This window comes from Bufo bufo, chromosome 6 (assembly GCF_905171765.1).
Source record: "Bufo bufo chromosome 6, aBufBuf1.1, whole genome shotgun sequence".
Lineage (NCBI taxonomy): Eukaryota > Metazoa > Chordata > Amphibia > Anura > Bufonidae > Bufo > Bufo bufo.
Genome location: NC_053394.1, coordinates 63,756,375 through 63,900,553, shown reverse-complemented (window position 1 = coordinate 63,900,553; position 144,179 = coordinate 63,756,375). Strand labels below are relative to the sequence as shown.

The window sequence follows — 144,179 nt, the reverse complement described above, 5'->3', positions numbered from 1 at the left end:
TCACTTGTGGGGTAGTTATACTGCCCTGGCATTTTCCAGGGGCCCTAATGTGTGGTAAGTAGGTAAATGACCTGTGAAATCCTAAAGGTGCTCTTTGGAATATGGGCCCCTTTGCCCACCTAGGCTGCAAAAAAGTGTCACACATGTGGTATCGCCGTATTCTGGAGAAGTTGGGGAATGTGTTTTGGGGTGTCATTTTACATATACCCTTGCTGGGTGAGAGAAAATATACTATTTTCAAAATTTTTCTCTGAGCTAGTGGATGGATACTAGCTGGTATCATGTCTGCCATACACAAGAATTGGAGAAACAAAATAATCTGCCTCTTATCTCTTTGTGGCATGTGGCACACAGTCAGAAGCAGCAGCAGTAATGGAAGTCATTATACATTACTGTGCAGTTTAGATGTGAATCCCTAACAGCCCTTCCCTTCTCCTACTGTCCTACTGTCCTACTGTTAATGAAGAGGAGAAGAGAGCAGGATAAGAGCCCAATAAGACAAGGAAGATTGTCTCTTTGATAGGATATATTACAAAGTTTCTATATTCACCTGTGCCACTCATTTATGAAAATAATGCAGCTGTTATGCTGCATTTAAACTGCCCGATGAAGCAGCCAACTATCTGGTAGGGACCGTTCCTTCCTGATAATTGCCTGCACCTCAGTCGAAATGAAGAGCTGGATTTACATGCAGAGATGCACTGTATGGGGACAAGCAATGGCTACTGACATCGATACTGCCATCTTTTGTCCTCATACAGATTCATTGTGGTCAGCAGACCGTGGTATCATCTGTCTGATGATTTAAGTGTCTTGTCGAATAATCTTTTCACCTTGTGTATTTTGGCAGGAGACTGCATGTGAGTGTGTTTGGACCTGTGGTTCCTGATGGTATTGGACATGTTGTGTTAGACAGCTGTTCAGATTGTGCAGTACTGCGTGGTGACCTGTGTTTTTGTGGCGCTGTTCTGGTGGGTCGGTGGGACCCAGTGCCGTGGGGGCATTGTCAGATAGCAGGGTTGCTGTTTGGCTCCTGGGTCCTGCCTCCTACTAGGGCAGTGCCACTTTGTTGCCATGCTATGCTGCGCATGTTTGTCAGAGTAGGTCCCACTCTAAGAGGCAGCCTTGATGTGGTGAGTGGGCTTATGCCTTTTTGATCAAAAATGTACACTAATGCCTCTTGTGCAGCATGCAGCATAGGAGGTGTACACTTAATTTCTCGCCCATTCCATTGGGGGACACAGACCATAGGTATAGCTTAGGCCATTACTAGGAGGAAACACTATGCAAATAAGAAAAACAGCTCCTCCTCCACTGGCTATACCCCCATGCTCCAACAGGAGGACCTCAGTTTTAGCTTAGTGTCGGATAAGGAGGTGACACTCCTGCTCCTGTAGGGTGGTCCCTGTAGTTTTTTCTACTCCTGTTTGTTTTTTTCTCAACAGAGGACGCAGGGTCGCATGGTGCGTCCCTGGTCTCTCAGTGGAGCGAGCGCCGGGGTCGAATGGAAGTCCCCAGCTACCTCCCTTTCACCCCAGAAGATAAGTGATACCGGTCTCGACCTGCAGCTCCGGTGGCCTACCAGATCCAGGGTCACCTACTCCTGCCCTCTATCCAGATCACTGCCACTCCTTGTGCCAGCTGACTGAAGAGGTGAACCCTGCTGGTCTGGATCAGAGGGTGAAGACTGCAGGACGCAGATAAGTACAAACGGCTCTCCTGCAACCCCCCCCCTCCCCGTGCTCCCTGTGTGACACGGTTTCTTAGGGCTTGCCTGTAGATCCGGGAGGACCTGCTGGGTTGAGAGGGAGGAGGGATTCCTTCTTGGCGCAGTGGCTATTCCTCTTTTTACTCCGCAGCGCCATACTGCTGCGCCGCTCAGTTCTCCCCCGTTCGGCTCGGAGGGCCCGTTAACCCCTGCAACTCTGGCGGTGGATGCCATTTTCGGAGCTGGGGTCTGCCTTTTCATACTTCCCGCGCGCGAGAGAGTTTCGAGCGATCTGTGACGCGACTAGGGGGGCGGAGCCTATCGCATCAGCTCCGGCGCTTCCGCTTTGCCTCAGCGCTTCTCCACGCGTGGCTGCTCCTCCAGCTCCTCACTGGTCGTGGTAGTACAGGTTTAGCCTTCTGCAAAACGGTAGGAGACCCTGACTCCGGGATTGTCGCCATCATGCCAAAACCTGGGGCCTCCCAAAAATCTAAGGCGGCAACTCAGGCCCCACTGGGATCCTGTAAGGTCTGCTGCTTGTCACTATCGGTCACAAGCTCCTGTGACTCTTGCCTTGCCTCGGGACAGGATCATCCTCCTCCTCCTCCCCCAAACCAGCCCAGTCCCTCTTCCGCCCCTTCGGAGCCCGCGGAGCCCTCCTGGGCCTCTGCCATATCTAGGGCGGCCGCGGACTTGGCCCAAGTCTCGCGCGCCGCCATGGCCTTTATGGAACGCATGGCGGCCACGGATCCTTTGGTTAGCACCGCTCCACCTCCCAGTGCCCCCCACAGAGGACGCTCGACCGTTAAGAGGCAGCGCACGCAGCAGCATCCCTCCTCGGATGACTCTGCTTCTCCCCCTCACCTGGAGGCGCGTTCAGACTCTCCCCCTCACAGGGACTACAGGTCTGAAGGGGAAAGGTCCAGCTCGGACGAGGACACAGAGCTGGAACCCTCGCCTAAGCTCTCCACCATGGTGGCAGACTTGGTCACGGTGGTCCGTGACACCTTTGACATCCAGGGGGAACAATCTTCCACTAGTAGCCAGGAATTCCCCCTTTTCCATTCCAGGAAACCAGAGGCAGTCACATTCCCCATTCATGGCGAGTTCGCCAAGGTCCTTTCTAAGGCCTGGGAGCGCCCTAATCACTGTTTTTCTGCCACAAGGCGCATGAATACTCTTTATCCTTTCCGGCAGAAAACGTGCAGCAGTGGTCTTTCCCTCCTAAGGTCAACCCGCCGGTGGCCAGATTGGCTAAGAACACGGCAATACCTGTCCTGGACAGGTCCTCCCTACAGGACTCTGTTGACAGGCTTTTGGACTCTCTTTCCAAAGCCATCTTCACTCTGGCGGTCACAGGCCTGCGGCCCGCGTTCGCCTCGGCCTGGGTAGCCAGGGCGCTTTCGGTGTGGTTGCATCGCCACCATCAGGACCTCGGGGAGCATGATGCCTCTGCGGACACCTTGAACTTCGTCCTCCAGATGTCTCAGGCGACAAAATTCCTCGGTGATGCCTCATTGGACGTTAGCACTCTCTTTGCGCGTGTTTTGGCCCTCTCGGTCACGCAGCGCAGGGAGGTCTGTTTGAAGGTCTGGGGCGCCGACGCTTCCTCCAAGCGTTCCCTCACTAGCCTCCCCTTTTCGGGCTCCAGGCTCTTCGGTGCTAAGCTGGACGAGATTATCTCGGATGCTACGGGGGGCAAGAGCACCCACCTGCCCCAATCTAGATCCAAGCGCGCTTTCAGAGCTCGGCCCTCTGGCCCTAGAAACCAGTCCTTTCAGCGCTTCTCCTCCTCCAGGTCTGCGACAGCCTCCTCCTCCGGCGGCTCTCAGGACTCCCTCAAGAAGCCTTTCTTTAAGCCCCAACCTTCCTGGCGCCCGCGGGCACAATTCCAGGGGAGTTCTGCCCACCCCGCGGCTCCCAAGCAGTACTCCGCCTGAAGGGGCGCCCCCACCGCTTGCGGTGGGGGGCCGTCTGCTCTCCTTTCAGCAAGTCTGGAGAGCTTACGTTCAAGACGCCTGGGCCCTGGAAATTGTGACTTCCGGTTACAAAATAGAATTTATTTCCAGGCCTCCGGAACGTTTCTTTCCTTCTCGTGTTCCGGGGGATCCGGCCCGAGCCTCTGCCCTTTTACAAGCGGTCTCTTCCCTTCTGGACCGAGGAGTAGTTGCCCCAGTTCCTCTGGAGGAAAAGGGCGCAGGGTTCTACTCAAATCTCTTTGAAGCTATTAAACAAGTCCCTGCTGGTGCGGAGGTTCCGGATGGAATCCCTCCGCTCCGTTATTGCTTCTCTTCTTCCAGGGGAGTTCCTTACATCGGTGGACATCCGGGACGCCTATCTGCATGTCCCTATCGCAGAATCTCACCACAGGTTCCTGCGCTTCGTCATTGGTTGCCGTCAGTTTGTCGCCCTTCCATTTGGGCTGTCAACAGCCCCTCGGGTATTCACAAAGATCTTGGTGCCGCTCATGGCACTTTTCCGTACATGGGGCATATCTCTGTTGCCCTACCTGGACGACATACTGATAAAGGCTCCCTCTCGTCCCCAGGGACGAAGACAGTATCAGGATCACTGTTCAGACTCTGCAACAGTTTGCCTGGCTGATCAACTTCCCGAAGTCCTCTCTCCAGCCTTCCCAGAGGGTGACCTTCCTGGGGATGATTATGGACACCACTGCAGCCCGGGTATTCCTTCCGGATTACAAGTCCTCTCGGATACGGGAGTCGGTGTCTCTCCTTCTGCACTCCCCGCGTCTCTCCATCCGGGAGTGCATGCAGGTTCTGGGGCTTATGGTGGCCTCCTTCGAGGCAGTCCCCTTTGCCCAATTTCACACTCGGCCTCTGCAGCAGGCGATCCTGTCCTTCTGGGACAGCACATCGCGGGGTCTGGACTCTCGGATCTGCCTACCTCCTCGGGTTCGCATGGAACTCCCGTGGTGGCTGTCCTCTCAGAATCTGACTTCGGGGAGATCCTTCCTTCCAATCTCCTGGACAGTTGTCACCACCGACGCCAGTCTCCTGGGTTGGGGTGGCGTTCTCCGGGCACGGACGGTTCAGGGGGTGTGGTCAGAGGTGGAAGCCTGCCTTCCGATCAACATACTGGAGCTGAGAGCAATTTTCCTCTCTCTGTCTCATTGGACCCCTCTCCTAGCGGGTCACCCGTTAAGGGTCCAGTCGGACAATGCCACAGCCGTGGCCTACATCAATCATCAGGGAGGGACCTGCAGCCGGACGGGGATGCAGGAGGTGAAAAGGATCCTCCAGTGGGCGGAGGCTCACGTTCCAATACTGTCTGCAGTGTACATCCCAGGGGTCGAAAACTGGACGGCAGACTTTGTCAGTCGCAACAGGGTGGATCCGGGAGAGTGGTCTCTGCATTCGGACGTATTCGAGGACGTCTGTCGCCGTTGGGGCCGCCCGGACGTGGACTTGATGGCATCCAGGCTCAACAACAAGGTTCCCATGGTCCTGGCAGGAGCTCGGGATCCGGAGGCGTACGGGGTGGACGCTCTGATGTCTCCGTGGCAAGACTTTGCACTCCTCTATGTCTTCCCACCACTGCCTCTACTCCCAAAGGTTCTTCGCAGGGTCGCGGCAGAAGAAATCCCGACCATCCTCATCGCCCCCGATTGGCCTCGCCGCGCCTGGTTCTCAGAGGTCACCCGGATGCTGGCAGACATTCCGTGGCCTCTTCCTCTCAGGGAGGACCTGCTGTCTCAAGGGCCGCTCTTCCACCAGAATTTACAGCCACTTCGTTTAACGGCGTGGCTGTTGAGACCACCATCTTGAAGAAGAGGGGCTTCTCGGACTCCGTCGTGAAGACCATGATCAAAGCCAGGAAACCAGCTTCCTCCCGGATATATTATCGTACCTGGAAGGCCTTTCTTGCCTTTTGCGAGAAGATAGGCATTTTTCCCCTTTGTTTCTCCGTCCCGGTGGTCCTCTCCTTTCTCCAGTCGGGCCTTGAGATGGGAATGCCCCTGAGCTCTCTGAAGGGTCAGGTCTCCGCTCTGGCCATTTTCTTTCAGCAGTCTCTGGCTCTGCTCGGTCCGGTGAGGAACTTCCTACAGGCGGTGGTGCATTCGGTCCCTCCGTATGTCCCTCCCCTGCCCCCCTGGGATCTGAACCTGGTTCTGTATTCCCTCCAGACGGCTCCCTTTGAGCCCCTGAGGGAAATTTCCCTGAATCTTCTCACCTGGAAGGTGGTCTTTTTGGTGGCCATCACCTCTATCAGGAGGGTATCGGAGCTGGCCGCCCTTTCCTCTAAGGAGTCCTTTTTGGTCTTCCACAGGGATAAGGTGGTACTGCGCCCAGTCCCTTCTTTTTTGCCCAAGGTGTTCCCCGCCTTCCACCTTAATGAGGACATAGTCCTGCCCTCATTTTGCCCCTCCCCGGCGAACCACCAGGGAGCGCTCTCTGCATTCTCTAGATGTTGTCCGTGCTTTGCGGGTGTACCTGTCGGTTACTGCCCCATTTCGCCACTCTGACTCCCTTTTCGTGGTTCCAGAGGGGCTTCATAAGGGTCTGGTGGCCTCCAAGGTCACTGTGGCTCGGTGGATTCGGTTGGCTATTGTCATGGCCTATCAATCCCGGGGTAGGGTTCCCCCAGCGGGGGTTACCGCGCACTCCACCAGGGCGGTGGGGGCCTCCTGGGCTAGGCGCTATCGAGCCTCTGCATCACAGCTTTGTAAGGCGGCCACCTGGTCGTCCTTACATACCTTTACAAAGTTTTACAAGCTGCACTCTGTGGCTTCGGCTGATGCTGCCCTCGGGCGCAAGGTATTGCAGGCTGTGGTTCCTGTTTAACCATTGGACGTTTCCCTCTGGAGGTGCTGGTCTTCCCACCCCATGGACTGCTCTAGGACGTCCCATGGTCTGTGTCCCCCAATGGAATGGGCGAGAAAAGGAGATTTTTTGTGAAACTCACCTGTAAAATCTTTTTCTCGTCTTTTCCTTTGGGGGACACAGCTCCCACCCATTCTTATCTGTTGCAGGATAGGTTGGTTCAATTCTGTTGGGACCTTGTGGTTATCGGCCCGATGGCGGTATTCCTCCGTTCTGTTTTTCTTAATATTTTTTTTTGGTCTCCTTCTCCTACTGCTTTTGCACGCACTGAGGTCCTCCTGTTGGAGCATGGGGGTATAGCCAGTGGAGGAGGAGCTGTTTTTCTTATTTGCATAGTGTCTCCTCCTAGTAATGGCCTAAGTTATACCCATGGTATGTGTCCCCTAATGGAAAAGACGAGAAAAAGATTTTACAGGTGAGTTTCACCAAAAATCTCCTTATTGCGATGAGAAGCGAGTTTAATTAGATCAAATCATAGCTTGTGGATGTGCGATCCAGTTCTGTTTCTCTCCCCATATATTTATATCATTATATAACAGTACTGTGCAGTTTAGATGTGAATCCCTAACAGCCCTTCCCTTCTCCTACTGTCCTACTGTTAATGAAGATGAGAAAAGAGCAGGATAAGAGCCCAATAAGACAATGAAGATTGTTAGAGTTGAGCGGACACCTGGATGTTCCAGTTCAATGGGTTCGGCCGAACTTCACAAAAAAGTTCAAGTTCGGGACCCGAACTTGACCCCGAACCCGAACCCCATTGAAGTCAATAGGGACCCGAACTTTTGAGCTCTAAAAAGTCATGGAAATGGCTAGAGGACTGCAAATGGCAGCAAAATGTGGTTAAGAGCATGGCAAGTGCTCTGCAAACAAATGTGGATAGAGGTATTACTTAAAATAACATAAAATACGCAAAAATAAAAAATAATAATCTTGATCTAGGAGGACGAGGTCCATATGGAGTAGGAGGTTGAGGAGGCGGTGGATGTGGCTGTGTAGGTGGAAGCGGCGGTGGAGGAGGTAGCCAACACTGGTTTTTGTTTTTTATTTTATTTTATTATTTATTTATTTTTGTTGCAATTTGTGTAGACCCCAAAACATTGGGAAATATAACCTGTGATAACACCCTCCAGCCGTACTAAACAAACGTTCAGACATTACACTGGCTGCAGGGCAGGACAGCACCTCCAAAGTGTAAAGGGCAAGCTCAGGCCATGTGGAGACCCAGGCCCAATTTGGAGACCCAGAAGTTGAAGGGGGCAGACCCATCAGTCAGTACGTGTAGGCATGTGCACACATACTGCTCCACCAAGTCGCACGTCCCGTGATGTCCACGATTCAATTAGATATCTGCTCTATCAACTGTTCTTTTCTGCACCTACCATGTTGATCACGATTAGCGGCGAATCAGGGTTCCTCGCCGGAGAGGAAGCATGAGAAAGGGATACCACATCCAAGGGATGTCAATGGATGAAATTAAATGTGATTGAGCGAAAAATGTGGGACAAATTATTGAAGCCGAAGCTTCCAAGGAGGGGGTGCGCGGCAATTCCCCACTCCCGAATCGGGGAGGTAGTGACGATAATTAACAATACAGGACTCTTAAGATGCCCTGTTATTGGAATTATTAGTAAAAAATTATAGGGAATGTCACTGGGGTATTTTGGATTTGGAAACGTTAGACAGGAGAGGCCCTGCTGCTGCTTTGTTGACTCTAGATAACTTCTGCCTGATCGCACGTCCCCGTGACGTCCACAATCAAATTGGATATCTTCTCTATCAACTTTTGATGTTCTTTTCTGCACCTATTATGTTGATCATGGTTAGCGGCGAATCAGGGTTCCACGCCGGAGAGGGAGCGTGAGAAACCACATTCAAGGGAGGTCAATGGCTGCAATGTGATCAAGCTGAAATGTGGGACAAGTTATTAAAGCGGAAGGATCGAATGAAAGGGCCAATTAAAGATGAATTTTAGAAATTTAAGTCCCTGTCACTTATGCAGAGCAGGGGATTTTCATCGGCAAAAATGGGTTAATGTCACCCACCAATGAAACAGACGATTTTTAAAAATTTCGGGCCCTGTCAACAATTCAGAGCAGGGGGTTTATTCACAGTTAAACTGTGTTCATGTCACCCACCAATTGAAAAGACGATTTCACAAAAATTAGGTCACTGTCACCTATGCAGAGCAGAGGTTTGTATACGGCAAAATTGGTAAAATGTCACCTGAAAATGTAACAGACAATTGTTTGAAATTTAGGTCCCTTTCAACTATGCAGAGCAGGGGTTTATTCACTGCAAAAATGGTAAAATGTCACCCAAGAATGTAACAGACGAATTAGTGAAATGTATTTCCTTGTCCACTAGGTAGAGCAGGGGTATATCACAGCCAAAAAATGGTTAATGTCACCCAATTATGTAACAGAAAAATTATTTAAATTTATTAACCTATCCACTAGGTAGAGCAGTGGTATATCACAGCCAAAAATTGGTGAATGTCACCCAACTATGTAACAGAAAAATGAGTAAAAATGTATTAACCTTTCCACTAGGTAGAGCACGGGTATATCACAGACGAAAATTGGTGAATGTCACCCAACTATGTAACAGAAAAATTTGTGAAATTTATTAACCTGTCTACTAGGTAGAGCAGGGGTATATCACAGCCAAAAATTGTTGAATTTCACCCGACAATGTAACAGAAAAATTAGTGAAATTTATTAACCTGTCTACTAGGTAGACCAGGGGTATATCATAGCCAAAATTGGTGAATGTCACTCAGCTATGTAACAGAAAAATTTGTAAAATTTATTAACCTGTCCACAAGGTAGAGCAGGGGTATATCACAGCCAAAAATTGGTGAATGTCACCCAACTATGTAAGAGAAAAATTAGTGAAATGTATTAACCTGTCCACTAGGTAGAGCAGGGGTATATCACAGAAAAAAATTGCTGAATGAGGAAGGATCTGTAATATATGTTGATCCGAAACATGTTGATGATATGAGCCTGATGTTTGGTTTTTAAGCACGTTTCCTAATAAAACACGCACTGCGAGGTGAAGCTGGACAATATTTTTTTGCTACTTCTCATCCTTGGTTCCGGTTCTGTGTCCGTGCTCCTCGGTGGTGTATGGTGAGGTGAGCTCCAACTTGGTGTTTTTATGTCTACTAGGTAGAGCAGGGGTATATCACAGCCAAAAATTGGTGAATTTCACCCGACAATGTAACAGAAAAATTAGTAAAATTTATTAACCTGTCTACTAGGTAGACCAGGGGTATATCATAGCCAAAATTGGTGAATGTCACTCAGCTATGTAACAGAAAAATTTGTAAAATTTATTAACCTGTCCACAAGGTAGAGCAGGGGTATATCACAGCCAAAAATTGGTGAATGTCACCCAACTATGTAAGAGAAAAATTAGTGAAATGTATTAACCTGTCCACTAGGTAGAGCAGGGGTATATCACAGAAAAAAAATGCTGAATGTCACCCAACTATGTAACAGAAAAATTTGTGAAATTTATTAACCTGTCTACTAGGTAGAGCAGGTGTATATCACAGCCAAAAATGTGTGAATTTCACCCGACAATGTAACAGACAAATTAGTGAAATTTATTAACCTGTCTACTATGTAGAGCAGGGGTATATCACAGCCAAAAATTGGTGAATGTCACCCAACTACAGTGGGATGCGAAAGTTTGGGCAATCTTGTTAATAGTCATGATTTTCCTGTATAAATTGTTGGTTGTTACGATAAAAAATGTCAGTTAAATATATCATATAGGAGACACACACAGTGATATTTGAGAAGTGAAATGAAGTTTATTGGATTTACAGAAAGTGTGCTATAATTGTTTAAACAAAATTAGGCAGGTGCATAAATTTGGGCACCACAAAAAAGAAATGAAATCAATATTTAGTAGATCCTCCTTTTGCAGAAATTACAGCCTCTAAACGCTTCCTGTAGGTTCCAATGAGAGTCTGGATTCTGGTTGAAGGTATTTTGGACCATTCCTCTTTACAAAACATCTTCATTCAGGTTTGATGGCTTCCGAGCATGGACAGCTCTCTTTAAGTCACACCACAGATTTTCAATTATATTCAGGTCTGGGGACTGAGATGACCATTCCAGAACGTTGTACTTGTTCCTCTGCATAAATGCCTTAGTGGATTTTGAGCAGTGTTTAGGGTCGTTGTCTTGTCGAAAGATCCAGCCCCGGCGCAGCTTCAGCTTTGTCACTGATTCCTGGACATTGGTCTCCAGAATCTGCTGATACTGAGTGGAATCCATGCGTCCCTCAACTTTGACAAGATTCCCAGTCCCTGCACTGGCCACACAGCCCCACAGCATGATGGAACCACCACCATATTTTACTGTAGGTAGCAGGTGTTTTTCTTGGAATGCTGTGTTCTTTTTCCTCCATGCATAACGCCCCTTGTTATGGCCAAATAACTCAATTTTAGTTTCATCAGTCCACAGCACCTTATTCCAAAATGAAGCTGGCTTGTCCAAATGTGCTTTAGCCCACCTCAAGCGGCACTTTTTGTGCTGTGGGCGGAGAAAAGGCTTCCTCTGCATCACTCTCGCATACAGCATCTCCTTGTGTAAAGTGTGCCGAATGGTTGAACGATGCACAGTGACTCCATCTGCAGCAAGATGATGTTGTAGGTCTTTGGTGCTGGTCTGTGGGTTGACTCTGACTGTTCTCACCATTCGTCGCTTCTGTCTATCCGAGATTATTCTTGGTCTGCCACTTCGAGCCTTAACTTGAACTGAGCCTGTGGTCTTCCATTTCCTCAATATGTTCCTAACTGTGGAAACAGACAGCTGAAATCTCTGAGACAGCTTTCTGTATCCTTCCCCTAAACCATGATGGTGAACAATCTTTGTCTTCAGGTCATTTGAGAGTTGTTTTGAGACCCCCATGTTGCTACTCTTCAGAGAAAATTTAAAGAGGAGGGAAACTTACAATTGACCCCCTTAAATACTCTTTCTCATAATTGGATTCACCTGTGTATGTAGGTCAGGGGTCACTGAGCTTACCAAGCCAATTTGAGTTCCAATAATTAGTTCTAAAGGTTTTGGAATCAATAAAATGACAGTGCCCAAATTTATGCACCTGCCTAATTTTGTTTAAACAATTATAGCAGACTTTCTGTAAATCCAATAAACTTCATTTCACTTCTCAAATATCACTGGGTGTGTCTCCTATATGATATATTTAACTGACATTTTTTATCGTAACAACCAACTATTTATACAGGAAAATCATGATGATTAACAAGGTTGCCCAAACTTTTGCATCCCACTGTATGTAACAGAAAAATTTGTGAAATTTATTAACCTGTCCACTAGGTAGAGCAGGGGTATATCACAGCCAAAAATTGGTAAATGTCACCCAACTATGTAACAGAAAAATTTGTGAAATGTATTAAATTGTCCACTAGGTAGAGCAGGGGTATATCACAGCCAAAAATTGGTGAATGTCACCCAACTATGTAACAGAAAAATTTGTGAAATGTATTAACCTTTCAACTAGGTAGAGCAGGGGTATATCTCAGCCCAAAATTTGGGATATGTAACCCAACAATGTATCAGACAAATTAGTGAAATGACTTCAGCGTTGGACGTAGCGGTGTAGGTGGAAGCGGTGGTGGAGGAGGACGAGATAGCCAACACAGGTTTTTGGTTCCAATTTTTTATTTATTTAAATTAGGGTACACCCCAAAAGATTGGGAAATATCAAAAAAACAACAATGAGCCATTTAGCTGTAGTATAACAATGGCTGGGTAAGGCGGGTATACATGTCTATTCTGCACAAGGTACGGACAAGTCATGTGGGATCCATGCCTGGTTCATTTTAATGAACGTGAGCTTGTCCACATTTGCTGTGGACAGGCGGCTGCGCTTGTCTGTAATAACGCCAATTGCCGTGCTAAATACACGTTCAGACAATACAGTGGCTGCAGGGCAAGCCAGCACGTTCAAGGCATAAAGGGCAAGCTCAGGCAATGTGCCCAATTTGGAGACCCAGAAGTTGAAGGGGGCAGACCCATCATTCAGTACTTGTAGGCGTGTGCACACATACTGCTCCACCATGTTGCTGAAATGATGCTTCCTGCTAAGACGTTCCGTATCAGCTGGTGGTGCTGGTTGTTGTGGCGTGCTGACAAAGCTTTTCCACATTTCGGCCATGCTAACCCTGCCTTCTGAGGTGCTGGTGGTGCCCCAGCTGCGTTGGCGACCTTTTCCTCCTCCTCTGCCTTCGCCTTGTGCTTCCACTGTGCTCCCGCTGTCAGGTGGGAATGCCACCAGCAGCGCGTCTACCAGCGTGCGCATGTACTCGCGCATCTTACGATCACGCTCCAGTGATGGAATTAAGGACGGTACATTGTCCTTGTAACGGGGATCCAGCAGCGTGGCCACCCAGTAATCAGCATAAGTTAGAATGTGGCCGACTCGGCGATCGATGCAGAGACACTGCAGCATGTAATCGCTTATGTGTGCCAGGCTGTCCAGAGGCAACGACAAGCTGTCCTTTGTGGGAGGTGTATCGTCTGTGTCCTCTGTATCCCCCCAGCCACACACCAGTGATGGCCATGAGCTGGTCTGGGTGCTACCCTGCTGTGAACACGGTTCCTCCTCCTCCATCTCCTCCTCCTCATCCTCCACCTTGTCTTCATCCAGAACTGTGCCCTGGCTGGACAATTGTGTACCTGGAATTTATGGGTGCAAGGACAGAGCCACTTGTGAATAGGCCTGAAACCCTATGAAATTATCCCTCTTCCTCCTCCTCCTCCTGTGCCACATCCTCTTCCATCATTGTTTGAAGCGTTTTTTCAAGGAGGCATAGAAGCGGGATAGTAACGCTGAGAACGGCGTCATTGGCACTGGCCATGTTGGGGGAGTACTCGAAACAGTGCAACAAGGCACACAGGTCTCGCATGGAGGCCCAGTCATTGGTGGTGAAGTGGTGCTGTTCCGCAGAACGACTCACCCGTGCGTGCTGCAGCTGAAACTCCACTATCGCCTGCTGCTGCTCGCACAGTCTGGCCAGCATGTGCAAGATGGAGTTCCACCTTGTGGGCACGTCGCATATGAGGCGGTGAGCGGAAAGGCCGAAATAATGCTGCAGCGCTGACAGGCGAGCAGCAGCAGGATGAGAACGCCGAAAGCGCGCACAGATGGCCCACACTTTTCTGCAGCAGCTCTGACATATCGGGATCATTTTTAAGGAAACTCTGCACCACCAAATTCAGCAATGCGCCAGGCAAGGAATGTGCGTCAAACCGGCTAGTCCCAGAGCTGCTACAAGATTTCGCCCATTATAGCACACCACCAGGCCAGGCTTGAGGCTCACTGGCACCAACCACTCATCGGTCTGTTGTTCCATGTCCATCCACAGCTCCTGCGCGGTGTGGGGTTTGTCCCCCAAACAGATACGTTTTAAAACTGCTGCTGTCGTTTACCCCTGGCTGTGCTGAAGTTGGTGGTGAAGGTGTTACGCTGACCGGAAGAGGAGGCGGTAGAGGATGAGGAAGCGGAGTAGGAGGAGGAAGCAATAGAAGGCAAACTGAAGCGCCCTGCAATCCTCGGTGGTGGAAGGACATGCGCCAAACTGCTATCCGCCTCAGGCCCAGCCGCCAATGCATTTACCTGGTGTGCTGTTAGGGAGATATAACGTCCCTGACTGTGCTTACTGATCCATGTATCCGTAGTTAGGTGGACCTTGCCACAGATGGCGTTGCGCAGTGCACACCTGATTTTGTCCCCCACTTGGTTGTGCAGGGAAGGGATGGCTCATCTGGAAAAGTAGTGGTGACTGGGCACGACGTACTGTGGGACAGCCACCGCCATAAGGTTTTTAAAACTCTCTGTCTCCACCAGACGGAATGACAACATTTCAAAGGCCAGTAATTTTGAAATGCTGGCATTCAGGACCAGGGATCGCAGGTGGGTAGGGGGGTACTTTCTCTTCTGCTCCAGTGTTTGGGAGATAGAGAGCTGAACGCTTACATGGGACATTGTGGAGATGCTTGGTGACCCAGGTGGTGGTGTTGCTGGCAGATCCTATATTTGCGGGGTGGCAGGTGGCACTGTCACTCCAGAGGTGGATGAAGAGGCCGAGACCTTTCTTGGTTTTTGAGGTGTCTACTCCACTGCAGCTCATGCTTTGCACTTAGATGCCTGGTCATGCATGTTGTGCTCAGGTTGAGAACGTTTATTGCTCGCTTCAGGCTCTGATTGCACAGTGTGCAAACTACTCGTGTCTTGTCGTCAGCACAGTGGCGTATCCAAGCTATGGCAGCCATGGCTAGTGCCATAGGCGCCAAGCGGGGGGGGCGACCAGGGCCGATCCTACACGGGGTGCAGTGGGTGCCCGGGCCCCGCACCCCAGCGCTGCGGCCCTGGTGACAAGTGGGGGCGGCCGCCGGGCCGCGGCCGGCGGCAGGGCAGAGCAGGAGATGAGCGCCTCCATTGCGGAAGCGCTCATCTCCATAGTCATCTGTATTGCCGTCCTCAGGACGGCAATACAGATGCCTGTCTGTGCTGCGGCAGAGGAGGGAGAGGTGTGTCCCCTCCTGTTCCTCTGATAGGCTGCCGGCTTAGTGCTGGCAGCCTATCAGAGGCCGGTGATGGCGCGATGACGTCATCGCGTCGCCTGAGCCGTATAGCGAGGGACACACAGACGGAAGAGGTGGCCTGCATCGCATCGCATTGCTGGAGGTAAGTATAAGTGTATTATTTTTTTTTATTTTTTTATATAGGTACAATACTGGGCTGGCACATGATAAGGGGGGCTACTGGGCTGGCACATAAGGGGGGCTACTGGGCTGGCACATAAGGGGGGACTACTGGGCTGGGCTGGCACATGATAAGGGGGGCTACTGGGCTGGCACATGATAAGGGGGGACTACTGGGCTGGCACATGATAAGGGGGGACTACTGGGCTGGCACATGATAAGGGGGGACTACTGGGCTGGCACATGATAAGGGGGGCTACTGGCACATGATATGGGGGGCTACTGGCACATGATATGGGGGCACTCTGGCTACTGGCACATGATATGGGGGCACTCTGGCTACTGACACATGATATGGGGGGGCTCTGGCTACTGACACATGATATGGGGGGGCTCTGGCTACTGGCACATGATGGTGGGGGGGGGGGCTCTGGCTACTGGCACATGATATGGGGGGGGCTCTGGCTACTGGCACATGATATGGGGGGCTACTGGCACATGATAAGGGGGGCTACTGGCACATGATAAGGGGGGCTACTGGCACATGATAAGGGGGCTACTGGCACATGATAAGGGGGGCTACTGGCACATGATAAGGAGGGCTACTGGCACATAGGGGGGCTACTGGCACATAAGGGGGGCTACTGGCACATGATATGGGGGGGCTCTGGCTACTGGCATATGATATGGGGGGCTCTGGCTACTGGCACATGATGGTGGGGGGGCTCTTATTTCTGGCACATGATTGGGGGCACTCTGGCTACTGGCACATGATATGGGGGGCTCTGGCTACTGACACATGATATGGGGGGGCTCTGGCTACTGACATGATATGGGGGGGCTCTGGCTACTGGCACATGATGGTGGGGGGGCTCTTATTACTGGCACATGATTGGGGGCATCTATGGGGGCACATCTTACTGCAGATTATTGGGGGGCACTATAGGGGCATCTACTGAGGCTAAAAAAGAAGATATTTTATATGGGGGCTCTGTATAGGGGCATTTTATACTGGGACACATTATGGTGGGTACTATGGGGAAGGGGGGGGGCACTATGGGGGTCATCTACGGGGGCACTGAGAAGGGGTATTTTATATTGGCACATTATGGGAACATTAGCTCAACTGGGGGCATTACAAATGTTTTGCATATTATAAGGAGAATTATTACTACTGGGGGGGCATTATGGTGGGCTTTATTACTCCCCCATGGTATGACCCCCTAGTAGCAGCACCAGCCTCTCCCTGCTCTGCTATCCCTCTGCCCTTTCTCCAAATCCTTATTATGAAATCTTTCTCATTAGGTTAAAGCACAACATCAGCTCCGCCGAGCCCCCGGCCAAAGTGTTGAAGTGGCGTCCGAGATCCCCAAGGGCCAAGTCAAGTAACTGTAAGTTTTTATGGGGGTTCTACAAAAGAGCTATCGTGTTTTTTTTTTTGTTAAGGTTATCTGAAAGATGGGTTTAAAATATTTTGACAGGGGCGCAGTTTCAGTGCTTGCCATAGGCGCCATTTTCACTAGATACGCCTCTGCGTCAGCACATTGTCTGAATAACAGGCACGCCAGGGATCTCATTGGAGCTGGCTTTGGTGTGCTCGGTCCCTTGCTGCGGTGGGCAGTAGCAGGTGTACTGTTTAGGGGACGGCCGCTCCGCTTTTGCACCTTGCTCCCTCTTCTGCTGTGCTGGTGGCTCTGTGCGACCACCGCCTCTTCCTCTGAACTACACAGGTCACTCGCATGACCTTGATTCCATGTGGGGTCGAGGACCTCATTGTCCTCCACCTCATCTTACACCCAGTCATCACCCCTGCCCTCCTTGTTGGTCTGCACACTGCAGAAAGCCACAGCAGTTGGCACCTGTGTTTCGTCATCATCCGAGACATGCTGCAGTGGTCCTCCCATGTACTCATCTTGAAACATAAGTGGTTGGGCATCGGTTGTAATGACCGGCGTCACACAAAGGGAGGGAAATGGGAAGGCCCTGTCCAAGGGAGAGGGAAAGATGGTGACCCCTGACTCACCTTGCGGCTGGCACCTGACTGCCCTGACGTCCCTAGATGGGTTCCTCACCCGTACGCCGATCACATGCCTAAACCTGGCTTTCCCTAAGAAGAGCCCTATGTAGTGAACGGGGCGGTGGGATCACTAGTCCGCACCACTGACACTAAGAGGAAAACACCAAGGAGAGGACAGACAATACAGACAAACATATAATCCCAGGTGGGCGACAACAGCAGACCACCAAGGCCCAACAGGGATCCGGAGGGTAACGTTCTGGAACAACAACCAGGGAACACCGCTACACAGCTCCAGTGGGTCAGTATAGAAGTCCAGGCAGGAAGCTCTATATCTGGCAACCAGAGAAGTGAAAGATGGGAATATAAGGAGGTTGGGATTGCTGGACAAGAAACAGCTGAGGAGGAGAAGCTACGGATCCCTGAGTGAGCCAAAAAGGATTGCAAGGTAAACCCAGAAAGCTACCATAAATAAACAGCACTGTCTTTAGACATAGAGCGCGCAGCCACCCGCTGCGACTTCCTGACCCCGGGTATAACGGAGTCAGACGTGGCTCTTGACACCCTCGTGACAGTACCCCCCCTTCCACAAGGGGCCTCCGGACACTCAGGACTAGGTCTCTCAGGATGAGAGGCATGAAAAACCCGAACTAACCTGTCGGCGTTTACCTCAGACGCTGGAACCCACATTCTTTCCTCGGGACCGTAACCCCTCCAATGCACCAGATATTGAAGAGAGCGGCGGACCAGACGAAAATCAACAATTTTGGATATTTGAAACTCTAGATTACCATTGACAATAACAGGAGGGGGTGGCAGCGGTGATGGTTCTAGAGGTGGAACATACTTTTTGAGTAACGACTTATGGAAGACGTTATGAATTTTAAAAGTCTGAGGTAGCTCCAGGCGAAAAGCCACAGGGTTAATGATGGCTACTATTTTGTAGGGACCAATAAACCTAGGACCCAGTTTCCAAGAGGGAACCTTTAATTTAATATTCCTAGTAGATAACCACACATAGTCATTCACTCCTAGGTCCGGACCTGGCGACCGTTTTTTATCAGCCATGCATTTATATTTACCTCCCATATTTTTCAAATTAGCTTGCACTTTCTGCCATACAGAAGAAAGAGATGACGAAAACCGTTCCTCTTTGGGAACCCCAGAAGACCCCCCCTCTTGGAAAGTACAGAATTGGGGATGAAAACCATATGCACCAAGAAATGGTGACTTGCCAGTGGATTCCTGACGGCGATTATTTATGACAAACTCGGCTAACGGTAAATATGATGACCACACCTCTTGGTTTTCAGACACAAAACATCTTAGATATGTCTCAAGGTTTTGGTTGGTACGCTCAGTCTGTCCATTCGACTGAGGATGGAAAGCTGAGGAAAAGGACAAGTGTACCCCCAAACGGGAACAAAAAGCTTTCCAAAATTTAGAAATAAACTGGGTTCCCCGATCCGAAACAACATCGGAAGGGACCCCGTGAAGCTTCACGATTTCACTGATGAATACCTGAGCAAGAGTCTTAGCATTAGGTAGTGCGGGTAACGCAATGAAGTGTACCATTTTGCTAAACCTGTCCACTACTACCAAGATAACTGTTTTACCCGCAGAAAAAGGTAAGTCAGTGATAAAATCCATTGACAGATGTGTCCATGGCCTATTGGAAATGACAAGTGGCAATAAAGACCCTGCAGGACGTGTATGAGAGACTTTCGCGCGCGCACAAGTAGAACAGGAAGACACAAAATCCATTACATCCTGACGCAACCTTGGCCACCAAAAATGACGAGACAATAGCTCCAAGGTTGCTTTACTATCCGGGTGCCCAGCAAGTGCCGAATTATGATGTTCCTTTAATAATTCGAGACGCAGGTTTAACGGTACAAACAATTTCTCTGAGGGGCAAGAGACCGGGGCGTCCCCCTGGGCCTCTAACACCTACTCCTCCAGAACAGAGTGTACCGCAGAGACAACCACTCCTCTTTGTAGAATGGGTACCGGATCACTCACATTACCCCCTCCAGGGAAACAACGAGATAGTGCATCTGCCTTGGTATTTTTTGCCCCAGGACGATAGGTAATAACAAAGTTAAACCTGGTAAAAAAATAGCGACCACCTAGCTTGTCTAGGGGTGAGACGCTTAGCTGATTCGAGGTACAGAAGGTTTTTGTGGTCCGTAATAACAGTGATGGGGTGGATTGCCCCCTCTAAAAAGTGACGCCATTCTTCAAACGCTAGTTTAATAGCTAATAGTTCCCTATTGCCAATATCATAGTTCTTCTCTGCTGCAGATAGTTTTTTAGAAAAGAACGCACAAGGACGCCATTTGCCAGGAGACGGACCCTGAGACAGCACAGCCCCCACTCCCACCTCTGACGCATCTACTTCAACAATAAAAGGCTGGGAGACATCAGGTTGGATTAGTACAGGTGCCGAGGTAAACCTCTCTTTTAGAGAGGAAAAAGCTATTTTAGCGGCGTCAGACCATTTAGAAAAATCAGTACCCTTCCTAGTCATGTCAGTAAGGGGTTTTACAATCACCGAATAATTTTTAATGAATTTTCTATAGAAATTTGCGAAGCCCAAGAACCGTTGCAGTGCTTTGAGGTTCTCAGGAAGATCCCAATCTAAAATTGCCTGGACCTTCCTAGGATCCATACGGAAACCTGAAGCAGATAATAAATAACCTAGAAACTGTATTTCCTGAACGGCGAAGACACACTTTTCAATTTTAGCATATAATTTATTCGTCCGTAGGACCTGCAGTACCTGTTTGACATGCACCTCATGTGTTTTCAGATCAGACGAATAAATTAAAATATCATCTAGGTATATCACCACAAACCTGCCGAGAAGATGACTAAAAATGTCATTAACGAAATGTTGGAAGACAGCAGGAGCATTGGTCAGACCGAAAGGCATGACTAGATTTTCATAATGCCCCTCAGGGGTGTTAAAAGCTGTCTTCCACTCATCCCCTTCCTTGATATGAATCAGATTGTAGGCCCCCCTAAGATCAAGTTTGGAGAACCACCTAGCACCCGCAATCTGATTAAACAGGTCAGGAATGAGAGGAAGAGGGTATGGGTCTCGGATGGTTATCCGGTTTAATTCGCGAAAATCTAGGCAAGGACGCAGGCCCCCATCTTTCTTTTTAACGAAGAAAAACCCTGCAGCCACGGGTGAAGAAGAGGGTCTGATGTGTCCCTTAGCCAAGCTCTCGGAGATATAATATTTCATGGCTTGTCTCTCCGGACCCGAAAGATTATATAACCTGGTCTTGGGTAATTTTGCACCGGGAATCAGGTTAACCGGGCAATCATAAGGACGGTGAGGTGGTAACTTCTGGCAACCCTTTTCAGAAAAAACGTCCTCAAAGTCCGAAACAAATGTAGGTAGGGTAGCTATGGAGGCGACTAAGCAATTGCTATTTAGGCAATTTTCTCTGCAATGCTCACTCCACTCCAATATCTCCCTGGCCTGCCAATCCACCACTGGATTGTGCGCTACCAACCAGGGAAGACCCAACACCACAGGAGTAGGAAGCCCCTACAGAACATAACATGAAAGCCACTTGTTATGGTGGTCCCCTACCTGAAGGTGTAAGTTATGGACAATGTGAGAGAGGTTTCTCTGAGACAGAGGAGCAGAATCAATAGCGAATATGGGAATAGGTCTCTGTAGCGTACAGAGAGACAAACCCATAGTGTGGGCAAAATGGGCATCTATCAAATTTACTCCTGCTCCACTGTCTAAAAAAAAAGAAATAGTCTCCGTCTTAACACCAAAAACAACAACCGCTGGCAACACAAATTGCGATGTTCGTATGGAGGAAACGTATACCCCCCGGCTGACATCCTCCACACAGCCTGGGGTTAGTAGTTCTGACGGTCTTTTGTTTTTGAGAAAGGAAGGAGAGACATTAATAAAATGACCCCTCTCCCCACAGAAAAAACAAACCCCACGCCTACGGCGAGCCTCAGGAGGACGGACCTGACGAGTAGTTCCTCCTAGCTGCATAGGCTCGTCTAAGTCCGTACAGACTAACTGCTGCTTGGGAGGGGTTACCAGTTGCTCCGGATTTTTCAATCTGTCCCTAAGATGTCTATCTATTCTGATAGCAAGGGACATAACCGCATCAAGGGAAAAGGGAGTCTCATACAGCGCAAGCGCATCCTTAATCCTTTCGGATAACCAAGAGCAGAACTGACTCCTGAGAGCCGGGTCGTTCCACTGGGTATCCGTAGCCCACCTACGGAACTCTGAGCAATACTCCTCTACTGGCCGCTCTCCCTGTAGGAGTCTCCGTAACTTTGATTCAGCCAGTGCGATTCGGTCAGGGTCATCATATATGAGACCCAAGGCCCCAAAAAATTCATCCACTGACCGGAGAGCCTGGGAATCAGTGGGTAAAGAGAACGCCCAGGATTGCGGGTCCCCCTTAAGCAGGGAAATAACAACCCCCACCCGCTGTTCTTCATTACCAGAGGAGTAAGGGCGCAGTTTAAAATATAATTTACAGGCCTCACGGAACGTCACAAATTTGTCCCTTCCCCCAGAAAATCTGTCAGGAAGAGCAACCTTGGGTTCCGCAACAACCTGGTTACCTGTAGCAACCGCTGGGCTTGCGGTCTGTAGCAATTGCTGCTGTTGCTGGAGGACCGACGCCTTCAATCCTGCCACCTCCAAAGACAGGCCTTGAAGGTGCTTTGACAAAGCAGCAATTGGATCCATACTGGATTCTAAGTAGGTAGAAAGAAATTTTTTATTTTTTTTTTACCTACACAAAATAAGGGCCAGATATAATGTAATGACCGGCGTCACACAAAGGGAGGGAAATGGAAAGGCCCTGTCCAAGGGAGAGGGAAAGATGGTGACCCCTGACTCACCTTGCGGCTGGCACCTGACTGCCCTGACGTCCCTAGACGGGTTCCTCACCCGTACGCCGATCACGTGCCTAAACCCTGGCTTTCCCTAAGAAGAGCCCTATGTAGTGAACGGGGCAGTGGGATCACTAGTCCGCACCACTGACACTAAGAGGAAAACACCAAGGAGAGGACAGACAATACAGACAAACATATAATCCCAGGTGGGCGACAACAGCAGACCACCAAGGCCCAACAGGGATCCGGAGGGTAACGTTCTGGAACAACAACCAGGGAACACCGCTACACAGCTCCAGTGGGTCAGTATAGAAGTCCAGGCAGGAAGCTCTATATCTGGCAACCAGAGTAGTGAGAGATGGGAATATAAGGAGGTTGGGATTGCTGGACAAGAAACAGCTGAGGAGGAGAAGCTACGGATCCCTGAGTGAGCCAAAAAGGATTGCAAGGCAAACCCAGAAAGCTACCATTAATAAACAGCACTGTCTTTAGACATAGAGCGCGCAGCCACCCGCTGCGACTTCCTGACCCCGGGTATAACGGAGTCAGACGTGGCTCTTGACACCCTCGTGACATCGGTGCACTCAATCTCTTCCACTTCTAGGGCAGGACTATGTGGATAGCCCTGGGAAACCCTGCTAACAGAGTCATCAAAAAGCAGAAGAGACTGCTGCATGACTTGAGGCTCAGACTGCTTGGCTAATTTGCAAGGGGGTGAGGTAAAAGACTGATGGACATCGGCTGCAGGTGCCAACTCTGATCTTTCAGCAGGAGACTGGGTGAGAGACAATGTGAAGGAACTGGAGGCACTGTCAGCAACTTAATCTACTATCGCCTGTACTTGTTCTGGCCTCACCAGTCGTAGAGCCGCATTAGGCCCGACCAAATAACGCTGAAGGTTCTGTTGCCTACTCGCACCTGAGGAAGGTGTTTCACTTGTGCGTGTAGCTGGCACAGATCGACCACGTCCTCTCCCTGCAACAGGAGACCACCAGCAGCACCACGACCTGGGCCACGTCTCTTATTTGACGCTCTCCTCATTCTCCGCAAATTTAGGATCTTGCCCCAAATGTTTTTTTTTTAATAACAGAATATCTAACGCTTATATTTCACACTGACAGATGCAGCAAAGGCCGCAAATTTAGTATTTTGCCCAAAATGGGTGTTTTTTTAATAACAGAATATTATTACAGTATTTCAAGCTTGTATTTCACACTGACAAATGCAGCAAAGACCCCAGATGTAGGGTATTGCCAAAAATGGGTGATTTTTTTAAACCCAGAATGCAATTGCAGTATTTCAAGCTTGTATTTGACTGTCTCAAAAGCACATATGCTGTGCTGGTGCACTGAACTTGCATAAAATGGCCACCAAGGCCCACCTAACTAACAAACGGATAAAAGTTATTTTTCTGTGTCACTGGGCTCAGGGCAGGGTAAAAAATTGTGCACTGCACCTACAAAACAAAATCGTTTTAGATCGCTGAGTTAAACAAGCACTTCTGAACTTATACTGAAAATTTCGGGTTCGGGTCCGGGGTCCAAAAATCCTAAAGTTCGGTACGAACCCGAAATTTACAGTTCGGGTTCGCTCAACCCTAAAGATTGTCTCTTTGATAGGAGTTATTACAAAGTTTCTATATTCACAGCTGTTATGCTGCATTTAAACTGCCCGACGAAGCAGCCAATACTCTGGTATGGACCGTTCCTTCCTGATAATTGCCTGCACCTCAGTCGAAATGAAGAGCTGGATTTACATGCAGAGATGCACTGTATTGGGACAAGCAATGGCTACTGACATCGATACTGCCATCTTTTGTCCTCATACAGATTCATTGTTTGTGTTCAGCAGACCGCGGTATCATCTGTTTGATGATTTAGGTGTCTGGTCGAATAATCTTTTCACCTTGTGTATTTTTCTCATTCATTCAGTGATCTGTGGCACCTTTACATGGGCAGATTATCCGGAATGACCATGCTAACATTCATTCAGTATATATCCAGCAATATACAAATAAATAAATCATTTTAAAATTGTAATTTTATTTAAATTCGTGAAGCAAACATTTTTATCATTCGCTATTGCTTTTAAACAGTACTTATCATTAACTGAGTTACAATAAATTTATGTATAAATCATATAGTAGATCATCCCTATGGGTAGATCCCACTTAAAGATGTATCCAATGTATAATAAGGCTTTAGATTTAGAAAATTCTTTTGAATTGAATTTGCTGCACTCCCTTTCTTAGATTTGATGTTTTTATTCAAGCTGTACAGGTCCGACCACAACATGAACCTCTTCATGATGGTAAGAGTTAACAGCTCTTTTGTGTCTTCTTATACATCCTTGGCTGCAACGAGAGTTGGCACTGCCCTCCTTGCACACCACTAGCTTACACTGAATGTAGACAATGGAATGTTTCTTTAAAAATCTAAAGGCATTGAATCCAAAGCGGACTATGTGATTTGATGTGGACGGGTAGGTTCTATAATCAGGAACTCTGCCACACCTGAAATTACAAGAAACAATGTTAATGTGTATTTCCATAACATATAGAAAAAGAAAAATATATTTTCTCTACCATTAAATTAATGAGTGATAGGTATGGTATCATAAGAGCTCTTGCCATCCACAACCTTAATGGAAAATACGGTCATAGCATACAAAATTACATAACAATATATAAAACAATAAAATACATAATAACAACTATATACAATGGTAGTACCACCAGGTCTGGCGTAATACACACCTCCTTGGTGAAAGGCAGGCCATGCTTGTGGTGCCTCCTGATAGCCTGCCATCAAGTACCCAAAGCTGCTGATCCCCTCCCTCCCATTTCTGTGGAGAGACCAGGTTAAGGGGTTGCTAGTTAACCTATACTAAATGGAATAAAACAGTCCCAGGCTGTGGATTTATAGTTCATCAGAGTCCTGGAATCCACAGCTCTATGGATACTCCTGGGATTGTGGCTCTAGATGCAAGTCAAAGAAAGAAAAAACCCAGGCTTGCCTTTGCTCAGGTCGTTTGAGTCCTAAAGACAGGTGCTCACAAAACACTGAACAACAGTGGATTCCCCACTTGTGGCTCTTACGGAAAGAGCCTCAATGAGGCACAAGTGACAGTCGCAACAGCTCTGGTACATTAAAATATGTTCTTGGGTGCTCTTCTCCAAACGCACTGCCTCCACCTCCTCCAGCAATATGGAGCACGTATGCTGCAGTGAAGAACCATGCAGACAATTACCTCGCAGTTCTCCTTCATTTAATACTGAAGACCACACTGTATAGTTGGTCTTTATTGCTAATGGGCAAGTGGCACCTTTAGTGTACCTCTAAAAAGGGGCTGTTGCTGGTATGGCGTTTGGCTGGTTAGATGGGGGCACAATATGCATATTATTGCTGTTCTTGCCTGCAATCTCCTGCAGGTTATTTGACAGTAAACACTGAACATTAATGGGCTCTGGCATACCCACTTCTCCAACCCCAGCACCCTGCTGCCCTACAGATGGGATGCCTTCTTCTGCCATCTGCTTTTCCTACTTTTCCACATCATCTAATATTTATGAGAATATCTCATCAGGAACATCCAGCTCCTCCTCTCTCTGCATCTTGCTGACTTTTTTATTACATGGAGACTCAGAATAAGTTTTCCTGCACTTTCCTTTTCCAATATTCTTCTATTAATAATTTTCATCAACACTGTCCCTAGCGCATGAGCTCTTGACACGTCTTTCCCAATGCTGAGCTCACAGGACAATGGGATGAGGGTTTTATAGGGATGGCTATCTGTGTATTGGCTGGCTGCACAGCATTATGGGTGATCTTGCGTTCCCGAGCTTGTCTCTTCTAACACTTAGTTTTGCCTTGTAGCACATGCAACCTTCATTTTAGGAAAACCTGATTGGTTATCACGAAGCACAAGAAAATTCAGATTTGTTTCGAATTAAAGTTTTCCTAAATTTAAGGTCGAATTCTGCTTCAAATGCTACACATCCCTCAACCCTACTTGTTGGCATCCTGCATCAGTAAGAATGGCCTTTTCAGTTATATGTTTCATGATTATTTACGATGACTGCACTGCAAGATAATCATAATCAGTATTACTGTCATGGGGCTTAATCTATATTAAAAAAAAAACATGTACCGTAGGTTTTTGAGGAGGAAAATAAGAAAAATATATATTTTGAACCAAAAGGTGTGCTTTTGGTGGGTGTTGAACTTATGGTGGTCTGTGGATGACACTATTATGGGGGATCTGTGGCTGACACTGTTATGGGGGATCTGTGGCTCACACTGTTATAGGGGATCTGTGACTGACACTGTTATGGGGGATATGTGGATGACACTGTTATTGGGATATGTGGATCACACTGTTATGGGGGCATCTGTGGATGGCACTGTTATGGGGGCATCTGTGGATGGCACTGTTATGGGGGCATTTGTGGATGGCACTGTTATGGGGGCATCTGTGGATGGCACTGTTTTGGGGGCATTTGTGGATGGCACTGTTATGGGGAATCTGTGGATGACACATATAGCATCTTATGCTATGTGTCATCCACTGTCACAGCCAGACAGCTGAGAAGCTCTGACAGGAGCCTTTCAGATCCTCCTCCTTGAATTTCTTTGTTTTGGTTGAGTTCCTCATCTCGTTAGTCTATCTCAGCTGTCATGCAGTTGGACTGATTGCTGCCCTTTAAGTTCCTCCCCAGAATGCAGTAGTGTGCGGCTTATACAACTTCCTGGAGTGTGTGTGCATGCTGTTCCTAGTTCTCAGTCCACAGTCCCCAGTCGTCTGCAAGATAAGTGCTGTTTATGTATTTATGATTTTCTGTTTTCTGGATCCAGGTGACCCTGACTCCCTCTGTGTCTGTGTAGGGAGCCGGTGGTCGTATCCCCTCACTATTGTAGGGTCATCAGGTGTAAGATAGTCGAGGTACGTGGATATGCGCCCATCCACCTTTGGGGTGGTCGCATAGGCTGAGCAATAAGGGAGAGCGGCAGGTCTCATGCAGGGGTCTCCCTTTTGTTCCTTAGTTGTGGATCCAGTGAGTCATTGTTTATATTGTATTGTCTTGTTTCCTGTACACCATCCGTGACATTATAAGCCGCCAAAACCGTCTCAAGCATGGATCCGGTTTCACTTTTGGCTGAACGCCTCCAGGGTCTTTCATTGGAGGTAGCTGATCTCCGTAGGATTTTTTCTCAGTTTCAAGTGACCGGTTCAGCTTGCGTTCATAGAGTTTGTGCTGAGCCTAAGATCTCGCTCCCGGATACGTTCTCTGGGGGTAGTGAGAATTTTGTGCGTTTTAAAGAGGCTTGCAAACTCCATTTTCGCCTTCTTCCCCATTCCTCTGGTGATGAAGAACGGAGGGTGGGGATCATTGTATCGCTGCTCAGGGGTAACGCCCAGTCTTGGGCCTTTTCGCTACCGGAGGGGGCACGGCCCCTCCGCTCAGTGGATGAATTCTTTTTAGCCCTGGGTCAGATATATGATGATCCGGATCGTATTGCTCTGGCTGAGTCTAAACTACGTCTGTTATGCCAGGGTAAACAATCCGCAGAGATATACTGCTCAGAATTTCGGAGATGGGCAGCTGATACTGGTTGGAATGATGCTGCACTCCGAAGTCAATTTTGCCAGGGTCTTTCAGAGGGATTGAAAGATGCATTTGCCTTTCATGAGAGGCCAATCTCCCTGGACTCTGCTATGTCTCAGGCCGTTCGTATTGACAGGCGTCTTAGTGAGAGAGGAGAGATCTCTCCTTCCTGTCATACTCAGTCCCGGGACAGTGCAGCGGTCTCATTCTGTGCGCAGGGGTCTCAGTCACTGTCAGCCCCTTCTGAGCAGGAACCCATGCAGCTGGGGTTGATTGCCTCAGACAATAGAAGATTCAGCCCGCATGGGAGGGTTTGTTTGTGTTGTGGAGGTATAAATCATTTAATTATCTGCCTGAATAGACGTATGAGGAGAAAAATAATAAAGGATTTATTAAATATAAATAGGGAAAACTGAATATCACGTCTGTGACAATCAGGCTTCCAGACTCCAATGGTGGTGTAGGAGAGGGATTAAATCCACACCACTATAATAGAGTCCGGACTAGAATCCTATACAGCTAGCACTGCGGTGCTAATATAAGCTGATCAGGAAATTGCACACGGCTCAAGGGGTTAAACCAGGCACAGGTTTGTCAGGTGTGGATCAACCTGGCTGGGCGATGTGGGATAGCTGACGAGTGAATCAAGCCCCCTTGGGGTATAGCATCCACCAGATGCCACAATATTGTGGACGCTCACTCAGCCATCTCCATCAGCCCAAACAGCCAAGGTGTAATGATAATCACAAACCCTAAGTACACAAGTCAGCTGTAGCGCTGCCTGAGTCAAGCACACACCCTGCTTAAAGAGCCGTGTAACAAACACAGGATCACCGGCTCAACGCGTTTCCCTATGGCCATATGAGCCACAATTCATCAGGAGCGAAGCGAAGTGTTTAAACAGTATTAGCCTGTGGAGCAGAACCGCCTCACACTGTTGTGTGTAGAGGCATTCGGCGCTGTGATGGCCGTACGCGGCCGCATGAACGCCGGCCAGATATCCAGTCAGCCCCGCCTACAAAGGGGGCGTGTGTTAGCGCTCGGCCGAATCGGAGCAAGGTGCGTCATCTGACTTACACCCCCGATCCGCCCAGAGCCCTCCTTACATCACACACCTCCATGCTGACACATCAAGTGCCCATGTATACAGGAGGAATCGAAAGTCGCGGCTATATGAGATATGTCACCTATACGCCTAGCACTGGTGTCAGCTATGCTGGAGGAGCCCAAATTGGTGACATCAAGGAAAATGTAAGTGCATCCCTAAACAGAACCTTATACAAAGCGGCATAAATTAAAAGACAGTGACAAACATAATGACATACATACAGAGATAGGCCCCTCCTCCATAAATCCAATATGTCCATACCAGCAAGGGAGGAAAGGGGGAAATCATAGAGATACATACCGTTCCATGTGCCTGAGACTCTTGGAAGATAAAAAAACCTATAATACCTTGAGTTCGGATCCCACATTGACCTTTAAGGCCCAATTGGCAGGAATACTGCAGGATGCTTTACAAGAAAGATTAATTAGCAAAGCAGAGTTCGAATTTTTACTACCCAAATTCCCTGTTCTTGCTACATTCTACAGCCTGCCCAAGCTACATAAACAGGGTCTTCCTGTAAAGGGCAGACCCATTGTTTCGGGCATGGGCAGCCTCACTGCAAATATAAGTATGTATGTGGATACCATCCTGCGTCCATTTGTGGTGAGTCTGCCCTCGTATGCCCGCGACACTATGGATGTGCTACAGAGACTGGACGGCATATACTGTGAGCAGGATATATGGTTGGCTAGTCTGGATGTCGAAGCCCTTTACACCTCTATACTACACGAGTTGGGGTGTAAAGCGGTGGAGACTTTCCTCCGGCAGAGAGGGGACCAGTGTCGCCGCCATAATGCCTTGGTTATGCAATTGTTGGATTTTATCCTGACACGGAACATCTTCCTTTTTGATCAACGTATCTACCACCAGCTCAGGGGGGTTGCGATGGGCAGTCCCTGTGCCCCTACTTTCGCAAACCTCTTCCTGGGCTGGTGGGAGAAAGAGGTGGTTTTCTCGGAATCTATGGATCCATATACATCTTGCATCCAATTGTGGATTAGATATTTGGATGATGTTCTGATATTGTGGAATGGTACCAGAGAGGGTTTTCTCGAATTTGTGGAGGTCCTAAACACTAACGTAATTGGCCTCTTTTTTACATCTGAGATACAGGAGAGCGCAATTACGTTTTTGGATCTCAGCATCTCAATAGGTGCTGATAGACGTATCACTACCAAGCTGTTTAGGAAACAAACGGCGACCAACAGTCTCCTACACTGGGAGAGCGGACATCCCCTGGCCCTGAGAAGGGGTATCCCTAAGGGACAGTATCTCAGGGCCAGGAGAAATTGTTCCGAGCTTGGTGAATTTAAGGCCACAGCTTTAGATCTGAAACACAGGTTTACAAACAGGGGATACCCAGAGTATACCCTGAAAAAGGCGTACCATCACGCCATGAGTACAAACCGTAGCCAGTTACTGACCCCTAGAAATAGGGATAATGTTGATATGACACCACGTATCCTGGCTAATTTCGACAAAGCCCACCGTCAAGTTCAAGAAATCCTCCAGAACCATTGGTCCATTCTTCAGTCGGATCCTGACATTGGATCATCCCTATCCGATCGCCCATTGGTCACGTACAGACGTGGTTCCAATTTACGTGACCGTTTGGTGCATAGTCTCTACACTCGGCCCACTCCTGAAACATGGCTCAAAAATTCTGCGAAAGGTAATTTCCCCTGTGGTTCATGCATCATATGTAAATTTATTACCAAAGGAGATTCTTTCACTAGTGTGAGTAGTGGAATAAGATATAAGATCCGGTCCTTCATTAGATGCACTTCAGTGGGTGTAATATACCTTATCACGTGTAATTGTGGGCTCCAGTATGTGGGCAAGACAAAGCGAGAAATGAGACGCAGGATAGGGGAACATCTATCAGACATCCGGAATTCACGGGACACTACGGTGTCTCGTCATGTGCGGGAAATGCACGCAGGGAATCCGGATGTTCTGAGGGTCCAGGGTATTGTTATGCCCAAAAGATCCATACGCGGTGGAGATATGGACACACTCTTGCTCCAAAAAGAAGCGATGTGGATCTTCAGATTGCAAACCATTCAACCTAATGGGTTAAATGAAGCAATTTCGTATTCATGCTTCATTTGAGTCATACCACTATATGGATACCTTACTGGTTCTTGTGTGCATGTGGTTGTTTTAAGACCTTGGCCACTATATAAGCTATAAATGCTTTATGTATCTCTATGATTTCCCCCTTTCCTCCCTTGCTGGTATGGACATATTGGATTTATGGAGGAGGGGCCTATCTCTGTATGTATGTCATTATGTTTGTCACTGTCTTTTAATTTATGCCGCTTTGTATAAGGTTCTGTTTAGGGATGCACTTACATTTTCCTTGATGTCACCAATTTGGGCTCCTCCAGCATAGCTGACACCAGTGCTAGGCGTATAGGTGACATATCTCATATAGCCGCGACTTTCGATTCCTCCTGTATACATGGGCACTTGATGTGTCAGCATGGAGGTGTGTGATGTAAGGAGGGCTCTGGGCGGATCGGGGGTGTAAGTCAGATGACGCACCTTGCTCCGATTCGGCCGAGCGCTAACACACGCCCCCTTTGTAGGCGGGGCTGACTGGATATCTGGCCGGCGTTCATGCGGCCGCGTACGGCCATCACAGCGCCGAATGCCTCTACACACAACAGTGTGAGGCGGTTCTGCTCCACAGGCTAATACTGTTTAAACACTTCGCTTCGCTCCTGATGAATTGTGGCTCATATGGCCATAGGGAAACGCGTTGAGCCGGTGATCCTGTGTTTGTTACACGGCTCTTTAAGCAGGGTGTGTGCTTGACTCAGGCAGCGCTACAGCTGACTTGTGTACTTAGGGTTTGTGATTATCATTACACCTTGGCTGTTTGGGCTGATGGAGATGGCTGAGTGAGCGTCCACAATATTGTGGCATCTGGTGGATGCTATACCCCAAGGGGGCTTGATTCACTCGTCAGCTATCCCACATCGCCCAGCCAGGTTGATCCACACCTGACAAACCTGTGCCTGGTTTAACCCCTTGAGCCGTGTGCAATTTCCTGATCAGCTTATATTAGCACCGCAGTGCTAGCTGTATAGGATTCTAGTCCGGACTCTATTATAGTGGTGTGGATTTAATCCCTCTCCTACACCACCATTGGAGTCTGGAAGCCTGATTGTCACAGATGTGATATTCAGTTTTCCCTATTTATATTTAATAAATCCTTTATTATTTTTCTCCTCATACGTCTATTCAGGCAGATAATTTTATGTAATATTGGACGTAAAACTTCTTTACTAGATTATTGTGAATAGGTATAAATCATTTGGCAAATGTTTGTCCCTCTAGGAGATTCAGGCAGTTTTCTGGGAGTAATAAAGAGACAAAAAGGAAAAAATCTTTTAAAAATGTTCCGTCTGTTACTATTGGCAGGGTTGAGGCGGAAATTGAAGGTTTTCCGTTTGCTTGTAGTTCCCGTTTTGTCCTACCTGCTAGGGTGGCGCTAGAGAGCAAGAGCATTTTTTGTGAGATTTTTGTGGATAGTGGAGCAGCTGTCAATCTCATTGATAATCAATTTGCAATAACTCATGGTTTCCAGGTATGCACTTTGGGAAAGGATATTCCTGTTTTTGCTATTGATTCCGCTCCACTTTCTCAGAAATCATTAAAGGGCATAGTTCACAATATCCGTTTAATTGTGAGTGATGCTCATGTTGAGGATGTGTCATGTTTCGTCCTTAGCGGTTTGCCTACTCCTCTAGTGTTGGGACTACCCTGGCTCACTAAACATAACCCCACCATTGATTGGCAAGCGAGGCAAATAAATGGTTGGAGTGACTTTTGCAGAGAGAATTGCCTCATAACATCTGTTTCTGAGGTTTCTACTAAGACTGTACCACCTTTCCTCTCTGAATTTTCGGATGTCTTCTCTGAGAGTGGAGTTCAGGATTTGCCCCCGCACAGGGAGTATGATTGCCCTATTAATCTCATCCCAGGCGCCAAGCTGCGTAAATCTCGTTTATACAATCTCTCCCAACCTGAGAGGGTCGCTATGCGTGCTTATATCTCTGAGAGTCTGAGAAAAGGACACATACGACCCTCGAAGTCACCTGTTGCCGCTGGCTTTTTCTTTGTTAAGAAAAAAGATGGTTCTTTAAGACCTTGTCTGGATTTCAGGGAGCTGAACAGTATCACTATTCGTGATCCTTATCCGCTTCCTCTGATCCCGGACCTGTTTAACCAGGTTGTTGGGGCTAAAGTCTTTTCCAAATTAGACCTAAGAGGGGCATACAACCTGGTCAGGGTCAGAGAAGGAGACGAATGGAAGACGGCTTTCAATACCCCTGAAGGCCATTTTGAGAATTTGGTTATGCCTTTTGGTTTGATGAATGCCCCAGCCGTTTTTCAGCATTTCGTGAACAGCATTTTTTATCATTTAATGGGAAAATTTGTATTAGTGTATTTGGATGATATTTTGATTTTTTCTCCTGATTTCAAGACTCATAAGGAACACTTACGTCAGGTCTTGCTCATTCTGCGGGAGAATAAATTATACGCAAAACTGGAAAAATGTGTGTTTGCAGTTCCAGAAATTCAATTTCTGGGGTTTCTTCTCTCCGCTTCTGGTTTTCGCATGGACCCCGAGAAGGTCCGCGCTGTGCTTAAGTGGGAGCTTCCTGAGAATCAGAAGGCGCTGATGCGTTTTTTGGGCTTTTCCAATTATTACAGGAAATTTATTTTGAATTATTCCTCTGTTGTTAAACCACTCACTGATATGACCAGAAAGGGGGTAGATTTTTCTTCCTGGTCGGTAGAGGCGCGTAAGGCCTTTTCTAATATCAAGGAGAGTTTTGCTTCCGCTCCCATCCTGGTACAACCTGATATTTCGTTACCCTTCATAGTTGAGGTTGATGCTTCTGAGGTAGGGGTGGGTGCGGTCTTGTCTCAGGGTTCCTCTCCTGCCAAATGGCAACCGTGTGCCTTTTTCTCAAAGAAACTCTCCTCCGCAGAGAGAAATTATGATGTGGGAGATAGGGAATTGTTGGCCATCAAGTTGGCTTTTGAGGAATGGCGCCATTGGCTAGAGGGAGCCAGACACCCTATTACCGTGTTTACTGACCATAAAAATCTGGCCTACTTGGAGTCAGCCAAGCGTCTGAACCCGAGACAGGCCAGATGGTCTTTGTTCTTTTCAAGGTTTAATTTTGTTGTCACGTTCCGCCCTGGGGTTAAGAATGTGAAGGCAGATGCCCTGTCACGTTGTTTTCCGGGAGGTGGGAATTTTGAAGACCCGAGTCCCATTTTGGCTGAAGGTGTGGTGGTCTCTGCTCTTTTTCCTGAATTGGAGGCAGAGGTGCAGGCAGCCCAGTCAGAAGCTCCTGATCTTTGTCCTCCTGGGAGGTTGTTTGTGCCTCTCGCTTTGAGACACAAGATTTTTAAAGAACACCACGATACGGTCCTTGCTGGGCACCCAGGGGCAAGAGCCACACTGGATCTCATCGCTCGGAGATTCTGGTGGCCTGCGCTTCGTAAGTCGGTAGAGGGTTTTGTGGCAGCTTGCGAGACTTGCGCTCGTGCCAAAGTCCCTCATTCACGGCCATCAGGTCCTCTCCTCCCTTTGCCCATTCCTTCCCGTCCTTGGACACATCTGTCCATGGACTTCATAACGGACTTGCCTCGTTCCTCGGGGAAGACTGTGATTCTGGTGGTGGTGGACCGTTTTAGCAAAATGGTGCATTTTATCCCTTTTCCTGGTTTGCCCAATGTTAAGACGCTGGCGCAGGCATTTATTGACCACATTGTCAAATTGCATGGTATTCCTTCAGACATAGTCTCTGATAGGGGCACGCAGTTTGTTTCCAGATTCTGGAAGGCTTTCTGTTCTCGCTTGGGGGTTCGGTTGTCATTCTCTTCTGCTTTCCACCCGCAGTCGAATGGCCAGACGGAGCGTGTCAATCAGAATCTGGAGAAATATCTGCGCTGTTTTGTGGCGGAGAATCAGGAGGATTGGTGTTCCTTTTTGTCCCTTGCTGAGTTTGCTTTAAATAACCGTCGTCAGGAGTCCTCTGATAAGTCACAATTTTTTGGTGCATATGGGTTTCATCCGCAGTTTGGGACTTTCTCGGGAGAGGGGTCTTCTGGTTTACCTGATGAGGACAGATTCTCCTCGTCTTTGTCATCTATTTGGCAAAAGATTCAGGATAATCTAAAGAGCATGAGTGAGAGATATAAGCGTGTGGCAGATAAGAGACGTGTGCCTTGTCCGGACCTGAATGTTGGTGATCTGGTGTGGTTGTCTACCAAGAATATCAAATTGAAGGTTCCCTCCTGGAAGTTGGGTCCTAGGTTTATTGGGCCTTACAAGATCCTGTCTGTCATCAATCCTGTTGCCTACCGTCTTGATCTTCCTCAGACTTGGAAGATCCATAATGTTTTTCATAAGTCCTTATTGAAACCTTATGTTCAACCTATTGTACCCTCGCCTTTGCCTCCTCCTCCGATTATGGTTGATGGAAATCTTGAATTTCAGGTCTCTAGGATTGTGGATTCTCGTCTTGTCCGCAGGTCCCTCCAGTACCTCGTTCATTGGGAAGGTTATGGTCCTGAGGAGAGGATGTGGGTCCCAGTGACGGACATTAAAGCCTCTCGTCTCATCAGGGCTTTCCATAGGTCCCATCCTGAGAAGGTGGGCTCTGAGTGTCCGGAGTCCACTCGTAGAGGGAGGGGTACTGTCACAGCCAGACAGCTGAGAAGCTCTGACAGGAGCCTTTCAGATCCTCCTCCTTGAATTTCTTTGTTTTGGTTGAGTTCCTCATCTCGTTAGTCTATCTCAGCTGTCATGCAGTTGGACTGATTGCTGCCCTTTAAGTTCCTCCCCAGAATGCAGTAGTGTGCGGCTTATACAACTTCCTGGAGTGTGTGTGCATGCTGTTCCTAGTTCTCAGTCCACAGTCCCCAGTCGTCTGCAAGATAAGTGCTGTTTATGTATTTATGATTTTCTGTTTTCTGGATCCAGGTGACCCTGACTCCCTCTGTGTCTGTGTAGGGAGCCGGTGGTCGTATCCCCTCACTATTGTAGGGTCTTCAGGTGTAAGATAGTCGAGGTACATGGATATGCGCCCATCCACCTTTGGGGTGGTCGCATAGGCTGAGCAATAAGGGAGAGCGGCAGGTCTCATGCAGGGGTCTCCCTTTTGTTCCTTAGTTGTGGATCCAGCGAGTCATTGTTTATATTGTATTGTCTTGTTTCCTGTACACCATCCGTGACATCCACAGATCCCTCCATAATAGTGTCCCAGTGTAGTGTGAATGACCCCCAATACAGAGGGTGGGAGCTAGCATCTAGTTTTGTAATGGCAGCGGGGCCCGGTGTAGTGACTGTATTCTATTGCTCCGGGCCCCACTCACTGTAGTAATCCTATCTATAATTGTAGGCATTGTTTAACTATAATAATCTTCAATACAATCCATTAATCTTCACTTACTAACGTCTGTATCAGGCAGGAGGGCGGGCACTGGCAGCGTAACTCACTACGTCACGCGCCCGCACCGCCTGCTTAATTCATAAAGTGGGCGGAGCAAGCACGTGACGTAGTGAGTTACGCTGCCAGGGACCGCCCGCCCGGCCTGCTGCCTGATACGGATGTTAGTAAGTGAAGATTAATGGATTGTATTGAAGATTATAGTTAAACAATGCCTACAGTTATAGATAGGATTACTACAGTGAGCGGGGCCCGGTGCAATAGAATACAGGGACTGCACAGGGCCCCGCTGCCATTCAAAACTAGATGCCGACCCCCAGCCCCTCCTCCCTCCCCACTGATACACCCACCAACCGCGCTGTGCAGCATGCGGTCGGCGGTGTATCAGTGTAAATTGCAGCATTCGCCCCATAAGACGCACTGTCATTTCCCCCCCACTTTTGGGGGGGAAAAGTGCGTCTTATAGGGCGAAAAATACGGTAATTGCCATAATTATGAAGAAAAAAAAAGTAACATTACATTACCCGTTGTGAACGATATAATAAACATTTCTTGTGAAGTCAAATTCATCAGGGGATGCCACACAAGTATCTAGAAATACGACCAGGTCAGGTTCAGATGTGAGTAAAGCTGCTTGCAGGTATAAATGCTGATTAAGAGCCACATAGTATGGATACTGATTCACTGGATATATGTAATTCCAGGACTGGAAGAATGTCAAGTTAGCAGAAAAGAGGCCGTATTGGATAAACGTGTTCTTTATGATGTCATCTGCAGAGTATATGCCTTCAACTACAGTATCTTGGTACATCCGGCATTTAAGAGTTAGACCTAGTTTTTTTCTGTAAACAATTGTGTCGGCTGAACCGGTGAACAGGGTATTTGTGTAAGTTATTGTGTCATTTTCAACCTGTTATAGAAAAGGTAAAAGGTAAAAACAAAATTACTTAAATGGGGATGAATTTGGGTCTTTTTTGTTATGTTTTTTTGTATGATAGATAAATAGATAGATAGATAGATAGATAGATACCTGTTTTACTGTCAGACATCTCCCATAAGGTATGTGAAACTCCGCCCAACCTGATACAACTTGAGGGCGACACTGCGGGTCATTCAAAAATATATTATCTGAAGAATATTCCAGCGCTTGAAGATAGCTAAGTGAGATTCGAGCTTTCATGTATTCAGAATAGCAGGACAGACTGACTGTAACGAGAAAAACATGCATTTATGTAAGCTAGCATTTTGCTATATTTCATTATTGTAAACTACTGTAGTTATTCTAAGAAGATATTGGTGAAAACAGGCACCTACCTAGAAATCTGATTAACTTTCGCAACTGTAACCCCTTTAAGGCTAAAAACATTTTGGGAAACTTTTTATTATTATTGCATTGTAGTGTGTTTTGGACTAAAAATCATTTTTCCATTTGGTCTTTATTAAAATATTTTAGCGGTTTGCCCTTAACAGTCTTCAGGTTTTGACTGACTTTGTAGACTGTTCTGCACACTTATTACTGAAATCAGAGATCTGCTCTGACAACTCGATCTGTAGCTAGAGATGGCCTTGCGGTTCGCCCGGCGGTCGTTTCGCGGCGAACTTTGCGTGTTCGTGATTCGCCGAACATGCGAACATATGGAGATATTCGCGCCCGCCATATTCTTTTACATTGTGAAGAACTTTGACCCATGACACATCCATCAGGTGGTACAGGACAGCCAATTGAGACATTTCAGCACATGGACATACCCCCTACTTTATAAATAAACCTGATCTGGCCGCCATTTTACATTCAGTGTTTTGCTAGTGTAGGGAGAGATTGCTGTGTGGAGCTGGGACAGGCTGTTAGGGACACCAAGAGCTAGCTAATAGGGCCACAAAAGTCATTTTAAGGACTGGTATAGGTGTGCTGTCGATAGGTGTGATACACAGAGGGGTGTGATATACTTATAATATACTTTTATAATGAGTCAAAAACACATAGATCTATATAGTGATCACCTGGAAGTCAGGGGCCTAGGGGCTAGGGCAATATCAGGGACATTTCTTTGCCCACCCTGCCTTCAATACCACATCATCATCTAGCCCAGGGATAGATGTTTTTTGCTTTCCCTCCGGGATTCATGGATGTGCACTGGAACCCCCCGAATTGTGGTAGGACATATGGTTTCTGATTTGGTGCCGCCGAGCACTTGTTATTGCCTACCACATCTATGCTTTTCGCTTAACTTCAATAATTGAATTTATTTTCATTTTGAAGGGTTATCTTTTCCATTACACGTCCGCAAAATGGGTCCGCATCCGTTCCACAATTTTTCGGAACGGGTGCAGACCCATTAATTTTCAATGGGGCCGGAATGTGCTATCCGCATTTGCGGATCTGCATCCACATTTGCGGATCCGCACTTCCGCATCCGTGCTTCCGTTTCCGCCAAAAAATAGAACATGTCCTATTCTTGTCCGCAATTGCAGACAAGATTAGGCATTTTCTATTCTAGTGCCGGCGATGTGCGATCCGCAAATTGCGGAATACACATTGCCGGTGTCCGTGTTTTGCAGATCCGCAAAACATTTACGGACGTGTGAATGGACCCTCATAGTAACATTATTAAAGGTTACGTTTTATCTTTATGTATTTCTAATGGATTGCCTTCCTTGTACAATGTTATAATATACTTTCTATGTTAGAAAGTATATTATAGTGCATTTGTATTGTGCGGCAGTTGTGTGCGGTTCTGCTGCGATACTGCAGGTATATAGAGGGACAAGCGTTATTGGAACAAATAATTTCTACTGGTGTCATATACCAGTCGCGCCCCAAAAAAACTGATTGAAGCAGGGTGTTATATACCAATATACTTTCTTTATAGTGCATTTGGTTACTGTATAGTGCATTTGCGCATGCGCGTTCGCGAAAATTATATTGCCGATATTTTGCATTGAAAAAAATTATGAATGGAGATCGCAAATTCGAATAATACATCTGGTATGTCAGTGTCCATGTTGTGGGACTATTTGTGCACTTCTAGTAATTATTTCTGGGCTGCAAATATGAGCTGAAGGTTTTTCAGGTTCGCCTGCCATTAAAATGAATGGGACCCGGCAGATGTTAGTCCATCACTATCTGTAGCCTTTCCTTCTTCACTCCTGACAGCTCTTTAACACTTATTTAATGAATTAATCAGTTTCATAAGAGACAATATAGCTTTCCCTATTTTTATATAATCAAGTGACAGATTATGTGATTGCCACAAAGCCACTCATGTCAAAGATATAAGTGTACAGCTGACAATTGAGGCTGAGGTGGTGAGTTCTAAGAGGAAGAAAAGTAAAACTAGAGCTTCCAGTGACCATATCCACCCCCCTACAAAACCCCTCTGCCCCCTTCCCCCATATAATCCACCAAATGGCAAACTGAATTTTTTATTTAGCTAAGAATAAAATATACTTCACATTAAAAGGCTTTGGCCCATAAACAACATTTGTCACTTATCCACAGTATAGGTGATAAATGAATGTTCGCTGGGACCAACCACTGGGACCTCTCTCAATGACAAGTAAGGTTGTTCTGAGTCCCTGTTGGAGTGGGATGCTATACTTGACTAACCCTGTCAGCTTAATAGACAGTGAATGGAGTGTCACCTTGCATGTGTGACCCCCTAAACAATTCAAATAGGGGACTTGGGATCCCTGTTCTCACGATCATTTGGGGTACCAGTGCTCTGTCCCCTTCAATCATACATGAAGTTGTTTATAGCCTATGCCTTTTAAGAGTTTCATTTAATTTCTTCTTTTCCCTAAATGAGGATACATTACCATTTTGGTTGTCGTTATCAGTAGAATAGTATGTTGCATAAAATTCTAAGCCTGCCTCTCTGTTGGCCCGCGAATAGACAATGCTGATGCTGTTCGATGAGGAGATGAACTCTCTTGTACGTGTTCTGCACAGATCTCCAATTGAAGATGACCCAAGAGGAGTTCCATCATATATTGACAAAGAAGATGAATTGCAGGACCGGGAATTCTTCATTCTGGTCATGAGAATTTCAGGAATAAACATCAGTATTGCATTTTTACATGCAGTAAGCACTTAGTTAATGAGAGCTAAAGTTTAAAAGTTATGAACAACTTTGGGGAAAAAAATTATTATTGCATTGTACTCATTGTGGGCTAAAAATCTTTTTTTCAATTGCTCTTTATTAAACATTTTGAGTTCCTTTCTATGTACAGCTGTAAAGGTCAGCGTGTGCGAACCCGCTGTCCCACGTGACCAACCTCCTCAGAGGGGAATGACTAAGTGTACTTCACAATACCTCTGATAACAAAGATAGACTTTCCTGAGGGATACACCAGGCCCTACCTCTGAGGGGGGTTGGAACACGAGGAAACGAGAACCTGGGTGTGGACTCACTGGACTGGCCTCCAGATGGTATGTGACACCAAAAGGGTGCTAGGTGGCCAGAGGTTGATCAGACGGAGGCAAGGCAAGATCTGGATACAGAGTCTGAGATAAGGACAGGCAGCAATATGGCAAAGTCGGTAAAAGAGGTCCGATGTCAGGGCAGGCAGCAAGATAGCAAAATACGTAAAACAAGCTACAAGGTCAGGGCAGGCGGCGGTAAGTCAAGGTCCGTTCAACAAGATGCAAGCTCTGGTACATAGTAATGGCAGAAATCACAGGAACATCTTTGCTCACAGGAACTAGACAGTACTAGGAACCAAAGTTGTAGAAGGAGGCGCCTTTGCTTAACTCCTGCACACCAGACATAAGCTGGGGAAGATAGGAGGCATGCGCATGCTGCCTCAAATAGGAGGAGAGACAAGTCCACACACACCCTAAATGCACACAAGGAACTCTGAGCCAAAGTGCAAGCTCTGCTCAGAACCAGGAGGGAGACACTGGTGGCAGAAGTGCGGAGCACAGCTAAGAATCCCCCTGCTCGCTCCCGTCAGCACGGCGTGCAGCAGTGGGGAGGAGTGAGGAATCCCAGCTCCCATACCTGCATGTTGGGACAGATTCTCAGTCACAGGAAGCTGGGTTAACAACAGTCTGGAGATTCTGTAGTAGTAGCAGGCTCTTTATTTTACTGTTTCCCATCAGGGAGCTCATCTGACAGCTCCTTATCTCTGATTTCTGACCTCCTAAACACTCATTATAGCTGGGTTCTTATCCTATTGACAAGAATGTAGCTTTAATATGTGTCTATGACCTTTTAGTAATTTAGAAATAAGGTTTATTAGATGATGGCACAAAGTGAAAGTGAATGTACTATTCACACAGCTAGATAGTTAACCTTTTGTGACAAAATGGATGAATATTTTAACCCCTTAAGGACGCAGGGCGTACCGGTACGCCCTATTTCCCGAGTCCTTAAGGACTCAGGGCGTACTAGTACGTCCTAACTTTAATGGAGAGGGAGAGAGCCCCCCGACAGCCCCCTGCCAGCCCCGTGCTCACCCTTCCCCGTCTGCGAAGTTGTGGCAGACGGGGAAGGTTCCCATGGCAACAGGACGCCTTCTCAGGCGTCCTGCTGTCCATGGTGCTGAACAGATCTATGCTAAAAGCATAGATCTGTTCAGTGTAAGTAAAATACAGTACAGAACCCTATATAGTGTACTGTACTGTATTATACAGACATCAGATCCACTGGATCTTCAAGAACCAAGTGGGTCTGGGTCAAAAAAATGCAAAGAAAAGTGAAAAAAAAACACATTTATCACTGAATAAAAATTAAAAAATAAAATACACTACACATATTAGGTATCGCCGCGTCCGTAACGACCTGATCTATAAAACGGTCATGTTACTTTCCCCGCATGGTGAACGCCATAAAAATAAAAAAATAAAAACTATAAGAAAATTGAAATTTTGCCCACCTTACTTCCCAAAAAAGGTAATAAAAGTGATAAAAAAAGTCGCATGTACGCCAAAATAGTACCAATCAAACCGTCATCTCATCCCGCAAAAATCATACCCTACCCAAGATAATCGCCGAAAAACTGAAAAAACTATGAATTTTTTTTGTTTCAAAAATGAAATCATTGTGTAAAACTTACATAAATAAAAATAAAGTATGCATATTAGGTATCGCCGCGTCCGTATTGACCGACTCTATAAAAATATCACATGACCTAACCCCTCAGGTAACCACCGTAAAAAAAAAAAAAAAAAAACGGTGTAAAAAAAGCCATTTTTTGTCATCTTACGTCACAAAAAGTGTAATAGCAAGCGATCAAAAAGTCATATGCACCCCAAAATAGTGCCAATCAAACCGTCATCTCATCCCGCAAAAAATGAGACCCTACTTAAGATAATCGCCCAAAAACTGAAAAAACTATGGCTCTTAGACTATGGAGACACTAAAACATTTTTTTTGTTTTAAAAATGAAGTCATTGTATAAAACTTACATAAATAAAAAAAATTGTATACATATTAGGTATCACCGTGTCCGTGACAACCTGCTCTATAAAAATACCACATGATCTAACCTGTCAGATGAATGTTGTAAATAACAAAAAAAAGGGGGGGGCGTGGCTAGCCGTGGAAGGAGGAAGACGTCTCTCTGCACAGCTCTGCTGAGAACATCACAATCCCAGCTCATCCACAACCTATCTTGGTTTAAAAGTTTCCCATTTTACACTCTTGGGACTGTAGCCACAGCCACCCTCATTTTGAGACCTTTCTTAGGTCGTAGAACAGATCCTGACCTGAGTTACCACTGCGGCCTAGTAGTGTGGCGCATCCGCGGCCTGGATTTGACCCTGCACGGCCGTTTACTGTGCTCCACCGACAGTCCGGAGGCTCCAACAATACAAGCGCAGTGATCGATCTGGCGCTGTACCCCCGCCGACTATTGTAAGCGGCTCCGGAGAGCTTCTGCAGCCGGCGTGACATCGCGCCTGGAAACATCAAGCGGGCGCGATTTTGTGGACCCGAACAACGTACCGCCCGGCAGCAGGGGAACCACTTACCGGCACCAGATATCAAGCATTAAGGTACCCACCTTGCCCTCTATGCTCCGAATCACTGTGCAGCCTCAAACACTCTCCAGTGAGTCTCCTGCTGCATCGCGCTGGGCTTCAGCTGCATCATTATTATAGTGCACAGCTGTACTGGACCTTTTTTTTTTGGCTCTAGCACTTCCCATAGTGCTGATCAATAGAGGCACACAACCTATACTACCTCTGAGCCTACTGAACAAACTTGGGGGCTTAAAAATCATCCTCCTGTAATTCGTCAGTTTAAAGGGACAGTAGCCCTTGTGGACACAGCACCAAATCCTGTGAATAGCAACTTTTCACTCCAAGAGTATGTGTTAACAGCTTGAACCTGAGCTTAGACTCTTCTGCCATTTATTTCCTCAATAAAATAATGTTCTTTTAACCTGAGATGAAGTGGTGAACATAATTCGCTTTAAGGGCAAGATCAAACGCACTTATGGTAAAAGTGGGCAGATATAGGGAGGTGGTACAGGACTCTCAGAAACAGGCAAAGGCTCCATCTCTTTCTCAATCCGATTTAGATCATTTCATGATGAAGAAGAACACTTCAAATCAAGGGATCCCTCCATCTGCTTCCAAAAATAACCCTCAGAAACAGCTAGCTACACAGCTTGACAGGGAGAGTGAAGAAGAAGAATCCTTTGAGACAGCCTCAGATCTACCTATTTCCAGATCCTTCATCTCACAAGCCTTAACTAAAGCTTTAAACCCCGTTTTAGAGGAACTATCCGAAATAAAACGAGAAATGAGACAAGTGGGCCAGAGAGTTGATGCTTTAGAGTCCACTCATACGGCTGTTGCAGAATATACAAATAAAAACTCTGCCGCCCTCTCAGCCTATCAAAACCATATAAATTACCTCTACGATTACATTGAGGATCAAGACAATAGAGGAAGAAGGAATAATATTCGCATCAGAGGTGTCCCAGAATCAGTCGCCAACAAAGCCATACCCAATGCGGTTAAAGAAATCTGCAAAGCTCTACTGGGTGAAGAATATCCTGACCCAATTATAATTGAAAGAGCCCACCGTGCCCTCCATCCCAAACCCAAAATTGGCGACCCTCCTAGAGACATCATCTGCAAGCTGCTGAACTTCGCACAGAAAGATCTTATTATGAAAAGAGCCAGAGAAAGCGATAATATTACATATGAAGACACCCAAATCCTCTTTTTCAAGATCTTGCCCCTGCTACTCTAAATAAGAGACGTGCCCTGAAACCACTCACAGATCATCTAAGACACAGACGCATCGCCTTTAGATGGCTTTTCCCATTCGGAATGCTAATCACATGGAAGGAAAATAAACTCATCCTAAGATCACCAAAAGACCTCCCAGATATTTTTGGAGCACTGGAGATACAAGATGTGGACATCCCAGATTGGTCTGCTACAAACGACGTATTTATACCACAAGACATCTTGCCTCCTACCGCATGGGAATTAGTTGGAAGTGGCAAATCCTCAAAGTCCAAGAAAAAGCACGGGAAACTAACCCCTAGACGCATCATTCCTGAGGAGGACTGAACTTACTCTTTGTTGTTTATAGTAGATATGATCATCTATTTCTGCCTTCGCTGTGTTGTTGAGGGTGATGACTGGATCGCTAGCTGTGCAGACCCCTAATGGTAGAACCTCTTTCCTTGTATCTGCATCTAACACACCAGTTTCATATACGGGTGTGGACTGGGTGTGGGCGGCTGGCGATTTTTGTTCGTTACCTCTCTGTTCTTATGGCGAGTCCCGGATGCTCTTTTTATGATCTCGTGGGTGGCGTGGGGCATCTGTTCATTATATTATTAGTTTTACAGTACCACTCACCTCTTTATCTCACCTATGAGTGTACTGTTAATGCCTCAAATGCTGGCCCTGTACTGTTTTCAGGGCATAGTACTTCTGTCCTGGATCAGAAGTACGGACCTGAAGTGGTCCTACATTGGGAGTATGAAATCCCTAGTTTCCTCTTTCAGCAGAGGTTTGTTCGAACAAAGTTTATTTTCTGTTTTGACGTTCTTTCTTTTATCTTTTAGCCCCTTCCCACCCCCTCATAAAGGCAATCCCTTTGTATCGTTGACACCAACTACCTTTCCACCAGACAACAGAAATGGAGTCGAGCCAGGCATCCGACAGTATCTAAGTTCTGCTCCCCCTCATCTCAAACACCATCATGGCTGACATTCACATAGCATCATATAATGTCAAAGGTCTTAAAAATCCAAGTAAGAGAGGTCAGATTCTACACTATCTACATAAAGAAAAAACGAAAGTAATATTACTACAAGAAACACACTTTAAAAATAATCAGATCCCTAATCTCTCTAGGTCATATTACAACCAATGGTATCACAGCTCTTCCTCACACTCAAATAGACTTGGTACTAGTAAAGGTTTCCATAAACAACTCGACTTTAACATGATCGACACACTAACAGACCCTAATGGTCGTTTTACTCTAGTGAAGAGAACTATTAATTCCCAAATATACACATTCGCCAATTTTTACGCTCCCAATGTGGACCAGAAAATTTGGTTTGAAAAAACTTGGCAAAAGTTCGAAGATTTTAGAGAAGGTACAGTAATCCTGGCTGGGGATTTCAATTTCGCCCTCAACCCACTACTTGACACCTCATCAGGGAAGTCCTCTATCCCTTTCAAAACCCTCAACTGCATAAAGAAACTTATACATAACAGTAATCTCATAGATGCGTGGCGAGCGAACAACCCCCGGGAAAAAGACTTCTCTTTCTTTTCGGCTCCTCACAAATCTTACCATAGAATAGACTACATTCTGGTGCCTACCGTATATGCCGGCGTATATGACGACTGGGCGTATAAGACGACCCCCAACTTTTCCATTTAAAATATAGGGTTTGGGCTATACTCGCCGTATAAGACTAACCCTGAATGCCCAGCCCTCCCTGTCTTCAAGACAATCTTCTCCAGTCCAGGGAACTGACAGGGATCTGTGGATGGCACTGTTATTGGGAGGGGGATCAGTGGATGACACTGCTATGGGGAGGGGGATCAGTGGATGACACTGCTATGGGGAGGGGGATCAGTGGATGACACTGCTATGGGGGGATCTATGGATGACACTATATAGCATCTTATGCTATATGTGTCATCCACAGATCCACCCCATGACAGTGTCATCCACAGATCCCCCTCCCCATAACAGTGCCATCCACAGATCCCCCTCCCCATAACAGTGCCATCCACAGATCCCCCTCCAAACAGTGCCATCCACAGATCCCCCCCTAAACAGTGCCATCCACAGATCCCCCCTAAACAGTGCCATCCACAGATCTCCCTACCCATAACAGTGTCATCCACAGATCACCCCCCATGACAGTGCCATCTACAGATCCCCCTCCCATAACAGTGTCATCCACAGATCCCCCCCATGACAGTGCCATCCACAGATCCCCCTCCCCATAACAGTGTCATCCACAGATCCCCCCATGACAGTGCCATCCACAGATCCCCCTCCCCATAACAGTGCCATCCACAGACCCCCCTCCAAATAGTGCCATCCACAGATCCCCCCCTAAACACTGCCATCCACAGATCTCCCTCCCATAACAGTGCCATCCACAGATCCCCCCCCCCCCCCATGACAGTGCCATCCACAGATCTCTCTCCCCGACGCTCAGAGGAGTATACATTTATTAACTGTAATCTGTAACTAACTTTAAATGAGCGCTCATGTCTTTACTAGGGTACCTTACTCTCAGCTCTGGTAATAGGCAGTGCGGGCGGCGCTCACTCACTGACGTCACGCGCCTGCGCCGCCTAGTGGAAGGAGCAGGCACGTAACGTCAGACGTCAGTGAGTGAGCGCCGCCCGCACTGCCTGTTAGCGGAGCTGAGAGTAAGGTACCCTAGTAAAGACATGAGCGCTCATTTAAAGTTAAAGTTACAGATTACAGTTAATAAATGTAGTGAGCGGCGGGGCCCTGTATATTCTAACCCCCAGGCAAGCTTCCCCGTCACCATGGGAACGCCTGGGGGTTAGAATATACCATCGGATCTGAGTATACCCGGCGTATTAGACGACCCCCGACTTTTGAAAATAATTTTTAGTGTTAGAAAGTCGTCTTATACGCCGGCATATACGGTATATCCCAAATACATTTATGCTCTCAAACACATATTGGCAATATGGTTTACTCTGACCATGCCCCAATTTTCATCACATGGAAACTAACTAACACCCATCCTAAAACTTTTATATGGAGATTAAACGAGACATTGTTGGACAACATACAGGTCAGGGAAAAGATAGAGAAAAAGTTGAAAGAATATTTCGCGTTGAATGAGTCAGATAGGTTATCCCCACATATAATATGGGAAGCACATAAATCAGTCATCAGGGGCGATTTCATATCTACAGCCTCACATATTAATAGGACAAGATGTGCTAAAATAGCCGAGCTCTACGACAAAATATCCAAGTTAGAAACTGCCCACAAACAGTGTCATTCTAACCACCATTTGGTAGAACTTGCTTCAACCAGAGATGAGCTTAAAGGACTTTTAACCACTTAAGGACCACAGGTAGGGATGAGCGAACCCGAACTCTATAGTTCGGGTTCGTACCGTATTTTGGGGTATCTGTGACACGGACCCGAACCCGAACATTTTCGTAAAAGTCCGGGTTTGGGTTCGGTGTTCGGCTCTTTCTTGGCGCTTTTTGAAAGGCTGCAAAGCAGCCAATCAACAAGCGTCATACTACTTGCCCCAAGAGGCCATCACAGCCATGCCTACTATTGGCATGGCTGTGATTGGCCAGTGCAGCATGTGACCCAGCCTCTATTTAAGCTGGAGTCACGTAGCGCCGCACGTCACTCTGCTATGATCAGTATAGGAAGAGGTTGCAGCTGCGACGTTAGGGCGAGATTAGGCAGATTAACTCCTCCAAAAGACTTCATTCTGTGATCGATCTGCAGCTGTGGATCATTGAAGTGCTATTATTTACTTGCTCACTTTTTTGAGGCTGGCCAGAGCGTTTTTAGATCACTTTTTTTCTGGGGTGATCGGCGGCCATTTTGTGACTTGTGGTGTGCCAGCACAAGCTATCACCAAGTGTATTTAACCATCGATAGTGTGGTTATTTTGTGCTATATCCTACATCAGCTGCAGGCTGAGCCTGTGTCACCGAAGTGCATTTAACCATCAACAGTCTGGTTATTTTTTGGCCATATACTACATCAGCTGCAGGCTGAGCCTGTGTCACCGAAGTGCATTTAACAATCGACAGTCTGATTATTTTTTGGCCATATACTACATCTGGTGCAGGCTGAGCCTGTGTCACCCAAGTGCATTTAACCATCAACAGTGTGGTTATTTTTTGGCCATATATTACATCAGGGGCAAGTTGAGCCTGTCACCCAGCGCCTAAAAAATAGACCTGACATTTCTATTCAACCAAATCTGTACTGTTTTAGCTGGTCAAGTTATTTGTAGTGACCGTAAAAGCACACTTTTTTTTCTGGGTTGAAAAACCATTCCCAAATTTGCCATTCTCAAAATAACTAGTTTCTGGTATTTGAGGCCTACTTGAAATCTATCCCAAAAAGAATATCTTACATTGAAGCTAGTGATAGTGTCATTCAGAAAAACCTAAGACACACGCTAGCGTGCTGATAGAAATCTGATTCTGTGATTAAACCTATACCTGTCACACAGCGCAAAAAAAAACAGGCCTCACATCTCTATTTAACCAAATCTCTACTGTTTTAGCTGGTCAAGTTATTTGTAGTGACCGTAAAAGCACACTTTTTTTTCTGGGTTGAAAAACCATTCCCAAATTTGCCATTCTCAAAATAACTAGTTTCTGGTATTTGAGGCCTACTTGAAATCTATCCCAAAAAGAATATCTTACATTGAAGCTAGTGATAGTGTCATTCAGAAAAACCTAAGACACACGCTAGCGTGCTGATAGAAATCTGATTCTGTGATTAAACCTATACCTGTCACACAGCGCAAAAAAAAACAGGCCTCACATCTCTATTTAACCAAATCTCTACTTTTTTATCTGGTCAAGTTATTTGTAGTGACCGTAAAAGCACACTTTTTTTTCTGGGTTGAAAAACCATTCCCAAATTTGCCATTCACAAAATAACTAGTTTCTGGTATTTGAGGCCTACTTGAAATCTATCCCAAAAAGAATATCTTACATTGAAGCTAGTGATAGTGTCATTCAGAAAAACCTAAGACACACGCTAGCGTGCTGATAGAAATCTGATTCTGTGATTAAACCTATACCTGTCACACAGCGCAAAAAAAAACAGGCCTCACATCTCTATTTAACCAAATCTCTACTGTTTTAGCTGGTCAAGTTATTTGTAGTGACCGTAAAAGCACACTTTTTTTTCTGGGTTGAAAAACCATTCCCAAATTTGCCATTCTCAAAATAACTAGTTTCTGGTATTTGAGGCCTACTTGAAATCTATCCCAAAAAGAATATCTTACATTGAAGCTAGTGATAGTGTCATTCAGAAAAACCTAAGACACACGCTAGCGTGCTGATAGAAATCTGATTCTGTGATTAAACCTATACCTGTCACACAGCGCAAAAAAAAACAGGCCTCACATCTCTATTTAACCAAATCTCTACTGTTTTAGCTGGTCAAGTTATTTGTAGTGACCGTAAAAGCACACTTTTTTTTCTGGGTTGAAAAACCATTCCCAAATTTGCCATTCTCAAAATAACTAGTTTCTGGTATTTGAGGCCTACTTGAAATCTATCCCAAAAAGAATATCTTACATTGAAGCTAGTGATAGTGTCATTCAGAAAAACCTAAGACACACGCTAGCGTGCTGATAGAAATCTGATTCTGTGATTAAACCTATACCTGTCACACAGCGCAAAAAAAAACAGGCCTCACATCTCTATTTAACCAAATCTCTACTGTTTTAGCTGGTCAAGTTATTTGTAGTGACCGTAAAAGCACACTTTTTTTTCTGGGTTGAAAAACCATTCCCAAATTTGCCATTCTCAAAATAACTAGTTTCTGGTATTTGAGGCCTACTTGAAATCTATCCCAAAAAGAATATCTTACATTGAAGCTAGTGATAGTGTCATTCAGAAAAACCTAAGACACACGCTAGCGTGCTGATAGAAATCTGATTCTGTGATTAAACCTATACCTGTCACACAGCGCAAAAAAAAACAGGCCTCACATCTCTATTTAACCAAATCTCTACTGTTTTAGCTGGTCAAGTTATTTGTAGTGACCGTAAAAGCACACTTTTTTTTCTGGGTTGAAAAACCATTCCCAAATTTGCCATTCTCAAAATAACTAGTTTCTGGTATTTGAGGCCTACTTGAAATCTATCCCAAAAAGAATATCTTACATTGAAGCTAGTGATAGTGTCATTCAGAAAAACCTAAGACACACGCTAGCGTGCTGATAGAAATCTGATTCTGTGATTAAACCTATACCTGTCACACAGCGCAAAAAAAAACAGGCCTCACATCTCTATTTAACCAAATCTCTACTTTTTTATCTGGTCAAGTTATTTGTAGTGACCGTAAAAGCACACTTTTTTTTCTGGGTTGAAAAACCATTCCCAAATTTGCCATTCACAAAATAACTAGTTTCTGGTATTTGAGGCCTACTTGAAATCTATCCCAAAAAGAATATCTTACATTGAAGCTAGTGATAGTGTCATTCAGAAAAACCTAAGACACACGCTAGCGTGCTGATAGAAATATGATTCTGTGATTAAACCTATACCTGTCACACAGCGCAAAAAAAAACAGGCCTCACATCTCTATTTAACCAAATCTCTACTGTTTTAGCTGGTCAAGTTATTTGTAGTGACCGTAAAAGCACACTTTTTTTTCTGGGTTGAAAAACCATTCCCAAATTTGCCATTCTCAAAATAACTAGTTTCTGGTATTTGAGGCCTACTTGAAATCTATCCCAAAAAGAATATCTTACATTGAAGCTAGTGATAGTGTCATTCAGAAAAACCTAAGACACACGCTAGCGTGCTGATAGAAATCTGATTCTGTGATTAAACCTATACCTGTCACACAGCGCAAAAAAAAACAGGCCTCACATCTCTATTTAACCAAATCTCTACTGTTTTAGCTGGTCAAGTTATTTGTAGTGACCGTAAAAGCACACTTTTTTTTCTGGGTTGAAAAACCATTCCCAAATTTGCCATTCTCAAAATAACTAGTTTCTGGTATTTGAGGCCTACTTGAAATCTATCCCAAAAAGAATATCTTACATTGAAGCTAGTGATAGTGTCATTCAGAAAAACCTAAGACACACGCTAGCGTGCTGATAGAAATCTGATTCTGTGATTAAACCTATACCTGTCACACAGCGCAAAAAAAAACAGGCCTCACATCTCTATTTAACCAAATCTCTACTGTTTTAGCTGGTCAAGTTATTTGTAGTGACCGTAAAAGCACACTTTTTTTTCTGGGTTGAAAAACCATTCCCAAATTTGCCATTCTCAAAATAACTAGTTTCTGGTATTTGAGGCCTACTTGAAATCTATCCCAAAAAGAATATCTTACATTGAAGCTAGTGATAGTGTCATTCAGAAAAACCTAAAACACACGCTAGAGTGCTGATAGAAATCTGATTCTGTGATTAAACCTATACCTGTCACACAGCGCAAAAAAAAACAGGCCTCACATCTCTATTTAACCAAATCTCTACTGTTTTAGCTGGTCAAGTTATTTGTAGTGACCGTAAAAGCACACTTTTTTTTCTGGGTTGAAAAACCATTCCTAAATTTGCCATTCTCAAAATAACTAGTTTCTGGTATTTGAGGCCTACTTGAAATCTATCCCAAAAAGAATATCTTACATTGAAGCTAGTGATAGTGTCATTCAGAAAAACCTAAGACACACGCTAGCGTGCTGATAGAAATCTGATTCTGTGATTAAACCTATACCTGTCACACAGCGCAAAAAAAAACAGGCCTCACATCTCTATTTAACCAAATCTCTACTTTTTTATCTGGTCAAGTTATTTGTAGTGACCGTAAAAGCACACTTTTTTTTCTGGGTTGAAAAACTATTCCCAAATTTGCCATTCTCAAAATAACTAGTTTCTGGTATTTGAGGCCTACTTGAAATCTATCCCAAAAAGAATATCTTACATTGAAGCTAGTGATAGTGTCATTCAGAAAAACCTAAGACACACGCTAGCGTGCTGATAGAAATCTGATTCTGTGATTAAACCTATACCTGTCACACAGCGCAAAAAAAAACAGGCCTCACATCTCTATTTAACCAAATCTCTACTGTTTTAGCTGGTCAAGTTATTTGTAGTGACCGTAAAAGCACACTTTTTTTTCTGGGTTGAAAAACCATTCCCAAATTTGCCATTCTCAAAATAACTAGTTTCTGGTATTTGAGGCCTACTTGAAATCTATCCCAAAAAAAATATCTTACATTGAAGCTAGTGATAGTGTCATTCAGAAAAACCTAAGACACACGCTAGCGTGCTGATAGAAATCTGATTCTGTGATTAAACCTATACCTGTCACACAGCGCAAAAAAAAACAGGCCTCACATCTCTATTTAACCAAATCTCTACTGTTTTAGCTGGTCAAGTTATTTGTAGTGACCGTAAAAGCACACTTTTTTTTCTGGGTGGGTTGAAAAACTATTCCCAAATTTGCCATTCTCAAAATAACTAGTTTCTGGTATTTGAGGCCTACTTGAAATCTATCCCAAAAAGAATATCTTACATTGAAGCTAGTGATAGTGTCATTCAGAAAAACCTAAGACACACGCTAGCGTGCTGATAGAAATCTGATTCTGTGATTAAACCTATACCTGTCACACAGCCCAAAAAAAAACAGGCCTCACATCTCTATTTAACCAAATCTCTACTGTTTTAGCTGGTCAAGGTATTTGTAGTGACTGTAAAAGCACACTTTTTTTTCTGGGTTGAAAAACCATTCCCAAATTTGCCATTCTCAAAATAACTAGTTTCTGGTATTTGAGGCCTACTTGAAATCTATCCCAAAAAGAATATCTTACATTGAAGCTAGTGATAGTGTCATTCAGAAAAACCTAAGACACACGCTAGCGTGCTGATAGAAATCTGATTCTGTGATTAAACCTATACCTGTCACACAGCGCAAAAAAAAACAGGCCTCACATCTCTATTTAACCAAATCTCTACTGTTTTAGCTGGTCAAGTTATTTGTAGTGACCGTAAAAGCACACTTTTTTTTCTGGGTTGAAAAACCATTCCCAAATTTGCCATTCTCAAAATAACTAGTTTCTGGTATTTGAGGCCTACTTGAAATCTATCCCAAAAAGAATATCTTACATTGAAGCTAGTGATAGTGTCATTCAGAAAAACCTAAGACACACGCTAGCGTGCTGATAGAAATCTGATTCTGTGATTAAACCTATACCTGTCACACAGCGCAAAAAAAAACAGGCCTCACATCTCTATTTAACCAAATCTCTACTGTTTTAGCTGGTCAAGTTATTTGTAGTGATCGTAAAAGCACACTTTTTTTTCTGGGTTGAAAAACCATTCCTAAATTTGCCATTCTCAAAATAACTAGTTTCTGGTATTTGAGGCCTACTTGAAATCTATCCCAAAAAGAATATCTTACATTGAAGCTAGTGATAGTGTCATTCAGAAAAACCTAAGACACACGCTAGCGTGCTGATAGAAATCTGATTCTGTGATTAAACCTATACCTGTCACACAGCGCAAAAAAAAACAGGCCTCACATCTCTATTTAACCAAATCTCTACTTTTTTATTTGGTCAAGTTATTTGTAGTGACCGTAAAAGCACACTTTTTTTTCTGGGTTGAAAAACCATTCCCAAATTTGCCATTCTCAAAATAACTAGTTTCTGGTATTTGAGGCCTACTTGAAATCTATCCCAAAAAGAATATCTTACATTGAAGCTAGTGATAGTGTCATTCAGAAAAACCTAAGACACACGCTAGCGTGCTGATAGAAATCTGATTCTGTGATTAAACCTATACCTGTCACACAGCGCAAAAAAAAACAGGCCTCACATCTCTATTTAACCAAATCTCTACTGTTTTAGCTGGTCAAGTTATTTGTAGTGACCGTAAAAGCACACTTTTTTTTCTGGGTTGAAAAACCATTCCCAAATTTGCCATTCTCAAAATAACTAGTTTCTGGTATTTGAGGCCTACTTGAAATCTATCCCAAAAAGAATATCTTACATTGAAGCTAGTGATAGTGTCATTCAGAAAAACCTAAGACACACGCTAGCGTGCTGATAGAAATCTGATTCTGTGATTAAACCTATACCTGTCACACAGCGCAAAAAAAAAACACGCCTCACATCTCTATTTAACCAAATCTCTACTGTTTTAGCTGGTCAAGTTATTTGTAGTGACCGTAAAAGCACACTTTTTTTTCTGGGTTGAAAAACCATTCCCAAATTTGCCATTCTCTAAATAACTAGTTTCTGTTATTTGAGGCCTACTTGAAATCTATCCCAAAAAGAATATCTTACATTGAAGCTAGTGATAGTGTCATTCAGAAAAACCTAAGACACACGCTAGCGTGCTGATAGAAATATGATTCTGTGATTAAACCTATACCTGTCACACAGCGCAAAAAAAAAAAGGCCTCACATCTCTATTTAACCAATTCTCTACTGTTTTAGCTGGTCAAGTTATTTGTAGTGACCGTAAAAGCACACTTTTTTTTCTGGGTTGAAAAACCATTCCCAAATTTGCCATTCTCTAAATAACTAGTTTCTGGTATTTGAGGCCTACTTGAAATCTATCCCAAAAAGAATATCTTACATTGAAGCTAGTGATAGTGTCATTCAGAAAAACCTAAGACACACGCTAGCGTGCTGATAGAAATCTGATTCTGTGATTAAACCTATACCTGTCACACAGCGCAAAAAAAACAGGCCTCACATCTCTATTTAACCAAATCTCTACTGTTTTAGCTGGTCAAGTTATTTGTAGTGACCGTAAAAGCACACTTTTTTTTCTGGGTTGAAAAACCATTCCCAAATTTGCCATTCTCAAAATAACTAGTTTCTGGTATTTGAGGCCTAATTGAAATCTATCCCAAAAAGAATATCTTACATTGAAGCTAGTGATAGTGTCATTCAGAAAAACCTAAGACACACGCTAGCGTGCTGATAGAAATCTGATTCTGTGATTAAACCTATACCTGTCACACAGCGCAAAAAAAAACAGGCCTCACATCTCTATTTAACCAAATCTCTACTGTTTTAGCTGGTCAAGTTATTTGTAGTGACCGTAAAAGCACACTTTTTTTTCTGGATTGAAAAACCATTCCCAAATTTGCCATTCTCAAAATAACTAGTTTCTGGTATTTGAGGCCTACTTGAAATCTATCCCAAAAAGAATATCTTACATTGAAGCTAGTGATAGTGTCATTCAGAAAAACCTAAGACACACGCTAGTGTGCTGATAGAAATCTGATTCTGTGATTAAACCTATACCTGTCACACAGCGCAAAAAAAAACAGGCCTCACATCTCTATTTAACCAAATCTCTACTGTTTTAGCTGGTCAAGTTATTTGTAGTGACCGTAAAAGCACACTTTTTTTTCTGGGTTGAAAAACCATTCCCAAATTTGCCATTCTCAAAATAACTAGTTTCTGTTATTTGAGGCCTACTTGAAATCTATCCCAAAAAGAATATCTTACATTGAAGCTAGTGATAGTGTCATTCAGAAAAACCTAAGACACACGCTAGCGTGCTGATAGAAATATGATTCTGTGATTAAACCTATACCTGTCACACAGCGCAAAAAAAAACAGGCCTCACATCTCTATTTAACCAAATCTCTACTGTTTTAGCTGCTCAAGTTATTTGTAGTGACCGTAAAAGCACACTTTTTTTTCTGGGTTGAAAAACCATTCCCAAATTTGCCATTCTCAAAATAACTAGTTTCTGGTATTTGAGGCCTACTTGAAATCTATCCCAAAAAGAATATCTTACATTGAAGCTAGTGATAGTGTCATTCAGAAAAACCTAAGACACACGCTAGCGTGCTGATAGAAATCTGATTCTGTGATTAAACCTATACCTGTCACACAGCGCAAAAAAAAACAGGCCTCACATCTCTATTTAACCAAATCTCTACTGTTTTAGCTGGTCAAGTTATTTGTAGTGACCGTAAAAGCACACTTTTTTTTCTGGGTTGAAAAACCATTCCCAAATTTGCCATTCTCTAAATAACTAGTTTCTGGTATTTGAGGCCTACTTGAAATCTATCCCAAAAAGAATATCTTACATTGAAGCTAGTGATAGTGTCATTCAGAAAAACCTAAGACACACGCTAGCGTGCTGATAGAAATATGATTCTGTGATTAAACCTTTACCTGTCACACAGCGCAAAAAAAAACAGGCCTCACATGTCTATTTAACCAAATCTCTACTGTTTTAGCTGGTCAAGTTATTTGTAGTGATCGTAAAAGCACACTTTTTTTTCTGGGTTGAAAAACCATTCCTAAATTTGCCATTCTCAAAATAACTAGTTTCTGGTATTTGAGGCCTACTTGAAATCTATCCCAAAAAGAATATCTTACATTGAAGCTAGTGATAGTGTCATTCAGAAAAACCTAAGACACACGCTAGCGTGCTGATAGAAATCTGATTCTGTGATTAAACCTATACCTGTCACACAGCGCAAAAAAAAACAGGCCTCACATCTCTATTTAACCAAATCTCTACTGTTTTATCTGGTCAAGTTATTTGTAGTGACCGTAAAAGCACACTTTTTTTTCTGGGTTGAAAAACCATTCCCAAATTTGCCATTCTCAAAATAACTAGTTTCTGGTATTTGAGGCCTACTTGAAATCTATCCCAAAAAGAATATCTTACATTGAAGCTAGTGATAGTGTCATTCAGAAAAACCTAAGACACACGCTAGCGTGCTGATAGAAATCTGATTCTGTGATTAAACCTATACCTGTCACACAGCGCAAAAAAAAACAGGCCTCGCATCTCTATTTAACCAAATCTCTACTGTTTTAGCTGGTCAAGTTATTTGTAGTGACCGTAAAAGCACACTTTTTGTTCTGGGTTGAAAAACCATTCCCAAATTTGCCATTCTCAAAATAACTAGTTTCTGGTATTTGAGGCCTACTTGAAATCTATCCCAAAAAGAATATCTTACATTGAAGCTAGTGATAGTGTCATTCAGAAAAACCTAAGACACACGCTAGCGTGCTGATAGAAATCTGATTCTGTGATTAAACCTATACCTGTCACACAGCGCAAAAAAAAACAGGCCTCACATCTCTATTTAACCAAATCTCTACTGTTTTAGCTGGTCAAGTTATTTGTAGTGACCGTAAAAGCACACTTTTTTTTCTGGGTTGAAAAACCATTCCCAAATTTGCCATTCTCTAAATAACTAGTTTCTGGTATTTGAGGCCTACTTGAAATCTATCCCAAAAAGAATATCTTACATTGAAGCTAGTGATAGTGTCATTCAGAAAAACCTAAGACACACGCTAGCGTGCTGATAGAAATATGATTCTGTGATTAAACCTATACCTGTCACACAGCGCAAAAAAAAACAGGCCTCACATCTCTATTTAACCAATTCTCTACTGTTTTAGCTGGTCAAGTTATTTGTAGTGACCGTAAAAGCACACTTTTTTTTCTGGGTTGAAAAACCATTCCCAAATTTGCCATTCTCTAAATAACTAGTTTCTGGTATTTGAGGCCTACTTGAAATCTATCCCAAAAAGAATATCTTACATTGAAGCTAGTGATAGTGTCATTCAGAAAAACCTAAGACACACGCTAGCGTGCTGATAGAAATCTGATTCTGTGATTAAACCTATACCTGTCACACAGCGCAAAAAAAAACAGGCCTCACATCTCTATTTAACCAAATCTCTACTGTTTTAGCTGGTCAAGTTATTTGTAGTGACCGTAAAAGCACACTTTTTTTTCTGGGTTGAAAAACCATTCCCAAATTTGCCATTCTCAAAATAACTAGTTTCTGGTATTTGAGGCCTAATTGAAATCTATCCCAAAAAGAATATCTTACATTGAAGCTAGTGATAGTGTCATTCAGAAAAACCTAAGACACACGCTAGCGTGCTGATAGAAATCTGATTCTGTGATTAAACCTATACCTGTCACACAGCGCAAAAAAAAACAGGCCTCACATCTCTATTTAACCAAATCTCTACTGTTTTAGCTGGTCAAGTTATTTGTAGTGACCGTAAAAGCACACTTTTTTTTCTGGGTTGAAAAACCATTCCCAAATTTGCCATTCTCAAAATAACTAGTTTCTGGTATTTGAGGCCTACTTGAAATCTATCCCAAAAAGAATATCTTACATTGAAGCTAGTGATAGTGTCATTCAGAAAAACCTAAGACACACGCTAGCGTGCTGATAGAAATCTGATTCTGTGATTAAACCTATACCTGTCACACAGCGCAAAAAAAAACAGGCCTCACATCTCTATTTAACCAAATCTCTACTGTTTTAGCTGGTCAAGTTATTTGTAGTGACCGTAAAAGCACACTTTTTTTTCTGGGTTGAAAAACCATTCCCAAATTTGCCATTCTCAAAATTGTGGTGAACGGGAACAATGAGGAAAACATCTAATAAGAAACGCGGACGTGGACATGGTCGTGGTGGTGTTAGTGGACCCTCTGGTGCTGGGAGAGGATGTGGCCGTTCTGCCACAGCCACACGTCCTAGTGAACCAACTACCTCAGGTCCCAGTAGCCAGCAGAATTTACAGCGAAATTTGGTGGGGCCCAATGCCGTTCTAAGGATGGTAAGGCCTGAGCAGGTGCAGGCATTAGTCAATTGGGTGGCCGACAGTGGATCCAGCACGTTCACATTATCTCCCACCCAGTCTTCTGCAGAAAGCGCACAGATGGCGCATGAAAACCAAGCCCATCGGTCTGTCACATCACCCCCATGCATATCAGGGAAACTGTCTGAGCCTCAAGTTATGCAGCAGTCTCTTATGCTGTTTGAAGACTCTGCTGCCAGGGTTTCCCAAAGGCATCCACCTAGCCCTTCCCCAGGGGTGGAAGAGATAGAATGCACTAACGCACAACCACTTATTTTTCCTGATGATGAGGACATGGGAATACCACCTCAGCACGTCTCTGATGATGACGAAACACAGGTGCCAACTGCTGCGTCTTTCTGCAGTGTGCAGACTAAACAGGAGGTCAGGGATCAAGACTGGGTGGAAGACGATGCAGGGGACGATGAGGTCCTAGACCCCACATGGAATGAAGGTCGTGCCACTGACTTTCACAGTTCGGAGGAAGAGGCAGTGGTGAGACCGAGCCAACAGCGTAGCAAAAGAGGGAGCAGTGGGCAAAATCAGAACACCCGCCGCCAAGAGACTCCGCCTGCTACTGACCGCCGCCATCTGGGACCGAGCACCCCAAAGGCAGCTTCAAGGAGTTCCCTGGCATGGCACTTCTTAAAACAATGTGCTGACGACAAGACCCGAGTGGTTTGCACGCTGTGCCATCAGAGCCTGAAGCGAGGCATTAACGTTCTGAACCTTAGCACAACCTGCATGACCAGGCACCTGCATGCAAAGCATGAACTTCAGAGTAAACACCTTAAAAACAAAGAAGTCACTCAGGCTCCCCCTGCTACCTCTTCTGCTGCTGCTGCCTCGGCCTCTTCTGCTGCTGCCACCGCCTCAGCCTCTTCCTCCGCCTCTGGAGGAACGTTGGCACCTGCCGCCCAACAAACATGGGATGTACCACCAACACCACCACCTGCGTCACCAAGCATCTCAACCATGTCACACGGCAGCGTTCAGCTCTCCATCTCACAAACATTTGAGAGAAAGCGTAAATTCCCACCTAGCCACCCTCGATCCCTGGCCCTGAATGCCAGCATTTCTAAACTACTGGCCTATGAAATGCTGTCATTTAGGCTGGTGGACACACACAGCTTCAAACAGCTCATGTCACTTGCTGTCCCACAGTATGTTGTTCCCAGCCGCCACTACTTCTCCAAGAGAGCCGTGCCTTCCCTGCACAAACAAGTGTCCGATAAAATCAAGTGTGCACTGCGCAACGCCATCTGTGGCAAGGTCCACCTAACCACAGATACGTGGACCAGTAAGCACGGCCAGGGACGCTATATCTCCCTAACTGCACACTGGGTAAATGTAGTGGCGGCTGGGCCCCAGGCGGAGAGCTGTTTGGCGCACGTCCTTCCGCCGCCAAGGATCGCAGGGCAACATTCTTTGCCTCCTGTCTCCTCCTCCTCCTACTCAGCTTCCTCCTCCTCTTCTTCCACCTGCTCATCCAGTCAGCCACACACCTTCACCACCAACTTCAGCACAGCCCGGGGTAAACGTCAGCAGGCCGTTCTGAATCTCATGTTTGGGGGACAGGCCCCACACTGCACAGGAGTTGTGGCGGGGTATAGAACAACAGACCGACGAGTGGTTGCTGCCGGTGAGCCTCAAGCCCGGCCTGGTGGTGTGCGATAATGGGCGAAATCTCGTTGCAGCTCTGGGACTAGCCGGTTTGACACACATCCCTTGCCTGGCGCATGTACTGAATTTGGTGGTGCAGAAGTTCATTCGCAACTACCCCGACATGTCAGAGCTGCTGCATAAAGTGCGGGCCGTCTGTTCGCGCTTCCGGCGTTCACACCCTGCCGCTGCTCGCCTGTCTGCGCTACAGCGTAACTTCGGCCTTCCCGCTCACCGCCTCATATGCGACGTACCCACCAGGTGGAACTCCACCTTGCATATGCTGGACAGACTGTGCGAGCAGCAGCAGGCCATAGTGGAGTTTCAGCTGCAGCACGCACGGGTCAGTCGCACTGCGGATCAGACACACTTCACCACCAATGACTGGGCCTCCATGCGAGACCTGTGTGCCCTGTTGCGCTGTTTCGAGTACTCCACCAACATGGCCAGTGGCGATGACGCCGTTATCAGCGTTACAATACCACTTCTATGTCTCCTTGAGAAAACACTTAGGGCGATGATGGAAGAGGAGGTGGCCCAGGAGGAAGAGGGGTCATTTTTTGCACTTTCAGTCCAGTCTCTTCGAAGTGACTCAGAGGGAGGTTTTTGGCAACACCAGAGGCCCGGTACAAATGTGGCCAGACAGGGCCCACTACTGGAGGACGAGGAGGACGAGGATGAGGAGGAGGTGGAGGAGGATGAGGATGAAGCATGTTCACAGCGGGGTGGCACCCAAAGCAGCTCGGGCCCATCACTGGTGCGTGGCTGGGGGGAAACACAGGACGATGACGATACGCCTCCCACAGAGGACAGCTTATCCTTACCTCTGGGCAGCCTGGTACACATGAGCGACTACATGCTGCAGTGCCTGCGCAACGACAGCAGAGTTGCCCACATTTTAACGTGTGCGGAATACTGGGTTGCCACCCTGCTGGATCCCCGGTACAAAGACAATGTGCCCACCTTACTTCCTACACTGGAGCGTGATAGGAAGATGCGCGAGTACAAGCGCACGTTGGTAGACGCGCTACTGAGAGCATTCCCAAATGTCACAGGGGAACCAGTGGAAGCCCAAGGCGAAGGCAGAGGAGGAGCAAGAGGTCACCAACGCAGCTGTGTCACGGCCAGCTCCTCTGAGGGCAGGGTTAGCATGGCAGAGATGTGGAAAAGTTTTGTCACCACGCCACAGCTAACTGCACCACCACCTGATACGGAACGTGTTAGCAGGAGGCAACATTTCACTAACATGGTGGAACAGTACCTGTGCACACCCCTCCACGTACTGACTGATGGTTCGGCCCCATTCAACTTCTGGGTCTCCAAATTGTCCACGTGGCCAGAGCTAGCCTTTTATGCCTTGGAGGTGCTGGCCTGCCCGGCGGCCAGCGTTTTGTCTGAACGTGTATTCAGCACGGCAGGGGGCGTCATTACAGACAAACGCAGCCGCCTGTCTACAGCCAATGTGGACAAGCTGACGTTCATAAAAATGAACCAGGCATGGATCCCACAGGACCTGTCCATCCCTTGTGCAGATTAGATATTAACTACCTCCCCTTAACAATATATTATTCTACTCCAGGGCACTTCCTCATTCAATACTATTTTTAATTTCATTTTACCATTATATTGCGGGGCAACCCAAAGTTGAATGAACCTCTCCTCTGTCTGGGTGCCGGGGCCTAAATGTGTGACAGTGGCCTGTTCCAGTGGTGGGTGACGTGAAGCCTGATTCTCTGCTATGCTATGACATAAAGACAGATTCTCTGTTACGGGACCGCTCTCCTCTGTCTGGGTGCCGGGGCCTAAATGTGTGACAGTGGCCTGTTCCAGTGGTGGGTGACGTGAAGCCTGAATCTCTGCTATGACATGAATACAGATTCTGCGCTGACATAAGGCCAGATTCTCTGTTACGGGACCTCTCTCCTCTGCCTGGGTGCCTGGGCCTAAATGTGTGACAGTGGCCTGTTCCAGTGGTGGGTGACGTGAAGCCTGATTCTCTGCTATCACATGAAGACAGATTCTGCGCTGACATAAGGCCAGATTCTCTGTTACGGGACCTCTCTCCTTTGCCTGGGTGCCTGGGCCTAAATGTGTGACAGTGGCCTGTTCCAGAGGTGGGTGACGTGAAGCCTGATTCTCTGCTATGACATGAAGACAGATTCTGCGCTGACATAAGGCCAGATTCTCTGTTACGGGACCTCTCTCCTCTGCCTGGGTGCTTGGGCCTAAATTTGTGACAGTGGCCTGTTCCAGTGGTGGGTGACGTGAAGCCTGATTCTCTGCTATGACATGAAGACAGATTCTGCGCTGACATAAGGCCAGATTCTCTGTTACGGGACCTCTCTCCTCTGCCTGGGTGCCTGGGCCTAAATGTGTGACAGTGGCCTGTTCCAGTGGTGGGTGACGTGAAGCCTGATTCTCTGCTATGACATGAAGACAGATTCTGCGCTGACATAAGGCCAGATTCTCTGTTACGGGACCTCTCTCCTCTGCCTGGGTGCCTGGGCCTAAATGTGTGACAGTGGCCTGTTCTAGTGGTGGGTGATGTGAAGCCTGATTCTCTGCTATGACATGAAGACAGATTCTGCGCTGACATAAGGCCAGATTCTCTGTTACGGGACCTCTCTCCTCTGCCTGGGTGCCTGGGCCTAAATGTGTGACAGTGGCCTGTTCCAGTGGTGGGTGACGTGAAGCCTGATTCTCTGCTATCAGATGAAGACAGATTCTGCGCTGACATAAGGCCAGATTCTCTGTTACGGGACTGCTCTCCTCTGTCTGGGTGCCGGGGCCTAAATGTGTGACAGTGGCCTGTTCCAGTGGTGGGTGACGTGAAGCCTGATTCTCTGCTATGACATGAATACAGATTCTGCGCTGACATAAGGCCAGATTCTCTGTTACGGGACCGCTCTCCTCTGTCTGGGTGCCGGGGCCTAAATGTGTGACAGTGGCCTGTTCCAGTGGTGGGTGACGTGAAGCCTGATTCTCTGCTATGACATGAAGACAGATTCTGCGCTGACATAAGGCCAGATTCTCTGTTATGGGACCTCTCTCCTCTGCCTGGGTGCCTGGGCCTAAATGTGTGACAGTGGCCTGTTCCAGTGGTGGGTGACGTGAAGCCTGATTCTCTGCTATGACATGAATACAGATTCTGCGCTGACATAAGGCCAGATTCTCTGTTACGGGACCTCTCTCCTCTGCCTGGGTGCCTGGGCCTAAATGTGTGACAGTGGCCTGTTCCAGTGGTGGGTGACGTGAAGCCTGATTCTCTGCTATGACATGAAGACAGATTCTGCGCTGACATAAGGCCAGATTCTCTGTTACGGGACCTCTCTCCTCTGCCTGGGTGCCGGGGCCTAAATGTGTGACAGTGGCCTTTTCCAGTGGTGGGTGACGTGAAGCCTAAATCTCTGCTATGACATGAAGACTGATTCTGCGCTGACATGAAGCCAGATTCTCTGCTATGGCATGAAGAGACTGATTCTCTGCTGACATGAAGCCAGATTCTTTACTATGGCATGAAGAGACTGATTCTCTGCTGACGTGAAGCCTGAATCTCTGTTATGGGACCTCTCTCCTCTGCCTGGGTGCCTGGGCCTAAATATGTGACAGTGGCCTGTTACAGTGGTGGGTGACGTGAAGCCTGATTCTCTGCTATGACATGAAGACTGATTCTCTGCTGACATGAAGCCTGAATCTCTGTTATGGGACCTCTCTCCTCTGCCTGGGTGCCTGGGCCTAAATATGTGACAGTGGCCTGTTACAGTGGTGGGTGACGTGAAGCCAGATTCTCTGCTATGGCATGAAGACTGATTCTCTGCTGATGTGAAGCCAGATTCTCTGCTATGGGACCTCTGTCCAATTGATATTGGTTCATTTTAATTTTTTTAATTTTTATTTTAATTCATTTCCCTATCCACATTTGTTTGCAGGGGATTTACCTACATGTTGCTGCCTTTTGCAGCCCTCTAGCTCTTTCCTGGGCTGTTTTACAGCCTTTTTAGTGCCCAAAAGTTCGGGTCCCCATTGACTTCAATGGGGTTCGGGTTCGGGTTCGGGACGAAGTTCGGATCGGGTTCAGATCCCGAACCCGAACATTTCCGGGAAGTTCGGCCGAACATCTCGAACCCGAACATCCAGGTGTTCGCTCAACTCTAACCACAGGTTTATACCCCCCTAGTGACCAGGCCCTTTTTTACAAATCGGCACTCCACAACTTTAGCGGTTTATTGCTCGGTCATGCAACTTACCACCCAAATGAATTTTACCTCCTTTTCTTCTCACTAATAGAGCTTTCATTTGGTGGTATTTCATTGCTGCTGACATTTTAATTTTTTTGTTATTAATCGAAATTTACCGATTTTTTTGCAAAAAAATGACATTTTTCACTTTGTTGTAAAATTTTGCAAAAAAACGACATTCATATATAAATTTTTCTCTAAATTTATTGTTCTACATGTCTTTGATAAAAAAAAATGTTTGGGTAAAAAAAAAATGGTTTGGCTAAAAGTTATAGCGTTTACAAACTATGGTACAAAAATTTGAATTTCCGCTTTTTGAAGCAGCTCTGACTTTCTGAGCACCTGTCATGTTTCCTGAGGTTCTACAATGGCCAGACAGTACAAACACCCCACAAATGACCCCATTTCGGAAAGTAGACACCCTAAGGTATTCGCTGATGGGCATAGTGAGTTAATAGAACTTTTTATTTTTTGTCACAAGTTAGCGGAAAATGATGATTTTTTATTTTTTTTTCTTACAAAGTCTCATATTCCACTAACTTGTGACAAAAAATAAAAACTTCCATGAACTCACTATGCCCATCACGAAATACCTTGGGGTGTCTTCTTTCCAAAATGGGGTCACTTGTGGGCTAGTTATACTGCCCTGGCATTTTAGGGGCCCAAATGCGTGCGAAGTAGTTTTAAATCTGTAAAAAATGGCCGGTGAAATCCAAAAGGTGCTCTTTGGAATGTGGGCCCCTTTGCCCACCTAGGCTGCAAAAAAGTGTCACACATGTGGTATTGCCGTACTCAGGAGAAGTTGGGCAATGTTTTTTGGGGTGTCATTTTACATATACCCATGCTGGGTGAGAGAAATATCTTGGCAAAAGACAACTTTTCCCATTTTTTTATACAAAGTTGGCATTTGACCAAGATATTTATCTCACCCAGCATGGGTATATGTAAAATAACACCCCAAAACACATTGCCCAACTTCTCCTGAGTACGTCGATACCACATGTGTGACACTTTTTTGCAGCCTAGATGCGCAAAGGGGCCCACATTCCTTTTAGGAGGGCATTTTTAGACATTTGGATCCCAGACTTCTTCTCACGCTTTAGGGCCCCTAAAATGCCAGGGCAGTATAAATACCCACATGTGACCCCATTTTGGAAAGAAGACACCCCAAGGTATTCAATGAGGGGCATGGCGAGTTCATAGAATTTTTTATTTTTTGGCACAAGTTAACGGAAACATTTTTTTGTTTGTTTTTTAGATGCGCAAAGGGGCCCACATTCCTTTTAGGAGGGCATTTTTAGACATTTGGATCCCAGACTTCTTCTCACGCTTTAGGGCCCCTAAAATGCCAGGGCAGTATAACTACCCCACAAGTGACCCCATTTTGGAAAAAAGACACCCCAAGGTATTCCGTGAGGGGCATGGCGAGTTCCTAGAATTTTTCATTTTTTGTCACAAGTTAGCGGAAAATGATGATTTTTATTTTTATTTTTTTTCTTACAAAGTCTCATATTCCACTAACTTGTGACAAAAAATAAATACTTCCATGAACTCACTATGCCCATCACGAAATACCTGGGGGTGTCTTCTTTCCAAAATGGGGTCACTTGTGGGGTAGTTATACTGCCCTGGCATTTTAGGGGCCCGAATGCGTGAGAAGTAGTTTGAAATCAAAATCTGTAAAAAATGGCCGGTGAAATCCGAAAGGTGCTCTTTGGAATGTGGGCCCCTTTGCCCACCTAGGCTGGGCTGTAAGGCTCCATTCAGACGTCCGTATGTGTTTTGCGGATCCGATCCATGTATCAGTGGATCCGTAAAAATCATACGGACGTCTGAATGGAGCCTTACAGGGGGGTGATCAATGACAGGGGGGTGATCAGGGAGTCTATATGGGGTGATCACCCCCGTCATTGATCACCCCCCTGTAAGGCTCCATTCAGACGTCCGTATGTGTTTTGCGGATCCGATCCATGTATCAGTGGATCCGTAAAAATCATACGGACGTCTGAATGGAGCCTTACAAGGGGGTGATCAATGACAGGGGGGTGATCAATGACAGGGGGGTGATCAGGGAGTCTATATGGGGTCATCAGGGGTTAATAAGTGACAGGGGGGGGTGTAGTGTAGTGGTGTTTGGTGCTACTTATTACTGAGCTGCCTGTGTCCTCTGGTGGTCGATCCAAGCAAAAGGGACCACTAGAGGACCAGGTAGCAGGTATATTAGACGCTGTTATCAAAAAAGCGTCTTATATACCTGTTAGGGGTTAAAAAAATCGCATCTACAGCCTGCCAGCGAACGATCGCCGCTGGCAGGCTGAAGATCCACTCGCTTACCTTCCGATCCTGTGAACGCGCGCGCCTGTGTGCGCTCGTTCACAGGAAATCTCGGCTCACGCGAGATGACGCCAATCGGCGTTAGTGTAGCCTGGGAGCGCCGCAGCAATGACGCCTTTCGGCGTTAGCGTGGCGGGAAGTGGTTAAATAAGCAATCAGCTAAGCTATATCTGGCCCTTAAGCAGAAGTTTTTTGCCCACGGCAACAAACCTACCAAATTTATGTTAGCCCTGATAAGACAGCGTAAGCGGAATTCCAGGGTCTCGGCTATTCTGAACGATTTGGTGAAAGATGACATGGATATTGCAAACGCCTTCCATGACTTCTACTCAGTGCTTTATAACATAGATAAATCTGATTCTGAAAACACTCGTGCAGAGAAAGCAGATCGAACTACAGCTTTTTTAGATAACCTTTCACTCCCATCTCTGTCCCCCGCACAAGCCTCTGGGCTATGCACCCCAATTTCCCCCTCTGAAATTTCTGCTACCCTAAAACAAATGGCGAAAGGCAAAGCCCCAGGACCGGATGGCTTTCCTTTGCTATATTACATCTCTTTCAAAGATACGTTAATGCCCTACCTACTAAACTCATACAATGCTGCTCTTTCAGGCAAGGCGTTTTTACCGCAAACTGTCAATGCCCATGTCACCTTGATCCCGAAACCACAGAAGGACCCTAGTCTGTGCTCGAGCTATAGACCCATCTCTTTGCTGAATCTGGACGTAAAGATATATGCAAGAGTTTTAGCTAATAGGATAAAACCTTTACTGAAAGATCTAGTGCACCCTGACCAAACTGGTTTTGTGCCTAACCGGGAAAGTAAAGATAACACTTATAAAGTCATCAATACTATAGCCTTGGCAAAAAAGGCCGGGTCCCCCTTGGTGGTTTTGGGAACAGATGCTGAAAAAGCATTTGATCGGGTGGCCTGGGCATTTATTAAAAACACCATGGCTAAATTTGGATTTCCTGAATGCTTCATTCGGGCCATATTCTCTATGTACGGCTCACCTAGTGCAAATATTAAAATAAACGACATTCTCTCCCACCCGTTCCAGATTAATAATGGGACTAGACAAGGATGCCCTCTCTCACCAATTCTCTTTATTCTTACAATAGAACCACTCTTACAGTTTATCAGACAGTCTAAAGAAATAAAGCAGTTGGGCTGTGGAGGCTTGGAGATCAAGCAAGCGGCTTATGCGGACGACCTTTTGTTGATGGTCTCCAATCCCCTACAGGCCTTTCCTACCATCATTAAGGTGTTCACCGAATTTGGTTTCATCGCTAACTTTAAAATCAATCTGCCAAAATCTGTGGCAATGAACATAAATCTCCCACCCAGCCTTCTAAAAAAGCTCAAAGAAAACTCCCCATTTGAATGGACGCAGTCACATATAAAATTCCTAGGTATAAACATTACATCTGACTTAGCTAAACTTTATGAGACTAATTTCCCACCTCTTCTTAAAACAATACCAGCTATTTTAAACTCGTGGTCACCCTCCTTCATCTCCTGGTTAGGTAGGCGCAATATTTTTAACTCCCTTATAGTGCCTAAGATCACCTATTTACTACAAGTCCTACCTATAAAACTGCCTAGTAGCTTCTTCAACTCTTTCAGAAAGATCTGTTCTTCCTATATCTGGGGTGATAAAAAACCTAGAATCTCTAACAAGATTCTGTTGCTTCCCTTTATAAAAGGAGGAATCGGCTTCCCCTCTATCTTGAGATACCATAGAGCGGTACACATCAATAGAATCATTGACCTATTGAGACAACCTAAACATAAACTTTGGATCCCCCTGAAAGAAAGGCTGATCGGTTGCCCGATCAGACCTCTATTAATCTCCGAAACAGGGAAGGCCATATCCCCGAATAAAGATAACCCACTCACACCAACCACTCTGTCAATATGGAACATCCCAGAAGTAAGAAATAAATGTATGTCTTTCCCTTCCCCCCTCATGAACATCAAGGATTGCCTTAGCCTTGACACAGAGAGTTTTAAAATTTTACCTTCACAATTACGAAATTCCATACTTCCAATAGAAGAACTCCTAGATAGTGACGGTACCCTACTAAGTGCTAAAAATATAATAACGAAGTTCCAATTATCTAATATAAGCAAGGTGCAATACTCTTGTCTGAAAAATACTGTAAGCCCCATTCTTAAGAAAATTGGAGTAAATACAACACTATCCTGGTTTGAAAAACTAGTCACACAAACCCTCTACCCTACAAGAATAATCTCCACGGTCTCTAAGAACCTGCTACTAGAGTTGAGCGAACACCTGGATGTTCGGGTTCGAGAAGTTCGGCCGAACTTCCCGGAAATGTTCGGGTTCGGGATCCGAACCCGACCCGAACTTCGTCCCGAACCCCATTGAAGTCAACGGGGACCCGAACTTTTCGGCACTAAAAAGGCTGTAAAACAGCCCAGGAAAGAGCTAGAGGGCTGCAAAAGGCAGCAACATGTAGGTAAATCCCCTGCAAACTAATGTGGATAGGGAAATGAATTAAAATTAAAATAAAATATATAAAAATAAACCAATATCAATTGGAGAGAGGTCCCATAGCAGAGAATCTGGCTTCACGTCAGCAGAGAATCAGTCTTCATGCCATAGCAGAGAATCTGGCTTCACGTCACCCACCACTGTAACAGGCCACTGTCACATATTTAGGCCCAGGCACCCAGGCAGAGGAGAGAGGTCCCATAACAGAGATTCAGGCTTCATGTCAGCAGAGAATCAGTCTTCATGTCATAGCAGAGAATCAGGCTTCACGTCACCCACCACTGTAACAGGCCACTGTCACATATTTAGGCCCAGGCACCCAGGCAGAGGAGAGAGGTCCCATAACAGAGATTCAGGCTTCATGTCAGCAGAGAATCAGTCTTCATGTAATAGCAGAGAATCAGGCTTCATGTCACCCACCACTGTAACAGGCCACTGTCACATATTTAGGCCCAGGCACCCAGGCAGAGGAGAGAGGTCCCATAACAGAGATTCAGGCTTCATGTCAGCAGAGAATCAGTCTTCATGTCATAGCAGAGAATCAGGCTTCACGTCACCCACCACTGTAACAGGCCACTGTCACATATTTAGGCCCAGGCACCCAGGCAGAGGAGAGAGGTCCCATAACAGAGATTCAGGCTTCATGTCAGCAGAGAATCAGTCATCATGTCATAGCAGAGAATCAGGCTTCACGTCACCCACCACTGTAACAGGCCACTGTCACATATTTAGGCCCGGCACCCAGGCAGAGGAGAGAGGTCCCATAACAGAGATTCAGGCTTCATGTCAGCAGAGAATCAGTCTTCATGTCATAGCAGAGAATCAGGCTTCACGTCACCCACCACTGGAACAGGCCACTGTCACATATTTAGGCCCAGGCACCCAGGCAAAGGAGAGAGGTCCCATAACAGAGATTCAGGCTTCATGTCAGCAGAGAATCAGTCTTCATGTCATAGCAGAGAATCAGGCTTCACGTCACCCACCACTGTAACAGGCCACTGTCACATATTTAGGCCCAGGCACCGAGGCAGAGGAGAGAGGTCCCATAACAGAGATTCAGGCTTCATGTCAGCAGAGAATCAGTCATCATGTCATAGCAGAGAATCAGGCTTCACGTCACCCACCACTGTAACAGGCCACTGTCACATATTTAGGCCCGGCACCCAGGCAGAGGAGAGAGGTCCCATAACAGAGATTCAGGCTTCATGTCAGCAGAGAATCAGTCTTCATGTCATAGCAGAGAATCAGGCTTCACGTCACCCACCACTGGAACAGGCCACTGTCACATATTTAGGCCCAGGCACCCAGGCAAAGGAGAGAGGTCCCATAACAGAGATTCAGGCTTCATGTCAGCAGAGAATCAGTCTTCATGTCATAGCAGAGAATCAGGCTTCACGTCACCCACCACTGTAACAGGCCACTGTCACATATTTAGGCCCAGGCACCCAGGCAGAGGAGAGAGGTCCCATAACAGAGATTCAGGCTTCATATCAGCAGAGAATCAGTCTTCATGTCATAGCAGAGAATCAGGCTTCACGTCACCCACCACTGTAACAGGCCACTGTCACATATTTAGTCCCGGCACCCAGGCAGAGGAGAGAGGTCCCATAACAGAGATTCAGGCTTCATGTCAGCAGAGAATCAGTCTTCATGTCATAGCAGAGAATCAGGCTTCACGTCACCCACCACTGTAACAGGCCACTGTCACATATTTAGGCCCCGGCACCCAGACAGAGGAGAGAGGTCCCAAAACAGAGATTCAGGCTTCATGTCAGCAGAGAATCAGTCTTCATGTCATAGCAGAGAATCAGGCTTCACGTCACCCACCACTGGAACAGGCCACTGTCACATATTTAGGCCCCGGCACCCAGACAGAGGAGAGAGGTCCCATAACAGAGATTCAGGCTTCATGTCAGCAGAGAATCAGTCTTCATGTCATAGCAGAGAATCAGGCTTCACGTCACCCACCACTGGAACAGGCCACTGTCACATATTTAGGCCCAGGCACCCAGGCAGAGGAGAGAGGTCCCATAACAGAGATTCAGGCTTCATGTCAGCAGAGAATCAGTCTTCATGTCATAGCAGAGAATCAGGCTTCACGTCACCCACCACTGGAACAGGCCACTGTCACACATTTATGCCCCGGCACCCAGACAGAGGAGAGGTTCATTCATCTTTGGGTTGCCCCGCAATATAATGGTAAAATGAAAATAAAAATAGGATTGAATGAGGAAGTGCCCTGGAGTACAATAATATATTGTTAAGGGGAGGTAGTTAATGTCTAATCTGCACAAGGGATGGACAGGTCCTGTGGGATCCATGCCTGGTTCATTTTTATGATTGTCAGCTTGTCCACATTGGCTGTAGACAGACGGCTGCGTTTGTCTGTAATGACGCCCCCTGCCGTGCTGAATACACGTTCAGACAAAACGCTGGCCGCCGGGCAGGCCAGCGCCTCCAAGACATAAAAGGCTAGCTCTGGCCACGTGGACAATTTGGAGACCCAGAAGTTGAATGGGGCCGAACCATCAGTCAGTACGTAGAGGGGTGTGCACAGGTACTGTTCCACCATGTTAGTGAAATGTTGCCTCCTGCTAACACGTTCCGTATCAGGTGGTGGTGCAGTTAGCTGTGGCGTAGTGACAAAACTTTTCGACATCTCTGCCGAGCTATCCCTGCCCTCAGAGGAGCTGGCCGTGACACAGCTGCGTTGGCGACCTCTTGCTCCTCCTCTGCCTTCGCCTTGGGCTTCCACTGGTTCCCCTGTGACATTTGGGAATGCTCTCAGTAGCGCGTCTACCAACGTGCGCTTGTACTCGCGCATCTTCCTATCACGCTCCAGTGTAGGAAGTAAGGTGGGCACATTGTCTTTGTACCGGGGATCCAGCAGGGTGGCAACCCAGTAGTCCGCACATGTTAAAATGTGGGCAACTCTGCTGTCGTTGCGCAGGCACTGCAGCATGTAGTCGCTCATGTGTGCCAGGCTGCCCAGAGGTAAGGACAAGCTGTCCTCTGTGGGAGGCGTATCGTCATCGTCCTGTGTTTCCCCCCAGCCACGCACCAGTGATGGGCCCGTGCTGCTTTGGGTGCCACCCCGCTGTGAACATGCTTCATCCTCATCCTCCTCCACCTCCTCCTCATCCTCGTCCTCCTCGTCCTCCAGTAGTGGGCCCTGTCTGGCCACATTTGTACCTGGCCTCTGGTGTTGCAAAAAATCTCCCTCTGAGTCACTTCGAAGAGACTGGCATGAAAGTGCTAAAAATGACCCCTCTTCCTCCTCTTCCTCCTGGGCCACCTCCTCTTCCATCATCGCCCTAAGTGTTTTCTCAAGGAGACATAGAAGTGGTATTGTAACGCTGATAACGGCGTCATCGCCACTGGCCATGTTGGTGGAGTACTCGAAACAGCGCAACAGGGCACACAGGTCTTGCATGGAGGCCCAGTCATTGGTGGTGAAGTGGTGCTGTTCCGCAGTGCGACTGACCCGTGCGTGCTGCAGCTGAAACTCCACTATGGCCTGCTGCTGCTCGCACAGTCTGTCCAGCATGTGCAAGGTGGAGTTCCACCTGGTGGGCACATCGCATATGAGGCGTGAGCGGGAAGGACGAAGTTACGCTGTAGCGCAGACAGGCGTGCAGCAGCAGGGTGTGAACGCCGGAAGCGCGAACAGACGGCCCGCACTTTATGCAGCAGCTCTGATATGTCGGGGTAGTTGCGAATGAACTTCTGCACCACCAAATTCAGCACATGCGCCAGGCAAGGGATGTGCGTCAAACCGGCTAGTCCCAGAGCTGCAACAAGATTTCGCCCATTATCGCACACCACCAGGCCGGGCTTGAGGCTCACCGGCAGCAACCACTCGTCGGTCTGTTGTTCTATACCCCGCCACAACTCCTGTGCGGTGTGGGGCCTGTCCCCCAAACATGTGAGTTTCAGAACGGCCTGCTGACGTTTACCCCGGGCTGTGCTGAAGTTGGTGGTGAAGGTGTGTGGCTGACTGGATGAGCAGGTGGAAGAAGAGGAGGAGGAAGCTGAGTAGGAGGAGGAGGAGACAGGAGGCAAAGAATGTTGCCCTGCGATCCTTGGCGGCGGAAGGACGTGCGCCAAACAGCTCTCCGCCTGGGGCCCAGCCGCCACTACATTTACCCAGTGTGCAGTTAGGGAGATATAGCGTCCCTGGCCGTGCTTACTGGTCCACGTATCTGTGGTTAGGTGGACCTTGCCACAGATGGCGTTGCGCAGTGCACACTTGATTTTATCGGACACTTGTTTGTGCAGGGAAGGCACGGCTCTCTTGGAGAAGTAGTGCCGGCTGGGAACAACATACTTTGGGACAGCAAGCGACATGAGCTGTTTGAAGCTGTCTGTGTCCACCAGCCTAAATGACAGCATTTCATAGGCCAGTAGTTTAGAAATGCTGGCATTCAGGGCCAGGGATCGAGGGTGGCTAGGTGGGAATTTACGCTTTCTCTCAAATGTTTGTGAGATGGAGAGCTGAACGATGCCGTGTGACATGGTTGAGATGCTTGGTGACGCAGGTGGTGGTGTTGGTGGTACATCCCATGTTTGTTGGGCGGCAGGTGCCAACGTTCCTCCAGAGGCGGAGGAAGAGGCGGCAGCAGCAGCAGAAGAGGCCGAGGCGGCAGCAGCAGAAGAGGTAGCAGGGGGAGCCTGAGTGACTTCTTTGTTTTTAAGGTGTTTACTCCACTGCAGTTCATGCTTTGCATGCAGGTGCCTGGTCATGCAGGTTGTGCTAAGGTTCAGAACGTTAATGCCTCGCTTCAGGCTCTGATGGCACAGCGTGCAAACCACTCGGGTCTTGTCGTCAGCACATTGTTTAAAGAAGTGCCATGCCAGGGAACTCCTTGAAGCTGCCTTTGGGGTGCTCGGTCCCAGATGGCGGCGGTCAGTAGCATGCGGAGTCTCTTGGCGGCGGGTGTTCTGATTTTGCCCACTGCTCCCTCTTTGTCTTTTGCTACGCTGTTGGCTCGGTCTCACCACTGCCTCTTCCTCCGAACTGTGAAAGTCAGTGACACGACCTTCATTCCATGTGGGGTCTAGGACCTCATCGTCCCCTGCATCGTCTTCCACCCAGTCTTGATCCCTGACCTCCTGTTCAGTCTGCACACTGCAGAAAGACGCAGCAGTTGGCACCTGTGTTTCGTCATCATCAGAGACGTGCTGAGGTGGTATTCCCATGTCATCATCATCAGGAAAGATAAGTGGTTGTGCGTTAGTGCATTCTATCTTTTCCACCCCTGGGGAAGGGCTAGGTGGATGCCCTTGGGAAACCCTGGCAGCAGAGTCTTCAAACAGCATAAGAGACTGCTGCATAACTTGAGGCTCAGACAGTTTCCCTGATATGCATGGGGGTGATGTGACAGACTGATGGGCTTGGTTTTCATGCGCCATCTGTGCGCTTTCTGCAGAAGACTGGGTGGGAGATAATGTGAACGTGCTGGATGTACTGTCGGCCACCCAATTGACTAATGCCTGTACCTGCTCAGGCCTTACCATCCTTAGAACGGCATTGGGCCCCACCAAATATCCCTGTAAATTCTGGCGGCTACTGGGACCTGAGGTAGTTGGTACACTAGGACGTGTGGCTGTGGCAGAACGGCCACGTCCTCTCCCAGCACCAGAGGGTCCACTAACACCACCACGACCATGTCCACGTCCGCGTCCCTTACTAGTTGTTTTCCTCATTGTTACCGTTCACCACAATAAGAAAAATATTATTCGGGCCAATGTATTGAATTAAAATTCAGGCCTTTTTTTACAGACACGTAACACTGTCTGGCTATCTATTTAGGTACCGTATTACACTAATACAGGCACAGCAGTAACGACAGATTTGGTTGAAAATAAATGTGAGGCCTATTTTTTACCCGCTGTGTGACAGATATACCTTTAATCACAGAATTAGACTTGTATCTGCACGGTAGCGTGTGTGTTAAGTTTTTCAGAATGACACTATCAGCACCTTGAATCTAAGATATCCTTTTTGGGATAGATTTAAAGTAGGCCTGATATAGCAGAAACTACTAATTTTGAGAATGGCAAATTTGTGAATAGTTTTTCAACCCAGAACAAAAACTGTGCTTTTACGGTCACTACAAATAATTTGACCAGCTAAAACAGTACAGATTTGGTTGAATATAAATGTGAGGCCTATTTTTTACGCTCTGTGTGACAGATATACCTTTAATCACAGAATTAGACTTGTATCTGCACGGTAGCGTGTGTGTTAAGTTTTTCAGAATGACACTATCAGCACCTTGAATCTAAGATATCCTTTTTGGGATAGATTTAAAGTAGGCCTGATATAGCAGAAACTACTAATTTTGAGAATGGCAAATTTGTGAATAGTTTTTCAACCCAGAACAAAAACTGTGCTTTTACGGTCACTACAAATAATTTGACCAGCTAAAACAGTACAGATTTGGTTGAATATAAATGTGAGGCCTATTTTTTACGCGCTGTGTGACAGATATACCTTTAATCACAGAATTAGACTTGTATCTGCACGGTAGCGTGTGTGTTAAGTTTTTTCAGAATGACACTATCAGCACCTTGAATCTAAGATATCCTTTTAGGGATAGATTTAAAGTAGACCTGATATAGCAGAAACTACTAATTTTGAGAATGGCAAATTTGGGAATAGTTTTTCAACCCAGAACAAAAACTGTGCTTTTACGGTCACTAAATATAACTTGACCAGCTTAAACTGTACTGATTTGGAGGAATAGAAATGTTAGGCCTATTTTTTTCGCGCTATGTGACAGATATACCTTTAATCACAGAATTAGACTTGTATCTGCACGGTAGCGTGTGTGTTAAGTTGAATCTAAGATATCCTTTTTGGGATAGATTTAAAGTAGGCCTGATATAGCAGAAACTACTAATTTTGAGAATGGCAAATTTGGGAATAGTTTTTCAACCCAGAACAAAAACTGTGCTTTTACGGTCACTAAATATAACTTGACCAGCTAAAACTGTACTGATTTGGAGGAATAGAAATGTTAGGCCTATTTTTTACGCGCTGTGTGACAGATATACCTTTAATCACAGAATTAGACTTGTATCTGCACGGTAGCGTGTGTGTTAAGTTTTTCAGAATGACACTATCAGCACCTTGAATCTAAGATATCCTTTTTGGGATAGATTTAAAGTAGGCCTGATATAGCAGAAACTACTAATTTTGAGAATGCAAATTTGGGAATAGTTTTTCAACCCAGAACAAAAACTGTGCTTTTACGGTCACTAAATATAACTTGACCAGCTAAAACTGTACTGATTTGGAGGAATAGAAATGTTAGGCCTATTTTTTACGCGCTGTGTGACAGATATACCTTTAATCACAGAATTAGACTTGCATCTGCACGGTAGCGTGTGTGTTAAGTTTTTCAGAATGACACTATCAGCACCTTGAATCTAAGATATCCTTTTTGGGATAGATTTAAAGTAGGCCTGATATAGCAGAAACTACTAATTTTGAGAATGGCAAATTTGGGAATAGTTTTTCAACCCAGAACAAAAACTGTGCTTTTACGGTCACTACAAATAATTTGACCAGCTAAAACAGTACTGATTTGGAGGAATATAAATGTCAGGTCTATTTTTTAGGCGCTGGGTGACAGGCTCAACTTGCCCCTGATGTAGTATATGGCCAAAAAATAACCACACTATTGATGGTTAAATGCACTTGGGTGACACAGGCTCAGCCTGCACCTGATGTAGTATATGGCCAAAAAATAACCACACTGTTGATGGTTAAATGCACTTGGGTGACACAGGCTCAGCCTGCACCTGATGTAGTATATGGCCAAAAAATAACCACACTGTTGATGGTTAAATGCACTTGGGTGACACAGGCTCAGCCTGCACCTGATGTAGTATATGGCCAAAAAATAACCACACTGTTGATGGTTAAATGCACTTGGGTGACACAGGCTCAGCCTGCAGCTGATGTAGGATATAGCAAAAAATAACCACACTATTGATGGTTAAATGCACTTGGGTGACACAGGCTCAGCCTGCACCTGATGTAGTATATGGCCAAAAAATAACCACACTGTTGATGGTTAAATGCACTTGGGTGACACAGGCTCAGCCTGCACCAGATGTAGTATATGGCCAAAAAATAACCACACTGTTGATGGTTAAATGCACTTGGGTGACACAGGCTCAGCCTGCAGCTGATGTAGAATATAGCAAAAAATAACCACACTATTGATGGTTAAATGCACTTGGTGGTAGCTTGTGCTGGCGCACCACAAGCCACAAAATGGCCGCCGATCACCCCAGAAAAAAGTGATATAAAAACGCTCTGGGCAGCCTAAAAAATGAGATCAATTCAATATTAGCACTTCAATGATCCACAGCTGGAGATCGATCACTGAATTAAGTCTTTTGGAGGAGTTAATCTGCCTAATCTCGCCCTAACATCGCAGCAGCAACCTCTCCCTATGCTTGAATCAGCAGAGTGACGTGCAGCGCTACGTGACCCAAGCTTATATAGAGGCTGGGTCACATGCTGCACTGGCCAATCACAGCCATGCCAATAGTAGGCAAGGCTGTGATGGCCTCTTGGGGCAAGTAGTATGACGCTTGTTGATTGGCTGCTTTGCAGCCTTTCAAAAAGCGCCAAGAAAGCGCCGAACACCGAACCCGAACCCGGACTTTTACGAAAATGTTCGGGTTCGGGTCCGTGTCACGGACACCCCAAAATTCGGTACGAACCCGAACTATACAGTTCGGGTTCGCTCATCCCTACCTGCTACTACTAGAACTCCCCCCCTCCTTAAATTTCTTAAAGGACAGGAAAGGGATCTAGACTTAAAATTCACAGAAGAAGAAACACGTACCTTATTGAGCGCACCTAGATTGTCTTCTAGATGTGTCTCAATACAAGAGAATGCATACAAAGTACTCACCAGGTGGTATTTAACCCCAGTGAGATTGAGTCTGATGTACAGTAACTCTTCTGACAGATGTTTGAGATGCTTAGTAGGGAAAGGCTCCTTTCTACACATCTGGTGGTCATGCCCTCATATTCAGACGTACTGGGAGAAATTTTTTAATTTAATTAGAGACATTCTGTGATTAAAAAAAGATCTACTCCCTACATGCCCCAAGACAGCCCTTCTGTCCTTACTTTCACATCCTTTAGCTAACCTTAAAAAATCACTACTGAATATCCTTCTGGCAGCAGCCAGACTGCTAATTGCTTACAATTGGAAGTCTACTTCGCCACCGTCAATAACACAGTGGAGAGGAAAGGTAAAAGCTTTAGCCAGATTAGAGGAATTATCGCATTGGGAATCACGCTCTCATCATAAGTACCTGGAAATTTGGTCCCCTTGGAAATAAAATACTGAGTATATCACCACTCACCAGATCATAGAGTTGGACTCTTCCCCCTCTAGTTCTTGCCCACAGGTGGCCACTGTATAATTTTTCCCCGTTTTTAGAATTTCAACTTTCCAGAGATGCCTGTCGCAAACTTCATACGCAGCAATACGGTAGGATGCCTGGTCACTCCGGCTCGCTCTCAGATGGCTAATCTTTGCGTCGTAGTCTTGAAGATCAGACTCCCGCTCATGCATTGGTGGTTAGCGCGTGTCAGCCTGCCTTGAACCCATTATCCCTACACTCCCTTTCCCCCTCCCCTTCCTCTCCCCCCCTCATGTTTATATGTTAAGTTACTCTTCAGTTCCCTCCTACTTAACAATCATTAATGTCAGATGCAGGGTGCTAACCCATAGTATCACGCTTCGGCCTGACAGATGGTACCTTAATAGTAATGTGAGCGTCAGATCTCATGGAATCTCTACAGCTACACTAGAGACCTACATAAGATCTCGTCCCGTGCAAGCACTGGCCTCAAGATGACCGGTTAACTCAGTTTTCTCCCTTGCTGACATGAAGGTACTAGATAACAGGTCGCAAGGGCTAGGTTATATCTGAAATAAATGTTCTTGCACATTTGTGTATCATTTCACCATCTTCTGTCATGCTTTCACTTGCAATGTATTAGAATTGTACTCCTGTCATAATCGCTTTATACTATTTTGTGCAGTCTCGCTTGTATACCATTGTACAAACTTGATTTACTGCACCAATGTTTGTATACCATTACCTTTGTCACAAAATCAATAAAAAGATTTAAAGAAAAAAAAAAAAATACGTGCCAAAAAAGCTATTTCTTGTTACCTTGCCGCACTAAAAGTGTAATATAGAGCAACCGAAAATCATATGTACCCTAAAATAGTACCAACAAAACTGCCACCCTATCCCGTAGTTTCTAAAATGGGGTCACTTTTTTGGAGTTTCTACTCTAGGGGTGCATCAGGGGGGCTTCAAATGGGACATGGTGTAAAAAAAAAAAAAGTCCAGCAAAATCTGCCTTCCAAAAACCGTATGGCATTCCTTTCCTTCTGCGCCCTGCCGTGTGCCCGTACAGCAGTTTACGACCACATATGGGGTGTTTCTGTAAACTGCAGAATTAGGGCCATAAATAATGAGTTTTGTTTGGCTGTTAACTCTTGCTTTGTAACTGGAAAAAAAAATATTAAAATGGAAAATCTGCCAAAAAAGTGAAATTTTGAAATTGTATCTCTATTTTCCATTAAATTTTGTGCAAGACCTAAAGGGTTAACAAAGTTTGTAAAATCAGTTTTGAATACCTTGAGGGGTGTAGTTTCTTAGATGGGGTCACTTTTATGGATTTTCTACTCTAGGGGTGCATCAGGGGGGCTTCAAATGGGACATGGTGTAAAAAAACCAGTCCAGCAAAATCTGGCTTCCAAAAACCATACGGCACACCTTTCACTCTACGCCCCGCTGTGTGGCCGTACAATAGTTTACGGCCACATATGGGGTGTTTTTTGTAAACGGCAGAGTCAGGGCAATAAAGATACAGTCTTGTTTGGCTGTTAACCCTTGCTTTGTTAGTGTAAAAAATGGGTTAAAATGGAAAATTAGGCAAAAAAATGAAATTCTCAAATTTCATCCCCATTTGCCAATAACTCTTGTGCAACACCTAAAGGGTTAACAAAGTTTGTAAAATCAGTTTTGAATACCTTGAGGGGTGTAGTTTCTTGGATGGGGTCACTTTTATGGAGTTTCTACTCTAGGGGTGCATCAGGGGGGCTTCAAATGGGACATGGTGTAAAAAAAACTGTCCAGCAAAATCTGGCTTCCAAAAACCATACGGCGCACCTTTCACTCTACGCCCCGCTGTGTGGCCGTACAGTAGTTTATGGCCATATATGGGGTGTTTCTGTAAATGGCAGAGTCAGGGCAATAAAGATACAGTCTTGTTTGGCTGTTAACCCTTGCTTTGTTAGTGTAAAAAATGGGTTAAAATGGAAAATTAGGCAAAAAAATGAAATTCTCAAATTTCATCCCCATTTGCCAATAACTCTTGTGCAACACCTAAAGGGTTAACAAAGTTTGTAAAATCAGTTTTGAATACCTTGAGGGGTGTAGTTTATAGAATGGGGTCATTTTTGGGCGGTTTCTATTATGTAAGCCTCGCAAAGTGACTTCAGACCTGTAGTGGTCCCTAAAAATTGGGTTTTTGTAAATTTCTGAAAAATTTCAAGATTTGCTTCTAAACTTCTAAGCCTTGTAACATCCCCAAAAAATAAAATATCATTCCCAAAATAATTCAAACATGAAGTAGACATGTGGCGAATGTAAAGTCATCACAATTTTTGGGGGTATTACTATGTATTACAGAAGTAGAGAAACTGAAACTTTGAAATTTGCTAATTTTTCCCAATTTTTGGTAAGTTAGGTATTTTTTTATGGAAAAAAATTAATTTTTTTGACTTCATTTTACCAGTGTCATGAAGTACAATATGTTACGAAAAAACAATCTCAGAATGGCCTGGATAAGTCAAAGTGTTTTAAAGTTATGAGCACTTAAAGTGACACTGGTCAGATTTGCAAAAAATGGCCAAGTCCTTAAGGTGAAATAGGGCTGAGTCCTTAAGGGGTTAAGTAAAGAACTGAAAAAATGAATATTTAGCCCAAAATGAGTACAATGCTATAATAAAAAATGCCCTCAAAGGTGGACATGGCCTTTGAATGAGCAATTCATGATTAACCTCTTAGTGACCACACACATTTTTGTTTTTAAATTGCATTCCAAGAGCTATAACTTTTTTGTTTTTCATCAATGTACTTGTATGAGGTCTTATTTTTTGCAGGACAATCTCTAGTTTTGAATGCACCATTTTGGGTACATGTAATGATTGATTAAAGTCAGGTGTTAATAATAAAGTGTAAAAAATATGAAAAAATAACAATAGTTGTTCCAAAAATATAAATATTCTAAATGTTTAACTGGTTGGGTCTACCAGTCATTCTCTCAGACCTAGGTCACAGCCAGTGGCGGATTACAATAGGGACGTTCGGGTCGGCAGCCCCGGGCCCAGCACCGCTGGGGGGCCCAACGCTGACCCGAACGCCCACATACTGCTGCGGGGCACTGGAGCGCATAGCTCCCTGTCCCGTCCTCGATCACCGCCATAGGCTTCAGGCCTTGAAGGCCTGAGGCCTATGCGGTAGAGAAATCACGGCGCAGGCATGCGTGATGACGTCATTGCGCGCCTGTGCCGGGACGCAGCACTGTGACGTGCCTGACTCTGCGAGCAAGCCCTGGACATACAGTAGGTGAGTATTTATCTTTTAATTTTTTTGTTCATTTTTATTTTTATTTTATTTTATGTGCCTACTTTGGGGGGGGGGGCACACAGGAGGACATATTAGGGAAGTTAAATCGAGTACATTGGGGGGGGGGGGAATGTGGGGGCTGTATGGGGTCAAATTATTATGGGAGGGAATACTATGTGGGGGCTAATTACTATGTGGGGGCAGTGTGGGGGCAAATTGCTGTGTGGGGGCAAATTGCTGTGTGGGGGCAAATTTCTATGTGAGGGCAGTGTGGGTGCAAATTGCTATGTGGGGGCTGTGTGGGGGCAAATTGCTATGTGGGGACAGTGTGGGGGAAAATTGCTATGTGAGGGCAGTGTGGGGGCAAATTGCTATGTGGGGGCTGTGTGGGGGCAAATTGCTATGTGGGGGCAGTGTGGGGCAAATTGCTATGTGGGGGCTGTGTGGGGGCAAATTGCTATGTGAGGGCAGTGTGGGGGCAAATTGCTATGTGGGGGCTGTGTGGGGGCAAATTGCTATGTGAGGGCAGTGTGGGGGCAAATTGCTATGTGGGGGCAAATTGCTATGTGGGGGCAGTGTGGGGGCAAATTGCTATGTGGGGCAGTGTGGGGGCAAATTGCTATGTGAGGGCAGTGTGGGGGCAAATTGCTGTGTGGGGGCAAATTGCTATGTGGGGGCAGTGTGGGGGCAAATTGCTATGTGGGGGCTGTGTGGGGGCAAATTGCTATGTGAGGGCAGTGTGGGGGCAAATTGCTATGTGGGGGCTGTGTGGGGGCAAATTGCTATGTGAGGGCAGTGTGGGGGCAAATTGCTATGTGGGGGCAAATTGCTATGTGGGGGCAGTGTGGGGGAAAATTGCTATGTGGGGGCAGTGTGGGGGCAAATGGCAGTGTGGGGGCAAATTGCTATGTGGGGGCTGTGTGGGGGCAAATTTCTATGTGGGTGCAAATTGCTGTGTGGGGGCTGTGTGGGGGCAAATTGCTATATGGGGCAAATTGCTGTGTGGGGGCAAATTGCTATCTGGGGCTGTGTGGGGGCAAATTGATATGTGGGGGCTGTGTGGGGGAAAATTGCTATGTGGGGGCGGTGTGGGGGAAAATTGCTATGTGGGTGCTGTGTGGGGGCAAATTGATATGTGGGGGCAGTGTGGGGGCAAATTGCTATGTGGGGGCGGTGTGGGGGCAAATTGCTATGTGAGGGTAGTGTGGGGGCAAATTGCTATGTGGGGGCTGTGTGGGGGCAAATTGCTATGTGGGGGCTGTGTGGGGGCAAATTGCTATGTGGGGGCTGTGTGGGGGCAAATTGCTATGTGGGGCGGTGTGGGGGCAAATTGCTATGTGGGGGCGGTGTGGGGGCAAATTTCTATATGGGGCAGTGTGGGGGCAAATTACTATATGGGGCAGTGTGGGGACAAATTACTATATGGGGCAGTGTGGGGGCAAATTACTATATGGGGCAGTGTGGGGGCAAATTACTATATGGGGCAGTGTGGGGGCAAATTACTATGTGGGGGCAGTGTGGGGGAAATTGCCATGTGGGGACAGTGTGGGGTAATTTCTATGTGGGGGCAAATTACTATGTGGGGAAAACTATTGTGTGGGGGCAGTGTGGGCAAATTACTATGTGGGGGCAGTGTGGGCAAATTACTATGTGGGGGCAGTGTGGTGGAAATTACTATGTGGGGGCAGTGTAGAGCAAATTACTGTGTGGGGGGCAGACTACTATATGGGGGCAGTTTGGGGGAAATTACTGTGTGGGGGCAAATTACTATGGGGGATTACTATGTGGGGGCAGTGTGGTGGAAATTACTATATGGGGGTGTTGCTATTGGGGAGGCACTGTAGGGGCAATTCTATTATTTTTGGGGACACTATACAGGGATTATTGCCTGGAGCACAATAGAGGGTGTTATTATTACTGTGGGTCTCTAGGGGACATTATAGCTGCTGTGGACACTATAGGGACATTTGGGGTAATTTATCAAACTGGTGTAACGCAGAACTGGCTTAGTTGCCCATAGCAGCCAATCAGATTCCACCTTTCATATTTGACAGCTCTTTTGGAAATCCAGTTCTACTTTACACCAGTTTGATAAATTACCCCAATTATGTCTATTATAGACAGCCCCGGGCCTATCATGCACTTAATCCGCCCCTGGTCACAGCATTCATTTCAACTGAAATTAGCCACATATTGGTAGTCAACTTTCCATTCAAAGTTGCTACCATGAATTATTTATCCAGTCAAGGTACTAGCCGCCAAACTTGCTCTGAATTTCATTGTATGCCTAAATGTCACGGCATAAAGGTATTTTTTAGAAATAATTGCTTATGATATAAATGTGAGATATCTTTGTCTTATACTCACGTAAATGTTCTGAAGTTGAGATGAATTCTATTATTATTTGTGACACTGATGTACCAAACACAGGAGTCAGACTCTGAGGAAATATCGGAATCCAAAGATACGTTCCCATTTGAATTTCTCAAAATGCCCCCACATCGAACTGCAGAGACTAAATATAACAGATTTCAAATAAAATTTGATTTTGTAATGATTTTATAATATTCAGGTTAATGTATTAAAGGGAACCTGTCAGCCTTTTCAAGTGTTAGAGATGAGAATTAAGGTTGCTCAGGAACTCAGTTCACTCCAAAGATTCTGATCATTGTACTAGATTACATCAGCCAATTCAAAGACACACATCATTCTGATTTCAAGAATAGTTGTTACATAACAGCCATTTATTTATTTTACACACAGATTTTACACACATTAGCATCATGCTAGGCTCACAATCTAAATTCCTTATTAGCATGTATTTGGAGTGTGGGAGGAAATCCACACAAACACGTGGGAGAACATACAAACTCTGTGCACATGTTGTCTGTGGTCAGATTCTAACATAGGACCCCATTGCTAACCACCAGTGCTAACCACTCAGCCACAATGCTGCCCATATTTACTGAGAAACATACCATAATATAATGTTTTATGGGGTTCCAGTAATTTCCATTGTTTGGGTGTTGTCACCTATAACGAGCTAACAGGTTCCATTTAAGAGTTCACCCGAAGAGAATTAAAGAGGTTTTCTCATCTCAGACAATGGGGGCATAGTGCTTGGATATGCCCCCATTGTCTGATAAGTGTGGGTCCCAACGATGGGATCCGCACCTATATCGGGAACGGAGCCCTGCAAAGTGGTGCCTGGAGGATTCTGGTCCGGCCACCACCAAGCGCTCTCCCCATAGAAGTGAATGGGAGTGCACCACGCATGACAGGCCACCGCTCCCATTCACTTCTATGGGCCCAACGGAAATAGCCAAGCCAGTGCTCAGCTATTTTCTGCGGCCCTGTAGAAAATGAATGGAGGGCAGCTGCCCATGCGCAGTGCCTTCGGGGCTCCGTTCTCGATATAGGTGTGGGTCCCACTCCTGGGACTCGCACCTATATATGCCCCCATTGTCAGAGATGAGATAACCCCTTTAAATCCTGTATTTAGTAATAATATCAAACTGAATGGGAACATCCTTGGTTAAATCTAGAGGCTGAATAGAACAGGTAGGACTTATCCTTTTTAGAGATGGGAGTTTGCTGCAATATTTCCAGTCCAAGAACCCTCCATGAGGCCATGTTCTAATGTATGCCAATTTTTTAAAAAAAAGCACGTGCAACCCTGTTGTAGGATAATAAACTATCATACTTTTTTTTTTAAATTGTGGAAGAGTGTTTCTAAAAATGTAAAATGTCACAAATGCAATATTTTATGCTATTTATATAAAATTTATATCACAGGAGCTTGTAGGCACAGATTGTCTGGCAACTTAGACTTCATTAAGTAGCTTTTTGTCCTTTCTCCAAAATAAAGCAGAGCATTGCGCTGCACTTCTTTCAACAACTAACCCCCTCTGCAGCTACCCCCTTGTCCCTCCTGGATCGCCTCCTCATTTTCACAGGGTTAGGGCTCATTCATACGACCGTTGCTTGGGTCCGCATCCGAGCCACAAAAAAATGCTGCTCGGATGCGGACCCAAGCACCAGTCGTGTGAATGAGCCCTAACCCTGTGAAAATTCACTTCAATGGGGCCACAAAAGATGTGGACAACATTTCATGTGCTGTCCGCAACCATTGCTCCATTCCGTGGCCTCACAAAAAAAATAGAACATGTCCTATTCTTGTCCGTTTTGCAGTCAAGAATAGGCATTTCTATAATGGGCGACCCGCAAAACACAGCCCGGTCATGTGAATGAGCTTTATGAGTGCCTAATTCACATATACATTTACATATGAACAGTATATATACTCTTCAGTGCATGCATGTGTAAATTTCAACAGACATCCTTCCCCCAGGCTCACCTATAACTGCAAGCCCACTGTGCCTATACGTAAATATAGTTGATAAAAATATATATACTTACTGTTAGTGTTCATTTCACCTGTGATGTCAGAAATAGAATAGAAAAGTTAGACATGATGTCATCATTTGCTTTGTAAATATTAGCTTGATGGACTGAATTTTATCATGAGGAAAAAAATTTAAACCAGTCAATGTTGGTGTAATTTGCACCAAATTTATGAAATGTTGCATGTTGTTTGTAATTTTAGTGCAAATTTATATATCTGTTATTTATCTATAAATGCTACTTTAAAAACATGGTTTTTTTTTATGCCACCCCCTCTTTGGAGTGAGTTTGCGAATATTGCAGTGATAAATCTAGAGTGAAACTAGCACAGCCTAACCTCGCCCACTGTTTCACCCACTTTTCAAAGGAGCCAAAGCCACAAATTTTTCTGAAAATACGCCCAAAAAGTCACAAAAGCCTTGTTTTGAAATTTTTAGTGCCACAGTTCTGGAGTACGGGGCTTGATAAATTCCCCTTTGTATTCACATTATTATGAAGCTAGAATTTGTAAAGAATAATATATTAAAATAATAATGTAATTAGATTATTTATATATACAGTGCCTTGCAAAAGTATTCACCCCTTGACTTTTTTCATATTTTGGTGCCTCACAACCTGGAATTAACATGGATTGTTTGAGGATTTGCATAATTTAATTTACAGAACATGCCTACAACTTTGAAGATGTTTATTTTAAATTATGAAGTAAACAACAAATTGGACAAAATAACAGAAAAAGTCAATGTGCATAACTATTCACCCCCCTAAAGTCAATTGTCAAAAGTCGCTTTGGATAAGTCTCTATGAGCTTGCCACATCTTACCACTGGGATTTTTGCCTATTCCTCCTTGCAAAACTGCTCCAGCTCCTTCAAGTTGGATGGTGGGCACTTGTGAACAGTAGGGATGAGCGAACCCGAACTGTATAGTTCGGGTTCGTACCGAATTTTGGGGTGTCCGTGACACGGACCCGAACCCGAACATTTTCGTAAAAGTCCGGGTTCGGGTTCGGTGTTCGGCGCTTTCTTGGCGCTTTTTGAAAGGCTGCAAAGCAGCCAATCAACAAGCGTCATACTACTTGCCCCAAGAGGCCATCACAGCCTTGCCTACTATTGGCATGGCTGTGATTGGCCAGTGCAGCATGTGACCCAGCCTCTATATAAGCTTGGGTCACGTAGCGCTGCACGTCACTCTGCTGATTCAAGCATAGGGAGAGGTTGCAGCTGCGACGTTAGGGCGAGATTAGGCAGATTAACTCCTCCAAAAGACTTCATCCTGTGATCGATCTGCAGCTGTGAATCATTGAAGTGCTAATATCAACTTGCTCACTTTTTTGAGGCTGCCCAGAGCGTTTTTAGGTCACTTTTTTCTGGGGTGATCGGCGGCCATTTTGTGACTTGTGGTGCGCCAGCACAAGCTATCACCAAGTGTATTTAACCATCAATAGTGTGGTTATTTTGTGCTATATACTACATCAGCTGCAGGCTGAGCCTCTGTCACCGAAGTGCATTTAACCATCAACAGTCTGGTTATTTTTTGGCCATATACTACATCTGGTGCAGGCTGAGCCTGTGTCACCCAAGTGCATTTAACCATCAATAGTGTGGTTATTTTTTGACCATATACTACATCAGGGGCAAGTTGAGCCTGTCACCCAGCGCCTAAAAAATAGACCTGACATTTCTATTCAACCAAATTTGTACTGTTTTAGCTGGTCAAGGTATTTGTAGTGACCGTAAAAGCACACTTTTTGTTCTGGGTTGAAAAACTATTCCCAAATTTGCCATTCTCAAAATAACTAGTTTCTGCTATATGAGGCCTACTTGAAATCTATCCCAAAAAGGATATCTTACATTGAAGGTGCTGATAGTGTCATTCAGAAAAACCTAAGACACACGCTACCGTGCAGATAGAAGTCTAATTCTGTGATTAAACCTATACCTGTCACACAGCGCAAAAAAAAAACAGGCCTCACATTTCTATTCAACCAAATCTGTACTGTTTTAGCTGGTCAAGTTATTTGTAGTGACCGTAAAAGCACATTTTTTGTTCTGGGTTGAAAAACTATTCCCAAATTTGCCATTCTCAAAATAACTAGTTTCTGCTATATGAGGCCTACTTGAAATCTATCCCAAAAAGGATATCTTACATTGAAGGTGCTGATAGTGTCATTCAGAAAAACCTAAGACACACGCTACCGTGCAGATAGAAGTCTAATTCTGTGATTAACCTATACCTGTCACACAGAGCAATAAAAAACAGGCCTCACATTTCTATTCAACCAAATCTGTACTGTTTTAGCTGGTCAAGTTATTTGTAGTGACCGTAAAAGCACACTTTTTGTTCTGGGTTGAAAAACTATTCCCAAATTTGCCATTCTCAAAATTGTGGTGAACGGGAACAATGAGGAAAACATCTAATAAGGGACGCGGACGTGAACATGGTCGTGGTGGTGTTAGTGGACCCTCTGGTGCTGGGAGAGGACGTGGCCGTTCTGCCACAGCCACACGTCCTAGTGAACCAACTACCTCAGGTCCCAGTAGCCAGCAGAATTTACAGCGATATTTGGTGGGGCCCAATGCCGTTCTAAGGATAGTAAGGCCTGAGCAGGTACAGGCATTAGTCAATTGGGTGGCCGACAGTGGATCCAGCACGTTCACATTATCTCCCACCCAGTCTTCTGCAGAAAGCGCACAGATGGCGCATGAAAACCAAGCCCATCGGTCTGTCACATCACCCCCATGCATATCAGGGAAACTGTCTGAGCCTCAAGTTTCTAAACTACTGGCCTATGAAATGCTGTCATTTAGGCTGGTGGACACACACAGCTTCAAACAGCTCATGTCGCTTGCTGTCCCACAGTATGTTGTTCCTAGCCGCCACTACTTCTCCAAGAGAGCCCTGCCTTCCCTGCACAAACAAGTGTCCGATAAAATCAAGTGTGCACTGCGCAACGCCATCTGTGGCAAGGTCCACCTAACCACAGATACGTGGACCAGTAAGCACGGCCAGGGACGCTATATCTCCCTAACTGCACACTGGGTAAATGTAGTGGCGGCTGGGCCCCAGGCGGAGAGCTGTTTGGCGCACGTCCTTCCGCCGCCAAGGATCGCAGGGCATTATTCTTTGCCTCCTGTCTTCTCCTCCTCCTACTCAGCTTCCTCCTCCTCTTCTTCCACCTGCTCATCCAGTCAGCCACACACCTTCACCACCAACTTCAGCACAGCCCGGGGTAAACGTCAGCAGGCCGTTCTGAAACTCATATGTTTGGGGGACAGGCCCCACACCGCACAGGAGTTGTGGGGGGGTATAGAACAACAGACCGACGAGTGGTTGCTGCCGGTGAGCCTCAAGCCCGGCCTGGTGGTGTGCGATAATGGGCGAAATCTCGTTGCAGCTCTGGGACTAGCCGGTTTGACGCACATCCCTTGCCTGGCGCATGTGCTGAATTTGGTGGTGCAGAAGTTCATTCGCAACTACCCCAACATGTCAGAGCTGCTGCATAAAGTGCGGGCCGTCTGTTCGCGCTTCCGGCGTTCACACCCTGCCGCTGCTCGCCTGTCTGCGCTACAGCGTAACTTCGGCCTTCCCGCTCACCGCCTCATATGCGACGTACCCACCAGGTGGAACTCCACATTGCATATGCTGGACAGACTGTGCGAGCAGCAGCAGGCCATAGTGGAGTTTCAGCTGCAGCACGCACGGGTCAGTCGCACTGCGGATCAAACACACTTCACCACCAATGACTGGGCCTCCATGCGAGACCTGTGTGCCCTGTTGCGTTGTTTCGAGTACTCCACCAACATGGCCAGTGGCGATGACGCCGTTATCAGCGTTACAATACCACTTCTATGTCTCCTTGAGAAAACACTTAGGGCGATGATGGAAGAGGAGGTGGCCCAGGAGGAAGAGGGGTCATTTTTTCCACTTTCAGGCCAGTCTCTTCGAAGTGACTCAGAGGGAGGTTTTTGGCAACAGCAGAGGCCAGGTACAAATGTGGCCAGACAGGGCCCACTACTGGAGGACGAGGAGGACGAGGATGAGGAGGAGGTGGAGGAGGATGAGGATGAAGCATGTTCACAGCGGGGTGGCACCCAAAGCAGCTCGGGCCCATCACTGGTGCGTGGCTGGGGGGAAACACAGGACGATGACGATACGCCTCCCACAGAGGACAGCTTGTCCTTACCTCTGGGCAGCCTGGCACACATGAGCGACTACATGCTGCAGTGCCTGCGCAACGACAGCAGAGTTGCCCACATTTTAACGTGTGCGGACTACTGGGTTGCCACCTTGCTGGATCCCCGGTACAAAGACAATGTGCCCACCTTACTTCCTACATTGGAGCGTGATAGGAAGATGCGCGAGTACAAGCACACGTTGGTAGACGCGCTACTGAGAGCATTCCCAAATGTCACAGGGGAACCAGTGGAAGCCCAAGGCGAAGGCAGAGGAGGAGCAAGAGGTCGCCAACGCAGCTGTGTCACGCCCAGCTCCTCTGAGGGCAGGGTTAGCATGGCAGAGATGTGGAAAAGTTTTGTCAACACGCCACAGCTAACTGCACCACCACCTGATACGGAACATGTTAGCAGGAGGCAACATTTCACTAACATGGTGGAACAGTACCCGTGCACACCCCTCCACGTACTGACTGATGGTTCGGCCCCATTCAACTTCTGGGTCTCCAAATTGTCCACGTGGCCAGAGCTAGCCTTTTATGCCTTGGAGGTGCTGGCCTGCCCGGCGGCCAGCGTTTTGTCTGAACGTGTATTCAGCACGGCAGGGGGCGTCATTACAGACAAATAGAGCCGCCTGTCTACAGCCAATGTGGACAAGCTGACGTTCATAAAAAAATGAACCAGGCATGGATCCCACAGGACCTGTCCATCCCTTGTGCAGATTAGATATTAACTACCTCCCCTTAACAATATATTATTCTACTCCAGGGCACTTCCTCATTCAATACTATTTTTAATTTCATTTTACCATTATATTGCGGGGCAACCCAAAGTTGAATGAACCTCTCCTCTGTCTGGGTGCTGGGGCCTAAATGTGTGACAGTGGCCTGTTCCAGTGGTGGGTGACGTGAAGCCTGATTCTCTGCTATGACATGAAGACTTATTCTGTGCTGACATGAAGCTAGATTCTCTGTTACGCGACCTCTCTCCTCTGCCTAGGTGCCTGGGCCTAAATATGTGACAGTGGCCTGTTCCAGAGGTGGGTGACGTGAAGCCTGATTCTATGCTATGACATGAAGACAGATTCTGTGCTGACATAAGGCCAGATTCTCTGTTACGGGACCTCTCTCCTCTGTCTGGGTGCCGGGGCCTAAATATGTGACAGTGGCCTGTTCCAGTGGTGGGTGACGTGAAGCCTGATTCTCTGCTATGACATGAAGACAGATTCTGTGCTGACATAAGGCCAGATTCTCTGTTACGGGACCTCTCTCCTCTGTCTGGGTGCCGGGGCCTAAATATGTGACAGTGGCCTGTTCAAGTGGTGGGTGACGTGAAGCCTGATTCTCTGCTATGACATGAAGACAGATTCTGTGCTGACATAAGGCCAGATTCTCTGTTACGGGACCTCTCTCCTCTGCCTGGGTGCCTGGGCCTAAATATGTGACAGTGGCCTGTTCCAGTGGTGGGTGACGTGAAGCCTGATTCTCTGCTATGACATGAAGACTGATTCTGCGCTGACATAAGGCCAGATTCTCTGTTACGGGACCTCTCTCCTCTGCCTGGGTGCCTGGGCCTAAATGTGTGACAGTGGCCTGTTCCAGTGGTGGGTGACGTGAAGCCTGATTCTCTGCTATGACATGAAGACAGATTCTGCGCTGACATAAGGCCAGATTCTCTGTTACGGGACCTCTCTCCTCTGCCTGGGTGCCTGGGCCTAAATGTGTGACAGTGGCCTGTTCCAGTGGTGGGTGACGTGAAGCCTGATTCTCTGCTATGACATGAAGACTGATTCTGCGCTGACATAAGGCCAGATTCTCTGTTACGGGACCTCTCTCCTCTGCCTGGGTGCCTGGGCCAAAATGTGTGACAGTGGCCTGTTCCAGTGGTGGGTGACGTGAAGCCTGATTCTCTGCTATGACATGAAGACTGATTCTGCGCTGACATAAGGCCAGATTCTCTGTTACGGGACCTCTCTCCTCTGCCTGGGTGCCTGGGCCTAAATGTGTGACAGTGGCCTGTTCCAGTGGTGGGTGACGTGAAGCCTGATTCTCTGCTATGACATGAAGACAGATTCTGCGCTGACATAAGGCCAGATTCTCTGTTATGGGACCTCTCTCCTCTGCCTGGGTGCCTGGGCCTAAATGTGTGACAGTGGCCTGTTCCAGTGGTGGGTGACGTGAAGCCTGATTCTCTGCTATGACATGAAGACTGATTCTGCGCTGACATAAGGCCAGATTCTCTGTTACGGGACCTCTCTCCTCTGCCTGGGTGCCTGGGCCTAAATGTGTGACAGTGGCCTGTTCCAGTGGTGGGTGACGTGAAGCCTGATTCTCTGCTATGACATGAAGACAGATTCTGTGCTGACATAAGGCCAGATTCTCTGTTACGGGACCTCTCTCCTCTGCCTGCGTGCCTGGGCCTAAATGTGTGACAGTGGCCTGTTCCAGTGGTGGGTGACGTGAAGCCTGATTCTCTGCTATGACATGAAGACAGATTCTGTGCTGACATAAGGCCAGATTCTCTGTTATGGGACCTCTCTCCTCTGCCTGGGTGCCTGGGCCTAAATATGTGACAGGGGCCTGTTCCAGTGGTGGGTGACGTGAAGCCTGATTCTCTGCTATGACATGAAGACAGATTCTGTGCTGACATAAGGCCAGATTCTCTGTTACGGGACCTCTCTCCTCTGCCTGGGTGCCTGGGCCTAAATATGTGACAGTGGCCTGTTCCAGTGGTGGGTGACGTGAAGCCTGATTCTCTGCTATGACATGAAGACTGATTCTGTGCTGACATAAGGCCAGATTCTCTGTTACGGGACCTCTCTCCTCTGCCTGGGTGCCTGGGCCTAAATATGTGACAGTGGCCTGTTCCAGTGGTGGGTGACGTGAAGCCTGATTCTCTGCTATGACATGAAGACTGATTCTGCGCTGACATAAGGCCAGATTCTCTGTTACGGGACCTCTCTCCTCTGCCTGGGTGCCTGGGCCTAAATATGTGACAGTGGCCTGTTCCAGTGGTGGTTGACGTGAAGCCTGATTCTCTGCTATGACATGAAGACTGATTCTGCGCTGACATAAGGCCAGATTCTCTGTTACGGGACCTCTTTCCTCTGCCTGGGTGCCTGGGCCTAAATGTGTGACAGTGGCCTGTTCCAGTGGTGGGTGACGTGAAGCCTGATTCTCTGCTATGACATGAAGACAGATTCTGTGCTGACATAAGGCCAGATTCTCTGCTACGGGACCTCTCTCCTCTGTCTGGGTGCCTGGGCCTAAATATGTGACAGTGGCCTGTTCCAGTGGTGGGTGACATGAAGCCAGATTCTTTGCTATGGCATGAAGAGACTGATTCTCTGCTGACATGAAGCCAGATTCTCTGCTATGACATGAAGACTGATTCTGCGCTGACATAAGGCCAGATTCTCTGTTACGGGACCTCTCTCCTCTGCCTGGGTGCCTGGGCCTAAATGTGTGACAGTGGCCTGTTCCAGTGGTGGGTGACGTGAAGCCTGATTCTCTGCTATGACATGAAGACAGATTCTGCGCTGACATAAGGCCAGATTCTCTGTTATGGGACCTCTCTCCTCTGCCTGGGTGCCTGGGCCTAAATGTGTGACAGTGGCCTGTTCCAGTGGTGGGTGACGTGAAGCCTGATTCTCTGCTATGACATGAAGACTGATTCTGCGCTGACATAAGGCCAGATTCTCTGTTACGGGACCTCTCTCCTCTGCCTGGGTGCCTGGGCCTAAATGTGTGACAGTGGCCTGTTCCAGTGGTGGGTGACGTGAAGCCTGATTCTCTGCTATGACATGAAGACTGATTCTGCGCTGACATAAGGCCAGATTCTCTGTTACGGGACCTCTCTCCTCTGCCTGGGTGCCTGGGCCTAAATATGTGACAGTGGCCTGTTCCAGTGGTGGGTGACGTGAAGCCTGATTCTCTGCTATGACATGAAGACTGATTCTGCGCTGACATAAGGCCAGATTCTCTGTTACGGGACCTCTCTCCTCTGCCTGGGTGCCTGGGCCTAAATGTGTGACAGTGGCCTGTTCCAGTGGTGGGTGACGTGAAGCCTGATTCTCTGCTATGACATGAAGACAGATTCTGTGCTGACATAAGGCCAGATTCTCTGCTATGGGACCTCTCTCCTCTGTCTGGGTGCCTGGGCCTAAATATGTGACAGTGGCCTGTTCCAGTGGTGGGTGACATGAAGCCAGATTCTCTGCTATGGCATGAAGAGACTGATTCTCTGCTGACATGAAGCCAGATTCTTTGCTATGGCATGAAGAGACTGATTCTCTGCTGACGTGAAGCCAGATTCTCTGCCATGGGACCTCTGTCCAATTGATATTGGTTCATTTTTATTTTTTTTATTTTTATTTTAATTTATTTCCCTATCCACATTTGTTTGCAGGGGATTTACCTACATGTTGCTGCCTTTTGCAGCCCTCTAGCTCTTTCCTGGGCTGTTTTACAGCCTTTTTAGTGCCGAAAAGTTCGGGTCCCCATTGACTTCAATGGGGTTCGGGTTCGGGACGAAGTTCGGGTTCGGGACGAAGTTCGGCCGAACTTCTCGAACCCGAACATCCAGGTGTTCGCTCAACTCTAGTGAACAGCAATCTTTAAGTCTGACCACAGATTTTCTATTGGATTGAGATCTGGGCTTTGAGATTTGGGGTCATTGTCCTGCTGGAAGGTGAACCTCCGTCCTAGCCTCAAATCACGCATAGAGTGGTATAGGTTTTGCTCAAGAATATCCCTGTATTTAGCACCATCTATCTTTCCCCTTAACTCTGACCAGATTCCCAGTCCCGGCTGCTGAAAAATATCCCCACAGCATGATGCTGCCACCTCCATGTTTCACTGTGGGGTTGGTGTTCTTTGGGTGATGTGTTGGGTTTGCGCCGGACATAGCATTTTCTTTGATGGCCGAAAAGTAAAATTTTTGTCTCATCAGACCAGAGCACCTTCCTCCATACATTTTGGGAGTCTCCCACATGCATTTTCGCAAACTCAGTATGTGCCTTATTGTTTTTAGCTGAAAGTAATGGCTTTCTTCTGGCCACTCTGCCATAAAGCCCAACTCAATGGAGCGAACGGCTTATTGTCGTCCTATGTACAGATACTCCAGTCTCTGATGTGGAACTCTGCAGCTTCTCCAGGGTTACCTTAGGTCTCTGTGCTGCCTCTCGGATTAATGTCCTCCTTGCCCGGTCCGTGAGTTTTGGTGGGCAACCGTCTCTTGGCAGGTTTGCTGTTGTGCCATGTTCTTTCCATTTGGTTATGATAGATTTGATGGTGCTCCTGGGGATCATCAAAGAGTTGGATATTTTTTTAGAACCTAACCTTCACTTGTACTTCTCAACAACATTGTCCCTTACTTGTTTGGAGAGTTCCTTGGGTTCATGGCAGTGTTTGGTTAGTGATGCCTCTTGCTTTGGTGTTGCAGCCTTTGGGGCCTTTCAAAAAAAGTGTGTATATGTAATGACAGATCATGTGACACTTAGATTGCACACAGGTGACATCATTTCACTAATTATGTGACTTCTAAAGGTAATTGGTTGCACCAGATCTTTTTATGGGCTTCTTAACAAAGGGGGTGAATACATACTGTAGAGGAGTTTCTGGAATGGTAGTGGATGGAAGATATGTGCCACCGGGGGTCGTGACCCCGGTGGAGTAAGAGTCGGGTCTTTTGTGTTTTGTCAGCAGTGAGTGCTGTTCACACATCGGTCCGGGCCGGCTCTTACTGGGAACAGGCAAAGAGCAGGGTGGGTGTCTGTTCCCCATGGACCACCACGGGTTGACGGGGGGGGGGGGGGGAAGGAAATGCCGTACCCCTGTTCTCAACAGACGGTTTTTGATTGTTGGTGTCAGTCTACACTGATTCGGGCAGGTTGGTTTTCTCTGGCCCTAGTCATGTAGTGAAGGAGTTAATCCTTCACTATGCTTGGTGGGTGTGGTCTTCCTGCTACACACAGAGCATATGAATATAGGGGTGCGGAGCCGGTGCCCGAAGATCCTGAAGAGGGGATACCAGCCGTAGGGGTCACCAATAAGGAGGAATAGTGTCACCCCGATAGCTTGTCCCTAGAAGGGTTGGCTGGTGAGCCGGTGGAAGCCCCATCTGTCCCGGAACTAGAGATATCCCGAGCCACGTTCGGGACTGCCCAGCTCCAGGATCCTACGTCGTTACGGGCCAGAGAAGGGGTGACTGTCATCAATGGAGTGGCTCAGCACCCGGGAGCAGACTCGGAATTTCCCCACCTGGGCTGTAACCAGAACCTGCTGTACCAGGTCGACAAAGTCCGGCAAGAGGTAATAGAACAGTTAGTGGTTCTTCAGCCATACCACCGCATGGTATTAGACTTAGTGCATACTCATGTGTTAGGAGGGCATCTGGGGATCCAGAAAACTCAGGAACGTATACTGCAGCTTTTCTATTGGCCCGGGGTATATGAGGAAGTCAGGAGGTTTTGCCAGTCCTGTCCAGAGTGTCAGAGGACAAGCCCCCAGCCTCACTATCGTAGTCCACTGGTGCCCATGCCCATTATCGAAGTACCTTTCAAAAGGGTCGCTATGGACCTGATAGGCCACATTAACAAGTCAGCCAGAGGCCACCAACATATCCTGGTCATAGTAGACTACGCTACTCGCTACCCTGAGGCGATACCCCTGCGCCACACGTCAGCCAAGCTAATAGCCATGGAGCTGATGGGGATGTTCTACCGGGTGGGGATACCGAAGGAGATATTGACGGATCAAGGGACTTCTTTCATGTCCAAAGTGATGAGGGAGCTCTGCAAAATATTAAATATAAAACACTTGAGTACGTCCGTCTATCATCCCCAAACTGACGGGCTGGTGGAACGATTTAATAAGACCCTGAAGTCCATGCTCAAGAGAGCTGTGGCAAAAGACGGAAAGGACTGGGACCTCTTGCGGCCCTATGTGTTATTTGTGGTACGAGAAGTGCCCCAGGCGTCCACTGGGTTCTCACCGTTTGAGCTTTTATAAGGCAGACATCCCCGAGGGCTGCTAGATATCACTTAAGAGGCATGGGAGCAGCAGCCTACCCTCCACAAAAGCATAGTCGAGCACATCGAGAAGATGCAGGACCGGATAGGGACAGTTCTGCCCATAGTCCGTGAACATATGGAAGCGGCTCAGCTGGCCCAGAGCCGTGTGTACAACCAGGCCACCCAGGTAAGGACGTTTAACTCGGGTGACCAAGTGTTAGTACTAGTGCCCACCATAGACAGCAAGTTCCTGGCCAGGTGGCAAGGACCGTATGAGATAAGTGAGAAGTTAGGCCCCGTGAATTACAGGGTATACCAGTCAGGAAGGCGGAAGCCAGAGCAGGTATACCACGTTAATTTACTGAAATCCTGTAAAGATAGAGAAGGTCTTCTTGGGGATGGCCCGCGCTCTGTCTTGGCTGCAGAGATCGTCAAGCCCTCCGGTGGTACCAGAGGACACCCCTGCAGTAAAGATAGGTAGAGGTTTGTCGACTAAGCAGACTCAAGAAGTGAAGGAGTTAATTAGCAGGACGTGTTCTCTGACCTTCCAGGACGTACCAACCTAGTCCAACATGACATTGTCACCGAGCCCCAGAAAAAAATCAGTTTACGACCGTACCGTGTATCGAGGCTCGGCGACAAGCCATTGCAGAGGAAGTGAAGTTTAGGCCTCATGCACACGGCCGTGCCGTTTTTTGCGGGTCTGCAAACCACGGATCCACAAAAAATGGAACCCGTCCGTGTTGCCTTACGCAATTTGCGGAACGGAATGGGCGCCGGCAATGTAGATGCCTATTCTTGTCTGCAAAGCGGACGGGGCTAACGGAACAGAGCCACAGATGCGGACAGCACACGGAGTGCTGTCCGCATCTTTTGCGGCCCCATTGAAGTGAATGGGTTTGCATCCGAGCCACCAAAACGGTGGCTCGGATGCGGACCCAAACAACGGCCTTTAATAGAGACAGCAAAAGAGAAGACCGCCTTTGTCACGCCGGAGGGGCTGTTCCATTATAGAGTGTTGCCCTTCGTGTTGCACGGCGCTCCGGCCACGTTTCAATGGCTGATGGATATCGTCCTCCGACCACATCTTCGGTATGCCTCAGCATATTTAGACAATATCATCATATGTAGCCAGGACTGGCAAAGTCCCTTGTCAAAGGTTCAAGCAGTGATAGACTCGCTCAGGAAAGCGGGATTGACCGCCAACCCCAAAAAGTGCTCAGTGGGCCTGGAGGAAACGTGGTATTTGGGTTATGCCATTGGACGCAGAGTCGTTAAGCCCCAAGTAAATAAGATCGAGGCGATCCGAAGTTGGCATAGACCCCTTACGACCAGGCAGCTGCGGTCGTTTTTAGGGATGGTAGAGTATTATATGAGGTTCATCCCACATTTTGCCACTTTAGCTGCCCCGTTGACAGGACTCCTGAAAGGTAGAAAGTCAGTAATGGTTCGCTGGGATGAGCAGGCGGAAGAGGCGTTCTCCCGTTTGAACTCGGCCCTATGCGGGTCCCCAGTTCTGGTGATGCCCGACTTTGGACGGGACTTTATAGTTCAGACGGACCCCTCTGGAGTAGGCCTCGGGGCAGTACTCTCCCAGGAAATCAACGGTGAAGAACACCCTGTTGATTTCCTAAGCCACAAGCTCACCCCAGCGGAAACCCGGTACAGCGTGGTAGAAAGAGAATGCCTCGCCATCAAGTGGGCACTTGAATCTCTCAGGTATTACCTGTTGGGAGCAGGTTCTGTCTGGTGACCGACCATTCCCCTCTCCAGTGGATGAGCCAGGCGAAGGAGGAGAGTGCTCAGGTCACCAGATGGTTCTTGTCCCTCCAAAAATTTTAAGTTCAGGGTTGAGCACAGGGCAGGTCGCCTGCAAGGGAATGCGGATGCCCTGTCTTTATGTGTGTTCACCCTGGTAGGATTGAACAGCGTTGTCAAGCCTTTAGGGGTGAACAAAGAAGGGGGATATGTAGGGGAGTTTCTGGAGTGGTAGTGGACGGAAGATACGTGCCACCGGGGGTCGTGGCCCTGGTGGAGTAAGAGCCGGGTCTTTTGTGTTTTGTCAGCAGTGAGTGCTGTTCACACATTGGTCCAGGCCGGCTCTTACTGGGAACAGGCAAAGAGCAGGGTGGGTGTCTGCTCCCCACGGACCACCACGGGTTGATGGGGGGGGGAGGAAACGCCGTACCCCTGTTCTCAACAGACGGTTTTCGATTGTTGGTGTCTAGTCGGGTAGTGAAGGAGTTAATCCTTCACTATGCTCGGTTGGTGTGGTCTTCCTGCTACACACAGTGTGTGAATATGAGTATGGTGTTTGCTGACTGTGGGGGCTGATGAAGTGCGGTCTCCTGTCTCTCTGCAGGAAGCTGTATGGAAGGCTGATCGGAGGGTCGGGCTGAGCTCTGTAATCCGCTCCGTCTAACAAAGATTGCACAACTGATGCAAGTGCAGAGAACGACCAAAAGAAGGGATCCTGTGGCCGGAGCCAATCCCTTGTCCAGGCCGACCCGTGGCCTGTCTAACTTGCATGAACTTGGATGAACCTGCTCCACGACAAAGTGTAGTACCAACCAATGGTGGGGAGAGACTAATTAAACAGGCGCCGAGACGCCTGCAGCGTTTGGGTCTCCGTTGTGGGAGGTGGGGTTTATGAACATTGCTATTGTGTGAACTGCACAGATTTTGATGTGACGCACTGGAGTGAATAAAAGAGCACGCTTTTGACACAAAGCCTGTCTCCTAAGCCTCTGTACTGCCACCGCTACCGCCGCCTACCAGAGGAAAAAAAAACACAATACGCACATGCCAATTTTTGTTTTTTTATTTCTAAACAATTGTTTTATTTATATATTTTTCTCATTTCACTTCACCAACTTAGACTATTGTGTTCTGATCCATCACATAAAATCCATCACGAAAAAGTCAAGGTAGTGAATACTTTTGCAAGGCACTGTATATACAGTATATATATATATATACACTGCTCAAAAAAATAAAGGGAACACAAAAATAACACATCCTAGATCTGAATTAATAAATATTTTTCTGAAATACTTTGTTATTTACATAGTTGAATGAGCTGACAACAAAATCACACAAAAATAAAAAAAATGGAAATCCAATTTTTTAACCCATGGAGGTCTGGATTTGGAGTCACACTCAAAATTAAAGTGGAAAAACACACTACAGGCTGATCCAACTTTGATGTAATGTCCTTAAAACAAGTCAAAATGAGGCTCAGTAGTGTGTGTGGCCTCCACGTGCCTGTATGACCTCCCTACAACGCCTGTGCATGCTCCTGATGAGGTGGTGGACGGTATCCTGAGGGATCTCCTCCCAGACCTGGACTAAAGCATCTGCCAACTCCTGGACAGTCTGTGGTGCAACGTGACGTTGGTGGATAGAGCGAGACATGATGTCCCAGATGTGCTCAATTGGATTCAGGTCTGGGGAACGGGCGGGCCAGTCCATAGCATCAATGCCTTCATCTTGCAGGAACTGCTTACACACTCCAGCCACATGAGGTCTAGCATTGTCTTGCATTAGGAGGAACCCAGGGCCAACCGCACCAGCAAATGGTCTCACAAGGGGTCTGAGGATCTCATCTCGGTACCTAATGGCAGTCAGGCTACCTCTGGCGAGCACATGGAGGGCTGTGCGGCCCTCCAAAGAAATGCCACCCCACACCATTCCTGACCCAATGCCAAACCGGTCATTCTGGAGGATGTTGCAGGCAGCAGAACGTTCTCCACGGCGTCTCCAGACTCTGTCACATCTGTCACATGTGCTTAGTGTGAACCTGCTTTCATCTGTGAAGAGCACAGGGCGCCAGTGGCGAATTTGCCAATCTTGGTGTTCTCTGGCAAATGCCAAACGTCCTGCACGGTGTTGGGCTGTAAGCACAACCCCCACCTGTGGACGTCGGGCCCTCATATCACCCTCATGGAGTCTGTTTCTGACTGTTTGAGCAGACACATGCACATTTGTGGCCTGCTGGAGGTCATTTTGCAGGACTCTTGCAGTGCTCCTCCTGTTCCTCCTTGCACAAAGGCGGAGGTAGCGGTTCTGCTGCTGGGTTGTTGCCCTCCTACGGCCTCCTCCACGTCTCCTGATGTACTGGCCTGTCTCCTGGTAGCGCCTCCATGCTCTTGACACTACGCTGACAGACACAGCAAACCTTCTTGCCACAGCTCGCATTGATGTGCCATCCTGGATAAGCTGCACTACCTGAGCCACTTGTGTGGGTTGTAGACTCCGTCTCATGCTACCACTAGAGTGAAAGCACCGCCAGCATTCAAAAGTGACCAAAACATCAGCCAGGAAGCATAGGAACTGAGAAGTGGTCTGTGGTTACCACCTGCAGAACCACTCCTTTATTGGGGGTGTCTTGCTAATTGCCTATAATTTCCACCTGTTGTCTATCCCATTTGCACAACAGCATGTGAAATTGATTGTCACTCAGTGTTGCTTCCTAAGTGGACAGTTTGATTTCACAGAAGTGGGATTGACTTGGAGTTACATTGTGTTGTTTAGGTGTTCCCTTTATTTTTTTGAGCAGTGTATATATATATATATATATATATATATATATATATATATAAAATTTGTGCATATTATTAAATTATAGTTAATCAAATAAATACAATCTATTTTCCATACTTTACATTATCTGTTAGGAAAATAATAAATAATCTACATGGGAAACTTTGGCACTATGCTCCTCAGTATAGAATTCTTAATTTGGAAATGGAGAGTGCCTCAGTAACGGGGGAGCTATTCATAGTTTTTTTGGGGGGGGATTTATTTTTACATTGCTTAGTATAACATAAATAACTTGCTTGTTTTATTCTATAGGTTCATTGTGAATGAATAAAACTTTATTTTCTTTGTAACAATGCAAATCTTATTTTTTTACTTTGAATTTTTTTTATTTATAAAAATTTTAACTTTTAAAAATGTTAACTTTTTTTTAGAGAAAGTGAACTTGACATTGTTACTTGCAAGCAACCTATTAAGAAGATCATAAAAGGCTCATCAATGTACAATTGCATGTCTATTCATCTTAATTAGGCATTTGGTAGCAATGGAAACCCATCAGCACCATACTGCCATGTTGCGGCAGAGCTAATGCACGGGTTGAAAATGTTCTGCCTGCACATTGACATCTATGCAAAAGCATGTTATGACATCAAAGTATAAAAAAGATTAACTAAATAAAATGTTTTAATTAATACAAAATAAAAAGTATAAAAATGTAAAAGTTTCTGTTAAAACGTGTTTTGTATGTGATTGATCACCCATTAAAAAGAAAAAAGTTATTCATGATTTATGGAAACATTATGAAGAGATTTAATGGAGTTTCTCAAAGTTAAAGGGCATCTGTCAGCAGATTTGTACCTATGACACTGGCTAACCTGACCTGTTACATGTGCACTTGGCAACTGAAGGCATCTGTGTTGGCCCCATGTTCATATGTGTCGGCATTTTTTAGAAAAAAGATGTTTGAATATTTGTAAATGAGCCTCTGGGAGCAACAGGGGCGTTGCCTTTACTCTTTGAGGCTCTGCTGTCTCTGCAATTGCCATGCCTTCTGCACTTTAATTGACAGGACTAGGCGGTGTAAACATCATGTCTGCCCCTGTCAATAAGTGCTGAGGGCGTGGCAGTTGCAGAGGGAGAAGAAACTGAAGGAGTAAAGGCAACGCCCCCACTGCTCCTAGAGACTCATTTGCATATATTTAAACAGATCTGCTGAAAGATGCCCTTTAAATAGCAGGGCAATTACAAGTGCTATAAAATGTGATCTGTAAGGGTCTGCCTACAGATGTAAATATGCAGGCAGGGCACCCTCAATTTAAATGAATGGTTTCCTAAATTATATTATGTAGATGAATGTAAATTTTGTAAAACTATACTATATATCCATAATGTACAAAGCAATACCATTTAAACATTAGGATTCCAACCATCAGACTGTACCTGAGCAGATGACTCCAGCATCTTCATTGTGTCCACAGTCATGTGATGTAAGCCCTCTGTGCGGACAGTCCCACAAGAAACTTTCATTGCCAATACATTGTACATCATCCAATATAATCAGTCCTTGTCCTTGACCAAATGCTGCACTCTGGTTAAACGCAAGAGCATTACCGCAACCTATCTGCTGACATACAACTTGCGCATCCTTAATATCCCATAGGTCATCACACACAGTTCCCCATGTTCCATTATAGAGGATTTCTACACGACCATCACACCGACCTGTTCCATTTACCAGCCTCAAATCCATGGGTGAAGCTAGTTAAAAAAAAATATATAGGAAAAAAATGTGAAATTCACACTAAATGTACAGTTTGTGATCATAAGGTGAGGCTTTATCTCTAACGTTCATTTGAAGGGGAAGTTGTGTTTTTTGGCCAGTAAAACACCTCTACATTAACCACCTCCGGACCGCCTAACGCAGGATCGCGTTCCGGAGGTGGCAGCCCTGCGCAGAGTCACGCATATATGCGTCATCTCGCGATGGCCGAGATTTCCTGTGAACGCGCGCACACAGGCGCGCGCGCTCACAAGAACGGAAGGTAAGAGAGTTGATCTCCAGCCTGCCAGCGGCGATCGTTCGCTGGCAGGCTGGAGATGTGTTTTTTTTAACCCCTAACAGGTATATTAGCCGCTGTTTTGATAACAGCGTCTAATATACCTGCTACCTGGTCCTCTGGTGGTCCCATTTGTTTGGATCGACCACCAGAGGACACAGGTAGCTCAGTAAAGTCCCACCAAGCACCACTACACTACACTACACCCCCCCCCCCCGTCACTTATTAACCCCTTATTAGCCCCTGATCACCCCTGATCACCCCATATAGACTCCCTGATCACCCCCCTGTCATTGATTACACCCCTGTCATTGATCAACCCCCTGTAAAGCTCCATTCAGACGTCCGCATGATTTTTACGGATCCACTGATAGATGGATCGGATCCGCAAAACGCATCCGGACGTCTGAATGAAGCCTTACAGGGGCATGATCAATGACTGTGGTGATCACCCCATATAGACTCCCTGATCACCCCCCTGTAAAGCTCCATTCAGATGTCCGCATGATTTTTACGGATGCACTGATAGATGGATCCGATCCGCAAAACGCATCCGGACGTCTGAATGAAGCCTTACAGGGGCATGATCAATGACTGTGGTGATCACCCCATATAGACTCCCTGATCACCCCCCTGTAAAGCTCCATTCAGATGTCCGCATGATTTTTACGGATGCACTGATAGATGGATCCGATCCGCAAAACGCATCCGGACGTCTAAATGAAGCCTTACAGGGGCATGATCAATGACTGTGGTGATCACCCCATATAGACTCCCTGATCACCCCCCTGTAAAGCTCCATTCAGATGTCCGCATGATTTTTACGGATGCACTGATAGATGGATCCGATCCGCAAAACGCATCCGGACGTCTGAATGAAGCCTTACAGGGGCATGATCAATGACTGTGGTGATCACCCCATATAGACTCCCTGATCACCCCCCTGTAAAGCTCCATTCAGATGTCCGCATGATTTTTACGGATGCACTGATAGATGGATCCGATCCGCAAAACGCATCCGGACGTCTGAATGAAGCCTTACAGGGGCATGATCAATGACTGTGGTGATCACCCCATATAGACTCCCTGATCACCCCCCTGTAAAGCTCTATTCAGATGTCCGCATGATTTTTACGGATGCACTGATAGATGGATCCGTTCCGCAAAACGCATCCGGACGTCTGAATGAAGCCTTACAGGGGCATGATCAATGACTGTGGTGATCACCCCCCCTGTCATTGATTACCCCCCTGTAAAGCTCCATTCAGATGTCCGCATGATTTTTACGGATGCACTGATAGATGGATCCGATCCGCAAAACGCATCCGGACGTCTGAATGAAGCCTTACAGGGGCATGATCAATGACTGTGGTGATCACCCCATATAGACTCCCTGATCACCCCCCTGTAAAGCTCCATTCAGATGTCCGCATGATTTTTACGGATGCACTGATAGATGGATCCGATCCGCAAAACGCATCCGGACGTCTGAATGAAACCTTACAGGGGCATGATCAATGACTGTGGTGATCACCCCATATAGACTCCCTGATCACCCCCCTGTAAAGCTCCATTCAGATGTCCGCATGATTTTTACGGATGCACTGATAGATGGATCCGATCCGCAAAACGCATCCGGACGTCTGAATGAAGCCTTACAGGGGCATGATCAATGACTGTGGTGATCACCCCCCCTGTCATTGATTACCCCCCTGTAAAGCTCCATTCAGATGTCCGCATGATTTTTACGGATGCACTGATAGATGGATCCGATCCGCAAAACGCATCCGGACGTCTGAATGAAGCCTTACAGGGGCATGATCAATGACTGTGGTGATCACCCCATATAGACTCCCTGATCACCCCGCTGTCATTGATTACCCCCCTGTAAAGCTCCATTCAGATGTCCGCATGATTTTTACGGATGCACTGATAGATGGATCCGATCCGCAAAACGCATCCGGACGTCTGAATGAAGCCTTACAGGGGCATGATCAATGACTGTGGTGATCACCCCCCCTGTCATTGATTACCCCCCTGTAAAGCTCCATTCAGATGTCCGCATGATTTTTACGGATGCACTGATAGATGGATCGGATCCGCAAAACGCATCCGGACGTCTGAATGAAGCCTTACAGGGGCATGATCAATGACTGTGGTGATCACCCCATATAGACTCCCTGATCACCCCCCTGTAAAGCTCCATTCAGATGTCCGCATGATTTTTACGGATGCACTGATAGATGGATCCGATCCGCAAAACGCATCCGGACGTCTGAATGAAGCCTTACAGGGGCGTGATCAATGACTGTGGTGATCACCCCATATAGACTCCCTGATCACCCCCCTGTCATTGATTACCCCCCTGTCATTGATTACCCCCCTGTAAAGCTCCATTCAGACGTCCGCATGATTTTTACGGATCCACTGATAGATGGATCGGATCCGCAAAACGCATCCGGACGTCTGAATGAAGCCTTACAGGGGCGTGATCAATGACTGTGGTGATCACCCCATATAGACTCCCTGATCACCCCCCTGTCATTGATTACCCCCCTGTCATTGATTACCCCCCTGTAAAGCTCCATTCAGACGTCCGCATGATTTTTACGGATCCACTGATAGATGGATCGGATCCGCAAAACGCATCCGGACGTCTGAATGAAGCCTTACAGGGGCGTGATCAATGACTGTGGTGATCACCCCATATAGACTCCCTGATCACCCCCCTGTCATTGATCAACCCCCTGTCATTGATCACCCCCCCTGTCATTGATCACCCCCCTGTCATTGATCACCCCCCCTGTCATTGATCACCCTCTGTAAGGCTCCATTCAGACATTTTTTTGGCCCAAGTTAGCGGAATTATTTTTTTTTTTTCTTACAAAGTCTCATATTCCACTAACTTGTGTCAAAAAATAAAATCTCACATGAACTCACCATACCCCTCACGGAAACCAAATGCGTAAAATTTTTTAGACATTTATATTCCAGACTTCTTCTCACGCTTTAGGGCCCCTAGAATGCCAGGGCAGTATAAATACCCCACATGTGACCCCATTTCGGAAAGAAGACACCCCCAGGTATTCCGTTAGGGGCATATTGAGTCCGTGAAAGATTGAAATTTTTGTCCCAAGTTAGCGGAACGGGAGACTTTGTGAGAAAAAAATTAAAAATATCAATTTCCGCTAACTTGTGCCAAAAAAAATTAATTTCTATTAACTCGCCATGCCCCTCATTGAATACCTTGGGGTGTCTTCTTTCCAAAATGGGGTCACATGTGGGGTATTTATACTGCCCTGGCATTCTAGGGGCCCCAAAGCGTGAGAAGAAGTCTGGTATCCAAATATCTAAAAATGCCCTCCTAAAAGGAATTTGGGCACCTTTGCGCATCTAGGCTGCAAAAAAGTGTCACACATCTGGTATCGCCGTACTCAGGAGAAGTTGGGGAATGTGTTTTGGGGTGTCATTTTACATATACCCATGCTGGGTGAGATAAATATCTTGGTCAAATGCCAACTTTGTATAAAAAAATGGGAAAAGTTGTCTTTTGCCAAGATATTTCTCTCACCCAGCAAGGGTATATGTAAAATGACACCCCAAAACACATTCCCCAACTTCTCCTGAATACGGCGATACCACATGTGTGACACTTTTTTGCAGCCTAGGTGGGCAAAGGGGCCCATATTCCAAAGAGCACCTTTAGGATTTCACAGGTCATTTACCTACTTACCACACATTAGGGCCCCTGGAAAATGCCAGGGCAGTATAACTACCCCACAAGTGACCCCATTTTGGAAAGAAGACACCCCAAGGTATTCCGTGAGGGGCATGGCGAGTTCCTAGAATTTTTTATTTTTTGTCACAAGTTAGTGGAAAATGCTGATTTTTTTTTTTTATTTTTTTTTTCATACAAAGTCTCATATTCCACTTACTTGTGACAAAAAATAAAAACTTCCATGAACTCACTATGCCCATCAGCGAATACCTTGGGGTCTCTTCTTTCCAAAATGGGGTCACTTGTGGGGTAGTTATACTGCCCTGGCATTCTAGGGGCCCAAATGTGTGGTAAGGAGTTTGAAATCAAATTCTGTAAAAAATGACCTGTGAAATCCGAAAGGTGCTCTTTGGAATATGGGCCCCTTTGCCCACCTAGGCTGCAAAAAAGTGTCACACATCTGGTATCTCTGTACTCAGGAGAAGGTGGGGAATGTGTTTTGGGGTGTCATTTTACATATACCCCTGCTGGGTGAGAGAAATATCTTGGCAAAAGACAACTTTTCCCATTTTTTTATACAAAGTTGGCATTTGACCAAGATATTTATCTCACCCAGCATGGGTATATGTAAAAAGACACCCCAAAACACATTCCCCACCTTCTCCTGAGTACGGAGATACCAGATGTGTGACACTTTTTTGCAGCCTAGGTGGGCAAAGGGGCCCATATTCCAAAGAGCACCTTTCGGATTTCACAGGTCATTTTTTACAGAATTTGATTTCAAACTCCTTACCACACATTTGGGCCCCTAGAATGCCAGGGCAGTATAACCACCCCACAAGTGACCCCATTTTGGAAAGAAGAGACCCCAAGGTATTCGCTGATGGGCATAGTGAGTTCATGGAAGTTTTTATTTTTTGTCACAAGTTAGTGGAATATGAGACTTTGTATGAAAAAAAATTTTAAAAAAATCATCATTTTCCACTAACTTGTGACAAAAAATAAAAAATTCTAGGAACTTGCCATGCCCCTCACGGAATACCTTGGGGTGTCTTCTTTCCAAAATGGGGTCACTTGTGGGGTAGTTATACTGCCCTGGCATTCTAGGGGCCCAAATGTGTGGTAAGGAGTTTGAAATCAAATTCTGTAAAAAATGACCTGTGAAATCCGAAAGGTGCTCTTTGGAATATGGGCCCCTTTGCCCACCTAGGCTGCAAAAAAGTGTCACACATCTGGTATTGCCGTACTCAGGAGAAGGTGGGGAATGTGTTTTGGGGTGTCATTTTACATATACCCATGCTGGGTGAGAGAAATATCTTGGCAAAAGACAACTTTTCCCATTTTTTTATACAAAGTTGGCATTTGACCAAGATATTTATCTCACCCAGCATGGGTATATGTAAAAAGACACCCCAAAACACATTCCCCACCTTCTCCTGAGTACGGAGATACCAGATGTGTGACACTTTTTTGCAGCCTAGGTGGGCAAAGGGGCCCATATTCCAAAGAGCACCTTTCGGATTTCACAGGTCATTTTTTACAGAATTTGATTTCAAACTCCTTACCACACATTTGGGCCCCTAGAATGCCAGGGCAGTATAACTACCCCACAAGTGACCCCATTTTGGAAAGAAGAGACCCCAAGGTATTCGCTGATGGGCATAGTGAGTTCATAGAATTTTTTATTTTTTGTCACAAGTTAGTGGAATATGAGACTTTGTAAGAAAAAAAAAAAATCATCATTTTCCGCTAACTTGTGACAAAAAATAAAAAATTCTAGGAACTTGCCATGCCCCTCACGGAATACCTTGGGGTGTCTTCTTTCCAAAATGGGGTCACTTGTGGGGTAGTTATACTGCCCTGGCATTCTAGGGGCCCAAATGTGTGGTAAGGAGTTTGAAATCAAATTCTGTAAAAAATGACCTGTGAAATCCGAAAGGTGCTCTTTGGAATATGGGCCCCTTTGCCCACCTAGGCTGCAAAAAAGTGTCACACATCTGGTATTGCCGTACTCAGGAGAAGGTGGGGAATGTGTTTTGGGGTGTCATTTTACATATACCCATGCTGGGTGAGAGAAATATCTTGGCAAAAGACAACTTTTCCCATTTTTTTATACAAAGTTGGCATTTGACCAAGATATTTATCTCACCCAGCATGGGTATATGTAAAAAGACACCCCAAAACACATTCCCCACCTTCTCCTGAGTACGGAGATACCAGATGTGTGACACTTTTTTGCAGCCTAGGTGGGCAAAGGGGCCCATATTCCAAAGAGCACCTTTCGGATTTCACAGGTCATTTTTTACAGAATTTGATTTCAAACTCCTTACCACACATTTGAGCCCCTAGAATGCCAGGGCAGTATAACTACCCCACAAGTGACCCCATTTTGGAAAGAAGAGACCCCAAGGTATTCGCTGATGGGCATAGTGAGTTCATAGAATTTTTTATTTTTTGTCACAAGTTAGTGGAATATGAGACTTTGTAAGAAAAAAAAAAAAATCATCATTTTCCGCTAACTTGTGACAAAAAATAAAAAGTTCTATGAACTCACTATGCCCATCAGCGAATACCTTAGGGTGTGTACTTTCCGAAATGGGGTCATTTGTGGGGTGTTTGTACTGTCTGGGCATTGTAGAACCTCAGGAAACATGACAGGTGCTCAGAAAGTCAGAGCTGCTTCAAAAAGCGGAAATTCACATTTTTGTACCATATTTGTAAACGCTATAACTTTTACCCAAACCATTTTTTTTTTACCCAAACATTTTTTTTTTATCAAAGACATGTAGAACAATAAATTTAGAGCAAAATTTATATATGGATGTAGTTTTTTTTGCAAAATTTGACAACTGAAAGTGAAAAATGTCATTTTTTTGCAAAAAAATCGTTAAATTTCGATTAATAACAAAAAAAGTAAAAATGTCAGCAGCAAAGAAATACCACCAAATGAAAGCTCTATTAGTGAGAAGAAAAGGAGGTAAAATTCATTTGGGTGGTAAGTTGCATGACCGAGCAATAAATGGTGAAAGTAGTGTAGGTCAGAAGTGTAAAAAGTGGCCTGGTCTTTCAGGGTGTTTAAGCACTGGGGGCTGAAGTGGTTAAATGCAACACATCACAAAAAACACACTGGGTCACAAGTAAAAAAAACAAAAGCATAGCATGAATAGTACTGAAAATATTAACTCGAGATGAGCGAATCTTCCAAGATTCTGTCCGTTTCGGATTCACCGAATTTATCAAAAAGTTTGGTTCGGTTCTGAATCTATTCATTCTGAACCAAAGTTGCTCCAATTGCCCTGAAAATTGGTATATGACCCACTGTAGTCCTCTAAAGCGCAGATTTTTTTCTTTTATAAAAGGCTCCTATCTCGTTTTGTTACTTTTTCAAGAATTTTTTCATTTTCCCTTGTCCATCCCCTCGTTCTGATACATTGTCAGGTGTAACTGTATCTACTTTTATCATGGCTCCCACAAACTGCGGTTATTGCTTGGTCGCAACTGACTGCAATTACCTCCTGCCTGGTGGTGACTGAACACTATTGATTGCTTATGCACTGGGCGCCATTTTACAAGATTTGTCTGAATTAAACCTAAAAAGATTTGGGGTTGATTTAGTACCTAAAAAATATCTGTAACTGGGAATGGATTCGTTCATCTCTAATAGTAACCAATCATCACTTTTTCAGACTTGCTTACAAGTTAAAGGGAATGTGTCATCAGAAAATGACCTTTTTGATGTTGTTTTCAATTTTCCATTTATTCCATATATTTAAACAAAAAAAGATAAAATCCTTCAGTTTTCACACTGGCCATTATGTCTAATAATTGGTGCCATTTCTTGGTTTATACAGATCACTTTACTGCAGTAAACTTATTCTAATCCTGCCTGAAATGAAATCACCTCTGTGCATAGATAAGACAGGATCCATTATTCACAATGTGTGTTTGTAAGATCTTATCTATTCTTTCCTTGTACAATGACCTCTGCACAGGTCACAGAGCATGTCTGTGATAGGGTCCCCTCCTGCCCATTGTGTATATGGCCCATGGGGCTGCCTTAAAGAAATTTTCTTAATGCTTTTTAAATGCTGTTAAGAACAGCTCAGGCAAGATGGCCGCCCCCATAATCATGTTCAACAAATAGAAAATAAAAACAGATTAGCAAATCAGCAGGTGCCCTGTGATATCACAGCCCTATAAAAAAACTCATTCTGCCCTGTCTCTGCCATTTTACAGTGAACTTATTATAACGAGAGACGTGATAGGTGCTAGGGACAGTGTTTAACAAAGCTTTAAACTGTAAAATTTTGGATATGGACAGTGCAGGGACAGTGTAGGGAGATAGTAGGGAGAGTTTTCAAACACATTAGGTGAAGCATAGGGAGCGCTTTTGGAGACTGCAGGGACAGTGCAGGCTCTGTGTAATTTCCCTGTGCATCTTGTTCCACTGTTGTGCCATTCATACTTAATCTGTTCTATTATATATAGACTTACTGTGCATCAGACTTAGTCTTAATAGGCAGTCTAATATATAGGAATGTTTACCTAGTTCATATGCTGCACCATTTATACTTAATCTGTTCTGGTACACATAGACTTACTGTGCATCAGAATCATTGTCAACAGCAATCTACAAACCGGATTCCAAAAAAGTTGGGACACTAAACAAATTGTGAATAAAAACTGAATGCAATGATGTGGAGATGGCAAATGTCAATATTTTATTTGTAATAGAACGTAGATGACACATCAAACGTTTAATCCGAGTAAATGTATAATTTTAAAGGAGAAATACGTTGATTCCAATTTTCACGGTGTCAACAAATCCCCAAAAAGTTGGGACAAGTAGCAATAAGAGGCTGGAAAAACTAAATTTGAGCATAACGAAGAGCTGGAAGACCAATTAACACTAATTAGTTCAATTGGCAACATGATTGGGTATAAAAAGAGCTTCTGAGAGTGGCAGTGTCTCTCAGAAGCCAAGATGGGTAGAGGATCACCAATTCCCACAATGTTGTGCAGAAAGATAGTGGAGCAATATCAGAAAGGTGTTACCCAGCGAAAAATTGCAAAGACTTTGCATCTATCATCATCAACTGTGCATAACATCATCCGAAGATTCAGAGAATCTGGAACAATCTCTGTGCGTAAGGGTCAAGGCCGTAAAACCATACTGGATGCCCGTGATCTCCGGGCCCTTAAACGACACTGCACCACAAACAGGAATGCTACTGTAAAGGAAATCACAGAATGGGCTCAGGAATACTTCCAGAAACCATTGTCAGTGAACACAATCCACCGTGCCATCCGCTGTTGCCAGCTGAAACTCTACAGTGCAAAGAAGAAGCCATTTCTAAGCAAGATCCACAAGCTCAGGCATTTTCACTGGGCTAGGGATCATTTAAAATGGAGTGTGGCAAAATGGAAGACTGTTCTGTGGTCAGACGAGTCACGATTCGAAGTTCTTTTTAGAAATCTGGGACACGATGTCATCCGGACCAAAGAGGACAAGGACAACCCAAGTTGTTATCAATGCTCAGTTCAGAAGCCTGCATCTCTGATGGTATGGGGTTGCATGAGTGCGTGTGGCATGGGCAACTTGCATCTCTGGAAAGGCACCATCAATGCAGAAAAATATATTCAGGTTCTAGAACAACATATGCTCCCACCCAGACGTCATCTCTTTCAGGGAAGACCCTGCATTTTTCAACAAGATAATGCCAGACCACATTCTGTATCAATCACAACATCATGGCTGCCTAGGAGAAGGATCCGGGTACTGAAATGGCCAGTCTGCAGTCCAGATCTTTCACCTATAGAGAACATTTGGCGCATCATAAAGAGGAAGGAAAAATCACTGGAAGAGGTCAAATTGTTAGATAGAATAGACTTCTTTGCCCCTAAACAAAAGCAGGTGAATGATGAGAAAATGAGAATGATCTTACCGTTTCATGCCCAGTATAGGAGTATGGAGAGAATTATTGCGAAATATTGGCACCACTTACTTGGAGATAAGCTAGTTGGGCCCATACTCACCAATACACCTTTGATTACATATACTAGGGCTTCGAACTTGGGATTGAAGGTAGCGCCATCTATAAAGAATAGAGAACATAATATACAGAAACAGAATTGGTTATCCTTTAAAGGATTCCATAGATGTGGGCGTTGCTCTAATTGCAGAATCACTACATTCCCTAAAAAGATCCTGAAGGCAATTTCAACTCAAAATTCTTTTTTCTTGGACATTAAAGAGGGTTTAACATGCGACTCTACCAACGTGATCTATCTGATAGAATGCCCATGCCATAAACAGTACGTAGGACGAACAAAACGTACCCTAAAAAAGAGGATATCTGAACACGTGAATAATATAAAAAAGGGATATGAATTGCATTCTTTGTCTAAACATTACAAGGATTACCATAGGAGTGACCCATCTAGTTTGATATATATGGCTATAGAGAAAGTTGAACAACCATGGAGAGGTGGGAATCACATCCTCCGCATGTCCAGAAATGAATCGAAGAGGATCTTTGAGTTCGACTCCCTTATTCCAAGGGGTTTGAACGCAGAATTAGAACTCTTCGCATTCCTATAATTGGGTCGTTGGTCTGCCTGGAATGGGACATCTGGTGTCAGGCTGTGTAATCAGCACCCAGATCTCTCCTTCTAGACAGGCCCGCGTCCCCCTAACAACATATAGCACAATGAAGGTCAATCTCAAACATAGATACTACCACCTCATTATGATGTGCAACACAGGAAATGCTCCCCTATATCCTCAATATCATCCTCAACTCATATTCTAGCGTTTTGAGCAAAAACGCACCAAAAACGCACTAAAAACGCATCGAAACCGCAGGTGCGGTTTTTGGAATTTTTTGAATTTTTTGGATTTTTTTGAAAATCGGGCAGCTTTTATTACAAACAGTTATGTTTTTAATACAATATTTTAATATTTATTGTTTTAATTGGATGAATATATAAATGTTGAATTTTTTTCTATATACAAATACTGTATGCAGACTTTAACTGGTCTTGATGAGAAACATATGAAATTATTGTTTTACAAATAATAAAATTGATTTACCATCTTATATATAAGTTTTCCATCTAATTGGTATAATTGTATTGAAGACGCACCAAAATCGCAAGTGCGCACATGCGTTTTTTGATATATGTGATATATGTTATATTTAATAAATTTATGCATTTTAAATGTGCTGCGCAATTGTAATATGATCCATATAGCATTACTGAAATTTTATATAGATTTTATATATATATTTTATATACAATACTGCAATCATAGCCTTTGTATGGAAGCATATATATCCAAACTATTATCAGAAATCCACATCCTGGTCTTCCAAGTCCCCCACTGTCCCAGCATGCATCTCATCAATTAAAGATGATATAAAAAGGACATTCTAATCCCACTGTCTGTACCACTGAGGAAGGGATTTCATCCCGAAACGCGTATGGTCGGCAGACAGTGTGGGACGATACAAGGAAGACACCGATTATCATAAGCGAATGCTGTACATTTGAAAACCCCGCCTGAAAGAGGAAGTCACCTGACCTATCCAGCCAAATCACGTGGGACGCCACAGCCAGGTCCTGGAAGGTCAGAGCTGTTTGTAACACTCAGCAATACGGGGAAGTGTCGATAGGCGAACCCGCCTCCAAAGGTCCTTGCAGCTCACAGTCAAGCAGCCGCACGGCCAAACAGCCGCACAGCCAGGAGTGATTTTTGCAGCCTACAAACCAAGCAGCTCACAGCCAAGCGGTCACACGCTTACCAGGAGTGATCCCTGCAGCCCATAGCCAAGCACTTGCACGGCTAACAGGAGTGGTAAAGTACATTCACAATCATTCAAAGTGCTTTAAACCAACTAAACTGTTATTGGCTCCACTTGGTAATTTATTCATACATGAACTTTGCAACCATATTAGAGACTGAATATAGAACTTAATACAGAGGTCCTAATATGCTATATGGGCAATTTTTACAATTTTTAAGGTTTTATATTAAGTATTTTACTGTTATTCTTATTTTTATTCTATACAACATGTTGTGAGTCATCTAATAAATAATATTTCCTGAATATTGTCTTTTGCCTTGCCTACATTGATGCCGGATATTGAGTGACGCCAAACCTTTGTTTCCCAAGTCGTACTCTCAACAGCAACAGGGAGTGCTGTGTGGCAGTGCACCTATTCCATCGTATATCAGTAAGTGAGCCACCTAACCTTGAATTGATAAAGAGGAAGGTGCAACAAAGAAGGCCCAAGACGATTGAACAGTTAGAGGCCTGTATTAGACAAGAATGGGAGAGCATTCCTATTTCTAAACTGAAGAAACTGGTCTCCTCGGTCCCCAGACGTCTGTTGAGTGTTGTAAGAAGAAGGGGAGATGCCACACAGTGGTGAAAATGGCCTTGTCCCAACTTTTTGGGGATTTGTTGACACCATGAAATTCTGATTCAACATATTTTTCCCTTAAAATGGTACATTTTCTCAGTTTAAACTTTTTTTCCGTGATTTATGTTCTATTCTGAATAAAATATTAGAAGTTGGCACCTCCACATCATTGCATTCAGTTTTTATTCACGATTTGTATAGTGTCCCAACTTTTTTGGAATCCGGTTTGTAATAGATGGGCATGTTTATCTAGTTCATCTGCTGGGCCATTTATACTTAATCTGTTCTGGTATACATAGACTTATTGTGCCTCAGACACATTATTATGAAACTAAAATTTGTAAAGAATAAAATATTAAAATAATAATGTAATTAGATTATATATATATATATATATATATATATATAATTTGTGCATATTATTAAATTATAGTTTATCAAATAAATACAATCTATTTTCCATACTTTACATTATCTGTTTGGAAAATAATAAATAATCTTCAATCTTCACGGAAAACTTTGGCACTATGCTCCTCAGTATAGAATTCTTAATTTGGAAATGGAGAGTGCCTCAGTATTTTAATATATATGAATACAATAAAACATGCTGATACATAATGATAATGAAGTAATCAATTTATTTAATTTTTTAGAATCAAGGGAGCTATTAATTGTTTTCATTGGTTTTTTTTTGGGGGGGGGATTTATTTTTACGTTTCTTAGTATGACATAAATAACATGCTTGTTTTATTCTACATGTTCATTGTGAAAGAATAAAAAAAAAATTCTTTGTAACAATGCAATTCTTATTTTGTTACTTTAAATTTTTTTTAGTTATAAAAATTTTAACTTTTAAAAATGTTAACTTTTTTTTAGAGGAAGTGAACTTGACATTGTTACTTGCAAGCAACCTATTAAGAAGATCATAAAAGGCTCATCAATTCACTGTAGCATGTCTATTCACCTTTATTAGGCATTTGGAAGCAATGGACACCCATCAGCACCATACTGCCATGTTGCGGCAGAGCTAATGTACTTATAGAAGGATCCTTCTTCCGCTATAAATCCACTTAGCATCTACAGTATGGATTAAATAAGTGGAATCCAAGTTATCTCCAATCCCCTTCCTTTAAAAATAGATTTCTCTTATGCAGCCCCCTTTACGGGTTGAAAATGTTCTGCCTGTACTTTGACATCTCTGCAAAAGCATGTTATGACATCAAAGTATAAAAAAGATTAACTAAATAAAATGTTTTAATTAATACAAAATAAAAAGTATAAAAATGTAAAAGTTTCTGTTAAAATTAGTTTTGTATGTGATCACCCATCATAAAGAAAAAAAAGTTATTAATGATTTATGGAAACATTATAATGAGCTGTAATTAAGCTTCTCAATGTTAAAGGGCATCTGTTAGCAGATTTGTACCTATGACACTGGCTGACCTGTTACATGTGCACTTGGCAGCTGAAGACATCTGTGTTGGCCCCATGTTCATATGTGCCCACATTTTTTAGAAAAAAGATGTTTGAATATTTGTAAATGAGCCTCTGGGAGCAACGGGGCGTTTCCTTTACTCTTTGAGGCTCTGCTGTCTCTGCAATTGCCATGCCTTCTGCACTTTAATTGACAGGACTAGGTGGTGTAAACATCATGTCTGGCCCTGTCAATAAGTTCTGAGGGCATGGCAGTTGCAGAGGGAGAAGAACCTGAAGGAGTAAAGGCAATGCCCCCACTGCTCCTAGAGACTCATTTGCATATATTTAAACAGATCTGCTGAAAGATGCCCTTTAAATAGCAGGGCAATTACAAGTGCTATAAAATGTGATCTGTAATGGTCTGCCTACAGATGTAAATATGCAGGCAGGGCACCCTCAATTTAAATGAATGGTTTGCTAAATTATATTATGTAGATGAATGTAAATTTTGTAAAACTATACTATATATCCATAATGTACAAAGCAATACCATTTAAACATTAGGATTCCAACCATCAGACTCTAACCTGAGCAGATGACTCCAGCATCTTCATTGTGTCCACAGTTATGTAATGTAAGCCCTCTGTGTGGACAGTCCCACAAGAAACTTTCATTGCCAATACATTGTACATCATCCAATATAATCAGTCCTTGTCCTTGACCAAACGCTGCACTATGGTTAAACGCAAGAGCATTACCGCAACCTATCTGCTGACAAACAACTTGCGCATCCTTAATATCCCATAGGTCATCACACACAGTTCCCCATGCTCCATTATAGAGGATTTCTACACGACCATCACACCGACCTCTTCCATTTACCAGCCTCAAATCCAAATCCATGGGTGAAGCTAGTTAAAAAAAAATATATAGGAAAAAAATGTGAAATTCACACTAAATGTACAGTTTGTGATCATAGGGTGAGGCTTTATCTCTAACGTTTATTTGAAGGGGAAGTTGTGTTTTTTGGCCAGTAAAACACCTCTACATTAAATGCAACACATCACAAAAAATACACTGGGTCACAAGTAAAAAAAACAAAAGCATAGCATGAATAGTACTGAAAATATTAACTCGAGATGAGCGAATCTTCCAAGATTCTGTCCGTTTCGGATTCACCGAATTTATCAAAAAGTTTGGTTCGGTTCTGAATCTATTCATTCTGAACCAAAGTTGCTCCAATTGCCCTGAAAATTGGTATATAACCCACTGTAGTCCTCTAAAGCGCAGATTTTTTTCTTTTATAAAAGGCTCCTATCTCGTTTTGTTACTTTTTTAAGAATTTTTTCATTTTCCCTTGTCCATCCCCTCGTTCTGATACAGTTTCAGGAGTAACAGTATCTACTTTTATCATGGCTCCCACAAACTGCGGTTATTGCTTGGTCGCAACTGACTGCAATCACCTCCTGCCTGGTGGTGACTGAACACTATTGATTGCTTTTGCACTGGGCGCCATTTTACAAGATTCGTCTGAATTAAACCTAAAAAGATTTGGGGTTGATTCAGTACCTAAAAAATATCTGAAACTGGGAATGGATTCGTTCATCTCTAATAGTAACCTATCATCACTTTTTCAGACTTGCTTACAAGTTAAAGGGAATGTGTCATCAGAAAATGACCTTTTTGATGTTGTTTTCAATTTTCTATTTATTCCATATACTGTATTTAAACAAAAAAAGATAAAATCCTTCAGTTTTCACACTGGCCATTATGTCTAATAATTGGTGCCATTTCTTGGTTTATACAGATCACTTTACTGCAGTAAACTTATTCTAATCCTGCCTGAAATGATATCACCTCTGTGTATAGATAAGACAGGATCCATTATTCACAATGTGTGATTGTAAGAGCTTATCTATTCTTTCCTTGTACAATGACCTCTGCACAGGTCACAGAGCATGTCTGTGATAGGGTCCCCTCCTGACCATTGTGTATATGGCCCATGGGGCTGCCTTAAAGAAATTTTCTTAATGCTTTTTAAATTCTGTTAAGAACAGCTCAGGCAAGATGGCCGCCCCCATAATCATGTTCAACAAATAGAAAATAAAAACAGATTAGCAAATCAGCAGGTGCCCTGTGATATCACAGCCCTATAAAAAGCCTCATTCTGCCCTGTCTCTGCCATTTTACAGTGAACTTATTATAAGGAGAGACGTGATCGGTGCTACGGACAGTGTTTAACAAAGCTTTTAACTGTAAAATTTTGGTTATGGACAGTGCAGGGACAGTGTAGGGAGATCGTAGGGAGAGTTTTCAAACACATTAGGTGAAGCATAGGGAGCGCTTGTGGAGACTGCAGGGACAGTGCAGGCTCTGTGTAATTTCCCTGTGCATCTTGTTCCACTGTTGTGCCATTCATACTTAATCTGTTCTATTATATATAGACTTACTGTGCATCAGACTTAGTCTCAATAGGCAGTCTAATATATAGGAATGTTTATCTAGTTCATCTGCTGCACCATTTATACTTAATCTGTTCTGGTACACATAGACTTACTGTGCATCAGAATCATTGTCAACAGCAATCTAATAGATGGGCATGTTTATCTAGTTCATCTGCTGGGCCATTTATACTTAATCTGTTCTGGTATACATAGACTTATTGTGCATCAGACACATTATTATGAAACTAAAATTTGTAAAGAATAAAATATTAAAATAATTATGTAATTAGATGATATATATATATATATATATATATATATAATTTGTGCATATTATTAAATTATAGTTAATCAAATAAATACAATCTATTTTCCATACTTTACATTATCTGTTTGGAAAATAATAAATAATCCTCAATCTTCACGGGAAACTTTGGCACTATGCTCCTCAGTATAGAATTCTTAATTTGGAAATGGAGAGTGCCTCAGTATTTTAATATATATGAATACAATAAAACATGCTGATACATAATGATAATGAAGTAATCAATTTATTTTATTTTTTAGAATCGAGGGAGCTATTCATTGTTTTCATAGTTTTTTTGGGGGGGGAATTTATTTTTACGTTTCTTAGTAGGACATAAATAACATGCTTGTTTTATTCTACATGTTCATTGTGAAAGAATAAAAAAATAAATTTCTTTGTAACAATGCAATTCTTATTTTGTTACTTTGAATTTTTTTTTTGTTATAAAAATTTGAACTTTTAAAAATGTTAACTTTTTTTTAGAGGAAGTGAACTTGACATTGTTACTTGCAAGCAACCTATTAAGAAGATCATAAAAGGCTCATCAATGTACTGTAGCATGTCTATTCACCTTTATTAGGCATTTGGAAGCAATGGAAACCCATCAGCACCATACTGCCATGTTACGGCAGAGCTAATGTACTTATAGGAGGATCCTTCTTCCGCTGTAAATCCACTTAGCATCTACAGTATGGATTAAATAAGTGGAATCCAAGTTATCTCCAATCCCCTTCCTTTAAAAATAGATTTCTCTTATGCAGCCCCCTTTACGGGTTGAAAATGTTCTGCCTGTACTTTGACATCTATGCAAAAGCATGTTATGACATCAAAGTATAAAAAAGATTAACTAAATAAAATGTTTTAATTAATACAAAATAAAAAGTATAAAAATGTAAAAGTTTCTGTTAAAATTAGTTTTGTATGTGATCACCCATCAAAAAGAAAAAAAGTTATTAATGATTTATGGAAACATTATAATGAGCTGTAATTAAGCTTCTCAATGTTAAAGGGCATCTGTTAGCAGATTTGTACCTATGACACTGGCTGACCTGTTACATGTGCACTTGGCAGCTGAAGACATCTGTGTTGGCCCCATGTTCATATGTGCCCACATTTTTTAGAAAAAAGATGTTTGAATATTTGTAAATGAGCCTCTGGGAGCCATGGGGCGTTGCCTTTACTCTTTGAGGCTCTGCTGTCTCTGCAATTGCCATGCCTTCTGCACTTTAATTGACAGGACTAGGCGGTGTAAACATCATGTCTGGCCCTGTCAATAAGTTCTGAGGGCGTGGCAGTTGCAGAAGGAGAAGAACCTGAAGGAGTAAAGGCAACGCCCCCACTGCTCCTAGAGACTCATTTGCATATATTTAAACAGATCTGCTGACAGATGCCCTTTAAATAGCAGAGCAATTACAAGTGCTATAAAATGTGATCTGTAAGGGTCTGCCTACAGATGTAAATATGCAGGCAGGGCACCTTCAATTTAAATGAATGGTTTGCTAAATTATATTATGTAGATGAATGTAAATTTTGTAAAACTATACTATATATCCATAATGTACAAAGCAATACCATTTAAACATTATGATTCCAACCATCAGACTGTACCTGAGCAGATGACTCCAGCATCTTCATTGTGTCCACAGTTATGTGATGTAAGCCCTCCGTGTGGACAGTCCCACAAGAAACTTTCATTGCCAATACATTGTACATCATCCAATATAATCAGTCCTTGTCCTTGACCAAACGCTGCACTCTGGTTAAACGCAAGAGCATTACCGCAACCTATCTGCTGACAAACAACTTGCGCATCCTTAATATCCCATAGGTCATCACACACAGTTCCCCATGCTCCATTATAGAGGATTTCTACACGACCATCACACCGACCTGTTCCATTTACCAGCCTCAAATCCATGGGTGAAGCTAGTTAAAAAAAAATATATAGGAAAAAAATGTGAAATTCACACTAAATGTACAGTTTGTGATCATAAGGTGAGGCTTTATCTCTAACGTTCATTTGAAGGGGAAGTTGTGTTTTTTGGCCAGTAAAACACCTCTACATTAAATGCAACACATCACAAAAAACACACTGGGTCACAAGTAAAAAAAACAAAAGCATAGCATGAATAGTACTGAAAATATTAACTCGAGATGAGCGAATCTTCCAAGATTCTGTCCGTTTCGGATTCACCGAATTTATCAAAAAGTTTGGTTCGGTTCTGAATCTATTCATTCCGAACCAAAGTTGCTCCAATTGCCCTGAAAATTGGTATATAACCCCCTCTAGTACTCTAAAGTACAGATTTTTTTCTTTTATAAAAGGCTCCTATCTCGTTTTGTTACTTTTTTAAGAATTTTTTCATTTTCCCTTGTCCATCCCCTCGTTCTGATACAGTTTTAGGAGTAACAGTATCTACTTTTATCATGGCTCCCACAAACTGCGGTTATTGTATGGTCGCAACTGACTGCAATCATCTCCTGCCTGGTGGTGACTGAACACTATTGATTGCTTATGCACTGGGCGCCATTTTACAAGATTCGTCTGAATTAAACCTAAAAAGATTTGGGGTTGATTTAGTACCTAAAAAATATCTGTAACTGGGAATGGATTCGTTCATCTCTAATAGTAACCAATCATCACTTTTTCAGACTTGCTTACAAGTTAAAGGGAATGTGTCATCAGAAAATGACCTTTTTGATGTTGTTTTCAATTTTCCATGTATTCCATATATTTAAAAGCAGTTTTCACACTGGCCATTATGTCTAATAATTGGCGCCATTTCTTGGTTTATACAGATCACTTTACTGCAGTAAACTTATTCTAATCCTGCCTGAAATGAAATCACCTCTGTGTATAGATAAGACAGGATCCATTATTCACAATGTGTGTTTGTAAGATCTTATCTATTCTTTCCTTTCACAATGACCTCTGCACAGGTCACAGAGCATGTCTGTGATAGGGTCCCCTCCTGACCATTGTGTATATGGCCCATGGGGCTGCCTTAAAGAAATTTTCTTAATGCTTTTTAAATGCTGTTAAGAACAGCTCAGGCAAGATGGCCGCCCCCATAATCATGTTCAACAAATAGAAAATAAAAACAGATTAGCAAATCAGCAGGTGCCCTGTGATATCACAGCCCTATAAAAAACCTCATTCTTCCCTGTCTCTGCCATTTTACAGTGAACTTATTATAAGGAGAGACGTGATAGGTGCTACAGACAGTGTTTAACAAAGCTTTTAACTGTAAAATTTTGGATATGGACAGTGCAGGGACAGTGTAGGGAGATCGTAGGGAGAGTTTTCAAACACATTAGGTGAAGCATAGGGAGCGCTTTTGGAGACTGCAGGGACAGTGCAGGCTCTGTGTAATTTCCCTGTGCATCTTGTTCCACTGTTGTGCCATTCATACTTAATCTGTTCTATTATATATAGACTTACTGTGCATCAGAATAATTGTCAACAGCAATCTAATAGATGGGCATGTTTATCTAGTTCATCTGCTGGGCCATTTATACTTAATCTGTTCTGGTATACATAGACTTATTGTGCATCAGACACATTATTATGAAACTAAAATTTGTAAAGAATAAAATATTAAAATAATTATGTAATTAGATGATATATATATATATATATATATATATATATACACTGCTCAAAAAAATAAAGGGAACACAAAAATAACACATCCTAGATCTGAATTAATTAAATATTTTTCTGAAATACTTTGTTCTTTACATAGTTGAATGTGCTGACAACAAAATCACACAAAAATAAAAAAATGGAAATCAAATTTTTTAACCCATGGAGGTCTGGATTTGGAGTCACATTTAAAATTAAAGTGGAAAAACACACTACAGGCTGATCCAACTTTGATGTAATGTCCTTAAAACAAGTCAAAATGAGGCTCAGTAGTGTGTGTGGCCTCCACGTGCCTGTATGACCTCCCTACAACGCCTGTGCATGCTCCTGATGAGGTGGCGGACGGTCTCCTGAGGGATCTCCTCCCAGACCTGGACTAAAGCATCTGCCAACTCCTGGACAGTCTGTGGTGCAACGTGACGTTGGTGGATAGAGCGAGACATGATGTCCCAGATGTGCTCAATTGGATTCAGGTCTGGGGAACGGGCGGGCCAGTCCATAGCATCAATGCCTTCGTCTTGCAGGAACTGCTGACACACTCCAGCCACATGAGGTCTAGCATTGTCTTGCACTAGGAGGAACCCAGGGCCAACCGCACCAGCATATGGTCTCACAAGGGGTCTGAGGATCTCATCTCGGTACCTAATGGCAGTCAGGCTACCTCTGGCGAGCACATGGAGGGCTGTGCGGCCCTCCAAAGAAATGCCACCCCACACCATTCCTGACCCAATGCCAAACCGGTCATGCTGGAGGATGTTGCAGGCAGCAGAACGTTCTCCACGGCGTCTCCAGACTCTGTCACATCTGTCACATGTGCTCAGTGTGAACCTGCTTTCATCTGTGAAGAGCACAGGGCGCCAGTGGCGAATTTGCCAATCTTGGTGTTCTCTGGCAAATGCCAAACGTCCTGCACGGTGTTGGGCTGTAAGCACAACCCCCACCTGTGGACGTCGGGCCCTCATATCACCCTCATGGAGTCTGTTTCTGACCGTTTGAGCAGACACATGCACATTTGTGGCCTGCTGGAGGTCATTTTGCAGGGCTCTGGCAGTGCTCCTCCTGTTCCTTCTTGCACAAAGGCGGAGGTACCGTTCCTGCTGCTGGGTTGTTGCCCTCCTACGGCCTCCTCCACATCTCCTGATGTACTGGCCTGTCTCCTGGTAGCGCCTCCATGCTCTGGACACTACTCTGACAGACACAGCAAACCTTCTTGCCACAGCTCGCATTTATGTGCCATCCTGGATAAGCTGCACTACCTGAGCCACTTGTGTGGGTTGTAGACTCCGTCTCATGCTACCACTAGAGTGAAAGCACCGCCAGCATTCAAAAGTGACCAAAACATCAGCCAGGAAGCATAGGAATTGAGAAGCGGTCTGTGGTTACCACCTGCAGAACCACTCCTTTATTGGGGGTGTCTTGCTAATTGCCTATAATTTCCACCTGTTGTCTATCCCATTTGCACAACAGCATGTGAAATTGATTGTCACTCAGTGTTGCTTCCTAAGTGGATAGTTTGATTTCACAGAAGTGTGATTGACTTGGAGTTACATTGTGTTGTTTAAGTGTTCCCTTTATTTTTTTGAGCAGTGTATATATAATTTGTGCATATTATTAAATTATAGTTAATCAAATAAATACAATCTATTTTCCATACTTTACATTATCTGTTTGGAAAATAATAAATAATCTTCAATCTTCATGGGAAACTATGGCACTATGCTCCTCAGTATAGAATTCTTAATTTGAAAATGGAGAGTGCCTCAGTATTTTAATATATATGAATACAATAAAACATGCTGATACATAATGATAATGAAGTAATCAATTTATTTTATTTTTTAGAATCGAGGGAGCTATTAATTGTTTTCATTGTTTTTTTTTGGGGGGGATTTATTTTTACGTTTCTTTGTATGACATAAATAACATGCTTGTTTTATTCTACATGTTCATTGAGAAAGAATAAAAAAAAAAAAATCTTTGTAACAATGCAATTCTTATTTTTTTTTTTTCACAATTCTTTATTGGTTTTTATATTGTTTCATCCATGTATATAACATCATTGACATATCAACAATCATGTCAATTTTACATCAATATTTGACAATCTCAACAGGTCATTCAATGAGCATAAATCAAACATATTTACGTTCTGGATACAGTTGTTATCTCAACAATATTAAAGATATACCCTCTCCCACCCTCCAACACCCACCTTCTAACCCTCCCTACCAAGTATCACCCCCCTCCCATCCTCCCCAGTTTCAGCCCTAACCAAATATTTCAAAAGAAAATAAAAGAACAAGCCTAACCACTCTTATACTCAGCCTAGATTTAGTCTACCTTTAGGTGCCCTAAACCCCCCTTTAAATCTTCCGTCAGATACCAGGTGGTCAATTTGAATGGAGACATGATACGAGGATATTCTGAAACAGGAATGAAGACAATCAGGAATTTCCTCCACCCCTGATAAAGTTTCCTACCTAGGAGTTCCTTATTTTTTAATGCTTCAAGCCATTCTAGGTGAAATACGTGCTTCAATTGAGAAACGACCATGTCCCTTGATGGGATTTTTGGTTCTAACCATAGCTTTAATATGCAACGCTTTGCTACCATCAGAAGTTTATGACCCAGTAAAGTCAAATGAGAGCATCCACCCTCTCTGTCATCACCTGCTGTTAGACTAGGTTGGACAATTGTGTGTGTGATGGCCAACATTGGAGAAATTTTCCCTTTAAAGCTGCTGATGTCATTTAAAATCTTACTCATCTGTGCCCAAAAATCCTCCAGTAGCGGACATGCCCAAAGCCCATGAAACAAATCTGACCCCACTAATTTACATTTGGGGCAAGCTATCAACCTGCCTGTATCCCCTTGCCTAGCTGGGATGTTGAAACCATATGTTGCATGATGAAGTATTTTGAACTGTGTCTCACGCCACTGCTCATTAGTAACCGATCGGTAAAAGTCAGCTAAACCCGCACATATGTGAGGATATATATCTTCTTCCCCCAACCAAGTTTTCCATTTGTCGAATATCTTTTTCTTATCCTTAGCTCTCCATTTGTCCCTAAGCGAATGGTATAATGAGGTGATTGTGGGCCTGCCCGAAGTCTTGAGGAATATGTCAAACTCATTTCTATTCCACTCCTTGGACAAATCCTTCACTAGACTTTCGCTGTACCTCCTAATCTGTATATAGGGTAAAAAATTTAACTTCTGTAAGCCCCACTTCTCTTCTAGTTCCTGTAAGGTGGCCCAGCGATTCTCCCCTTCTCTGAACAAGTCACCTGCCTTAGTTAACCCTTTCTGGATCCACATATCTAATAACCTGCTGCCGTCACTCGCTTGAAATCCTGGGTTATGAGATAGCGGGAAATGCTTGGAAAATTGATAACACAATTGAAACTGCTTCCTCAGAATTTTCCATGTAAGGATTGTGTCCCTTAACATTAGTGACCTCTTAATGAATACGGGCAGTTTGGGTATACTTGTGTGTACTAAAGCCATGAGGTCCCAAGGTGAGGCCAGTTGCGCTTCTTTTTTTTTTTTTTTTTTGAACAATAGTTTTTATTAACATTTTCATAAATAGGTTACAAATGAATGAGTTCAATCACATGTAAGAGTTATAATAAAGGAATAATTAAGGCACTTGTGGCAACTATTAATGAGGTAGAAAATTACACTACATATAACAAATAGTTTAAAACTATAAATATAATAATAACAAAACAGGTACATAGATGCAGAAAGATATACTGACATAACAGACTTGAGCGCAAATAATATTACAGTCTAATGGATGCATTGGGAGGTATGTTGCATTTAGTGTCAGCTAGCCAAACTTCCCAGTTTTTCAGAAAGCTGGTCTTAGAGTTCCTAGCTGATGCCCAAAGACCCTCATATAAGCAATTATTGTCAAGTGTTCTAAAGATTCTGTTGATATTAGGTAGGGAGCCAGTTTTCCAACAAGCAGCAATTTTCAAACGGGTAACAAATATTAAGTGACTGGCAATGGTCCTATAATGATAAGGAAGGTCTATAAGGCCTACCGATAATAATGCCATCTTAGGAGAGGGATCTATAGTATAGCATGCGAGAGTCGATATGTACTTAAAGATTGTTTTCCACAGACATTCTACTGTTGGACAGTTCCACCACATATGAAGATACGATCCACAAACGTGACCACACCTCCAACAAGCAGGGGAAATCTCTGGAAAAATTTTATTCAAGTAGACAGGAGTTCTATACCATCTGTATAATATTTTTCTTGCTCCTTCTAAGTGATCAGAGCATTTAGAGAGTTTAGAAACAGAGGTAAAAGCTTCATTCCATTCTGAGTCTGAGAGAACTATACCCAGGTCTTCATTCCACATATCTAAAATATGCTGTAAGGGGTTTATATTTGATTCTTTCAATAGTTGATATCCTCTAGTAATACCTTTATCTAATCTATGTGACATATGAATCCACTCTGCCAAAGAGTGATTATTGGAAGTAAAATGAAATATCCTTGGGGATTGTAGTAAATGTCTTATTCTTAGATACTTATAGAAATCTGCATTGGGAATGTTGAACTCTTTGTGTAAGTAAGCAAAGTCAACAAAAACATCATTTTTCTTTAGTTGATCAATATCAGTGATACCCAAGGAGATCCAATTATCAATCCTTAGATCTGGTATTACCAATTCACAAATTTTTAGAGGGAGAGAAGATACTGAAGTGGTGACTAATTTTTCTGTTCTAGCAATGGAGTACCAAATGTTGTGTATTGCTTTTAGGGTTGAGAGTGGGGTAGTATTCTTGGAACCAAAGGCTGCTGTTGCAGAGAGACGCAAGCTTAAATCATAGGTGCCCATTATATTTTTTTCAAGTAAAACCCATTTTTTTGAAATGTCATTTTTGATCAGATATCTCATTTGATCGAGTATGGAGGATGCATAGTAATGTTTAATAGATGGGACATTAAGGCCTCCTGTTCTAAGTGATTTATTAAGGATAAGCCCTTTGACTCTAGGTTTATATTTCCCCCAGATGTGTTTGTTGATTAGGGCCTAAAGTTTTGTGATATATCCTTTGGGAATAATAATTGGAATATTGCGGAACATATAAATAATTTTGGGTAGAATTACCATTTTTATTGCAGCAATTCTTCCTAACCATGAAAGTGAGTCCGTTCTTAGATTATTCAAGGAGTCGTTAATTTTATTGTATAAAGGCCAAAAATTGACTTTAAATAATTTGCTAGTAGGGAAGGCAAGCTGAATGCCTAAGTATGTCAGTGATTCCTCAGCCCAGGGGTATTTATATAAGTTGGAAATTGAGCGTTTGGTGAATTGAGATAGTCCCATATCAAGAATTTGAGATTTATTGATATTAACTTTATAGAAGGAAGCTTTGCCAAAATTGAATATAATATCATTAATTGCACTTAAAGCAGTAGTTGGATTTGATGTCAATATTAGTACATCATCAGCAAAAAGTCCAATGCGGTGGTCTGTATTACCCACTGTTATCCCATTAATGAGAGGGGAGGATCTGATATGTTCCGCAAAGGGTTCCATTGCCAGGGCAAATATCAAGGGTGACATAGGACATCCTTGTCTGGTTCCATTCTTTATATTGAATGGAGCAGACAAAAAACTAGATGAGTATATAGATGCGGTTGGGTTAGAATATAATGACATTACTGCGGATAGGAAGAAATCCCTAAATCCAAACTTTTCCAAAGTAGCCTGAATGTATTTCCAATGTATTCTATCGAACGCCTTCTCCGCATCCAAGGAAAGGAGCAAAGAAGGCGTTCGGGAGGAATATGCTACATCCAGAAGATCTATGAATCTCCTAGTACCATCTGAAGATTGTCTATTGGGAACAAACCCAATTTGATCATTGGCTATTAGGGAAGGCAGAATGCTAGATAGTCTCTTTGCCAAAATTTTTGCAAATATCTTTACATCAGAGTTTAATAGTGATATTGGTCTGAAGTTAGCCGGTTTATCTGCGGGCTTACCAGGTTTTGGAAGGGTTATTATCAATGCATTTAACATGTCTTTGGGGATTGAATTTTGCTCTGCTATCAAATTTAAGGATCTGTTCAGGAAAGGGCTTAAGATGTGGGAGAAATTTTTATAGTATTCATTTGTGAGTCCATCAGGACCTGGGGACTTATTATTTTTGAGGGACTGGATTGCTTCAGTTATTTCTAGATGTGTAATTTTAGCGTTAAGGGATTGGTTTTGGGATGAGGTTATGGACGGAAGAGAAATGCCCTTGAGAAAGTCATTAATATATTCAGGAGTTGGTTGGACTATGTCAGTTGTTTTTTCCAAATTGTATAGGTTTTCATAGTATTTTGCAAATTCTTCTGCTATGTGTTTGGGGTTATACAATTTTTGATTCTGGCTGTCGTATAGAAAGGGGATTCTTGATTTGACTTCTCTTTTTTTAATTCTGTTAGCTAAGATTTTTGATGCTTTATTACCTTGAGAATAATGGTCTGATTTTAGTTTTCGAAGGTGAAATTCATGTTTTTCATGAAGGTGGAGATATAAGTGATGTCTAGCTGTTTTTAGTTTGTTAATGACTTTTGGGTCCAGAGAGATCTTGGAGGAATCCTCCAGAACCTTAATGTCCGTTAATAATTTATCTAAAATTTCCCTTCTTTTTTTCTTTTGCATAGCTGCATGTTTTAGCAATACACCTCTTATAAATGCCTTGTGCGCACTCCATATTGTAATATCTGATACCAGATTATTGTCATTCGTCTTAAAATATTCTTTTAAAGAATTTTCTACATCTGTGCGTATAGAGGCATTTTGGAGTAAAGAATTGTTAAGTCTCCACGGGGAGTATATTCTATTGCTGTATGTGTCATCTAGTGTAAGGGAGATAAATGCATGGTCAGACCATGTTATATTAGATATCGTTACCTCTATCACTTTTTGAAGAAGCCATTTATCTGAAAGAAAGAGGTCGATTCTAGAATAAGTGTTGTGCGGATGCGAAAAAAAAGTAAAATCTTTTTCATTGGCATGATGTACCCTCCATATATCTAGAAGTCCTTCCTGAAATAGAAAATCTCTAAGTTGTGAGTTTTTGGGAGACAGGTTAGGGGAGGGAAGCCTATCAATTGAGGAATCAGGGCACATGTTAAAATCACCGCAGATCAATAAGGATCCTTGCTTAGAATCCTAAGCTAATTTGATGGTGCGTTTGATAAAATTTATCTGATCAGCATTAGGGGCATACAGGTTAACTATTGTGTATCTGGTATTGTTTATGTCACATATTATGATAATATATCTACCCTCTTCATCTATTATTGTATCATGACAATGGAAAGCAACAGAGTTCTTGAAACCTAAAATCACACCTTTTCTTTTTTTTGAGGCTGGAGAAAAGAAAATATGCGGAAAGGAGGGATGAGAAAATCTGTATGAGTCTTCCTCATTAAGACGGGATTCCTGAATACAGATGATGTCAGCTCTCTGTTTCCTCACCTCATTCCAACATGTTGAACGCTTAAAGGGATTGTTAAGACCCTTAACATTTGCAGAAAATATTTTTATGCCTTTACTGGACATCTTGAACTTTAAGGTAGCATGCTTGAATTCCTGATCTGAATTGATTGACTAGTAGTATGTGAATAACATAGTAAAGTACCCAAATGTTACCGTATTTCGGTTGTGGGGGGTCGTAGAATTATACCTTTAGATTCAAATATTTGAGGTTGTAGGTGCAGACCCTTTTTATGTAACCTTGAAAAACAATAAGTTAAAACATAAATAATAAAGTAAATATTAAATAACAATAACATAACAATGGTCTAACAATGACCACAAGTTGTGATGTATCTCACTTAGTATAGGAGACGTTAGGTAAACAGTGGATTAGAGAATGTGAACACAGAGATGGAATATGTGTTCTGAGAGGTAGAGCAACGGGTGTGGAGCCCCGCAAAAATAGTATAACATGAAAGTATACTTAATTTAATATAGATATTGTCCAGAATAGAAATCATGGAGGGTTTCTTCCTACTTTAGACCATTCTGGAGTCAGGTTCAGGTGACTTCTATCCGAGGAAGGCCTGTAAGGCGGAGAGTTCATTGTTTTGTCTTTGTCTTTGGCGCCCTCTGGTGGCACGTTGATGTTCCATTTGGCAAAAGCATTTGACGCTTCCTGAGAAGAAACTAGTACAGTTGATGAGTTTTGATATAACTACAGTAACAATCAGCTTAACAGGGAAGCCCCATTTATAAGGGATATTGTTATCCCTTAGTGCTTTGGTGTACATTTGAAATTCACGTCTTCTACTCAGCGTTGCTGGTGAGAGGTCGGTGAAAAGAAGGACATTACAAAATCTTTCAGGAATGTCCGGCCTCTTTTTTTGGGCTTCTCTCATCAGGGAATCCTTTAGATGGTAGAAATGGATTCTAGCTAGTACGTCTCTGGGAATAGAGGCTGGTAAAGCTTTGGGTTTAGGAACCCGGTGTACCCGGTCTATGATTAGCTCTGACCCTGGGGTGTCTGGTAAATATGACACTATAAGATCCGCAATAAAATCTTGTAACTGAGAGTCCAGAACACTTTTAGGAATGCTTCTGAATCTTATGTTGTTTCTTCTGGAGCGATCCTCCAGATCAGCAATTTTAAGTTTCATGGTGGCTATGTCATCTTCAACCGCATTATGATTATCTACTAGCGAGTTATGTGCTGTGACAAATTCCTCCATTTTTTCTTCCAAATGTGCTGTTCTTTCCCCTATAGCGACTATGTCTGCATGAATAACAGAGATTGTCTCTTTAAAGTCACCATGTATGGATCTTTTTAGATCTGCCAACATGTCCTGCATTGTGGTAACTGTTAGCCCAGGATCTATGCCTGGTGAAGCAGGGTAAGTATTAAGGGGAGGGCTATATGGCTGTTGCTCACTCACCCTTTTTTGTTTTTTAGGTTCCTGTGGTGGTGGAGAACCGGATCCTGCTGAGGAGGGAGATCCAGAAGATCGCTGGACGGGTGCCGCTGCTGAGGATGGACAGGGCTCTCCCTCTGTGTGGCGGGAATCGGCGCCATCTTGTGAAGACCAGGAGCTGGGTGAAAAAACGCCGTCATCTTCTGAGGCTGCGATCCCTTCTTCCGTCCCCTGGTCATCATCGGCAGACTTACTGTATCGAGGGCTGTCCTGGGGTAGGTAAGTATGAAATATATTTGCTGTAATTATGCCGCTTTGAGCCGTTATCGAGGCTCCACAGCCGGAGCTCCCACACTATGCGTCCTCTCCTCTCGGCATCCGGCCACGCCCCTGCGCTTCTAATTTCAGATTAGAATAATAGGAAGTTTTGTTAGCCCAATCAAGCAAATGACGACTTAAGCATGTTAGATTATAGCCCCTTACGTCGGGGAAATTCAGTCCCCCATGTTCTCTTCTCAGCTTTAACTTGTCTAGGGAAATACGTGGTCTTTTTCCTCTCCACAGAAACCTTGTGAAGCCCTTTTCTAAACATTGTATATCAGTATGCCTAAGTAGAAGAGGAATGGTCTGCAGCGGGTAGAGTAATCTGGACATCCCCATCATTTTTATGAGATGACAGCGCCCCATCAAAGAAAGCGGGAGGTTGATCCACCTATCCAAATCTGTTAATATCTTAGCGATCAATGCTGGAAAGTTCAGCTGATACAAAGAGTGAGGCTGCTTTCCCACCTTGATGCCCAAGTATGTAATATATGATTTGGCCTTGGTTACCGGGAGTGTTTCTACCCAGAACTGAGTTTTTTTGGTATCAGGAAATAACGTTAACAGTTCACAATTTTGCAAAATTAACTCGATATCCTGAATATGTGCCAAACTTTTCGAGTTCCTCAAAAATTGTCATTACCTGTTCTTTAGGTTTATTTTAAAAAAGAATGATGTCGTCTGCAAATAGAGCTGCCTTTAGACATTTTTTCCCCACTCTAATCCCCTCAAAGAGATCAGACTGGCTCAATCTTCTGGCTAACGGCTCTAAAGCCAAATTAAAAAGGAGAGGGGATAGGGGGCACCCCTGGCGTGTGCCTTTCTGTAAAGAAAAAGGATTTGAAAGAAAACCTTGTGTGTATACTCTAGCTTTGGGATTAACATATAGTTTGGATATAAAATTCCTAAAATGGCCAACAAACCCCATTTTATCCAGTACCGCCTCCAGCCATGCCCACCTGACATTGTCAAAAGCCTTTTCCGCGTCAATAGTGAGCATGGCTGGAGTCTCTCCCCTCCCCTGATACTGGCTAACCCTATCCAATACCGTTAATACAGTTCGTAGATTTGTGACTGCAGATCTTCCTTGCACAAATCCAACTTGTTCAGGGGCGATCAGAGTAGGTAATATGATCGCTAAACGATCTGCCATCACCTTTGACAATATTTTTGTGTCCACATTAATGAGGGAAATGGGCCTGTATGACCCTGGATGTAATGGATCTTTCCCTGCCTTTGGTAGTAACTTAATATAGGACATATTTTCTTTATCAGGAAGCTCTTTCCCCTCTAACACCTTGTTATAAAGATTTAGCATAACTGGAGATACCTGAGTGAGCAACGCTTTATAATACTCCCCTGTATACCCAGCAGGACCTGGAGCTTTGGAGTTACTCAGATTACTAATAACTGCCTGGAGTTCTTCTATGGATATTTTAGCATTCAACTGAGCTACCTGTTCTTTTGTGACTAATGGTAATTGTACCTTATCTAAAAGGATATCAACCAGATTGGGACTGGTCTGGTCCACATACAGAGTTTTATAATATTCCCCCACTATTTTACTAATTCCTTCCGGATCAGTAATCACCTTATTGTCAGAGTTTTTAAGGGCCGAGATGAATTGTGGGCGCCTCTTACCCTTTGCCAGGTTTGCTAATAGCCGACCCGACTTGTTACCAAACTTGTGCAGGATAGCTTCAAAGGCCACGAATCGCAGTGATTCTCTCTCTTTAGTGATCATGTCAAAATCACGTCTCGCTTCCACCCAATTTTTCTTATGTGCTTCAGTGGGATTCCCTATAAAAGACGTATATGAGGACCTAACTTTCACGCTAGCCTTTTCCTGTTGACTGGCTACCTTCTTTTTCATCCCAAACATACAATTCATTATTCTTCCTCTCATCACTGCCTTAGAGGCGCGCCAAAATAGACCTGGATCATCCATATGCTCCTGGTTAGCCTCCCGATACTCCTCCCACCACCCTACTAACTTATTTTGGAAGTCCTCTCGGGATAATAGCTGAGAAGGGAATCTCCACAGGTAATCCGGGCCCCTAGTATAATCCTCACTTAAGATTAGTTCTACAGGCGCATGGTCCGCTATCACCAGGTCTCCTACCGTCGCCTGCTCTACCTTCCCTCTCAGTGAGCTATGCACTAGGATATAATCTATTCGTGACCACGAATCTTTCGCATGTGAATAGAAGGAATAACATCTTTCATCAGGATGGAGTTGCCGCCAGGCATCTACAATCCCAGTATTCTGCATCAATTTTGACATCACTCCATCTCGATGACCGACGCCCAGCCCCCCACTGATATTGCTCTTCCTGTCCTCCAGTGCGCTGAGGACCGTGTTGAAATCCCCTCCTACAATCTTATTGGGGCAGTTATCGCTCAAAATTCGTTCCTCAAGTTCCCTGTAAAATCGTGTGTTGCTATGATTCGGGCCATATACATTATATAAGCTATACTGGGTCTCCTGAACCTTCAACATTACATGAACCCATTTGCCCTGGTTATCGGACTCAGAATTCAGAATTTGACAGTTAAACTGCCCATTGATAAGGATCAACACCCCCGCTTTCTTGCCAATCGCTGGTGAACCCAGCACCTCCATAACCCACAACTTTTTCATCCTGAAAAAATCCTCCTGGCCTAAATGCGACTCCTGTATTAAGGCTATATCAGGTTTCATCTTCTTGAGATGCCTAATTATTCTCCAATGTTTCTGCGGTGAACGTAAGCCATTGACGTTCCAAGAGACAACCTTCATTTTAACTAGCTGTAGTAACTAGAGTAGTAAGTCTAGACTGAGCACCTCCTAGGCTGTTCTATTAAACTAAACTAATAATGCGTTCCCCCTAGTCTCTGAGTATCAAAATGCCTTAAGCATAGAAGTATGTCACAATTATAATCTATATTTCTCCCCCCCTAACAACAGTAACTTATAACTCCCTTTTTTCTGTGCTGCAGGAACATAACCGCCACTTCTCAGCAGCATCTCGACCTTAGGCTATGTTTAAACATCAATTTTCAGTATTCCCTGCATGGGCCGTTAACTTTCAGCTCCCATAGCAGACAAACAACATTCCCAATGATATACTTAGGACTTTGAACTGTCAAGTCTTCCCATCTTATCATATCACTCTAAACATATCGACAATATGTCATATCTCATTACATAGCTTCTCATGCGTAACACTTGTAGACATGATCAGCTCTTGCTCGCCGCCATTTTGCGACCTCCCTGGGATTTCTGATCCCTTGATGGGCTTGGCCCTTCTTGCGTTTCCCGGTTCTGGTCATGGGATGGGTCTTCTTCCTGCCTGCCCGAGAAAACGCTAGGAGATCCAGATCTAGCATATTCCATCCCCCGCTGATAGTCCCGACTCTCCTTGGACTGCAATAACATCTGTTCTGCTTCCTGGGGGTCTCTGAAGAAACGTACTGAACCATCACGCATAGCCACCTTCAAGCGGGCAGGATATTGCAGTTGAAAACAAATCTCCCGCTTATAAAGTTCCGAACATATTCGGCTGAAGTCCCTGCGTTGGCGGGCAACCGCCGCTGAATAGTCCGCAAATAAGAGGATCGTCTGGCCCCGGATTTTAAGTGGCCTTTTGCGGGTACGGAAGGCACGTAGAATTGCCTCTTTGTCACAGTAGTCTAAGTACCGCATTATCACTTGCCGCGGCCTGCCACCCGCAGCCGCCTTATTGCTTCCCCTGTGGTTATTATTATCCGGCATCGGGCCTATTCGGTGTGCTCTCTCCACTTTATGCTTGCCCACAAGACCAAGAGCCTCAGGTAACTCCCGCTCACATATTTCCATCAGATCTTGGGGTTTAACGCTCTCAGGGAGGCCCAGGAGTCTCACGTTGTTCCGCCTAGACCTATTTTGAAGGTCTTCTAGGCGGTCTTTTAGGATAATGTTCTGCCTGAACAGTTCTTGGGCCTCACCATCATTTCTCTCAAGCGCTTCTTCCACCTGCACTAACCTCTTTTCCACTTCCTCTATGCGAGAATCATGCTGGGACAATGTCTCCCGGATTTCATGCAGGGACTGCGTTAGAGTCTTTGCCAGCGTCTCTCTAATATTCGGCGCCAAGTACCTTGCCACTTCGATTGCCAGCATCTGGTAGTTGATTGCCGAAATATCCGGCTGAGATTATATGGGTGCTTGTACCCCCCACTTGTGAGCTCAGCAGGGTCTCCGATGCGACCGAGCGTGAATCCTCCATTTTGTCCAGGTTAGTCACCTCACGCGCGCCTTTGCCTCCGGTCATTATTCTGCTCCCACTCCTTAGAAGGTACCGGTCCATGGACCACTTTGTGCCAGAGTACAGCAGCCTGGACCTCTCACGTTCCAGACCCTGAAAAATGCCTCGGTGTTGGAGCAGGGGCTCGGTTTCAGTGCACGGTGTCCGGAGCTCTAGCCCTCCGTGTCCTGCATCACAGCGCTGGAACCGGAAGTCCCAAGCAATTCTTATTTTGTTACTTTGAATTTTTTTTTTGTTATAAAAATTTGAACTTTTAAAAATGTTAACTTTTTTTTAGAGGAAGGGAACTTGACATTGTTACTTGCAAGCAACCTATTAAGAAGATCATAAAAGGCTCATCAATGTACTGTAGCATGTCTATTCACCTTTATTAGGCATTTGGAAGCAATGGACACCCATCAGCACCATACTGCCATGTTGCGGCAGAGCTAATGTACTTATAGGAGGATCCTTCTTCCGCTATAAATCCACTTAGCATCTACAGTATGGATTAAATAAGTGGAATCCAAGTTATCTCCAATCCCCTTCCTTTAAAAATAGATTTCTCTTATGCAGCCCCCTTTACGGGTTGAAAATGTTCTGCCTGTACTTTGACATCTATGCAAAAGCATGTTATAACATCAAAGTATAAAAAAGATTAACTAAATAAAATGTTTTAATTAATACAAAATAAAAAGTATAAAAATGTAAAAGTTTCTGTTAAAATTAGTTTTGTATGTGATCACCCATCAAAAAGAAAAAAAGTTATTAATGATTTATGGAAACATTATAATGAGCTGTAATTAAGCTTCTCAATGTTAAAGGGAATCTGTTAGCAGATTTGTACCTATGACACTGGCTGACCTGTTACATGTGCACTTGGCAGCTGAAGACATCTGTGTTGGCCCCATGTTCATATGTGCCCACATTTTTTTGAAAAAAGATGTTTGAATATTTGTAAATGAGCCTCTGGGAGCAACGGGGCGTTGCCTTTACTCTTTGAGGCTCTGCTGTCTCTGCAATTGCCATGCCTTCTGCACTTTAATTGACAGGACTAGGCGGTGTAAACATCATGTCTGCCCCTGTCAATAAGTTCTGAGGGCATGGCAGTTGCAGAGGGAGAAGAACCTGAAGGAGTAAAGGCAACGCCCCCACTGCTCCTAGAGACTCATTTGCATATATTTAAACAGATCTGCTGAAAGATGCCCTTTAAATAGCAGGGCAATTACAAGTGCTATAAAATGTGATCTGTAAGGGTCTGCCTAAAGATGTAAATATGCAGGCAGGGCACCCTCAATTTAAATGAATGGTTTGCTAAATTATATTATGTAGATGAATGTAAATTTTGTAAAACTATACTATATATCCATAATGTACAAAAGCAATACCATTTAAACATTAGGATTCCAACCATCAGACTGTACCTGAGCAGATGACTCCAGCATCTTCATTGTGTCCACAGTTATGTGATGTAAGCCCTCTGTGTGGACAGTCCCACAAGAAACTTTCATTGCCAATACATTGTACATCATCCAATATAATCAGTCCTTGTCCTTGACCAAATGCTGCACTCTGGTTAAACGCAAGAGCATTACCGCAACCTATCTGCTGACAAACAACTTGCGCATCCTTAATATCCCATAGGTCATCACACACAGTTCCCCATGCTCCATTATAGAGGATTTCTACACGACCATCACACCGACCTGTCCCATTTACAATCCTCAAATCCATGGTTGGATCTAGTTAAAAAAAAATATAGGAAAAAAATGTGAAATTCACACTAAATGTACAGTTTGTGATCATAAGGTGAGGCTTTATCTCTAACGTTCATTTGAAGGGGAAGTTGTGTTTTTTGGCCAGTAAAACACCTCTACATTAAATGCAACACATCACAAAAAACACACAGGGTCACAAGTAAAAAAAACAAATGCATAGCATGAATAGTACTGAAAATATTAACTAGAGATGAGCAAATCTTCCAAGATTCTGTCCGTTTCGGATTCACCGAATTTATCAAAAAGTTTGGTTCGGTTCTGAATCTATTCATTCCGAACCAAAGTTGCTCCAATTGCCCTGAAAATTAGTATATAACCCCCTCTAGTACTCTAAAGTACAGATTTTTTTTCTTTTATAAAAGGCTCCTATCTCGTTTTGTTACTTTTTTAAGATTTTTTTCATTTTCCCTTGTCCATCCCCTCGTTCTGATACAGTTTCAGGAGTAACTGTATCTACTTTTATCATGGCTCCCACAAACTGTGGTTATTGCTTGGTTGCAACTGACTGCAATCACCTCCTGCCTGGTGGTAACTGAACACTATTGTTTGCTTATGCACTGGGCGCCATTTTACAAGATTTGTCTGAATTAAACCTAAAAAGATTTGGGGTTGATTCAGTACCTAAAAAATATCTGAAACTGGGAATGGATTCGTTCATCTCTAATAGTAACCAATCATCACTTTTTCAGACTTGCTTACAAGTTAAAGGGAATGTGTCATCAGAAAATGACCTTTTTGATGTTGCCCTGTAAAAAGCCTCATTCTGCCCTGTCTCTTCCATTTTACAGTGAACTTATCATAGGGAGAGACGTGATAGGTGCTAGGGACAGTGTTTAACAAAGCTTTTAACTGTAAAATTTGGGATATGGACAGTGCAGGGACAGTGTAGGGAGATCGTAGGGAGAGTTTTCAAACACATTAGGTGAAGCATAGGGAGCGCTTGTGGAGACTGCAGGGACAGTGCAGGCTCTGTGTAATTTCCCTGTGCATCTTGTTTTACTGTTGTGCCATTCATACTTAATCTGTTCTGTTATATATAGACTTATTGTGCATCAGACTTAGTCTCAATAGGCAGTCTAATATATAGGAATGTTTATCTAGTTCATCTGCTGCACCATTTATACTTAATCTGTTCTGGTACACATAGACTTACTGTGCATCAGAATCATTGTCAATAGCAATCTAATAGATGGCATGTTTATCTAGTTCATCTGCTGGGCCATTTATACTTAATCTGTTCTGGTATACATAGACTTACTGTACATCAGACACATTATTATGAAACTAGAATTTGTAAATAATAATATATTAAAATAATAATGTAATTAGATGATTTATATATATATATATATATATATATATATATATATATATATATAATTTGTGCATATTATTAAATTATAGTTAATCCAATAAATACAATCTATTTTCCATACTTTACATTATCTGTTTGGAAAATAATAAAAAATCTTCAATCTTCACGGGAAACTTTGGCACTATGATCTTCAGTATAGAATTCTTAATTTGGAAACGGAGAATGCCTCAGTATTTGAATATATATGAATACAATAAAACATGCTGATACATAGTGATAATGTAGTAATCAATTTATTAAATTTTTTAGAATCAGGGGAGCTATTAATTGTTTTCATTGTTTTTTTTGGGGGGGGATTTATTTTTACGTTTCTTAGTATGACATATAAATAACATGCTTGTTTTATTCTACAGGTTCATTGTGAAAGAATAAAACTTTTTTTTTCTTTGTAACAATGCAATTCTTATTTTTTTACTTTTAATTTTTTTTAGTTATAAAAATTTAAACTTTTAAAAATGTTAACTTTTTTTTAGAGGAAGTAAACTTGACATTGTTACTTGCAAGCAACCTATTAAGAAGATCATAAAAGGCTCATCAATGTACTGTAGCATGTCTATTCACCTTTATTAGGCATTTGAAAACAATGGAAACCCATCAGCACCATACTGCCATGTTACGGCAGAGCTAATGTACTTATGGGAGGATCCTTCTTCCGCTGTAAATCCACTTAGCATCTACAGTATGGATTAAATAAGTGGAATCCAAGTTATCTCCAATCCCCTTCCTTTAAAAATAGATTTCTCTTATGCAGCCCCCTTTACGGGTTGAAAATGTTCTGCCTGTACTTTGACATCTATGCAAAAGCATGTTATGACATCAAAGTATAAAAAAGATTAACTAAATAAAATGTTTTAATTAGGGATGAGCGAACCCGAACTGTATAGTTCGGGTTCGTACCGAATTTTGGGGTGTTCGTGACACGGACCAGAACATTTACTTAAAAGTCCGGGTTCGGGTTCGGTGTTCGGCGCTTTCTTAGCGCTTTTTGAAAGGCTGCAAAGCAGCCAATCAACAAGCGTCTTACTACTTGCCCCAAGAGGCCATCACAGCCATGCCTACTATTGGCATGGCTGTGATTGGCCAGTGCAGCATGTGACCCAGCCTCTATTTAAGCTGGTGTTACGTAGCGCCGCACGTCACTCTGCTCTGATCAGTGTAGAGATATTATGCAGCTGCTGCTGTTAGGGCCAGATTAGGCAGGGATTTACTCATCAAAAACACTTACTGAAGTGATCGATCTACAGCTGTGTATAATTCAAATTCTGCTAGTTAATTGCTTATTGTTTTTAGGCTGCCCAGAGCGTTTTTCTGTCACTTTTTTCTGGGGTGATCGGCGGACATTTTGTGTCTTGTGGTGCGCCAGCACAAGCTGCCACCAAGTCCATTTAACCATCAATAGTGTGTTTTTTTTTTTGCTATATCATACATCAGGGGCTTGGCTGTGCGTTCTATTTTATTGAGGGGTGAAATACATTTGCCAAAATAGCAGTACCCTAAATCTGGTGTTTCAGCTGTGGCTAGCCAATTGTAATACTGTCTGCTGTCTGGCAAAGGATATATTTTTTTTTCTGGGTTGAAATACAATTCCCAAATGAGCAATTCCCTAAATCAGTGGTTTCTGCTGTAGCAGGCCAAGTTTAAATCTATCCATAAAAGGGTATATTACATTGAAGGTGCTGATAGGGTCATCATCAATAACTTCACACGCTACCATGCATTTCCAAGTCTAATTCTGTCCGTAAAAGGGATACCTGTCATATAGGGCCTAAATACTAGGCCTACAATTTATATTCAGCTAAATCTGTGGTTACTGCTGTGGCTGGTCAAGTTATTTAGTGTCCGTCAAAGCACAGTTTTTGTTCTGGGTTGAAATACAATACCCAAATTAACAATTCCTTAAATCAGTGGTTTCTGCTGTAGCAGGCCAAGTTGAAATCTATCCATAAAAGGGTATATTACATAGAAGGTGCTGATAGGGTCATCCTTAATAACTTCACACGCTACCGTGCATTTCCAAGTCTAATTCTGTCCGTAAAAGGGATACCTGTCTTCCAGGGCCTAAATACTAGGCCTACAATTTATATTCAGCTAAATCTGTGGTTAATACTGTGCCTGTATTAGTGTAATGCGGTACTTAAATAGATAGCCAGATAGTGTTAGGTGCTGTAAAAAAAGGCCTGAATTTGAATTCAATACATTGGGCCAAATAATTTTTTTCTTATTGTGGTAAACAGAAACAATGAGGAAAACATCTAGTAAGGGACGCGGACATGGTCGTGGTGGTGTTAGTGGACCCTCTGGTGCTGGGAGAGGACGTGGCCGTTCTGCCACACGTCCTAGTGAACCAACTACCTCAGGTCCCAGTACCTGCCAGAATTTACAGCGATATTTGGTGGGGCCCAATGCCGTTCTAAGGATGGTAAGGCCTGAGCAGGTACAGGCATTAGTCAATTGGGTGGTCGACAGTGGATCCAGCACGTTCACATTATCTCCCACCCAGTCTTCTGCAGAAAGCGCACAGATGGCGCCTGAAAACCAAGCCCATCAGTCTGTCACATCACCCCCATGCATATCAGGGAAACTGTGTGAGCCTTAAGTTATGCAGCAGTCTCTTATGCTGTTTGAAGACTCTGCTGGCAGGGTTTCCCAAGGGCATCCACCTAGCCCTTCCCCAGCGGTGGAAGACATAGAATGCACTGACGCACAACCACTTATGTTTCCTGATGATGAGGACATGGGAATACCAC

At 44.5% G+C, this 144,179-nt stretch overlaps 1 protein-coding gene across 1 annotated transcript; it reads right to left on the bottom strand.

Annotated features, from left to right (window-relative positions):
* Positions 1 to 36,920: 36,920 nt before the first annotated feature.
* Positions 36,921 to 104,290, bottom strand: LOC121005507 (deleted in malignant brain tumors 1 protein-like). The gene is made up of 6 exons (XM_040438274.1): positions 104,205 to 104,290; positions 87,055 to 87,072; positions 85,003 to 85,141; positions 40,217 to 40,431; positions 37,431 to 37,606; positions 36,921 to 37,310 (listed from the first exon to the last, which is right to left on the bottom strand). Exons 2-6 carry the CDS (start codon positions 87,065 to 87,067, stop codon positions 36,921 to 36,923), a joined length of 933 nt encoding a protein of 310 aa, XP_040294208.1. The 5' UTR covers positions 87,068 to 87,072; positions 104,205 to 104,290.
* Positions 104,291 to 144,179: the final 39,889 nt, after the last annotated feature.

Excerpts from the sequence above, each read along its gene's own strand:
- LOC121005507 (XM_040438274.1), bottom strand. Across the intron at positions 37,607-40,216 it reads TGATAACGACAACCAAAATG|TCAGTCTGTCCTGCTATTCT; the intron begins GTAATGTATCCT and ends TTCTCGTTACAG. Across the intron at positions 37,311-37,430 it reads GATGTCTGACAGTAAAACAG|GTTGAAAATGACACAATAAC; the intron begins GTATCTATCTAT and ends TTTCTATAACAG.